The 121,896-nt window shown below is 38.2% G+C and overlaps 2 protein-coding genes and 2 long non-coding RNA genes across 14 annotated transcripts; 2 read left to right on the forward strand and 2 right to left on the reverse strand.

Moving 5' to 3' along the window:
• Positions 1 to 8,693: 8,693 nt before the first annotated feature.
• On the forward strand, positions 8,694 to 15,692 carry LOC116252852 (uncharacterized). The gene is made up of 2 exons (XR_004172326.2): positions 8,694 to 8,896; positions 15,361 to 15,692. It is a non-coding gene; the product is annotated as an uncharacterized LOC116252852 (long non-coding RNA).
• Positions 15,693 to 15,772: 80 nt separating this feature from the next.
• On the reverse strand, positions 15,773 to 32,953 carry LOC116252851 (uncharacterized). 10 transcript variants are annotated; one of them, XR_007573214.1, is made up of 9 exons: positions 32,851 to 32,953; positions 32,281 to 32,706; positions 32,144 to 32,204; positions 31,037 to 31,177; positions 30,841 to 30,939; positions 29,727 to 29,940; positions 20,903 to 21,084; positions 20,266 to 20,422; positions 15,804 to 18,973 (listed from the first exon to the last, which is right to left on the reverse strand). It is a non-coding gene; the product is annotated as an uncharacterized LOC116252851 (long non-coding RNA). The 10 variants fall into 10 exon arrangements; XR_007573209.1 differs by having other exon boundaries at positions 15,773 to 15,865; positions 15,994 to 18,973; positions 31,037 to 32,706; XR_007573212.1 differs by having other exon boundaries at positions 31,037 to 32,204.
• Positions 32,954 to 65,108: 32,155 nt separating this feature from the next.
• Positions 65,109 to 98,574, forward strand: LOC116253672 (mitotic checkpoint protein BUB3.1). The gene is made up of 9 exons (XM_031628608.2): positions 65,109 to 65,341; positions 65,435 to 65,565; positions 68,512 to 68,594; positions 75,473 to 75,739; positions 96,060 to 96,135; positions 97,818 to 97,898; positions 97,988 to 98,066; positions 98,168 to 98,268; positions 98,356 to 98,574. Exons 1-9 carry the CDS (start codon positions 65,222 to 65,224, stop codon positions 98,441 to 98,443), a joined length of 1,026 nt encoding a protein of 341 aa, XP_031484468.1. The 5' UTR covers positions 65,109 to 65,221; the 3' UTR covers positions 98,444 to 98,574.
• Positions 98,441 to 110,225, reverse strand: LOC116253671 (ATP-dependent Clp protease proteolytic subunit-related protein 1, chloroplastic). 2 transcript variants are annotated; one of them, XM_031628607.2, is made up of 9 exons: positions 109,875 to 110,225; positions 101,139 to 101,254; positions 100,661 to 100,864; positions 100,430 to 100,534; positions 100,237 to 100,299; positions 99,292 to 99,388; positions 98,964 to 99,025; positions 98,707 to 98,889; positions 98,441 to 98,622 (listed from the first exon to the last, which is right to left on the reverse strand). In XM_031628607.2, exons 1-9 carry the CDS (start codon positions 110,143 to 110,145, stop codon positions 98,542 to 98,544), a joined length of 1,182 nt encoding a protein of 393 aa, XP_031484467.1. In that variant the 5' UTR covers positions 110,146 to 110,225; the 3' UTR covers positions 98,441 to 98,541. The 2 variants fall into 2 exon arrangements, with proteins under 2 accessions (XP_031484467.1, XP_031484466.1); XM_031628606.2 differs by having other exon boundaries at positions 99,292 to 99,403; positions 109,875 to 110,224.
• Positions 110,226 to 121,896: the final 11,671 nt, after the last annotated feature.

Genomic DNA, 121,896 nt, shown 5'->3' on the forward strand with positions numbered 1-121,896 from the left:
GGGAGGAGCTGAGACCTACTTATAGGAGAGAGGGGGGAACCTCCTTGGAAAACGATACATGACTAAACTATTGCCTCTCTCTTTATCTCTCCTCTCAAAACTCCAAAAACCATATGTTAAAATGAGTTTTCAATCAGAAAACCATTTGTTGTTTTCTTGTTCAGACTCCAAATTCAATTCTAGAAAAAGTCATGCATGCATGGAGAAGTGCTGACAATTAAGTGATTGGATTGACATTGATTATGGAGAATGAATGATGCGAGAATATAAAGAAGAGAAAACACACATTAAAACCATAGAAACCTTCAAAGTTTTTTTTGCTAGGTCCTCCCGTAAGTCCACCTCCTTCCTTCTGCATATGCTAGATTATCTTTTGTATGGCAAACATCATGCCAGATCAAACTAAGGCTGCTCAACCTTGGAGTTTCTAGCTCCTTGTACTCATCACCCAGAGACCTGGTACGTGGGGCCACGTAGAATTCTTGCTACATGCTCTGAACCTGAAAATGATAGGTTAGTTTGAAACACAATTGACATTGCTACGGAAAATTTGAGAGGAAAATTTGCACACATTGAAAAATTGAAGACTAAGTTAAACTATCATTAAACTGAATGTAGTTCATGAAATGACATGGACTCAACAACAAAAAGGGAGAAGGCGGACAATCTATCACCACTCCATGTAAATTATAGATCTAGAAAGTTTCCCATATACATAGATTTAATTTCCGATGGATGACGAACCAGCAGTTGCCAGGCCATGAATACCTTGCCAACCCTTGATATGTAGATCAAGAGGTACCACAATGTTGAAAGCCCATCTGATAGTGTAGAAGACCATCTATCACTTCGTAAACTGCACCGCACATCTCTTTGGATGAAAGGGGACTGTAAAGACTGAACCCAAAATGTAGATGTTTGTCTTCTTAGCATGATATGTGTATCAGGCCAGCTACTCTTTACTGTAGAAATAGTCCCAGATCATTTATTTTTCATTCAGATCATCTTACATATGCCTATATCAGTGAAGAGAGAGAATATTATCCCCTTTGGGCTTGAAGGCTCAGCCATCCTACACGACATGTTTGTACATCCACTCCTGTAGGAACCCTACCACACGTAGTCCTCTACCACATCAGTATCTTGCATAACAAATCGAATGAGTCTTCTATATAAGAAGGCTAGACCTGCCATGGCAAGAGACAAATGTTGGGTCTTGATTCTGCCCCACATCCTGAAGAGCTGATACTCAAGTCCATGGTACCCATTCCATTGGCAAGTATCATGAGCCCTGCAGCACAAACGGTCATTACCTCTCTAGTCATGTGCTGCACCTTGGGCAACTTGGCCTTAACTTCTTTGGTGATCCTCTGAAGTGTTCATGGAAGTCGACCAAGTGAATGAAGCAGCTATCTCCTTATTCAAGTCCTAACTCTGCATGTCTATTAATATGAAGAGTAGATCCTTGTAATTGCATGCCTTGAAGTTGGTGACGAACTAGTTGTCCATGGGAACGCTCAGGTGGCTGGCTGGCTTAGGCAAGCCTAAAATGTTTGTGAACTCGTCCATGCTTGGCATCATCTCAAAAAAGAAATTAAATGGTTGATGTGATTCTCAGCCAAAGTATGGATAAGGTTGTTGTTCGTCGGACGCAAAGCCGATGAAACTACTGTCTCTAAACTGCAGTCATTTATATGGTGAGGAAAGACATCCATGGATGCTTGAGCCGTGTGGGTACCAGTCAAGCACAATTCCATTTGTGGGGATACATCTAGTGCCTAGGTCAAGAATTATTTGAAATCGCAAACATTGTTTACAGCATACCTATTGTTGTTTAAGGTTTGGTAATTTGAGAAATTTTAGCTAATGATTTCATGCGACTTTTAAGTTTAAATTTCATGTTAATTAATGTAACCCCAAGACAGTTTTGAACTCATATTCTTTTGGAAACAAAAATTATTTTTGGTGTTGCACGTGAATTTCCATGTGAAAAAAAAAATCCCGTGATTTTAGTTTCCCTTTTGAGTTGCGTCGTAAAAATCGTCGTTCGTAATTAGCATCACTTATGCCTGAACCAAGTCATATCTTATTACTTGAATTCAAGACTGATCGATTTTAGATCTTCATTGTTAGATTTTTTAATGTTTTTGAAGCCCAACCAAGTTTGATTAGTTGAATTGATATTTTAGTGCTTTCCTAATAGTAGCCAACGAGAAAAAAAAAAACTATTTTTTCAAGGTGTTGTGGTTCATTATTTGAAGAAAATAAGGTTTTATAGTTCGATCTTGTTTTAGGTTTCAAATTTTCAAAACAACTGTTCCTAATTGTGTTTTTCACAAAATTTAGTGACATTTTTTTTTTAAATCAACATAAGTCCCCTTTGTTTCGAAAATGCATCTTACCATGGTTATCTATTTCAAAATTTTTTTTTAGGGGGCACGACCTGCCAATTTTAACGGTCCATCTTTTAAAAAAAAAGATTGCCAATTAATTGTAATTAAATGAAAGTTACTTTTTCCAAAATGCTGCCACACTCCTACAGTTCCAACGTTTCTAAGGTATTGCAACCTTCCCCTAAAGGTAGCCAATGGTTTCTCAAACATTGCCACATTAAATTAAAATAAAACAGTTTTAAAAGGGGATCATGTGAAAGGAAAAGAGCCACTTTCTTCAATCAGTTTCTTGTTCTTGCTTTCTTTCCTTTGACATTTTGGTTCACTCCCTACACCAATGGACCTATTGCTTTAGGAGAGGTACGGTGTCTACTTTTTTTTTTTGTTCACATGTATGGATCGTACCACATATATTGCTTAGAAGATGTTTTTATTTGTTTTCTTTTTTGGTCGCATCCTTCCATGCATTATGTATTTATGCATGATTCAATTAATTGATGTCATCTCTTATGCTAGCATGGTATTTGTGTCTATGTATTGCACCACATAGAATGCACGAGATTTGTTAATGCCCAGCTTTGCACGTCAACAAGACGTCTTTATTCATGAATAGAAGTGCATAGTAGTGATGGCTATGTCTAAGCTTCGTTAATGTTGTATCCCTTTCTGCCGCAAGAAATTTATGCCTAAAGGGAGGAACGGGAGGGGGAAGAGGAGGTGGAGCCGGAAGGGGGAAGAGGAGGAGGAGGTGGAGGCAAAAGGGGAATGGGAGATGGGAGGAGGAGGGGGAGGACTGAGGAGGAGGAGGGGGGACAGGCCGGGCCGGGTACCCGCCGGGCCGCATCATTGGGCCCGGGCCCAGCCCGAGACCCGGTTTTCCCAGCCCGGGTCCAGGCCCGAGCGGGCCGGATACCAGGTACCCGCCGGCAGTTCGGCCCGACACCCAGGCTTAGTTTCAACTCCAGACATGGCGACTTCACACTCCTATGCAAAGAAACCTCAACCAATCGGGGGAAAAGAGAAAAGGAAAAAAACTAGTAAAAGGAAACAATCAAATAATTAATTTTATATATATATATATATATATATATATATATACTTGCAGTCCAAACAAGGGTTAAACTTGTAGTTCTCTAGGAGCCAGAGATGGCCACAGCAACTTCCGGCAATGACCTAAATCCTTGAAACCCCATGCGAGCAGAATTAGATTGAAGGGGAAAGAAATAACTAAATAAAATAAGAGAGAACTCAGTTAATTGCTTTGGCCTGGTGCCGCACTGCCACCATGGCGCATGGTTGGGCCATGGGAACCCACGGCCTATAAAGAAACAAGAGAAGAGAGATAAAAGAGGGTTGAAATGGTGCGTCTTGAACCTTTTCATGAAAAGATTGAAATTCAACCCTTGAGTTTATAAAAGTTTTCAATAACGCTGTTATGATATGAAATATTTTCTCGCTTCGTCGTTCTAGGAAAACCGTTGCAAAAAGGGGGACCATGGGCATGGCGGTTGTTTTGCAATTTTGGAAACTTTATATGTCTACAAATTCTAACAAAGGGCTCCAAAATCGTAAAATCTGTTTCGCGCTGTTTTAAGATTAGAAAAATTTCCAAGAGAATACGTTATGACTGGCTTTGAGCAAAACTCTAATTTTTATCTCTTGGTGTTGGTGCTTTTTTCTGAGGCTCCCTAGTTTGAAATTGCTTTCCAGTGCGCAAAACTAGAAAGGGAATGCACTAGACTCGTCCCAGATTGGGAACTTCAAAGTGTTTTCATGCTTGCTTAATTTCCATGATTGCAAAAAGAAAGTTTATGGACACAAACTTAACCCATTTCAATTAGCGAAGGATAGATCTGGAACTATTTTGTTTTGCTATCGTATATTTCAATAATTGTAAATGCTTCAAAATATGGCTCTCTCTTGTTTGAGATATATACTAATTGTGAATGGAATTAGATATAATTTTTTACTCCTATTAAAACTGGATGTTTTAATTGTGAAAAATCAGATTTGGATATAGATCCAATTGGTTTAAAAATACATATAATTGTTGTGTGTGTGTGTGTGTGTGTGTGTGTGTCTATATATATATATATATATATATATATATATATATATATATGAATTTGGATTTGGATCCAGCATTCTTTGCAAATAGAATGGTTACAGTTAAATCATATCTCGACTTGGATCCAATTTGTATGGAAATAGGTATTTCAATTAAGATGAACTTGGATTCACGTTTGATTGGTTTATAGAATAAATATATATTTTACTTGTTGAGAAAATTTGGATATTGATCCAACTTATTTTGAAAATGTATATCTTTCTTTGAAAGTAATTTTAGATTTGGACCAACTTATTTTGAGAATATAAGTTAGTTTTAGACATGGGCCAACTTGTTTGAAAGGTATATTTTAGTTACTGAAAATTAATTCGTGTTTTGAAAAATTAATCAATGAGATTTGAATCTGGATCTAGCTTGGCTTGAAGCATATATGTTTTACTTGTTTAGGTTTTGCGAAATTATGAATTTGCTTGAATTAATATTTAATATGTAGACTTCTATCTGAATGAAGAAAACGCACGTGCTTGTGAACATGTGACTAAAATGATTGTGTGGATTAAAAGCTTAAATTATGCATATCTAAGTTCCTACATGTGATGTTAACTTTGTATTGAGCACATGCAATGAAAGCATGGAAAGTAAATCTAAATATCTTAAATAAATGCTCATAATGGTTAATTAATATCTACCCTGACCTTGAATGATCTGAACTGCTCAAAGGAGAAGGCTGACACCGTCTCTGTGGCATAAGAATGAGATAGAGGTATATATATATATATATATATATATATAGAGAGAGAGAGAGAGAGAGCAATTTGCTCAAGATTTTTGTCTCGCGAATAACACGAAAGGAATAAAGGAAAATAAGGCCTCACCTGATTGTTTTTGAGCCCTTGCAATGAGGGGACGACATTTTCCATGGCGACTGAAGGAGCTACAAGTTCATGTTATGGTGGAAGAGTGATGAAGAACAAAGTCAGCATATCACCAGCAATGGAGAGAGAAAGAGAGTGAGAGAGAGAGTGAGTGAGAGAGAGAGAGAGAGAGAGAGAGAGAGACAGCGAGTGTGCAGGAGAATGAGACGGTGACAGAGACGGCTTCAATGTGAGGGTTTCAAGAAGCATGAGAGGGAGACAGCGAGCGTGCAGGAGAGTGAGACGGTGTGAGAGATGACTCCAACGTTAAGGTTTCTAGCAGCAGGAGAGGGAGATGGGGACTGTGCAGGAGAGTGAGACGGTGAAAGAGATGACTCGAACGTGAGGGTTTTGAGCGAAAAGAGTGTGAGGGTTCCGAACTAGGGCACTTTTAGAAAAAAATGAACGCCTCCCGTTCTAGGGGGAGGTCACTCCACACAAAAACACAAAGAACTATGTGCCCTCGATAGTGTTTTTGTCCATTGTTGGGTGGTGTTACATAATACACTTTACTCAGGACATTGTGTTTTGAAAATGGGTGTTACTCAATCCAAATACCCTCTTAGAGGTGCATATTTTTGTATCTCTCAGTACATGATTTTGAGCTTCAACGCACATTTTTGTGCTTTAGTACATGATTTTGCATCTTATCGGCCATAGGTTTTTACAAATTTTCATATTTTGGTACTTAATTTCATGTTTGGGCACACCTTTTTCTGTTTTGGCACATGATTTCACGCTTCAATGCATATTTTTGTATTTTAGTATATGATTTCAAAATTCAGCACATATTTTTATGTATCAGCACACATTTTCATGCTCTAGTTTACACAAGTTTCAAATCTTTACAAATATTACAAGAACTTCAAATTTGATAAGCAACTGTATTAATTTATCACATTATATCATGATGGTATCGAAGTGATTCTGATACTATAGAGGGTTGTTTGGTAGTAGAGATATTTTGTAAGTTTTTTAAAAATCTATGCAAAGACTAGGGTGGGTTCATGAAACAATAGCTCTATTTCTCTATGAATATGCTTCAATTTGTGATGTAGATTCATACATTTATAAAGTGTTCCCACTGCCAAATGTGAAAACTACAGCTCCCCAATTTGACCTATTCTTGTCTACTAGTGGTTTAAATTGCTTTTATTTAAACATAATCGTATAGATGAATATAAAATTTAACCAAAAAATTAGGAATAATGGAAAAGAAAAGAGAAATTGATGTTTAAATATGATTAAAAACAAGCTAGAACTATAAACATTGAAGACAGCTTTATGAAATATCACGTGGTCTGTTGGCATGTCGAAACTATACCGGTGATAAGTACAACTGGTACAGGTTTATACCGATGAGAATTACACGACTATAGACCTATACCGGTGACTGGACGCTAGAGAATGACTATATCTGTCACCTCTACAAATTCATACCGGTGATGACATGGGCCGCTAGGGGATGGTCACCGCTGTCGACTTGTAGTAGTAATTTTCATCACTGGTATATTTCCCTGTATCTCGAAAGCACCGCGAAACCATACATTACTTGGGTTGTTTGAGACGCACAAACACCTTATGTGCTCCTCAAGAACCAGTCTCTCTCTCTCTCTCTCTCTCTCGGTTTTGAGATTAACGCTTGGATTTTTTTACTAATTTTTTATCATGTAGTTATATTTTCTTCAGTGTGTTTTTGTTATTCTTTTTTGTTTACGTTTTTTCTCAGTACATTTAGCTATTGTTGGATGGAATGGGTTCCATCTTCAAAAGCATAAATCCAAACCTTTAAGATCCTATGAAGCAAGATAACATCTTTGTATATTGTTGCTCACCTCTTCGCGCAAACCTGAACAGAAACGTCTGAGAGAATATAAAACCAGATGAAGGAGAAAGTAGTAGAAACATGAAATGATTTTACCTAGAACTTTTGGACAAGATAATTTCCTGCATTCCCCAATAGCCCAATATTGGAGTAGGAACCAAATGACACGCTAGGCATCAAACAAGCACAAGAACTAGGAAGAGGAACGATCTTCTAAACTTCACAACTGAACAATAAATCCTATGAAATTTTCAAAAATTATAAAAATTATTGCTTGTTAGGTGTTTAAAGTAAACCTAGAGAATAAGAGACAAATTAAGAGTAATTACTTTTTAGAATAATATAGGTGTCTTTCAACAACTTTTTAGATTACTAATTAAGAACTTGAAAAAAATTATACGTAGGTCTTCAAAAATGCTAATAGTATTGTTTTTATGCTTTTAACAAAGTGCCAAACATTCGAAACCACTTTAACCATTTATATTAAGCTCAAATAATGCTTTTAAAAAAAGTAAAAGCGAATTGTGTACATGTAACCTTATGCATTTAATGCTATTCTCTATTGTTTGGAAACTAAAATAACTTACATATTCATTTCTTTTTCACAATATTTTTATTGGTACGAGTTAAATTCTCATTTTTAAGTGTAAAAAACTAATTTATGGGCCAACCTAAAAGTTTTTAAGGAATAAAAAGGTTAATTAAAATTTTTAATACTAGATTTTTTTTTTAAAATTGACAAATAGGGTCGGCAGATGCCTATCCATGGCATAATGGAAAGCAATATGAAAGAAATGATTTTTGGACCACGTGCTCATTTAGGTTAGGTCCCGACTCGATTGCCTCGTTTTGAAGACAAAGGTTGAAATTACATGTTGATTTCATTGCGTATCATTTTGGTGAATCATACGCCAGTCGGCCTATTTTTTGTTTTCACATTTAAAGATATTATAAAATTATTATTAAGTAATTAATAAATGAAATTATAATACAAATGTATACATTTAGGTATATATTATATAATATATATGCACATTTGTTATATATGTATAACATTATATATAAGTATGTATAGATATGTACTTATATGTATATATACGAATATACATAAATGCATATATATTCATGTTAGGAAGATTAATATCAGCCCTTCTACTCATCCGGAGTGAGGAGGCAGTCAGTCAATGACATTGATAACAATTCTCTAAAGTAACGGACTTGTGGAGATGGCCCAGAGTCTTCTTGCGTCTATTCTCCAACAAGTTAATTAATCAATTGGGTGTTTGATAGCCCCAAAAATTCATTGAAACTTATTTTTTAATGTTGTACAATGTACAAAAAAAAATACTCTAACGCATACTTTTTCTCCCTTTAGAAACCATAGCCCTACCCCAGCAAATTAAAAAAAAAAAAATTGAAAAAAATAAAAATTTTCACCCGGACCACAAAACCCAGGCCACCCTTTCGTTTTCGTTTTGCCCTATTTTGAAAACAGGTTTTCGAAAGGGAAAAAAACACAGGGCTGCGCCGCTGCAGGAAGAGAGTGCGAGGGAGAGAACGAGACAAAGAGAAGGAGATAGAGAATGAAAGAGTGAGAAATGGAGCACGAGAGACGGAGAGAGCAGGGCTGCAGGAAGGAGGTCGGAAGAGAAGAGGGGAGAGAATAACATGAGGAAAAAGGACACAACAGTAGTGGGTAATATCGTTTGAGATTTTCAATTTTCTCTTTTGGTTTTTAATTTTATTTTTGGATCAATGGTTTGGACGATTAGCTTGCGATTGGAATTATGGGATTCGAGCTTTTAATAATTCATAGCATGAGATTTACTGGGACTCCGGCAGATGAGTTTCTTGCTTGATGGTTGGACTGTTATTATGTGTGCTGCTATCTCCTTCATTATTGAGCAGTGGATAATGAAGCTGGGTTGTCAATCTATTTCCTTTCTCTATCAAGTGACCCTTATTGTTTTCAATTTGAACACTATTCGATTTGTTGTACGCGGTCGTGTTTCAACCACTTCAACTCTGGTTCTTAATTCTCATTGTGTGGCACTTATTAACATCCAGTCTATACATGCCCTTTTTCCATTGTTGAGTCTTTATTATTTCATTCTCCTGTTCGGGGAAATATTATTTTTTCAAATTGTACGAACATTTGTTGGACTTTCTTCTCTTTCTCTGCATTTTTATGAGATGCATGCAATCAGGTGTCTAGAAGTAGCGAACGTAGGCAACAATAACTTGCTGCCAAAGGGGCCATAACATGAAAGCTTGAGAAGCAGTGGTTAGACGTATGAAAATATAGCCCCATGCATCAATGGCCTATTATAGCCAGCTTAGAGAAACATGTTGTCGTTCAGTACTGCTCTCTGATTTTACAGTCGAAATCAAATGCTTAAACGAGAAGTGTGACTGGTTGTGACTTATTTAATTATCACTGACTAATGATGTTTGATATGGAAGAGAAAAACTGTGAAGCTTGTAGGAAAAATTTTTAGCACTAGCCACTAGGACTGACCCAATAGGACACCTGCATCTGAAGAACGAACATTACAAGGATGCAGGGACTTAGCAGGTATGCCCGGTTAATGTTGTTTCTCCTTCTTCTTTTTCTTTTCCTTGTTTTCCTCTTTTTGGTTTGGTCCTTTGTCAAATGTAGAGTGTCTGTAGCCCGATCATTGCAAAACTGAAACCGCTAGTGAATGTATAAGTAGTCAATATTATCTCGTATTTTTCATGAGAGGATTTATTTAGACTACTCAGTTTGGCTGGCAGGTGCCATAACAAGCTTTGCATCGTATCATGACATTGACCACTACAAACTATCATATTTTTCTACAATGCAATTGTCCTTATTCTAATCTACCACATGGATGTTGCACAAGATATCATTCTATTTCAGCATGTCCTGGAAAGTGATAACCAGTTAAACTGGTTGGCTATGGTATTGGAACAACCTTCAAATTATCATACATATGTATTCAAGATTTGGGTATTTCATTCTATAATTCCAAGAGGTTGCTTCAAGGGCACTTATGTTGGGTAAATTTTGGGGGTTTCCATAAATTTTGATAAGAATTTGATTGCATAGGGAGAAATTGAGTGAACTGAGCGTGGAGGAGTCAATTTTCGACATGCTTTAGAATGATTTTAGGAGAGGTATTTTCTTGAACTCACAAGACTATTAGGCATTCTCTGTTTTTTCCAATCTATAGCATGCCCTCTCATCCTTTGTTGGAGCTGAGAAGCAACACAGAATTGCTTTTTGTAGTTACAGGCATGGCTAATAGCATTTGCTTGAAATTGCATTTTGGTGTCGAATTTGCTTTCTTAAATTGATTATAGCTTTGCATCAGAGAGATTATAATCATTATATATTTCTTTTATGGTGTTTTATTATGAGATTTATTTTCTGTTGTTTTATTGTGAGATAATACCTTAGCATTTCCTAGCTTTATTCTAACTATTTGGATGTCAGTTGATTAGTGGTGACTCTGAACCCATATTTGTAGGGCCTATCCACTAGTAAGGCTGGGCGTCGGGCCGGGTTTGGGCCTGGAAAATCCCGACCCGGGCCGGGCCCGGGCCAGATAACGGCACCAGGCCCGGGCCGGATAGGCCGGCCCGGCAGCAGGCCCGGGCCGGATAGGCCGGCCCGGTCGGCCCGTCTCCCTCCCCCTTTCCTGCTTCCCCCCTTCCCGTCCGGCCGTCCCCCTTCCCGTCTCTCCTTCCCCCTTCCCGTCTCCCTCCCCCTTCCCCTTCCCAGTTGGCCAGTTCCCCTTCCCGTCTCCCTCCCCTTCCCATCTCTCCTTCCCCTTCTCAGTTCCCCTTCTCGTCTCCCTCCCCCTTCCCGGCGACCTGCACAACAACCCAGCTCCAACATGCTTCACCCTCTGGTTTGGCCATCCGCGGATCATCAAAGCTCGTCAATGCCACCTACTTGCTGATCTCTGTTCTACTTCAACAGGATTGCCACCTGCTCGAGCTCTTACTAGCAGCACAAGTCGTCAGATGTCTTCATCGCCACCAATTTCATTCGGATGATCGACTCCCCTTCCTATCGACATCGATTTTAGGTCATTCCTTCAATCGCTGCCATTTGAAACATCACCACCCTCCTCCGGCTTTAATTCGAACCCAGATTATCACTGTCCCCATTTTCGAAGCCCCCAACCCACTTGCACCTCGATCGTCTCTCTCTTTCTCGTTTTTTGAATCACCAAAACCTCAACTGGGCAGCCCATCTTCCCCCCATTCCATTGCCTCCGCTCAGCCTGCGCTCCATCTTTGTTCTTCACACGACGCCCTTGCTGTAACCGACTTCACACGAAGTATCCGACTTCATCTCCGGAGTCAGGCGACCACTGTGTGAGGGATTTGCACGACAACGTCGACAAGGCGCAGAAGGAAGAGGGTTTAGGGCTTTGGGAGGGGGAAACGCCGCACGGTCTCTGCAGGAAGGAGAACGACGAGCGAGGAGGGAGGTCGGCGGGCAGGAGGAGGTTGGTCGGCGGGCCGGGCCGGGCCTAATTTTTGGTGGCCAGGCCCGGTACCCGGCCCGACAATATTATCGGGCCGGGCCTGGGTCGGGCTGGCCGGCCCGATACCCACCCCTATCCACTAGTGGTAATTCGAAAAGCAAGGCAACATCATTAACAAGGGAGGGGAGAAAACAACTTTTTGTTGTTCTACAAAGTGCAAGAGGTTCAACAGGTGAATGTTTGTCTTCTTTAACTGCTGTGTACAAAGTGGTTGGTTCATAATTCTTGTTTTTCATAAGTTAAAATTTTAGTATCTTTCTTCAATATGTTTAAATTTTATTGTTTATTTTAAATTTCAGATTTTTCATGTTAGTTTATTGAGAAGATGATGAAAAATATTGAATAGGTAAAGTATTTTGTTGCATCTTTTTTATGTTAATGTTTATTTGAGTCATTATTTAGTTTCAATAATAAATGATATATTTTTTAATTACATTTTATTGTGCAGGTGAATGAAAGATGATATGTAACTATTTTCAATAAAAATAGAGGCAAAAACTGATTGTGTTACATAGAAAGAATGATTGTGTTACATAGAAAGAATAAAAAACTGCTTGTTTTAGGTAACATTTATTTTCTTAGTTTTTGAGTTTATAGATGTTTTTGTTTGCTACATTTTAGGTTGTGATATTTGTATGTCCACTTTATGCTCACACCTACGTCACTATAATAGAAATAGAGCACCTTATCTGTTTAGGATAGATCATGCTTTGTGTTAATGACACAAGCAATTATTAATATGTATCGTAGGACATATCATGCTTCATGTTAATGATGTGAGCAATTGTATACGGCATATGTTCACTTCTACTACGTTGTGGTTTGCAAATACTATATAAAGTGTGTGAGTTATATATATATATATATATATATATATATATATATATATATATATATATATAGAGAGAGAGAGAGAGAGAGAGAGAATATTACCATTTAGCCTGCCCCAAGAAAAAATCCTGCTCCGTCCCTGATCTTAAGCCATAACAATTGTTAAAACAGGTGAAGAATGAATTTAATCTTGTTTGATGATGTATTGTCTAATGCTGAAAATTTTCACCTGAACAAGTGAAATGGAAAACTATTTCAGTCTTATCAAACGTCTCTTAAGGAAAGACCTTTCTTGTATCTGTGAGATCTCTACTCGAGCTTAATTGAGGAGTTCCTCAAATGTGCCGTAGTTCCAACTCAATATAAATGCCACCCATGATATATATATATATATATATATGTGTGTGTGTGTGTATGTGTGTGTGTGTAATTTCTAGAAATTTATTTTTGGAATTGGTGAATCGGAAATAAAATCTACATTTCCAAAACCTCATTGTGTTTGCTAAACTTGGATTTATATTTCTGGAAACAAATTTCATCGTTTGATGGCAAAAAGGTGGAAATCGGTGGAAAAGTTGAAACTAGCTGAACCATCCAACCGAGCTCAAAACGGATTATTAATTACAACTAAAAGGAGAGTAAGGGCAAAAATAACATAAAGAAATATGATTTCATCAAAGAACATGAGAGACAAAGATTGGAGAAAATAGAAGGTAGAGAAATTTGGCCAATTAAGGAATTCAGTAAGTACAAGAACTGATGAATCTCTGCGGAACTAAATACAAGAGAACAAATGGGGAGAATTGGTAACAAAGTGGGGAGCACCAAAAATTGGTGATCATCATAGAGAGAGAGAGAGAGGGTGGGGGGAGAGAGATCGTTGTGAGGCAAACAACAGCATAAACGAAAACAAACCAAAAGGATGAAAAAAGAAGGTAAGCCTCAAAATAAATTCAATTTCCTAACCATACAAAAAGTGAGCTTCTTGTTGCGCAGGCCTCTTAGAAAGACCTCTGATATTCCAACTAAAGATTTTCATACGTAGAACTCAGTACCTCACGAGCAGTACTATCTGTCCTGAGGGCCATGCATTATCATTCCCTTCATTACCCTCATCTTGACGAAGATCAATAGGGGCTTGATTTATATTTTCATTCACCTTTTTCCTCTTCTTGTAACCATTACATCTGTATGGAAGGGCATCTTCCAAGCTAACCAATGTTACAAGAGGCTGACATTTCTTCCCCTTGCTAGCAAACCTTGTAGGCTTTTTGGTCCACCTCTACCTTTCATTTGCTACCTCCACTTGACTGCCCTGAATTGTTGTAGCCTGGTTAGGTCCTTCCTTCATAGACATGTCACCATCCTTCTCCTTTGGTTGAGCGGAGTCCTTGGGCCTAGCTGTGAACATGAACCTCGATGTGCCCGCCTGTTCGCCAGTGTTGTTAACTATTGTCTTTTTAATACTGGAAAAATTAATACTGAAAAAAAGATTAGATATTCGTTTTTCAGTGGTTTCAATCTTCCTTTCCTCTCCCTGCCCAGAGGTATCCTTCCCCCCTTTCATCCCTCTTTTTATTGTACTTATTGCACTCATTGTCACCAGCCTTCCTTACCTCCTACTGTCTAGAGGTTGCACCCCCAACCCCTTCATTACAAGATGAATTAGTTTCCAGATCTCGATCACGCTAAGTGTCATTCCCTTCAACTTTATCCAATTGATTGCTAAACACTGCAAATCTGTTACTCTGAGGTTCCCACCCTCCAAAGTCACTTTTTTTGGAAAATCCTCCTCTGGCTTTTTTAATCACCAAGGCCTTATTCCATGTCTGCTCCTCGACAATTGAGTTTTCAGCCTTCCCTTTATTCTTACAAGCATCCTCATAGTGTGAGGTTGTGCCACACGCATGACAGTATCGAGCCTTAGATTCATAGAGAACGTCTTGAATTATCTTGGACACCCTTACTTCAAGCTTGATTTTGGGCACCGGTATAAAATTGAGAGGAACATCAATGCATAACCGTTTAAAGGCAAGCTTGTCTCTATGCATAGTATATTCATCAGTTCTAACAAAGGATGCACCCAGCCCTTGTGCAATGGCTCTAGCCTCTAAGGCTATACGAGTTCCAGAACAAGACAGGGAGTTGAGGAAGACAAATCCATTGAGGAATTCGTTCCTCCTCATGCAGGCATAATTCAGAACCTAGCTTCCACCGATTGATAATAAGAAAACAACACCCAACAACCCATTTTCTACGCAGAACCTCCATGAGCTTCTCCTCAGAACTCACCAGCACCAAAAATCTCTCATTCCCAACGACAAAAAATTTCAGGCAGCTGACATTCACCCAAAAATTTTGTAAGGCCTAGAAAACATACTTATAATCCATGCTCGTGTTTGATCTTCCTCCATAGAATCCAGCCACTGCAGCAAAACAGTACAGCTCCTCCATTTTTTGATATGGTTCAGCAGGGAATACCACCGTAGGTTCCTCACCACTGTTTGGTATTTTACAAAATGTTTGGGATTTCAAGGTCTGTTGGGCTTTCATTCACAGGATTTATGGTAGATCGTTCAGTATGCTCATGAGTTGGATGTATTCACGATTTTTTTGTTTGTTCTTGTTCTTCTTCGTTGGACATAAATAAAATTCTTACCAAAAATGTTATTCAATGTGTCTAAATTTAGTTCAGTTTTGCTCTTCTTTTCTTGTGACTTTCTTCGTTCACGATCAATTGATTGAGCTGATAAGCCTAGTGGCATTGTTTCTTGCTTGATCTTTGTAGATAGACACTGGTTTAAAATGTTTGGGATTGCTAGGTCCGTTGGGCTTTCGGTGGCAGGACTTATGGAAGGTGGTTCAGTATGCCCATGGATTGGATGTATTCGTGAGTGCCCTATTCGTTCTTGTTCTCCTTTCTTGGACATGGAAAAAATCTTTCCGACTGTTTTGGTGTAAAGCTCAGGGATTTCTGATTGGATTGTTGGTTTCAGTGATAGAGTTGCTAAAATATCTATTACATAGATCATCAAAGATTTTTGCTTATTAATCATAGATATAGATTGGATAGACATTCATTTGATGAAACTAAAGAAATGAGAAGTGCTCATCTACCTCTTTCTGGATCCATGCACTGGAAAAAGCGGAACATGAACAACTGCCATATAATTGGGAAAAGAAAAGCATAGTTTCACTTTGCCCTACTAGAAGCACAACATATTGCATCATAACCTAGATATAATGCATATAGAAAAAATGTGTGTGACAATATAATTGACACATTGTTGAATCTGAAAGGAAAAACAAAAGAGCGTTATAATTCTTGTTTGGATCAAGAACAATGAATATAAGGCAAGGACTTCATCCACAACAATGTAATAGAATCAGTAAGACTCATTCAATCAAATGTTGGAACTACCTTTTGATCCTCATCTGGTGGTGCTGCTGGTGGGGATGCCAAATGGTAGAGCAAGGTGCACGAGGGAGGGGAAAGGGAGAGCACAGGAGGGAGAGTGCAAAAGAAAACAAAAGGGGGAAATGAGGAGGCTGATGGTGGTGGATGTCCTCTGTACCTCTCATTCACGATGATCTAGGGTCTCTTCTCCCTCACCTCAACCTGCTAGTGGCAATGACAATGGTTAGAGAAAGGGGTGCAAGGGAGGAGAAATGGAGAGAACGGGAGGGATAGGAGAGTGAAAAAAGAGGTGCAAATGAGGGGACCCGACGGGCTTCTTTTTTTTTTTGAATGTAAAAATGGTTGCCTATTCATGCATTCGGTAGATATGTCGGCAAGGGGAATACGTGTTCAAATTTAAATTTCATTATAAGTTGCACAAAAATTTTGTACATAAAATTAAAATACAACATCAAAGCTTTTTGCTTGATGCATTAAAAATAATCCAAATATTGCATATCTATCCCTTGCATAAAAGAATCTTTTGTCATTGAAATCTTATTAGTTGATCACCAGGGAAGCAAAAGGCAAAAGTCCATATTACTGTCAACTGGTCCAGATAATCATCGGTTGCATGTGGATTGTTTTTTCTCATCCTTCAGCTAGGTAATGTAATTATATTGCAAGCACCACAATCTATCACCTCAATCTCAAATGATTCTTGGAGTGCCTTGTCTATGAAAATGTGCAAAATCTCAAAGTGTTGAAATTGATCTTTTAAATGCTGGAAACTAATGAATTGGTATTTGGTATCAAAGAGTTGCACTAATTTTAGTTTATGGGATGATGAATTCACTATAAATATGGATATCAAGGTTCCATATTATGTAAATCACGTGGAAATTAATGTTTTTGTTCTTGTGGAATAAATGGTGTAGGAGTGCCTATGTGTGTTCTCCTATGGGTGAACATATTTTCAACATCTAACTTACTTGAAAATGAGGTTTGAGCAGTAGCTTGGCATCCTTGATTAAGAAACCTCAAATAAATAGCTCCATCTCCGTTTGCTAATGCTACCATGCTTTGCCTAACTATATATCTTAATTGGAGGTGCTTACGCACATAATTTTGATAAAAATTAGCCCTTGAATAAGTCCAGCTAAGTGACTATGACCATTAAGGACCACCATTTTTTAGATAAAAAAAGCACAGAAAAAAGAAAAGGAAAATGTAAAAACAGAGCAAACCATTTACTTGTACCACGTTTTGAAGATATTCAATTTCTTTTTGCATCAACTTCTCCTATTCTAAAAATTGGTCTATGAAACCCATAAAATCAATGTCAAATGAGCACATAACAAAGAACATATCTCACTTTTTTATTTTAAACATGACCAATGGTGGTTCAGGTTATGTTCAAGATGGTCGAGCTAAGTGACTATGACCATTCAAGACCATTCAAGATGGTAGCCCTTGAATAAGTCCAGCTAAGTGACTATGACCATTCAAGAAAGCTTTGACAAAATCAAAGCATATAACAAATATGAATGCAAGCTCTACCTGGTCAATGGCAACAACCTCTTACCTCCAAGAGTTAAAATGATAAATCTTCATAGGGTTTCAAACTTGAGATAAATGAAGTAAATTTTCAGAAAATAGGAAGTAAGAGTAGAAAACCTTACTTTAGATTCTTCTACAACTCCTTGCGGATTTGCATCACTTTCACAATGTGTGCACCCTTCTCCTATGCACGTATATAAGTGGGAAGATGAAAACAATAACAAAAAACTCACTTTTTAAGCAAAAAATTTTGCAAAGAGATAATAAACTTGGAGATATTAAACACCTGAATTTTTTGTTTACACTTGAAAAGTAGCAAACATAAAAACAAAAGATAAGCATCAAAATGTTTGTCATCATAAAATTTGACAAACCGAAAGAGCAAAATGTAGGAGGAAAAGAAAGAAACAGCGAAGGAGATCTGTGAGAAGATGGGATAAGGAAATCATAGAGGTTGCCTAAGGACAAGAAAGGAATGAGAAGAATATTAGTGTTACATAGAAAAGAAATCTCTCTTGCTTTTTCCTTTTACCTAAACAATGGAACATGAATACTGTTTAAATCTATTTTTCTTTTGAGCACAGAATTTAATGTGATGTCTGTTTCACCATCTGCATGTGGGCAAAATCAAGTGCAAGATATATGAAAATAACAATTTTCAGTGATAATTGTTATTATGCACTATACTTACCACAACCTTCAGTCTAGTAAATTGCATATAATAATAGCTTGTATGTAGAAAGGAGCTCTTTCCATTAACAGACTGTCATAAGCTTTCATCTAAAGCATTATGGAATCAAAATGAGGAACAGTGATTTTATAGGCCCCATTAGACCAGATATAGCAAACAAACTTTCTATACAAAATGTGCCATAAACTAGTGATTTTTATTTCATACATATACTAAAAATACCAGATTTTCTCAAGAATAACGATAGTAAGTTATGTTATGGGAGGAGAAAAATGTACCTCTTTACATTTGCAAACCCAAGCATCCATACCTTTGAGTCTTGGTGCAATGAGCATGGCAAGGGCTGGAAGGCAGCTAATTTCTGTTTTGAATCCCCAAGACATCAACTCTATATACTGCAAAAGATGGGCCACCTAACACGCAAGTTAAAGTGTGGCGGGGGTGGCACCTCTGAGGCACCGAAAGCAGGCCGTATACCATAAGAGGACGAGGGGTTGGATAGGAGTTTCAGCTCTCATATGGGCAGTAGGATGAAATGCTCATCTTGTTCATCCAAAAAGTGTCAACATCTCTGAGAATGAATCTAGAAGTAGAAGTGGTCGTACTGCATATACACAAGTGTACATCTAACAATAAGTTAATAGTACAAATTTCAAGCAAATACTTCCACACCTTTTTTTACCCTCTTGTTATGCACTCTGCAACCAACCTTCCTTGAATTTCACATGTAGCATACAACCTGCTTGATGAACCCTACAAGAAAAAAACACACAAGGATGCTCATGCCTGCCTTACATGTAGGGAAATCAAAACAACAAGTTAGACATCCTCTAGAGATAAGTTTATCAGCCAATGTAGTAACTGATCAAAAAGACCCACTAAGCACATGAAAATTTGCAGTCAATATATTTTTCCCATAGTCAATGACACTATTAGGTTTATCGATGCGCCCAAATTGCATTGAAGATGGAGATATGCTCAATGGTGAACCTTTTAAGCTTTAATGCCAAACACATTGTTGAAAGTTGAGGAGGAAATCCAAAACTGTCGACGTAAATGAGCAACGTTAGAGCATTCTTTCAACATATACATCTTCAGTCGCTCCTCAATCAACAATGACAAATGGATGTGTCCACTCCATAGAAGTATGAAGTCAGATTTGGCTCCCTTGTTGTAATAAAACTATAAGTGCTGCAGAAATCAAGCAAGATAGGAAAAATTGATAGAGTGAGAGGTCAAGATTGAGAGAGAGTGAGATCAAAATAGAGAGAGAAGTAGGAAGAGACAGGTTGAGAGAGAAACAGATGCATCATCGAATGACTTTTTGAGCAATGAACGGCAATGGAAGTGGATGAACAGTGAAGGAAAGAAACTAACTCCATGTTTGGTGAAGGAAATGAGTGTAATAGAAAGAAAATATAAGGATATAGTTGTTTGGATGGAGGAAAAAGTCAAGGAAAAAGAAAGTTTCAAAAAATTGCATGTTTTGGAAGAAAAGGGGAAGGAAATGAAAGGAAAATTGGCCCCTTCAATCCTTGGAAGAAAATGGATTGGATTGGTTTAAATTAATTGAATAGCCTCAACATTAGTGCACACATGAGAAATGATCATAGGCCCAACATAGAGGTTAGTGGAGTTCACCGTCGCACCGGTCGAGAGAGCCCCCAATAGGGCTAGGGCTGCAAACAAGCCGAGTTAAGCTCCAGCTCGACTCGACTTCACAAACTCAAGCTCGAGCTTGACTCAAACTTAATTGAAGCTCCATATCACAAACTCGAACTTGACTCGGTTACACAACATTGAGCTCGATCTTGACTCGGTTAACTAAATTAACTTGATTACATCATGTAGTTTAACTCAGTTAACTCGTTTATTAACTCATTCAACTCAATTATCTCACATAGTTTAACTCAACTAGTTTAACTCCTTACAAAAGCACATTGGTAGAATCAAAATTGTAACATAATAATAAAACAGAAGATACTCAAGGTATTGAAGGTAACAAGATCTCTAATAATAAGAAGCACATTGACTTCAAAACTCACCATTGGAAAGCATGCATGGTATATCTTGTAGCTCCATTGTTGTAGGGTGGAGGTGCATTTGGAATTTTTGATGAAATCTGATTATTCCCTTTATCTACATGTGACGTGTGAGCAGCTCCCTCAATAAGCAATAGTATCTAAGTAGTAAGAACCAGAACTGGAAACAGAAGCAGCAAGTGGTCCATGAAATTCACCGCAATAAGAGCTCAAAAAGAAAAGAGACAGAAATAGTAAACACAAAACAAGTACCACAAAAAAACTCAACTCAGAACAAGTTTGCAGCACATCAATTCGAACAAAAATAAAAAGCTCGAAAAAATAAAACAGAAATAGTAAATACAGAACAAGTACCACAAAAAACAAAAAGAAAGTACCAAAAAGAGGTAATAAATGACATCTAAGACCAACCGTAATCAGAAACCAAAACAAGGAAGAACAACGTAAATCAGCAAAAAACAATTCTGATATACACCAAAAGACTCCACTCAAACCTAATTCGACCCAACTGAGACAGGAGGCTGCAATATTTAATAAAAGACACTCACGATTGACACATGATATCCACTCAATTTTTGGGCAGAACCGACTTTAAGAACAACTACAGGGGTGAGATAGTAGGCGAGCAAAGAATTATTACCTGAAGTGGAAACCTCCAACTTGCAAGACAGAAGCCCTATAGGCGATGCTCCCGGCGGCTGCCGCAAGGTGCAGGAACCAGGCAGAAGAGCTGGACAATGTGCCACCCTTTCCGGTGAAAGGCACTGTGTGAGAGAGAGTTAGAGATAGGCCAATGCGATGGCCAATGGGTGAGATGAGAATCTGCATGCGAGAGAGAAAAATATTACATACCTGATATCAGCAGCAGTTTGGTGGAAACTGAAATCAAATCTGAATGTACAAAGAATAGTTACAGTTGAATCTAGTTTAGACCAAAAGCCAAAGTCTCTATGCCATATCTTAGCCATCATGGGTGTTAAGTGTACTTTTTAAATTTAGTTAAATCATTTCCTTTCTTTTCCTTTATACAGCTAAACAAATATGATTTCTTACACTTTCTTTCCTTTCCTTTCCTTCATATTCAAATAGACTTTCTTTTCATTTCTTTTTCCGTATTCTTTCTTCTACTTTCTATCCATCAAAATCTTTTTTTTCCATCCATGCAAACAAGGCCTAAGAGGGGGAAGAGTTAAAGAGCAAACAGAGGCAATTGCATTATGCGGGCTTCTGCTAGTTTACATTAATCGATTTTTTTGTACATGATGTTTTTCATTTTATTATTATTAAGTGAACCAGTCCAGCATGGGTGGATCGGCTGTAGACTTTGCTGGCACCGAGAAAAGTTCGGCAAAGCTAACACATTAGGCAACAATGTGTCATGAAAAGTCGGATTTGGTGTAATGGGGTGAAGGTATAATACGTGATCGAGTTTATAAAGACATGGTAGAGCTCCGCTCTTGCAATTGGGTCATTGCGATTACGGGTTGGATGTCTAATTGTCCAGGCGGTAATGATAGTATCTTGTACCTGAACCGGTGGCTCACTTTTTCTAATTAATGGGGAAGAGGACCGAAACATGCCACTGAAAGACTCTACTGAAACAAAGATGGGCTGTCAAGAACGTAGAGGATACAAATACGATGAAACAAACTTTCAAATGTGGAAGTTGTCAAATTTTGTTGGCCTAACCTTATAAGAAGTTAAGTTATTTGGACCTGCATATTATTGTTGTATCATGTTCATATAGCATTTCTATTTGGATCCTTCCTGAAATCCTTATCGAACTTATTTTGGATATTGTTGTGTTTGAATTCATGTTGATTTGATATGAACCTTTTTATCTATTTAGACTTTAGATTCAGATTTATTTACTTCATAATATCCACATTGCATATAAATTAACTTGTTTGGGTCTTTGGTTCAAGATCTATATTGGATCTGAACATATCTTGATATTTATCAAAATTGAATTCGGAATCCAAGGCCTATAAATTTATTTTATCAATTTATGAGGTTGATTGTGAGTATAGATGGGGAGTTCTAGAAATAACTCAATAGTGAATTTAGTGATCTTGTTCTGTATCAATTTATTTGGTAAATGAACTTAGTTATTTAGATGAACAATTTGACAATGAACTATGGATCAGTTAAGCAATAACCAACTAAGACTACTCCTACTATTTTTTAGACATTGAGCTTAAGTCATAGAAGGTCTTAGATAACTCAAAGGAATTACTTTTCTTGATAAAATGAGTGGTAATATGACATTGTCAAGAAGATACAAATTTGCATTTTATGACTTAGATGTGTGCAATTAAATGAGGAAGCTCCTTCATCAATGCCAAGTTAAAAGAAATATTTCATAGAACTACTAGAATGTTATATTAATGATGAAAAAAAGGGAAGTCAAAATGTTTAAAATACTTATACGGCTTAAAACAATTTCTATAGAGTGGTACTGTGCTTTTAATAAAACTATTACAAGATTATGTAGTCAATCACTTAAACATGTGTGTCTAAAATGTTGGAGTCTATTTGTATATTATCATTACATGGACAACAATATAACTAAGAGTAAATATTGGTTAAATACCAATTTCAATAATTAAATTAGGCAGTTGAAAGTTTAATGCAAATATTATATAAAAGAATTGATGTAGGTTATTTAGATAGTTAGTCACTAAATACCAAGGATATTTAGGTTAACCTCATCTTAAGTGGTTAAAAATATTTGGACATCTAAAAGGAAGAAAGGGTTGTAATAGCGCTATCAAGTTGACAAGCAAAAGTTTGTTAGCTGTTTTGATGTTGGCTTTGCTCGTTGCAAAAGAAAACATTAATTCGACATCTAGTTATATATTTCTATTTTGAAGTGGAGCCTATTTGCATATTATCATTATATGGAGAACAATGAAAAGATAACTAAGTCTAAATATTGGTTAAATACCAATTTCAAAAATTAAATCAGGCAATTAAAAGTTTAATGTAAGTATCATATTAAGGACTTGACATAAATTTTCCTAATACTTTGCCACTAAATCCCAAGGAAATTTAGGTAGCCCTCATCAGTAAGTGGTAAAAAATATTTAGACACCTAAAAGGAATATCAAGCTGACAAGCTAAAGTTCGTTAGCTGTTTTGATGCTGGCTTTGCTTTTAGCAACAAATAAGGGTAATCTGACATCTAGTGATGTATTTCTATTTTGAAGTGGAGCCTATTTGTACATTATCATTACATAGGCAACAAGGAAATAAACTAAGACTAAATATTGGTTAAATTCCAATTTCAAAAATTAAATCAGGTTGTTGAAAGTTTAATGTAAATGTCATATAAAAGATTTGATATAAGTTTTTCATATAGTTTGTAATTGTTCTATCAAGTTGATGAGCTAAAGCTTGTTAGCTGTTTTGATGCTAGCTTTCCTTGTGGCAAAATATGACAGTAATTCAACCTCTAGTTATATATTTCTATTTTGAAGTGGAGCTATTGCATACTATTGTAAGAAACAATGTTTTGTTGCTTAAAATACTGATAGGCCTAATATATAGCTCATGACATTGCAATTTTGTTTACTATTTGGACAAGTTCAATATATGGACAAATTAGTTTCTAAATGTTTATAATATTTTTAATGAAGAAAGATCTGATAGTTCAAAAAGAAAACAAATAATAGTTAAACACCATTTGCACATGAAATAATTGGAAAGAATGAAATAACAATCAAACATATGCCAACTACTGATATGGTAATTGATTTTTTCACAAAAGGAACAACTGAGGATTTGTTTATTAAACATGTAGCAAATTTGGGGATAAGATACATAGAAGTCACATTGAAAACTCTTGAATATAGAAAAGCTTGGAGTTGACTTGAATCAAAAAAGCAAATCGAGTTTCAATTAGAACACCAACTTAAGCGTGGAAAACCACATCACCAACTTTAGAGATTGCTCAGACTAGTGGGAGCAAGCTTGTGTCCCATGGCCAGATAGGATGGCCGTCGTGAGCCTCATCCAATTTGTTGTAACGAAAGTGTACATAGGGCTGCTTCATCTGTTTCATAGTAGTTACTAATTTTCTTTTGTGTTTTATTTATTTTATGCAGTAGATTCTTCTCTTGGGACTTCCGCCCAAAGGGGTTGCTTGAACCACATTCTAATGCGGGCTGAAGGAACATCCCATTTGTTCACTGGTCTTTGATGAAGCCTACATCAAAATGGCTCATTCATGTTTCACCAATCTGGCAAATTTGACAAAACAAAAGGCCTAGCTAATAAGAGGTCATCCTATTCCTCCCAAACAAACATGGATGTCAAAGGGTTTGGCTTGATACTGCAAGCCATAGCTCCAAAATGAACAATCACAATTCAATTTGCTATGGACATCAATCCTTAGGCATTTGCATTCTTTAAAAGCATAGTAAAAGCGATTACAAAGCCCCATTGTTTTCAAGGGACAAGCACTCATATTTTCACAGTGCTCCCTTTCTCTTTCTAAGGGCCTATTTAGATGGAAATGGAAGAAAAGGAAGAAAAAAGATGGTCAACCTTTTGTTTGATTGGTTAATTAAGGAGGGGAAGGGAAGAAAAATAAATTAAACATGTTTGGTTAAAAAGAAAAGAAAATGAAAAGAAGTGAAAGGAAAGGATAACTAAATGTAAATCCAATCCCTCAAAAATTGGAGGAGTTAAAATGGAAATGAAAAGGGTTTCTCATTTTCTTTCCTTTCATTTTTACCCAAACAAGCTTTATAATCACCTCTCCATTTTCTTCCCATCCATTTCCTTCCCTTTCCTTTCCATCCCTTCCTTTTCTTCCATTTCCCTCCATCCAAACATAGCATTACCCACTTTCTGTTACAAATTTACTAGTATGGTATTTTTAACATTTTGTGCATATTTATAATTATTTCATTATTGCATCTTCTGTAAACATATATTTTCCTTAATTGTCCTTCAAATGGACAAAAGAAGATGATTCAACAAAAAAGAAAAATATTTTTTTCACACATGATGGAAGGATGGTTAATATGAGTGAACAATATGAGTAGTGAGAGAAAGCTAAGGGCAATTTCAAAAAGTGAAAACTAGTAAATTGTGCTTGACCATGACCATTAGAGATCATTTGAATAGGTTGGAACATTGTAGGATAGAATTGTTCTATTTTGTGCATTGCTGACACAAACATCAGATGATGAACACAGGAATGTGAGTATAAAAACTCAATTTGTTCTGTGGTGTGCCATGGTAAACCATGGAATGCTTGCCCATTTCATGCTTGAGTTCGAAACCCTCAGTTTGTCTTTCCCTCTCAAAATGCTCAAGCTCACACAAAACCTGCCTTTCCCTTTCTCACACATAGGTTTTTCTCCTACATCTCCCTTGTTCTTCAACCTCCCCTACTCTCTAGAGGTAAACCTTCTCTCACACACTCTATCACTTGCTCACACTTTCTTTCTCTTGCTCACCCTAGGTTTTGATTCGGCGATGTTTCATTCATTCTTTATCTCCATTTTAGAGCCCTAAATGTGTGTGGAATCATTTGTAGCCCTTCAGTGGTGGGTGTTCTCACATGTATGCCTAACCTTCTCTCTCACACACTTTCTCTCTCTCTCTCTCTCTCTCTCTCTATATATATATATATATATATATATATATATATATATAGGCTCCACATCTTTAAAGTCTCTCATCCTCTCTATCTCACTCATTTGTTTTATTCCTCACTAGATTTATAGCAAGATTGAGTGGAACCACACTCTTCATCTCAGTTTTGTGTACTTACACATCTAGCCCTCAAATTGTTTGTTGAAATGTGAATGTGTACAGACAGTGCATTTACTTAGATAATTTCTTGTCAGGTTTTTCCCAATGCATTGGCAGTCTTCCATTGGATTGTCAATGAATGCTACAACAATGTAATGATCTATTTCCAAAGCCAAATCATTCTATGTATTTTGGCTTTTGGTAGAAAGTCAACTTTGTTTGGCTAGGTTGATCAATTAGAGCAAGATGATGCCAAGTGGGTTGGATTGGAGGAAGAGTAGGAAGTTCAGCTGCAAGGAAATCCCTTAGGACCATAAATGGAACGGGTTAAGTAGGAACCTGGTCAATTGAAGTGTCACGTTACAGTGTGCCTAAATCAAAGGCTTTTTAATTTTGACCCAAAACACTCTTGTAGGCATGCATTCAGGTTGAACTCCATTAAATATTCCTTTAGAATTTATTCTTTTCCCTCTGAATTTGTGATCCACTTTGATAAGTACATTGGGGATACTCCTTCCTTTTTCAGACAAAGACCAATTATGAAATAGACCAAACTTCATTAAAAAAAACTCCAGCTTCAATACATGCAATTGCAAAGACAGTAAACTTTGTGCAAGTTACGCATTGATGCACTGTGTTGGTGTTGGACTTGTCGATCGGTAGAAAAGTAGTGAGACTCAAATTGCATGAACACCACTTCCAGATGCAAGCCTAAGCAATATAGGCCTTAGAGATTGATGAGGAACATCACCATTGTGAGTTTCCTTATGTTAGAATAAAAAGGAAAAACTAGCGAAGAGAAAGATGGCTCACGATGAGTATTTCAATTTCAATAATGTGTTGACCGTTCAAACTTTGACATAGGGGCCCTCCTCCTTCCTCTTGTTGCTTTTTTTAATATGTTGTTTTTTTTATCTCTGTTAAGTCATACATTGCATAATATAATCTATTTATTGTATGCTAATGAGAGGCATTTGTCCTTGGGATGAATATCACATTTGCATCATTTGTTATAAGCTGAATCTACCCTTCAACACTTCTATTTGCATCATGTATTGTCCAGTCTATTTTTGGGAATGGATACTATTCATCTTCACCTTATTGTTATGTATCATCTTGCTTTTCATGCTACCATTCTTTGTTATATATATATCTTGCTCACACACCTCCTTTGAATGGGGAGCCATGTGAAGCAGCAAAATTGAAAATTTTAGCTTTAAAAAAATTGCTAGAAAACGGTATCTATATATATATATCTTGCTCGCACACCTCCTATGAATAGGGAGCCATGTGAAGCAGCAAAATTGAAAATTTCAGCTTTGAAAAAATTGCTAGAAAATGGGATATGCTTGCCAATACGAGGTTTGATCATTCATTCCACCTTTAACGGGTAATAGGTCCAAAGACAGTATTTTTCAAAAATTGTACATGTCATTTGATTGATGCTCCCTTTATGTATGTGCATAAAGGTTTTGCATTTGATTTGCACTTGGTTTTGAACAAGATTCCTTTTGAACTTGTTTTAGATACATTGGAATGGAAATTCGAATTTTGATTTTGGACAAGTTGTTTGGAAATTTAACTTCTTTTGACAACTTATTTGGAAATTCAACTTTTTTTACAAGTTATTTTGAAATTGATTTTGCACAAGAAATTTCGATGAATTCTGGCAAAATTGAACATTAGAAATTAATTTTTTTTTTAAAATAGAGTTTTGTGGGGACTTTTGATCATAAAATTTGGTAGATTTAGGAAATTTGATTTGAAAATTAGAAACTGGATTTGAAATTGAAAATTAGATTTGTAAATAATGTTCTTTTGTTGGGGATTTAGTTCATTAATTAGTCAACCTATGATATTGGATCAAAAATTTGGACTTGATTCTAAGCAAATTAAAAAATACACCAGAATACCAGCTTCTTTGAATGGTTGAACTTTCTGTTGAGTTGGCAGCTGATGATTTGGGTTTAACTATTGGGTTAAATTAAAGTAGATCTGGTAGACCATTTGCAAAGCACATCACTTGACAGAAAAGGGAGTGCATCATCTAACAAGGAAGAACATCCCCTTTATTCACTAAAATATACTTCCTGACTAATAAATGAACCAAAAATCAGAGAAAGCTTTTTACCATATTCATCCATATATATACGAATTAGGAAATGGCCCATATGCAGATGAAAATGATCAACCTTTACTTGATAATTTTTTTGTCCAAAACCAAATTCAAATGCAAAGCAATTAGAAGAAATAGTGCTTTGAATTAATTACCAAGAAAGCAGTACCAATGTATATTTAAAGGCCTACTCCTTTTTTTGATAATTGTTTTTTCTATATGGTTTTCAAGCAGCAAAATAGGATTCTCAATGTTAGACTTCACATTAAGCTGAACTGAAAAGTACAGCTCCCCAATTTGACTTACGCTTGTCTCCTAGTGGTTTAAATTGATTTTATGTAAACATAATCGCATAGGTGAATATAAAATTTAACCAAAAAAGTAGGAATTATGGAAAAGAAAAATGCAATTGATGTTTAAATTGGATTAAAAACAAGCTACAACTATAAACCTTGAAGACAGCTTTACGAAATTACACGTGGTCTGGAAACTATACCGGTGATGGGTACAACCGGTACAGATCTATACTGATGAGTGCTCAACCACTATAGACCTATACCGGTGACTGAAAGGATATCTGTCACCGCTATAGGTTTATACAGTGATGAGATGGCCACTAGAGGCTCGTCACCACTGTAGACTAGTAGCAGTGGCGTCCACCACTGGTATATCTCCTAGTATCTAGAAACCACCAAGGACCCAAACATTACCAGGGTTTTTTGAGACGCACAAACACCTTATGTGCTCCTCAAGAGCCGGACCGGTCTCTCCCTCTCCAGGTTTTGGGATTATCATTTGGATTTTTTTGCTAATTTTTTATCATATAGTAATATTTTCTTCAGCATGTTTTTGTTTTTGTTTACTTGTTTCTCAGTACATTTACCAAATGTTGGATGAAATGGGTTCCATCTGCATAAATCCGAACATGGAAAGATGGTTGGCATGCAAAATTAGTTACCTTTAAGATCCTGTGAAGCAAGATAATAGTGACTTTTAAGATCCTGTGAAGCAAGATAAGACCTATGTATATTGTTGCTCACCTCTTCACGCAAACCAGAACAAAAACATTTGGACAAGATACTTTCCTGCATTCTCCTATATCCCAGTCTTGGAGTAGGTACCAAATGACATGCTACGCATCAAATAAGCACATGAACCAGGAAGAGGTGAATGATCCTCTAAACTTCACAACTGAACAATAAATCCTCTAAAATTTTCAAAAATATTAAAGTTATTGCTCTTTAGGTGTTTAAAGTAAACCTAGAAAATAAGAGAGTAGAGAAAAATCATCAATGATCAGATGGCCATATACAATTGCATGCGTTGATGCTTTACCTAGGCCACCACTGAATTACAAAAGAGTGAGAAGTCAATAATATGGTGCAAATTTGTTGACAAGAAAATAATAGCAAGAAAAAATCAATATGTGATATAACAAAACAAATGAAAAATCAACTGCAAGTTAGAAATCTATACTTACAAATGAAAAATCAACTGCAAAGTTAGAAATCTACACTTAAGAAGAAGTCCGATAAATGTTACTCCTACAACTGAAGGACTAATTAAATGCCTCGTTACTTACTTTGCTTGGAGTCAATGTAGGATTGTGGATGATAAATTGATCTGAATTCCTATCGCACGTTGTTGTAGTCTTAAGGTCTTGAACATTTGAACCATGGCCAAGTACTGTCTGTGCATAGCAGTCAATAATCTGCATCATATATGCTAACGGTAACCACTTTCTATGTTGCTCATCAATACCCTGTGCTCTTATAGCAGGAAGGCACAAACATTCCCTAGAAAAAAAATCATAACATCAACTAGAACCAAATTATTTAATGTGAGAACAATCTACAGTGCACCAATGAAGAACAAACACGTAACACATGTAATTAAGTTTGAAGTGTGTTTCCTATAATATAATTCTGCCAGCACAAGACACTCCACCAACCCACTGCACAAAATCCTAAGGTACATCATAAAAGTATTTATAACTTGATCTTTGGCTACATCTCAGAACTGCAACTGGTGCGACACTTGAGCACAAAAAATGTACATTTTGGATCTTTATATGTGTATTCTTCAATATAAAGCTCATGAGAGAGACAAATTTTTTGAACCACCTGGCATCAAATGCCGCTGCAACCAGACCACTTTCTTGTGAATCGGGCAATACTATTTTGCCAATGAAACAAATGAATTTGGTTGGACAAATTAGGTCCAAGGAGGTAGCAAATATAGACATAAATATCATTCATGGCCACGTCCAGCAAAGTAAAAGCTTGTGATACTACAGGTTTCTGCATATCATGAAAGTTTCACATCTTAAATGAACCTCAAGAAAAAAAAAATAGAGAAGAATATATGAACATTGTCATTGTCAAAAGGAAATGTATGATATATATATATATATATATATATATATATAGCAAGAGCAATCAGGAAACTGGATCAAAACCTATCCCAAAATCAAGGATCTGGCAAAATGCCCCTCAAATGTAAAATGTGCAAAACAAAAAGAAATGTGGATCATGCAAGATCATATGTAATGAGAAATGGTTTACGTCTTATTTCTGTGAATATGTGGAAATAGAAAGTAATTACGTTTAAATAATTGAAATTCATAAAATTATGAGATCACCACCTTAAATCAGATGGTTTTGTTTGGGTCTCCGTTAAGAAAATGCCCAACTTACATTAGCCTGGCCCAAAATTATCTAAAATTATGTGCTCATGCGTCCAAGTAGTGTCAGTATCTTTAGCCAAAGACAACACGTTGTGCACTGGCCAGTCACCTGTGACTTAAAAAGAAAAAAAGCAACAATAAATATGCTGATGCCATAATTCCAAGACCAGTAGTAAAGACTTCCAAGCAAAAAAGAAGAAGAGCACCTTAATTACAATTTCCATAATTTGTGAGACTACTTCAATGAGATGATTCCTTGAGATATTTGTGAACGGCACTATCTCGGCATCATCCTCTTAAAACACTCTGAACTGAATCAAATCTCTTCATTTGCTTCTTATCTTCTACTGCAGGATGACAAATTTGATGTGGAAAATACAATGGATTCACTCATTGCCACCACAAGTTTTCAAATTTATTATGAGAAACAATGAACCATAAAAAAAAAAGAAAGTAGAAATAAAATCTATGTTTCAAAAAATCACGCTTGCATGAATCAACAATTTTGAATTAGATAAATATTTTCTCATTCTTTGAACTCAGTTTGAGCTCATACTTCATAAAAAAATTTAAGGAGTCTTAAAATTACAGACTTGTGAAAGCTGGTAGAGAATTACTGATTGGCACAAAGATATAAATGTCTCAAAATTTAAGGCGAAAAGGAGGAACCACTTCACGTTAAAGGAAAGGGGAAAAGGAAAATGTTGCCTTTGCTTTCAAAGGTCAATTGAGAGAAGTCAATCCTCTAGGAAAGATTAGAAAGCTTCCTACCCCATCTACACCCCCAATTTATACCCAGATCAAGAATATGATTGTGTATCCATAATTTGCACCCACACTATTTGTGCTCAGATCAGCAATATGATTGTGTGTCCCTAATTTGCACCCACACTAGGAAGATCATACCGCAAAAAAAGTAAGACTAAGATAAAAATGCATGATCACAGGACCACAATACAAGAGAATGCTGGTGAAGATCAGCAAGTTTTGTCTTCTTGCAAGCTCATCATTGTGCTTTTCATGAAGATAAGTGAATCAGTGAAGTACATCTTAACCTTTCTTGGAAAGAAAAGAAGAATTTCTTTAGAACAAATGATTGTAATACATAATCTGAGAACAGAACATTTAAATTTCTTGAACAACCTAGTAAAATGCTCAAAAGCAGAACTTTTCAAAACAAATGATTGTTATGTTTTAACGAGTGAAATGCCCAAATCTCAAATTCACTTCATAAATAAAAAAGCCCAAATCAAAATGCCCCAAACAACTAACAAACTGAAGATGAGTATAGCGTATCTGCAAAAGTAACCGACTTGTCACGTCGATGCTCACACAGACAGGCAATGTGGAAAACTCCAGATGGGTATAACATATCTGCAAAAGGAACCATTGGATAGTGAACAAGAAGAAGGATCGATACATATACAGAAAAAGAGAGAGAGATCAACACAGTGAATCTTGGTAAGTCGACACTGGAGAAGGATCAATGGGCTGCTTTTTATCGGGCGCCAGGCAACACCGGAGAGGTCGCCCAAAAGAGGCTGTGAGAAATCAGTCTGGGGGGACTGTTTCGACTTCCTGGTGCTAATCGACGATCACTAGGCCTATCCGAATGGTGCTGGTACCGCTTGTACTGGTGCTTTATTCTTGGGGGCGGCACATTTTTTTAACTTTTGACGGTTGATCAATATGCAGTAGGGCTTTCGCTGTAGAATCTGCCACAAGAAAGAAGAGCGGTTCATTTGGGTCCAATTCTGGTGCTAGCGCAGACAACGTCAAAGCTGTCACTGGAGATTTCTCAGCTTGACGCCAGAGGCTCTCTTCCCAGCCAACTCCGTTTTTGAGAGATAAGAAAGCGTTAAATTCCGCATCAAACCTGTCACCAACCACTTTTATTAAGAAAACTACAGCGTTAAAATTAGATCACATGCATCAAACTCTCAAAGCATGCAAAAACAATGCAAATTGCATAATGGAAACAAAAACAATCGACCATTAAATAAATAGAAGTGTCTACTACCGAAAGATGGAGATTCTGAAGACAAGGGCATGCCATCAGTAAACTCCAGAAATCCCACCACACAAGTCGTCTCGCGTGATAACAAGTTGCAGTTCCACCCAATTGGGGAAGTGAGGAGGCAGATCAGGTTGGAAAAATAGCATGCTCCGCTACAAAAGAATGCAATAGTCATGATTTAGCATCATCAATTAGCCTTCCCGTACGTAATTTAGACATGGCCTACACTAAAGGGAATCGATACTCACATGAATAGGACGAAAAGTCAAGACCAACGACGTTATGTTGGCTAATCCTTTAAGAAATGCTACCATCTAGACAAAGGGTTAAAATTATCGGACCAAGATCCAAATTTTGGTAATTTGAACAAATAAAATAAGGGAGTATGGGTTGTTTTTATAGTTTTCAGATGCCAAGGTAATAAGATAGACAAACCATGCGTATTCGGAGAGGTAATAAGATAGCCATTTAGGTGACAACCACATTGACCGTCTGTAGAGATCCTTGGTTGCATCAGATAGGATCTAGATGGTTATACTTGGATCAGATTAGATCCCCGCAATTAGAAGAAATAGTGTTTTGAGTTAATTACAAAGAAAGCAGTAACAATGTATATTTAAAGGCCTACTCGTTTTTTTGATAATTGTTTTTTTATATATGGTTTTCAAGCAGCAAAATAGGATTCTCAATCTTGAACTTCACATTAAGTTAAAGCATGAAAAGTAAGTTGTGGCAAATATTGTACCAAAGCACTAAATGTGAAAACTTGTATGCACCGAAGAGTGAAATCATGTGTAGAGGTACAAGGTGCACCGAAATCTGACGAAACACACGAAAAGGTGTGTCGTAGCATGAAATCATGTATTAAAGAACAAAATTTGAAGACCTGTAAACTTGTATACATCGAAGTGTGAAATTGTATACCAAAGACATGAAAATTTTGAAAACATGTATGCATTGTAGGGCAAAACCATGTGCTAGATGCATGAAATTTGGAGACTTGTGAACTTGTGTGCACTAGAGTGCGGAGTGCGCAATTTTGTGCCACACAAACATGAAATTTTGAAAACTTGTATATGCTAAAGAGCAAAATAGTGTACCATAGGCACGAAATTTGTAGACTTGTAAACTTGCATGCAACATAGTGTGAAATCTTCTGTGAGAGGAATGAAATTTTGAAATTTTGTAAACTTGTACCATGTAGAATGCTTGGGGTTTAATGCAATTTTGAAAGTTATTGATTTGAACCTCTTGGAAGCTTTGTTAACTTTAAAAATTCTCCCTTTGCTAGACTTTATGGCTGTCCTTCTTTGTTAAAGATGCCCAATATAAAGGGCAGCTAAGATTGTGTATAAAATAGAGACAAGAGACTTGTTTGGCCATTAAAAAAATATTATATTGACTGAAAAGGGACTTGATATATCAGTATCAGGATTATACATAGGATTTTTTTCAAATGTAATGCATTTATAGGATCTGGAAATTCAATCCCATCAACATCGATCAATTGGTACGAATTGCCTAAAAAGACTTCTTTGACTACATAGGGACCATCCCAATTAAGAGCCCATTTCCCGTGAGGGCGATCTTCTCCATAATTCATATCAAACTCAATTGCTTTCACTAAGCGCAGTCAAGCGCATTTCAAATTGAACTTATTTAAACATAAGTAAATGCTTTTTTAAGTATAAAATCCTATTAGACTCATCAAAATTAGTCAATGTCAAAGCACAAATGGGATGTTGACCATGGTCAAACTGTCCCGTCAATTCAATTTTGGACAAATTTGTCCTTCTCAATCCAATTTATTCAATAAGATCCTAAATTATGGTTTTATGAGTCAATCATATTTGCACTTGTACAATGTACAAGTTACACATGCAATTGAAAAACCCATATTCAAATTATAGTTTTTGCGAAGTCAAGCATATTTTCATTGAAATTTTAGATGCGAATGTCTTAGTCAATTTCAATTTAATGGATTTTAAATCCTTACAAGCTAAATTTGATTGTTGGATTCCTAGATAAAAGACTCTATGACCCAATATAACTTAAAATTAGACTGCTAGGTCAAAGCCTAGTGAGCTATAATCAAACCCAGATACACACAGGAGAGAGAGTATTCGAAGTCAAAGTCAAAGGTTATCTTCATCAAAAATTACATTAAAAAAGTTAAAACTAGGTTTAAAACCTAAATTTTGAATTAGCATAACTTGGCTTGGTCAAAGTCACAATGGACTTGACCTCACCAAAGCCCATCTAACCCATGCGTGAGGGTTACGTGAGCTCAATTTAATGTTTTCAAAAAGAAAATTAAAGTGAACTAATCTCTTTTCATTAGTCATCAATCCAACCTCTTGAACTGACCAATGGGGGACAAAAAAGACTCTTAAGCATTAGCCAAGCATGGAGGCTGGATGAGGTGTCGACCACATCAGCAATTTTAATAATTTGAAATAGGAGACTTTCCACCTAATCAAAATTGTGATTGCATCATTTGACTAGACTACCCGAAATTGCCAACTCAAACGGGGAAGGCTTCCCAAAGGGAGGACGATTTTAAGAGAGAATTAAATAGGAAGGAGGCACAGCACTTTATCCCCCTTTCACTTAGTTAAAGAGAATATGTTTTAAAAGTAAAGATAAACTCTATCGTATTCAGCCAATAGATTATCATTACTTGAAATTTTATTTGATAAGATTAGAAAGAATAATCTTTGATTAACCTCGAAAACTGCCCTAACTCCTCTTTATATAGACTAGAGAAGAGGGAGAAGATACAAGAGACTCATCTAAAGGAAAAGTTATTACAAAAGTACCCTCTAAAACCTAAAACTAAACATAAACGCATCTTAACACTCCCCCTCAAGTTGGAGCGTATATGTCAAATAAGCTCAACTTGGAACAACAGCTTTGGAATGGTCCCCTTGCAAGAGCCTTAGTAAAGATATCAGCTGTTTGCCCTGTAGTTGAAATGTGTGAGGTACTTACAAACCCCTTTTGAATCATGTCTCTGGTATAGTGACAATCTACTTCAACATGCTTTGTTCTTTCATGAAAAGCCGGATTATTAGCAATAAACAGTGCAGCTTTGTTATCACATAACAATTGCATAGGAAGAGGCACTTCGACAGTAAGATCCAACATCAGGGATCTAACCCACATAACTTCAGCAGTAGCCTGAGCCATAGCTCTATACTCAGATTCTGCACTTGATCTGGCAACCACAGTTTGCTTCTTACTCTTCCATGTAACCAAGTTAGATCCAATAAACACACAAAATCCAGTGGTGGATTTTCTGTCCGAGGGGCATCCCGCATAGTTGGCATCAACATACACAGATATAATGAGTGAGGTACCATTCTGAAAGAAGAGTCCCGTTCCTGGTGAATTCTTTAGATACCTAAGAATCATCATAGTAGCATCCTAGTGAACTTTCTTGGGCTTATCCATAAATTGACTCACTCTGCTAACAGCATAGGCAATGTCAGGTCGAGTAACAGTGATGTATAGGAGCTTCCCAACAATCCCTCTATACTGTCTCGCATCAACATCTTCAGTATCATCATCATACAAGCGGGTATTGATATCCATAGGCGTGGATGCAGGTCAACATCCCAGCATCCCTGTCTCTTGCAAAACATCAGTAACGTATTTCCTCTGGCACATGATAAGGCCCTTTCGATTTCTGGCGAACTCAATACCGAGGAAATAACGTAGTTCACCAAGGTCCTTGGTGACAAAGTGTTGTCCAAGAACATCCTTGATGTTGGAAATCCCCTGATCATCATCCCCTGTAACAATGATATCATCAACATAGACAAGAATTATCACCGTACCTGTAGAAGTAGTCTTGACAAAGAGGGAATGATCGGCCGAAGAACGTCTGAAGCCCTCATTCTCAATATTCTCTGACAATTTCTGAAACCAAGCTCGAGGACTCTGTTTCAGACCATAAATCGCCTTTCGCAATCTGCACACTTTCTGACACTCCCCCTTAGCAACGAACCCTGGTGGTTGTTGCATATACACTTCTTCATGTAAGTCACCATAGAGGAATGCATTTTTGACATCAAGCTGTGATAGGGACCAATTCTTGCTGACAGCCACAGCAAGGAGAATCCGTAAAGAAGCATGTCGTGCCACAGGAGAGAAGGTATCATAATAATCAACCCCATAAGTTTGGGTATAGCCTTTAGCAACCAATCGAGCCTTATATCTGTCAATGCTGTCATCCGCTCGGTATTTGATAGTAAAGACCCATCTGCAACCAACAATGGCTACATCAGCTGAAGGAGTAACAAGTGTCCAGGTGCCTCTAGACTGAAGAGCATCCATCTCTTCTTGCATAGCTGCAGCCCATTTTGGATCACATAGAGCATCCATGGGATTCTGTGGAAGAGCAATAGCCGACAGCCCCTTGACAAACTGGCGGTACATAGGAGTGAGTCTATCCATGGATAAATGACCAGAGATAGGATGCACAGTGCAACTGCGTTTGCCTTTCCTTTGAGCAATGGGCATATCAAGTTCATTAGGAGCATGAACATTCTCGTGACAGTCTCCTATGTCATCATTACATAAAAAATTGTCAGCAGAGTTTGTGTCAGGAATTACCTTGGGCATGCTGGGTGAAGGCACAGGTGCACAGTGAGCAGGCGCAACAGGTTTAGTACGACGGTGGTAGACAGCCCCAAAGCGTGAGTCAACTGGTTCTGGACAACTCATGAGAGGTAGAGGAAAATTGACTTCATCATTCAATTCAGGCGCCCTTAATTGAGTTCCATTTGGGGAGAAGAAAGAGGTGGACTCAAAGAATGTAACATCAGCACTCACATAATACCGACGAGTAGAAGGATCATAACATCGATAACCCTTTTGAGTGCGGGAATAACCAAGAAAGATCGTTTTGATGGCCCGAGGAGACAACTTATCTCGCCCAGGACCAAGCAACTGAACAAAGGCAACACATCCAAAAACACGAGGTGGAACAGAAAACAAGTCTCTGTCAGGAAAGAGGACAGAGATAGGAATAAGGTCTCCCAACACAGATGACGGCATACGATTAATAAGATAGCATGCTGTGAGAACAGCATCTCCCCAGTAAGAATGGGGAACATGGCTATGTATGATAATGGTCCTGGCAACATCAAGAATATGACGGTGTTTCCGTTCAGCAATCCCATTTTGTTGGGAGGTATAGGCACAAGAGGTTTGGTGGAAGATACCCTTATCCCTGAAAAATTGTTCTAAAGAGGAAGCACAGAACTCAAGAGCATTGTCAGAGCGCACAATTTTGACACAAGTATCAAACTGAGTCAGAATTTCATTGATAAAATTTTTTATTACATGACCCACTTCAGATTTATTCTTCATAAGAAAAACCCAACTAACACGACTGTGGTCATCGACAGCAACAAGATAATATCGATGACCTTGAAGATCAGGTGTACGACTCGGGCCCCAAACATCAAAATGAAGTAACTCAAACACGGACTGGCTACTTCTACTGGGCCGCAGAGGAAAGGATGACCGATGGTGTTTGCCCAACTGACAAGACTCACATTGAAAAGAAGACTTAGGAGACAGCTGAGGAAGAACATGCAGCAGTTTCTGAAACGGTAGATGTCCAAAACGTAAATGCCAAGTATAAGCCGAGGATGAGGATGACCCTGAAGAGGTAGACCCAGCAAAGGGAAAGGGATGCACTAGCCTGTAAAGACCTCCCTGTTCACGGCCACTGCCAATCACCCTGCCCGTCAGTATATCCTGAAACACAAGAGAAGAGGAGTCAAATATAGCACGACAGTTTAAATCTCTGGTAATCTGACTGATAGACAGTAGGCTATGTGGGAATTCTGGTGCATGAAGAACATGTTGCAACGGCAATGATGAAGTAAGTTGGACCTCTCCATGTCCAACAACTGGAGAATATTTGCCATCTGCTAGAATAACCGAGCGACCAGGTGGAGCAGGGACATAAGAGGTAAACTGTGCCTTGTCTCCACAGAGATGTGTCGATGCACCCGAATCAATGAGCCAATCAGTAGTGTCAGTAGCAGGAGTATAGGCAGAATACATACCAGATGAAGACGCACTGGCAGCAGTAGTGATAGTAGAGGTGGTCGGATCAGGAGCTTGTTGAGGTCTATCTCCAATCAAGTGTCTCAACTGAGAGATAATATCATCTGCACGTAACTCACTGGAGGAAACAGTATGCTGAGTCTTAGGCTGCTCTGGAGAATCAGTAAATACAGTCTGATTTGCAACAGCTGGACGACCATGTTTCCTTAACATTATTTTCTGCATGCCTTGAATAGCAACATACATCCAATCCATGTTGGTCTTCGTCCAACCTAGCCAATGAATGCTTGACACACAAGCACAGCAGGGCTAAAAATTCTATATAAACCCCCCTCTAAGCACCATTGGTGGGTGAGAGATAATTTTTTAGGAGGTTCTCTCTATCTCTTGCTCTCTTTTCTCCATTACAGCCAAAAGAAGAAGAAGAAGGGAGGAAGTAACAACAGCAGCCATCCCCTAGCAAGGAGCTCTTCCTCGCTCTCTCTTCCTTCTACCAATCTTGCTAAGCTTAGGTCCTTCTCTTGGGCTTTAGCCTAGGAGTTTTGGTTTTAGGAAAAGCAATCACAGTGTCGAAAAGTTAGAAGATTTTCATCCTATTTTTTAATTTACTAAGCTCGAATCCTCTTTGGATTCTTGTTTAGGAACATCGGTTCTAAGAAACTATTTAAGTTCACTCCCATTTCCGAGAGTCTCCCAGCAAGGTAGAGGTTCTCGTCATCTCATCTCATATATCTTATTTTGTTTGGCCTCTTGGATGGATGATACAACTGTTAGGGCTTATTTATTTTAATTTTTAGCTGGGAATGATGTCCAGCGAGGGAGTCAGCATGAGGTTGTACATGTTAATGCATTATTTGCATGCAGTTTTTAGTTTTTCAAAAAATGGAAACTTATATAAAATGATTTTACAAAGACCCAAGGCCATTCCATTTTAGCTGGCTAGCTTAAAACCATATTTCTAAACTCAAAACCATGAGAGAATCCCACGGTCAGTTAGAATCAAGTGAGAGAATTTAATTTATATGTTGTTTACATACATTTTTCCTTTCTCAAAGACTGTTAGGGACAGATTCATCTATTATAGATGACATCCACACTTACCTGGCTACAGAAATGAATGTTTGCTTGAGATGATTGATTAATTTTCTTGCCTTTCAATTTATATCTCTTACATTACTGTAATTTTCTTGAGAAGGGTCATCAAGGAGGTTAGAAACCATGTCTTCAACCCCCTTGATGTAAAAATCCAAGCCATGAACTATCATTGTTCATGAGCTATGTGGCCTTCTTAATCTTTTTAATTCAAGAACAAGTATATATCTATATGCATATATATGTACATACCATGTCACATGAAAATGGCCATTTCCTTTCTAAGTTCAGGTTAAAGCCACGTCCATAAGTTCATCTAAAGAAGGTAGCCTCCAATGTTAGATCTTGATGACTCAAAGCTACAAGATTAGCCAATTTAAGATTTAAAAATCTGGTTGATAAAGTGAAAAAAACACACACACACACGTGTGTGTGTGTGTGTTGTTGGATCCAAATTTTAATTTGTCAAGAAAATCTTGGAACTTCAACATTCCAGATCATCTAATCTTTATTTCAGCTCTAGGGAAGCTACTAATTTTCCAATCTTTATTAAACTAGATGAATCTCTAGTCTTGCCTAAATCAGCACTATAGAGAATAGCTCTTAAATATGCCTGATCTTCATGGTTTCATCATTCAACATTTCCAAATCTGCAATTGATATGGTCATCATCTCAAGGCACTGTAAAATTCTAGCCAATAGCTGTGATTAGTATTCTCAAAAAACCACAAGAATGATCTTGTCAAATTAGGTCAACATACTAAGCCGTTTTTGCATAATCTTGAAATTTAAAACCAATTTAAGAGTTAATGTTACCCCTACAATTTCATTTTCATGCAACATATATATTTTTTCAATGTGAATATATATATATATATATATATATATATATATATATATATATATATATATATATATATATATATATATATATATATATATATATGCATGTATATATGTATATATATATATATGTGTGTGTGTGTGTGTGTGTATTATTCATTGATTTGAAGCTAATCTATCGAGATTAAGTAAAATTTTAAATAATTTACATCTTTCCTTGAAAAATGATCTCTAAGAAGATGTTCCTTATTTTATGACCATTAAAATCAAAATATGGTCTGATTTATAGTAATTTAGCATTTAGAAAGTGGATGGAGTGGATGCTTTCCACGATTTTCCCATTCTAGAATTGGGGCTTTTCATGCAATTTTCAGATTTCACTTTCATTTTTAAAAATATGATCTATTTTAGTATATATTTCAAGTTTATAGACCGGATTCTAACAGTTATACTTGATCCAATATTAAGTATAATCTAGAAGTTGTCCTACATACCCAATTTAATATAAAATTTGATCCTCATTTCATGAATACACGTATGATGAATGAAAATTAATGCTTAATGTGTATTGAGAGCCAGTGAGAGGGGGGAATGCATGCATACATATAGTTCATTTCTTCAATTCATGCATGCATTCACTCATTCAAATCATACACACATGTGCACCTCTTTAGAAAGTAAGTGAACCAATTCCAAGTTGCAAAATGTGACCAAGTCATGTTGCAATGAAGAATTTGGATTCCCACTTACTTTTGAATAGAAAACACAAAAAGTCCTATCAATTTTGCCAACAAATGCATATTTGGAATATGAATTTTTCCTATATAATGTTGGAATGCCTATTTTGCCCAAAATGAGCTTCTCTTATTAACTTGGAGAATTTACAATCATCTTCAAAAGAGAACTTGGTTCAATTTCAATTTAAAATTCCAATCTTTTGATAAAACCAATTTTGACAAAAAAGAACTTCAAATTTGATCAGTTAATCCAATTTACCAAGCTATTCATTCAAGTCAAATTCATTATTGAATTTGTCCAAAACCAAGTTCAAAACATTGATCCAAAATCACAAATCAATCTCAAGTTCATATGAGTGAACTAAAATCCCAATTTTCAACTATTTACCAATCAAATTCCCAATTCCAAATCCAGTTTCTGAAACCTATTTCGGATTCAATCCAAGTCAATTTGAACAATATTTGTTCTACAAAGAATTCACCCAAATTCCTAAAAAACAAGTTGAATTTCTAAATAACTTGTCAAAACAAGTTAAATTTCCAAACCACTTGCCCAAAATCCATTTCAATCTATCTAAAACAAATTTGAAAGGTTGCTTGTTCCAAATCAAGTTCAAAATGAACTTTGAAATCAAATTTCAAACCTTTATGCACAAAACATATAGGATTGCATCATTCAAGTGATTTGTAAAATTTTTGAAAAATGCTTAGTGCTTGGCTTGATTACCCATGTTAAAGGCCTCAGGAGTGGTCCTCTTTTTCTTGTAATTATTCAACAACCCAAATTTCAAAATTTTCTGCTTTGCACGACTCCCCGTTCGTGGGAAGGGTGCAAACATGCTTTTACAATAAAATGATAGGCATACTTCAAAAACTCAAAGTTTGGTCTGTTGACTACACTGAAGCACAAGCTCCAAGTGTGCCAATGCACAAGTTCTACATACATCGAAGCACAAGTTCTAGGTGTGCCGAAGCATAAGCCCTAAGCATAAATAAGAGTCGGCCTAAGGCTGGGTACCCAAAGCCAGTTTGGGCCTAGGCCAAGCTTGACACTATAAAAAAACCAATTATATATATATATATATATAATTGTTTTTTATATATTTTTCATTATAAATATATGTTTATATATCAAATTTATATATTTTAGTTGTTTTTTTTATTAAAATTAGGTCGGGCCAGGGCTGAACCTCAATGGTCTAGCCGACCAGCTTTGCCCGATGTAACATTCGTCCTCTTTCAAGTGGGTTGGGCCCGGGTCCAGACCTGGATCCAAACCCACTTGCATGAGTTGCCCGACATGGGGGCTTTTTCCCTCTCATCTTCCACTTCGTCTTTTTCCTTTGGCTCTACCATGTGAGAAGAGGAGGGCGGAGGTGTGGTAGCAGCGATGATTGGGCTGGCGGAGGAAGGGCAACAGTGGCGGCAACGGCGTTGCACAGGTAAGCCGTCAGTCTCTCTCTCCCTGTCCCTTCTTTCTTCCTTCTTCTCCTCCGCCACTCTCACGCACTATCGCCCTCTCTACCTGTCTTTCTATCCGAACCCTCTCTGCACGTTCCCTTTTTCTTCCGCCAGCTCTCTCTTGCACCGTCTCACTCCTTTGCAGTGCTCTCATCCCTCAGTCCGCATAACCTCTTTCTCTCGCACCTGGTCCCTCTCCCTCCTTGTTCCCTGCCTCCCCCAACCGAATCAATCCCTCTCAATCAGACTCCTCTTCTAGAGCTCATTTCACTTTTTCTAACTAGTTAGTGACTGCAGCTTGGGGACGCATCTTTCCCCTCATACTAGTGAAGTGAAGGCAACGAGCAATCATTGGCATTGGTGCTCCATCGAACATTTGAGGTGGCTGTCGGGAACATTGCAGCAGTTTGGATACTAAAATTGGGGTGAACGGCGCCTAACCAAACCCAAATCGACTAATATTATCTATTAGGGCATGTATAATTAATGATTGAGCATGTTAGACTCATGATTCAATGATTTGGAATGCGTATTAACAATGTTGCTATTTTGGAGAAAGGTTATTCCTATTTTGAGTAGGACGAAGATTTAAGTGTATATCTATCTCTTTAGCATGATGGATTGACTTTCGAAGCGATTAGAAAACATGGTAGAGATTTGATGTGATTAAGAAGATTTAGAACTGTTTTCAGGAACATGTGGTGCATACTATTGTGAATATGTGAATGATGGCGTTAGTTTGGAAAGAGTACATGAGTTGGGTGTAACTATTGGGAAGTCACCTCAACTATAAAATGAAAAGTGTATTAGTGATTGGTTGAATCGAAAGCTCGGGACACAGATCGTTTCGTGACAACCTCTAGGGTTGGGAAGAGACCTTTCGAAGGGCTTCGTGGGTCGACACCCATTTGAGGCGATGACATGCCTCGATGATTGTATTTTCAGATTTGTATAGATTGGAAAGTGAAACAAGTAAAGAACTTACCATTTGATTGTGTTTGCAGGTACGCCGAGCACGTAAAGTAGACCTTGAGCAACGTGATTTGAAGCTCAAGGCGTTTTGGGTGTTTTGTGGATGTGCGGCAGGTATGGCGGCATTCCAGGCAAATCTCTGCCTGGGGCCAACTCATGAATGTGTGTTTTCAGGATCATGGGATCATACAATTGTGATGTGATTGAACGATTGTATTGTGAGTAAATGTATGTATGCATGTGAATAATTTGTTACGTGATAAGTTTTGTATTGGAAATCTATTAGAAGCTTGTTTTGAAAATTACTATGCAGTTGCATATCCATGCTAGAATTGATAACTGTGTAGGATAGGTGAGGTGAGGTATCGAGTTGAGTATCTCCTCAACCCCGATTGTGCATTAGAAAGCATCATAGAATGATAACTGCTTAGGACAACTACGAGCCAATCATGGATCGAGGCTACTCTCTGTGGTTTGGCTAAGTTTTGAAAGATGTGATTGATGTGTGATTGTGAATGTTGTGATGTGTTGCACGTGCATTGCCGTGAGCAATAATGCAATTGAATGAGATTGGAGGTAGTTGTAGCCGTAATATTATGACGGCTATCCAATAATGTTAATGTTATGTGTAGCCCTCGTGTGGAGGCATTTGGATGTATGGGTGCACTCGTGCAGTGAACCAACCTCATCAGCTAGCCGATCATTTTGTGAATGTGTTTCCATAATGATAAGAAAGAATAATAGATGAGAGGCTAGTGGGTTGTGGCATTGTGATTGGCAGTTGTCCCACCTTCGCCACTGGCATCGCCTGTTCGGAACACTGGTGGTGTAAGGCCCCAGGGTATTGTTGTGTGATGTACTTGGAGCATTGGGATCCAGCCTTTCCAAACTGGTTGTCTTAGGGGAGGCTGAGTATCTCTCCTTGGAATTCACACATCCATGAATTAGTGCTCTACCGCTGCAGCGGGAATGGATCCATATTGTTTCGGGCCACCACGGGGGTTGTTTTTCGGCTGCAGGCCGCTCGCGGTATGCACGTGTCTGTACCCACGGAACAGACAATTCACTAAAGTTAATGTAAACGAAAAGAATGTGAGTGAAGTGATATGAATAATGCGTTATGCCTGAATTGTGTGTGGCTATTGAATGTGATATTATGGCCTTTGTGTGTCTTTTGCATGTTGTGGTATATGTGACAGGCTTCTTCACAAGTTATGTGACTGTGTGCCCTACCACAATATGATAGTAATTTATTTCGTAATTGTTATATCTCATATGTGAGCCATTACCTAAAAGGTTTAGGGATTTACCTAGCTTGTTGTCATACTGCGAAGGTTAAGCCTTTAGTTGTTTCTTTTTTTTTAGGTTTTAGCAGACCCGGGGCAGCAGGTTGATCAGATGGTTTCAATCTCATCATACTAGGGGGTTTTGGGTCTTTTGTAGTGCTGGCGCGTCTTGTTTTGGTTATATTGATGTCTTGTTTTTGTTAGGCATCAATTATATGATTTGGGGCATTTTTGTCATACACATAGATGTGATTTTGTATGAACTGAAATTGTTATATAAATGAAAGTTTGCCTCATTGTTTCGATTGGCATTGCTCATCCTTTTTGAATTGTTGTGTCATCGCACCTCAATGCTTTATGTTTAGGAAAAAAAATTAATTGAGGGTCAAAAGGTTGGGGTGTGACACCCGACGTGCAGCTCTAATCTCAAATGTTCAATCAATACAAGCAACTTTGTAGCACAAAAGTGCAAGGGAGGGTGTGGCTTTGCCCGATGTGCATCATGTCTTTGTTGCACAAAAGTGAAATGGGGATGTTAGAGGCACTAGTTCATTGTAATACTGCAGTTCAAGACCTTGCAATGGATGTTTGTGTGCCGCAACACAAGTTTGGGGCACAAATGCATGAGCTTGAAACACCAAGGTGTAGTTTGGGGCAAAATAAATGCCAGTTTGTTACACAAAAGTGCAGTTTGGGGCATAAGTATACGAGTTCCACAATATGGGTTTTGTCTAGTGGAATGCAATTTTGGTGCATAAAATGTGTAAGGCACATCGAAACATAAGTTCATTATGCCACAACATAGTTTGGGGCTTTGCACTGGGAATTCCAAAGTTCGGTCTGCCTAAGGCGGGAGTTCAAAAGTTCATGAATTTCAAAAATTATGAGTTCAAAAGTTCAATAGTTCCAAAGTTCTGGCCATTTCATTAATTCTTGTGATTATATCAAGCTCAGGAGTTCCAAAGTTCCAACTTTGATAGTTCTTTTTTAGGTTCACACGTTCCAAAGCTCCAAATTTCGAAAGTTCTTCTAATTTGAAAGGTCTAAAGTTCCAAATTTCAAGAGTTCAATGATATGAAAGTTCCCAAGTTCCAAATTTTTAGAGTTTTAAAAGGTTCAATTAATTCTGAGGTTTCAGTTTTCTTTTGTTGAAAGTTCCATAGCTCCAAAGTTTAAAAGTTTCAAATTCAATATAAACCCAGCTCACTTTTAAAGCTTGAAAATCTTTTGTTCAAAAGACTATTAAAAGTTCAATTACTTTCTTTTGAAAGAAGATTTTGAAAAACCTTTTTGAAGCCCTTGTGTTTTTGTCCTAAAATGCTGAAATTGATTCTCCAATGTAGGGTGGCAAACATATGCCATCCAATGCAATGCAATGTAGAGAGAGTGAGAGAGAAAGAGAGCATTTAGCTAGCAAAATGATCATTTTTTTAAGAAATTACAAAATGATGTCAGAGTTCAATTTAATTAGTTCTGCCAAGCTTGACAAAGGTTTATTCTCATGACATTCTGTTATTTATCATAGATCTTTCTTAGTTTTGTGCTGCTTTTCTCAATGTAATATTGAATTATTTGCTTTAACCCAAAGCAGCTTTTATGGCTATGTGTTGGGGCTCTAAAAAATCTGCAAAACTGATCCAACTTTTTGCCCTTAATCGATGGTGTGTTTGGAAACCTTAGAAGTTTTTCTATTTTCCTTGATAGCATATATTCTAGGACCTCCTCCAAGGGTTTGGTCAGTGGTGTAAACTTGCAGCCCCTGTTCCACTTAGAACACATGCCTTCATTCTCTTTCTTGTTATGGTATCCTCCCAAGTTTAGAGTATTGATTTTTTTCATACTTAGATCTTTTCCTTTGCTCATTTGTCAATGCCTTTGGAGAAAGAGGTCTGTTGATTAAGTTCATGCTTGTCTAGGTCATCCATATCAGAACATAGAGAAACAGAGAGTTTTTGGAAAGATGTTTATAGAGGTTTAGTATACACCTACATTATCTTCTCCCAATCACCGCTTGCTTGCTGAGTTGAGGTTCCATTATGTTTTATAGATGTACAAGACTGAACGGTCCTAGGATTACAATTTTAGAATGCACAATTTCTTTTTTTATAGATTAATAGACGTTAATTCCTTCCTCCCTGTTTTGGGCATGTCTTCCTTTGCTAGTGTAGATGTTGAGTTCATTTCCTTTTTGATATAGTCGTTGAGCCTTCCTTCTTTGATTTGGGGGTGCCTCACTTTCTTTACTTTGTCATCTGGTGTCTTAACATCCCCCTGCAAACTCATCGGTTAGGAATGACATTGAGTTTGGAACGAAGGGAATGGAGAGGAGTGATGGACAATTGTTTAGTGAGAATATCAGCTAGTTGATGGGAGGATGAAATATGTTTGACTAATAATTGATTTTTGGCAATGTTGTCGCGAACAAAGTGCACATCGAGTTCAATGTGTTTGCTACGACTGTGAAAAACTGGGTGAACCACCATATAGGTTGCATTAATATTATGGCACTAGAGAATTGGTGTAGATGGTACGGTAATGTGTAGTTCTTGTAGGAGATACTGTACCCAGATGAGTTCTACAATGGCATTTGCAACAGCCCTGTATTCTGCTTCAAAATTGGAGCAAGCGACTGTGGGTTGCTTTTTGGAGCTCCAAGAGATGATGTTTGGCCCTAAGAATATAGTATATCCTCCTGTGGATTTGTGATCATCGGGACACCCAGCCCAATCTGCGTTAGAGTATGTTGTTAGATGTAGACTGTGTGATAAGAGCAATACTGTTGTTGTGATAAGAGCAGGGCAGCACCAACGGTACATATGTGAATGCCAAGAAAATAGTTGAGTAGTCCAAGGTCTTTGAGAGCAAAGGCTTAGTTGAGGGTTTTGATCAATTTGTCGATGTGGTGTGGAGAATTTCCGGTGACTAGTATGTCATCGACATACACCAATACATAAATCACAAAGGACCCCTATTGATAAATAAAAGGAGAGGTGTCAGTTTTGGATATAGTAAAACCATAACTTACCAAACTTTGCTAAGTTTTTGATACCAAGCTCGAGGAGCTTGTTTGAGACCATAGATCGCCTTGTGAAGCTTGCACACGAGATTAGGTTTTTTCTCGAAGCCCGGTGGTTGATCGATAAAAACGGTTTCATGTAACTCACCATTGAGAAAGGCATTGTGAATGTCAAGTTGATGCACATCCCACTTATAAGTCACTGCAAGATTTAGAATTGTTCTAATGGTGGTTGGTTTTACTACATGACTAAAGGTGTCAAAATAATCTACTCCCACTTCTTGCTTGTAGCCCTTGGCGACAAGACGAGCCTTGTAGCGCCCTAGAGATCCATATGCTTTTCTTTTGACTTTGAATTATCCATTTACAACCTACAATGTTTTGATTGGCTGGTCGAGGGACAAGAGTCCAAGTATGACTTTCAATAAGGGCTTGATATTCATTGGTCATTGCTTGAACCCAATGGGGGTTAGATTTGGCTTTGGTTTGGGACTTTGGTTCAAGATTATCTAGATGTTGAGTGAGAAAAACAGAAGGTATAGGATGGATCGTAGATGTGAGAGCCTTGGATACTCTTATTTCGTTCATAGTACGAGTGATCATAGGGTGAGTGCGGACCGAAGGAATAGTATTGGTGGGTATAGGTGGATTAGAAGGTTCAAGAATGGGTGACGGTAGAAGTGTATCGTGAGAGGCTGGGATGGCGTCTGAAGAAGGTTGGTCACTCCTTTCATCATGGGTATGGCTAGAGTTTTGAGGAGCTAATATTCGGTGAAGGAGGAATATAGGATGAAGTTATGGGAATGAGAATAGGGTTAGGAACTTGAGAAGAGGGAAACATTTTTAAATCTGGTCCATTGGAATCATTTTTGAACGGAAATTTATTTTAGTCAAAAATCACATTTCGAGAGACAAGAATTTTTTTCGTCTTTTTGTTCAAGCATAGGTATCCCTTGTGCTTATTGCTATATCCTACAAAAACATGTTCGTCGGACTTGAAATCCAGTTTGTTTTGACGGTAGGCTTGAAGATTGGGAAAACATGTGCAACCAAAATTTTTAAGAAATTTGGAAATCCGGTTGAAGGCCATAGAGTTTTTCAAATGGGCTTTTATTTCTGGTTATATGTGATGGTAACTTATTAGTCAAATATACAATAGTGGCAAATGCAAAAGACCAAAATTTTTGAGGCATATGAGCATGACTTAAAATACATAAACCGATTTCTACTATATGTTAGGGGTGGGCATCGGGCCGGGTCGGCCAGTCGGGCCCGAAGCCTGGGCCCAGGCTGGGTACCGGGCCTGGTTCACCATGTTAAGGTGCCCAGCCAGCCCTTTTTGTTAACTGGCGGCTGGGTCGTTTGGTCCAAAAATCAAATTAAAAAAAAAAGGAAAAAGGACTTCCAGTCTTCCACAAAATCCAACATTCGAGAGAAGATGAGATATATTGATTACAAAAGTAACAAAAAAGTATGGCAATGCCGATACCAAATAACATAAAGTGCAGTTATAAAAGATTGAATTACACAAGTAGTATAAACACAAGCAATAGAGAGGACATTATATGAAACCAAGAACAAGAAAAACAAAGAAGCAGATGAAGGCCCCATATCAAAATGAACTTAACTCAAATATGGAATAAATTTAAACGAGATCAATAATATACATTTTTCCTTTGGCCAGACTACTCCATCAAAAACACCAGCATCATCATAAGGAATAATCTCATAGTATGTAAGGATTACAACAGTTTTTGGTCGAATCAACCAACCAAGAATATAAAAAGGGATAACTGCTTAAGACAGGAGACAACAAAACTAATCTGCAAGCAAATATAAGTAGTAATATTTATCGCCATCAACAGTTAAACTGTCATCAACATTTCATTTTTAAAAGATGATAAACTGTCATAATGACAAATACTTTTCCAACATAGTTTAAGTTTGGCATGAATATCAAGTCTTTGCACGAGATCTTAGACAAAGATGCCACACCCATATATGAGAGCAACAAAGAAATGAGAAGGTCAGTAGAGAGTTCATGGTTGTATCTTGAAATGTCCATATGCAATTTAACATGAAAAAGAAACGTTAATAAAAATTAACATGTGCTTGTTAGCATAGAATACGAAGCATTAATTGAAAAAAAATTACCATAATAATCACACACTCGATTAACATTCCTCATCAGAATGGTGCTCTGCATCATGAGAACTGTAACAAAGACACTTATTAATTTAAGCAAACTATTATGTTAATATGTATAAACTATGAAGCATGAACATCTTACATTTCACACAAGTTGCTTGCATCACGAATCCAACTTTGTGTGTAGATTAATGATTCAACATTTTCAGGAGTAGTTGAACATCGATAATCATTAGAGATGTTGATGACATGTTAGTGGTTTGTTCTTTTATGCTGATGACATGTTAGTGGTTTGTTAGGCTGAATTCAAAAATTAGAGATGAATATGCATAATCTAAGCTTCAGAAACCTTTTTGGATGAATGTTAGAATGCAAGCATATTACAAAAAGATTTTAGTACTTCCACGGTTCCACCTGTCTCCATTTTGACAACCTCGACTTCACCCAATAACTTAAGTGATACATAGATATAGTGCAACTGCCTTATTACTGATCCAGGATAAGTTGAATACAGTTCAGTCATAGTCAAAACATACTCAGTCTGGCTATGCATAAATAGCTTCTTAACAAGTCTTCATGTTTAAACAAGCTTTGGTAAGCAGAAATAAGACTGATGTTTGCAAAAACGTAGGCCACCTGTTGTTTCATTTTCATTTCCATTTCCATTTATCTGCTCTGAATCCATCGCCATCACCACCAACCCTCCTTTTATAGCACATGTCTAAGGTATTCAAACTGTGTGACATTAAATTTTGACGAAGTGTGTTCTCCTGGCTATAATGCTTAGATGATTGACCTTTACCCATCTCTATTGCTGATAGATTTCCACAAAGAGCTTTGGAAATGGTGAGTGTGCACATGATATATATATATATGCAGACAGAGAGAGAAATGCAAGAAGAAAATGCATCAGTCTACTGTCTACATCCCAAAAAGAGAAATCAAGCTCTCTGATTCGACGACTAAAACAAACAAAATCACTTCTTCATTGAAGAAACCCAAACCATGTCCTTACCTACCATTTATTCAAGCAATGCATCCCTAATACCAAATTGACTTTATTGAAGTAAACCAAAACCTAATATTACGCCACTTTATCAGAAAAAAAGACTGCATGATTGCCTCCCTCTAAACTTTGTTCATCACTGAGAACTTAAGCAACAAAACAAACCTCTCAAAAGCATAGAAACAGGAACATAACCCCGATCAAGCTAAAGCAAAGAATCTATCCCATATTCAAAATTTCTCAGATCAGCATAATCACATAAAACGACAACAAATCCTCCTTCTGAAGACACTCAATCTCTGCGGTCATCTGAAACAGATGGGTACACATGTAAAAAAACACCAAAAATGGAACTTATTCAGATGCACACAAAACTAGCATACAAACCTACACATTTCTCACCCTATCAGACCAGCACAACAAGAAATGCCAGAACTTTTCACTCAAATCCATGAATACATCCATCCGACTCCAAAACCACATGTATTGCACGTTCCAGAACCAAAACCACATGTTTTCAGTGAGCAGCGTGTACCTTCACAAAGCAAAAGGGTGACGGTGGACCAGTGGCAGAGTGGCAAAAGGGCGACGGTGGCGGGTGGCCCAGTGGTGGAGCGGAGACGGTGGCGCCGTGGCGGTGGCCGACTGGCTGGGTATGGACTGTGGAGACGGTGGCGGTAGCCGGTGGCACGCGGTCTCTCCCTGTCTTTGCCTCCCTCGATGGAAAATGCGATTAGGGGAGGGCGCAGGCGGGAGGCCTGCGTTGTGTTCTATTGACCTAACAAGCCGTCGGGCCGGGCTATAGAAGTGATAACCGGGCCCGACCCGTTAAGATCTCGGGTCGGGCCGAGCACACTCAATTTGAACCCGATAAGAAATTTCTTCGACCCGGACCCGGCCCCGGCCCCTATCGGGCCGGGTACCGGATACCCGACGGCGGTCTAGCCCAGCGCCCAGGCCTACTATATGTCTGTGTTTGCGTTTAGCAGCTCCATTTTGCTCATGCGTGTGTGGGCATGACACGCGATGAGATATCTCTACAACATCAAGAACCGATTTGAGAGTGGTGAACTCTCCTCTTCCATCGGATTGGAAACATTTAATTTTTCTTTCAAAGAAGTTTTTTGCCTTGTTTTTGAAATCAGAAAATGCACCCACCACATCATATTTTTGAGTTAAGATGTATATCCAAGTGAACTTTGTGTGTGCATCAATAAAATGAACATAATATTTAAATCTATCAAAACTTAGAACTGGTGCAGGACCCCACACATCAGAATAAATTAAATCAAGAGACTTTGAAATAATACGAGTCAAATCAGTAAAAGGTAAAGCATGGGATTTTCCCTATTGACAGTCAATGCACACATGATTTTTAATTTGTCCATAAGAAGGCAGTCCAAAACTACTAATGACTTGCTGAACCACATGATAGGCGGCATGTCCTAGATGACTATGCCTTGATCAACCAATGCTCTTTCTCCAAGGAAGACGTCCTTATTGCTCACGTTTAGCTTATTGCATCCTACATCATCAAGTTTAAAATAGTAAAGGCCATTTTGACTTGTTCATCGAAAGAGTTCACTCCTTGTCTCCACATCCTTCACAATACAAATATGAGGGTAAAATTCCATAACGACATTATTGTCATTAGTAAATTTATGAATTGAAATCAATTTTTTTGTAATATGAGGAACATGTAATATTTCTTTAAGTAAGAATCTGGAATCATTCTTTGTAAAGTAAGAGGAGCCATGGTTAAGAATGTGCAAACCTGTGCCATGTCCTACTCAAACTCTTTCCTTTCCTTCAAAAGGAACACGCTCAGATAGTGCATTGAGGTCATTTGTTACATGGTGTGAACTGTGAGGCTCCGAAATCCGAATACCACATTGCATCATTCATTCCTACATTAGAAGCATATAGAGCACGAGGTGGAGAAATATTCTTACCGGTGGCAGCATGATTAGGGTGTTGTTTTCCTCCAGGTTCGGTTATCTTGAAGCACATCTTGGCTGAATGACCTGGTTTATCATAGTATTGATAGATCACCTTATTTTTGTTTTGCTTGTAATAGCCTCCTCCTCCGCCATGGTTGTTGATCCTGGCACTAATTTTTGCTTGATTGTAAGATGGATTGTGCTTGTTTAAGTAGTTGATGGTTGGGCTGGTTTCAATCTCTGCTTCTTTCAGCTGAGATTCATGTGTCAACAGCATACTATAGAGATCAGTTAGAGACAAAGGATTTGATCGAGTGGCTATAGATGTCTTGAATGCATTGTATTCTTGTGGGAGTGCTCTTAAGATATGTAGGAACTAAATCATCTTCAACCACTAGTTTTCCAGCCATGGATAGTTGATGGCTAATCATCGTGACCTTCTGTATAAGTTCATCAATACTATTTATGTTTGTTCTTTCAATTACATCACCTTAGATCTAGAATGCACTACATAGGTGTTTTTCAACCTTTTCCACACTTCATACGATGATCTTAATCCCACAACTTGAGAATGAACATGTTTCGAAAGGGAGGAAATGATCCATCGAAGCAGTAATTGATTCAGTCATAACCATGCAATATAAGCAGGGTTGAAGACTGTTAGCGTATGGGGATCGGGTCTGAACAGACCCGATCCATTCTCCTTATATCCACACGCCTAAAGCTACTAGGCGGTGGCTCTCTTGTAATTTTTTATCTTTTTATGTACAAATCTGTTGTACCCTATTAGGGTTATTCTTTAATTAAAGATTAAGGAACGCAGGGCTAAGTTAAGCTGGCTGCTCCCTTTCCTCCATCGTCTTCTTTCATCCTCTCTTCTCAACATATCTGTTTTGCATACGGAGAGACGAGTACTTTGTGAAGATTCTTACATGGTATCAGAGCCAGGTTGCATCGTCCTCCGGTGAGTGATTTCAGTTTGATGTGATTAGCCCTAATCTGCCCTAAATTCTTTCTTTTCTGGCGTGATCATCCCTCTTTTCAGTTTCTGCCCTAAATCTTGCGTGATTTGCCCTAATTGATTTGCCCTAATCGTTGTGCCCTAATCTTCTCATCGTTTTGCCCTAATTTCTGTCGTTGCCCTAAATCAATTATGGATCAGCCGACCCCCTCTCTTCTATCTTCCAGCTTTCTCTCCCAACTTATTTCACAAAAGCTGAATCATAGTAACTATTTGACTTGGAAACGTCAAATAGTCCCTTTTATCAAAAGTCATAGACTCTACGGGCATATCGATGGGACCACTCCAGCACCTCCTATGTATATTGACCGTGAAGTGAAGAAAACCGTAGTGGGAGATCAAGCTGCTGGGGCTGCGGCTATGAGTGAAATCAGATTTGAATATGAAACCATTACTGAAAATAATCCTGAGTATGAAGCTTGGCTGGCTCACGACCAGTCTCTTGTTGCCTATATTACTTCTACTTTGTCAGAGGAAGTATTAGGAGGTATTGATGATGATTTAACAGCCCTAGAGTTGTGGTCTACCCTTGCCACCACGTATTCTCAAGTATCCGAAGCACGTTTTCTGCAGTTAAGAAGGCAATTTCAGGACATCAAGCGTGGGACGCGTACTGTTTTGGAATATTTGAATGAAATTAAAAGTGTAAGTGATCAACTTGCTGCCATTGGACATCCCGTCAGCGACAAGGACAAAGTGCAACAAGCCTTGAGTGGACTGGGAACAGATTTTGATATTTTTTGCACAGCCTTGGAAGTCCTACCTATTCTTCCATCTTTCGAAGATCTCAAGGCTAAGTTATTCCAACACGAAGCTAGTCGTGTTCAGCGACAGAATTTGATTCCTTCCAACAGTCACAATGTACTGATCACAGGGACACATGCATTGCAAGGGAATCGCACTCGTACTTGGATTCCTCAGGCAGGAATGGGAAGAGGGATTCTCCCAACACCACAGGGCATGAATACTACATCTGCCACATCTAGAAGGGTTCCGACTTGTTTCTATTGCAACAAGAGGGGGCATGTAAAGTCAGAATGTTGGCACAACCCACAGAACAAAAATAATCAGATTAGACGTGAGAACAAGGCAGCAGCAGGGTCAGCTTCATCATCATCTGGATCTAATGTTTCAGCAGACGTACAACAACTCCTCATGACAGCCCTGTCTAAGCTTCATTTGAAACAAAACGAGCAAGGAGAATGGTATGTGGACTCTGGAGCAGCAGCCCATGTTACTGGTGACGCAGGTAATCTCTCTAGTGCTCTCCCTTATTTAGATAAAGGCTCAGTTGTCACGGGAGATGGTTCCCATCACACAATATCACACATTGGAAATGTACAAATTTCTATGGGCTCTTCTTCGATTCCATTAAAGAATGTTCTTGTTGTTCCAAGTGTCCAGAAAAATATTATTTCAGTGTCCAAGCTTATTGATGATACTCAATCCTCTGTTGAATTCACACCCTCTTCTGTTTATGTCAAGGATGCTCGAACCAAGAAGACATTCGCTGAGGGCACTCGCAAAGGAGATATGTATGTCCTTGAAGGAGCTCCACAGATGTCAAAATCTCACCCTTCCGATTCATGTTCTCCAAGTCATAGTGAAGTCAATGTCACAGAGTATAATAAACCATCCATTTGGCATGGTCGGTTAGCTCATTGTAGTCAATCTTTTGTTCGAAGTCTTGTTGCAGACGGGCTCTTAGATAAGTCCAGTCTGAGTTCTGTCAGTGAGTCCAGCATGTGCTCGAGTTGTCATATCTGTAAGAGCCATGCCCTTCCTTTTCAATTAATAAATAAAAGAGCTCCAAAGGTTTTTGACACCATATATTCTGATGTTTGGGGGCCTGCTCCAGTTCCTTCTTCTTCTGGGAGTAGATACTATGTCATTTTTGTTGACTCATATTCCCGATATACTTGGATCCATTTCATGAAACACAAATCAGAAGTTTTTCGCCTATTCACTCAATTTCATGCCTTAGTTCAAAATAAATATTCCAGTAATATTGTGCATTTTCAATGTGATGGTGGTGGTGAATTTATTTCTAATGAATTTACTGAGTACTTACTAGATAATGGGATCACTAGACAAATTTCATGTCCGCATACACCTCAGCAAAACGGAATTGCTGAAAGGAAACATAGGCATATTGTTGAAAGTGCACTTAGCATGATGCATGAAACAGACTTACCTATGACATTGTGGACCGAGGCTTTCCATACGGCTGTACATGTTATAAATCGATTGCCATTGGCTTTGCTTGATGGAAAATCACCATTTTTTCTTTTACACCAAGAGCAGCCACGTTATGAGGAGTTGCGCGTTTTTGGATGTGTGTGCTATGTGCATGTTGATGTTTCCTTGCGAAACAAATTTCAAGATCGTGCTGTTTTATGTAGATTTATAGGGTATGCAGAAAATTACAAGGGTTATAGGTGTTACAATCCTAAAACTGGGCGTGTACATATTTCACGGCATGTTGTATTTGATGAGAACAGGTTACAGGATCCCAAGGCTACTTCTGTGACACTCAAGGACAAAAATGAAGTTTATGATACTTGGCTTCATGCTGAAATCTTAAGACAAGGGGCATCAATGTTGACTGAGCACAATGAGCAAGTTGTTAATGAGCCCGAGACATCTGTAAGTAGTTCCTTGAGCAGCACTACTTCCTTGGACAGCATGCCTTCATCTTCTCAGCCCAGTGAGCCACCTATGCATAATCGGTTCTCAGGCCTGGTGTATTCTAGGCGATCAGTTCCTACTGCAGTTCCACGCCAATCACAACGCGTGCGACATCCTATTGATAGATGGGTGAGCTATAACAGTTTTTCTTTGGATTTTCAGCTGTTTATGACAGAAGTCAGCAAAAAGGTGGAACCAACATCTTATCACAATGCGAGTAAGGAAAAATGTTGGGTTGAAGCTATGAATGAGGAAATGGCAGCCTTGCATGAATGTCAGACTTGGCAGATTGTCCCTCGTCCAGCTGATAAGAATGTTGTGGGATCCAAATGGGTTTATAAACTGAAATATAAACCAGATGGTAGCATTGATCGGTATAAAGCACGACTTGTGGCGCGCGGTTTCACTCAGCAATATGGGGAAGATTATGATGAGACATTCAGTCCAGTCATCAAGATGGGAACAATCCGTGTCATTATTTCTCTTGCAGTCTCGTATGGATGGCCTCTCTATCAGTTAGATGTCAAAAATGCTTTTCTTCATGGAATTCTTAAGGAAGAGGTATACATGGAGCAACCTCCCGGCTACACTACTCATGATTCTCAAAAATGGGTTTGCAAATTACACAAGTCTCTATATGGGTTGAAGCAAGCTTCTAGGTCATGGTTTGATCGTTTTTCTCATCACATACAACAAATTGGTTTTCTCCGAAGCTCTCTCGATCACTCTTTGTTTATCTATCGCACTGGAGAAGCTACCACCTGGTTACTTATCTATGTTGATGATATTGTTATAACTGGGAATTCTTCTTCACATATATCTTATGTTAAAGGTATGTTGAAGCAAGAGTTCAAGATGAAGGATCTGGGAGAATTACGATATTTTTTGGGTGTCGAACTTGACAGGACAAATGATAGTTTGACTCTTACACAGCACAAGTATACCCTTGATGTTTTGGATAGGGCAGGTATGACTAATTGCAAACCCATCACTACCCCCAGTGTTCTGAATACTAAGTTGACTGCATCTGATGGAACTGCTGCATATTCCACTCCCACATTCTATCGCAGCATTGTTGGTATGTTACAATACCTTACCTTTACTCGCCCAGACATAGTATATGCTGTAAATCAGATTTCTCAGTTCATGCATGCACCCACTGAAGGACATATGGATGCTGCTAAGCGGATCCTACGGTATCTCAAAGCTACTCTTGGAGATGGACTAGTCTACACCAAATGTTCCAATGTTTCTCTTGGACATAGCATATATACATATACTGATGCCGACTGGGCAGGCGATCCCGATGACCGACGATCAGTTTCAGGTTTCTGTCTCTTTCTTGATTCTAATCTCATTTGTTGGAGCAGTAAGAAGCAGCGTGCTGTTGCACGATCTAGCACTGAGGCAGAATATAGAGCAATGGCTGCAGGGACGGCTGAAGCGTCATGGTTACGTCATTTACTTGGAGAGCTCAATCTTCCTATTGTTCGGTCATCATTACTATGTGACAATCAAAGTGCGATAAAAATTGCTTTCAATCCCATTTTGCATAATCGCACCAAACATATAGAGATTGATCAACATTTCATTCGACAGAAGGTTGAAGAAGCCGAGATCTTGCCTACTTATATATCTACCAATGAACAGATAGCTGATCTTTTTACCAAAGGTCTCACAGGGCAGCATTTTTGGGATTTGAAGAACAAGTTGTGCATGATCAAATCTCATGCACAACTTGAGGGGAGCTGTTAGCGTATGGGGATCGGGTCTGAACAGACCCGATCCATTCTCCTTATATCCACACGCCTAAAGCTACTAGGCGGTGGCTCTCTTGTAATTTTTTATCTTTTTATGTACAAATCTGTTGTACCCTATTAGGGTTATTCTTTAATTAAAGATTAAGGAACGCAGGGCTAAGTTAAGCTGGCTGCTCCCTTTCCTCCATCGTCTTCTTTCATCCTCTCTTCTCAACATATCTGTTTTGCATACGGAGAGACGAGTACTTTGTGAAGATTCTTACAAAGACTTCCTTACATTCTCTGGAGATCGTCTCAGGTGGACACGTCTTGGTTCCATCAACAAAACCTTTCAGATTGTATGAACGAGGAGAGGCAATAGTTGATTTTCCCATAGCATATAATTATCTGACATGAGCTGGCCAATAGATTCTAAGACTGGTTGGCACAAGTGCAACGGGTAGCAGGTTAGCCAACAAAACAACATCTTGAGGTGAATCGATAGTTGCAGATGAGCTGGGAGATGCCATGATCCCAACGCTGGAGCATCTTCTCAATGGTGTACAAACCCGAGAATAAAAAAAAGAAAGCACACGGCTAAGGCAGCATTTGAATTCTTAGTGTACCACTTTACTAAATATTTAGGTGTGTTGCTTCCTCCGTTTTACCCTTGGATTGAGTAGAGCTGATGGCATTTAAAAATTAAAGTGTTGTCAAACTTTCCTGGAAGAACAATCAATATTAGAACTTGGACATGACTTGGAACAAGAAAAAATAGGCCAGGCAAATATGCATCAATGTTGAAAATATGAAGAGAGAGAGAGACCAGGGAAACTGGGCCATTAATTTTATTCTTTGAATAGAGATTTAGGATCCCACCGTCCCTACAAATTTTGGGAGTGGGACAAACATCTTGAGCATTGAAATTACTAGAGCTTCCTTTTCCTTATAAAAATGACTTTTCCAATTTTGATTGATTTTGCAATGTGTCATCAGAGGCCTCCCTCCTACATCCAAGTCCCTCCTTTCCTCTTTGTCTTTGGATGGTGAGTAGGTCAACTCACCTATTTCTCCTCATCCCTCAACCACCTTACAGTTAATATTGCTTTAAGTTTAGATGAAACTCTTTTAATATTTTTGAGAACGACTCATACCTTGGTGACCTTTGAGTGCTTCTTCATTAATTCATCCACCTAATTCATAGAAGACATGACATTTCCATTCCACCACTATGTTTATCTATTTTATTTTTTCTCCCATTTGCAACCAGGATAAACTATCTCCAAGATTGACTTCATGTTGTTGCATGTTGGGGACTTGCACTATGCACGCTGGCTAGGGAATCATAGGTTGTGGAAGCTATTCTTTCATATTATTTGCCATCACCATAATGGTGATCCCTCCTTTACTCTATTTTATACATTGGTGTAGTGTGAAGGGCATCACGTTTGCCATGGCCTCCGACCAATAGGTTCTACTAGGCATTAGGTACACTTGCAACAAATTGACTTAATGCATGGAATAATTGATTGAGATATCTACATGTAGCCTACCTTTGACAGTCTAGTTGTAATTGTCAAACCCGAAGAGTGTTAGGTTGTTTGGTACATACTTTTCTTTGTGGAGCCCTAAAGCCTTGGCGGTCACTTATGTGATGATATTGAAACTATTACCACCATCGATCAACACGTGTTGCATTGTCACTCCCTAACCATGCACCATGATGTGAAGAGCCTTTGCTGTGGAATTAATGGCATCTAGGTAGATCGTCATCCAAGATTATTATTGGTGCATTAATTATCACTAAATTGATTGTTTGCACCATGGCTTCAGGAGTCATGCTTGACTTCACCCTGATGTTGCTTAGCATAGTCCCTATAGCTTCTTGATGTGCAACTAACACATTCATAAGCTCCAAGACTGACAAATTTGGTGTTAGATTTAACCAGAAGGTCCTTTTTCTATGGCCTAAAAGCATTATGGCTCCTCTTCTACTTGTTTCTCTTCCTTTTTCTTCCATTGGAGACCTCTTTTAATCTTTACTGACTTAGTGTGGGAGAGGGTGCATTTGGACTGGTAAACCAGCCTGTTGATTGGTTGTTTGGCACTTGGCTGGATCTTTAAAGTTGTCAAACTTGTTGACCAAAATTGTGATATGATCAAGGGTTGGTTGCTTTCTATTCTTTGAAACTAACATAGCACGATCCTTAAAATTAGTACGTAGCTTGTTGTAATTGAAAGGAATGGTGGCGTTGCATTTCTTGGGTTCTACATATGGTTTATGCATTTTCTTGCTAGAGGTGCATTTTGACTTGGAGGAGCCATGTATCGAATGCTTAGCTTTATTAAAACATCCAAGGGTGGGAGAGATTCATAAAACAAAGGAGCAACTTTATTAAAACATTTTGCAATTAAGAGTTTACATAACATGTCAAAGGGACTCAACTTAGATAGGAGGGTGTATGGGTCACTTTCTATCACTCCTCATACACTCTAGCTATATTAGGACAACTATAAATATGGATATCAGATCCTAGGGAAAATCAACTATAACAACTAGTGAGCATATACCCTTCCACTCATTAGTCCCAAGCTCGAACCTTGCCATAGATCTTGTGCCCTAAATAGTGAAATAATCAGCTAGCTTTTGAGAAAACTATCTGGTGCATCTAGCTGAATGATATGGGATGACAAAGAATGGACAAGCAGGATGATGTCGGTCTCAAATAAGAGTAACCGGATTTCTAGGTTATCTTGCTTGAAGTAATGCCACACTAATTCATTGATCATATCTTCAGTCATTTGCATATAAGCATGTAGAGAAAGCAGTTATCCCATATAGCTAGAAATTGGTCAGTTTATGTGAATGGGATGACAAAGAATGGACAAGCAGTCATTTGCATATAAGTTGGTCAGTTTTGTGATCATCTAGTTTTACATATTGCACAAATTGCATACATAGATAAAACAAGGAAAAAAAACAAGATCAAACCATATTATCTTCAATTTTGGAGTGAAACTAACACTAACCAACCTTTTCCCTCCTTTCTCCTCCTTCTACAGATTCGCTTATGCTCCTCCTTCACTTTGCCATTTGTCTGACTTGAGGATTATTTTCAGGCTGTCAATGGTGATATCGGTCGTTGGTGGGAAGCTAGGTCACCGGTGGGTAGTTGTGTTGCTGCTAGTGGGCAGTTATGTCATAGGTAGTGCCTCCGATAAATAAGAAAGAGAGAAAAGAGAAAAAGAACAAGCAGAAAAGGAGAAAGGGTGGATTGGCAAGGGAAAATATGGGTTGCCATGTATTGACGGGAAGAAAATATTGTCATTAGAAAATCAACTTACACTGATGGTAACAAGGAACTGTGGGTATATCATCATGGAACACTAACAGTATTTGCAAACCGTCAATATTGGGCTACATAAATGCTGTTGAGAAGTTTTTCCTTCAAGAGAAAATATGATTTACTAACAAGGTCCATAGTCCATCATAAAATATCTTTATTAGTAATATTTTCATTTTGTACTGTCGCTACAAAAAAATTTAGGCATTCATAATGGCTGGAACATGTCGGTGAATCATGGCAACACGTCGGTAAAGATTTTACCGACATTTATAGTGTTGGTAAAAAACGTCATTGAGACAATGCTCGGTGCATCGGTGCATGTTACCATCACGTAGGTAAACATTGGTTATTATGACATCCAAGCACATATGTAATAGTCTGTTTTTCGCTACATCTAAGTAAACATCGGTAAAATTTTATACTGACACTTGTCCTAGACATTAGTAAATTTTTAACTGACGGCCACTAAATGTCGCTTGAATTGGAGGACAAACTGGACTGAGAAGGATTAACACCAAGCCCCATTATTTGTACTCTACCATGTATCTCTTGTCCCATCGCCCTTGGTTAGACGTCATTACTTCCTGGTATATCATGTGTCTCTTCAAGCACCATTTGGAGTTGGTCTTTTAGTTGAACCCACAATATATGAAAGCATGTAATTATTTGAGTATATGTTATCATATATGCTGTTGAGATACAAAAATGTAATTGCACCATTCTTGAATGTTTTCGTTAACTGATTTTATAATATACATTCATGTAAAATTCTTCTCTCCCCATGATATTCTGAACAAACATACGTTTGTACAAAGTCATTACATATGACGTGGTTGATGACAACGTTATTGTATCTTACACAAGGACATGTCATTCTTCCATTCACTATCGCATTATGTGCGATAACACAGTAAAAAAGTTGTTTCACATCTGTTACATATTTTAGATTGTCTTTTTTTTTTTTGTAATCCAAGTTTGATTATTCATCTTTTAATAAACTTGTACAATCAACTTCAATATGATCAACTCCCTATTTTGTGGATGTTATATTTTAACCATTTGGTTTCCTATTCATGCATATGAATACTTGTTGATAGCTTGTCACACAATCTTTCAAATAAACACCTAAATAGTTTATTTTGATTATTCTATGTCTTTCAAATTACTTCATAAAGTGACACATTTAACATATATGTGCAATACAAACATCATTTTTTCCCCTACTCAAAATTCATTAACAAAAGTTTGATTACACCATTCAGCAATAAAATATGCTATATAATTTATGAACAATCATACAATCCAAGCGATTCAACAAAATTATAAGTTTTCAGTCGTTCAAACCATTGGTCGAACACTTGGTGAGTGGTTAGAAAGGCTCAGGACCGGAAACATACAAACATCCAAAAACACATTCAAGTAATAACCAATCAAACTAATATTTTGCAAACAAGTATATATATAGTTAAATTAGACATGGTCAAAAATTGATGGCAGAATCCAACAAGAAAAATTATTGGAGAAATTTTAGGGTTTTTGTGTTGAGATTTTATGCAATTAATATATCAAATTGAAGGTACTAAGCTCAACAAATATTCTTTCAAAATTTCACAGCCAAAAGAAACTGAAAAATGACGTTATCCCTCTAGAAATATTCATATATACCCTATAAGCATGTTATAACAAAAAACGATGAAGAACACCTCCACTCACTGGAAAATGGCTGGAAAATCACCTGAAGGGGTTGAAGAAAGGAGAAGTAGCGTTCGGGTGGAGGTAGAGGGAAGGGTTTTATCGATGCATCAGGTTGTGTTGGTAAAAACGTACGTAAAAACCTCGGTGATATTAATGCGGTAAAGGTTTTACCGATGTCCATAGTCAAGATGTCAATGAAAGTCAAGATTTCCTGACGTGTGCGATAAACGTGGGTAATTCTTTGTTGAGAAAAACTTTCATCGATGCGAAAGTGGTCACATATGTCAGTAAATTTGGCTTTTTTCAGTAATTCTAACGATGTCTGAAATAGGAGGTCGATAAAACTGGCTTTCTTTCGGTACTTTCACCGATCTTTAGAATGGGACATCAGTAAAAGTTACCGATGTATCTCTGAACCTCAATGAAAATTCATATTCACCAACATTTGTCTTAGAATAGCAGCAAAAGTCGATGTTCACTAACGTGAGATTTTTTACGCTTCTGTAAATCAATATTTTTTTGTAGTGTGTCAATACTGTCCTTTTTTGTAGTGTATGGTAATATGAATGTGTCAATAATGTGCTCTTTATTTAGAGATGGGCATCATGCTCGCCGCCTAGCCCAGCCTGGCTTGGATTGGGCCATAGCCCTAGTTTGACGTGGCTGCCTCAAACCTGGGCCCGAGAACTGGTCCGATGAAAATAAAGTATTTAAATATCATTTAATATGTAAATATAATTAATTATAACAAAATATATATTGAAACAAAATAGTTTTAAAAAATAAGTTATCAAACTGATTTAAGTCGGCCGAACCTAGTAAACATCCAGTTTTAAAACTGATCCCGAGTCGGCCAGGCTCTACGCCCACCTCTACCTTGACCGGTTTGGCGTGCATTTGTATTTTGCGGGAGATTCAAGTCGGCCCAACTTCATAACTTATCAATATCATTCAGGGCTAGCATCCAATTTTAAGGCTGAGTCCGAGTCGGCCAGCCCTACGCGCACCCCCTACTCTTGTTGACTCTTTCAACGGTTTAGCGTCCATTTTTATTTTGCGGGATGTAAAGCCGTGCCACCGCTCCTCGAGTGAGCCGTCGGTCCAAAAACGAAAAAAAAAAGAAAAAGAAAGATCGCGCCATCGATCCCCGGGTGGCTGTGACAACCCTATAAAGACTCGTTGTGCCGCGAGTCGCGACTATCTTTCCTCCGTTTTGAAGTTTTGAACGTCCATTCCGCCTTCACGAGCTCTCACCCTCCCTCTCCTCTCTCGCAACTTGGGGGAGATCCTGAGTCGCCCATGAACCCCATTCTCCCTCCCTCGAGCGGAAGGGAGCTCTCCGATCCCCCGTCCGACGGCATCTCCAATCTCCGATTCTCCAACCACAGTGATCACCTCCTCGTATCCTCGTGGGATAGCGTGCGGTTTCCTCATCTTCTTTTCTTCGTCTCCTTTCCTGATTATCGGTTTTCAGCTTCTGTGCATAATTCTTGTTGTTCTTGTTGTAATTAGAGTGTTCGGTTATACGATGCGAGTGCGAATGTACTGAGGGGGAAGTTTCTTCACAAGAAGCCAGTGTTGGATTGCTGCTTCCACGATGATTCTTCCGGGTTCACTGCCGGTGCTGATCATACGGTTCGGAGGTGCAGTTTTCGGATACTCCTAACTACTCTCGTCTTGTGTAATTTCAATCCGTTTTAGGGTTTTATCAGCGCGATTGTAGCGACTAGCTGTTTCGGAAAATTAGGGTCGGATCGTTTATGAAGTCAATAACTGCACGTAATTTCTCTGGGCACAAGCGTAGTGCCTTTTCTTGAACCCACACTTTTGTTGGAGACATCTTGTCTCCTTTTTATTATTATATTTTTGGCTTTCTTTGTGAAAATTTACATTATGTGATTTTCTAGTTACTGTTGCATAAGTTGGCGTTGCATTCATTTTCATATTTTGCAAAAATAGGTTCTATAAATTTTCAGTTTAACTTAAATTTTTGAAGCGCTAGGTCTTTTAAAGGCCAAGCCACCTACCTCCAGATTAGCTTTTGATAATTTAGTCGATCCCAGGGAGTCAAGCGGGTTGAAAAACTTCTTAACATTTTGCATGTTTGGAAAAGGGTTCCGTGACTGTCTACTTATTTCTGCTGTCATGCAAGGAAAGTCTGATTTCGGATGGGATTACTTTATATTACTCCGAGTCATCACGCTTCCATAATTGAGTATTTTTAGTTGTTTATTATTTTCATCCGGGTGTATGTATGAAGACTGAAGCTATAAACTGAATGGTGACAATCATTTTGATGCTGTGGAGATAGTCAGAAAGGTCCTGGATTCAAATATAAAGTTCGTTTGCTCACAAATAGGGTTAATGTCAAGTTGCAGTTAAATTTGCCAGTTAAAGTCCCTGGTGTATGGTTTCAGTTGGGTGTGTTCCCTTGGATGGAGCAAAAGTCTTACAATATCTAGGTTGAAATAGGGTGTTGACTTGCATTTTATATATACATAAACATAGACATGCAGGGAGAAAGGAAGCAACTTGCTTAGTGCTTTCAAGGCATTTCCTTTCCTGCCTACACCTTAGATTTGTGATGCCAAAGAAACGAAATGTCCATGAGTTCAATATGTAGTCTTCTCCATGAATCTTCCAATAATCATGAAGTAGAACTTTGCAATTTTAAATTGTCTTGTTTGTTACTTAATACTTAATAGCATAGTCACAAAAAATGCATTATTTTTGAAAAAAATGCGAGAAAATGAAATGCAGTTAAAACTTAAAAAAACGTGTTTTTTTGAAAAAAAACATGAAAGATGAAAAAAACACGTTTTTTTGCGTTTTTTTCACTTTTTTCATTTTTTTAATGCCAAACAGTTTTTTTTTTCATTTTCTAGTTTTTATTTGTTGCAAATCTACTTATCTTTTGATGTTTGTGTTATTATTTTTTCACTTATTTTTATTTTTCCTTATCTTTTTTTAAATACTGGTTTTTCCCCTTCTTTTCAAGTCTGCCATATTATACCAGAGAAAAACGTTGCCGTTTAAAACTTTGAGATGTTATTTGTGACTATGCTTAATAGTACATGTACCATGCTCTTAGTGCCATAGTTAATGACTTTTTATTGGTGTTTGGAAAAAGAGAATCTAAATGTATCTACTCCGTAATTGCTACGGTATGAAAAAATGATATAAGAAATGAAGGCTGGCAAGTGAGCTATGTCCATAAAATAATTATATCGGAAGAACATATGAGGAAAAATTGTTGTGGAGACACACAACATGTAAATGAATACATTGAATAGAGAGCAGCAAGCTATGATTGATAAGAAAGCAAGTGTAAGAATGTTAGAGTTCCAATCAGAATGGTCAATTGCTGATTATGACTTATCCAGATTATTAAAGAATTTGAATAAAATTTGGGTTATGTATTGTTGAATGCAAGTCCAAATATATATTCTAGTACCATTATCCAGCAAAAATGGTAATTTCTTTTTCCATGCAAAAACATCATTAGGTCAGGCACTCTGTGAAACTCCGCCAAGTCAGCCAACTTGGTGACTCAGCTTTCATATGGTTTGAAAAAAAGAAAAGAATAATCTAGAAGTTAAAAACTAGGAGTGTGTCATGGCCTCATGGGATGATCTGTTGAATTTTGAGAGAGATCAGCTTAGCTAGAGGTTAGTCTTTATATATATATAATGTATGTGTATAACTGTGTATCATTGTCACAAATGTCGTTTTTGGGTATATAATGGCAAGGTTTTTCTCGAGTAAATGACAAAGTTGTTTTTTTTTTTTGGAAAAATCTTGGCAAATTTTAAGAAAGTTAAAAAAATAAAAAAATATGAAAATAAAAATATGGTAATTAAAAATGTAAAAAATCTGAAAAAATACTCAAGAATAAAAAAATGAAAATAAAATACATTTTTTTTGCGTTTTTCTCATTTTGGCTTTTTTTTATCGAAAAATGTATTTTTCTTGTTTTTTTGGCTGACTTGTTTTTAACCTTTTTTTTGCATTTTTTAAAATAAAATGTGTTTTCTGGTACAATGGTGTATATACAAAAAATTACAAATATACTACCTAAACGATATTTATATGTATATTGTATAATATATAAACTCCTAAATTTTCACTTTTTACATACAATGATGCACATATATATGCTAAGAATATATATTTTAGTAAACATATTACAAAAAGTGGGCTTGCATATGTACATATACCTTGTTGTACGTAATATACATGAGATATTAGTGTTATAACAAAATGAAAAACAGTACTCTCTATTTCCCTTGTATGTATGCAAAGATGAAGTTGCCAAAACTAGGCGGCAACGCTTTGTTGACCTAGTGAGTCATGAGTCAATCCACTCCTAGTTGAGTCTCAAGTCTCAGGGGTTTAGACCTTCCGGTCAGGTATTAATCCAAATTCACAATGTATCTGGATGTGAAAATTTGTGTTGATCCAATGCCAGTTTGTTTAAAATTCCAAATAGATAAATCTGAAACCAATTTGGATGCACTTATTAATCTCCCCTCTAATAAAGTCTCCTTATTTGAGGCAAATGCTCACTGTGCTTGATATCATTCTTTCAGGTATGTGTTCAATGCAGGCAAGGAAGACATTTTGGGGAAACACGACGGTCCTGTACGTTGTGTTGAATATTCTTATGCTGCAGGTTGTTTCTTATGATTGCTTAAATGCCTACATTCAAATATATGTCTTCTCTTACTTCATTCTTATGTGTTGATCTGTTTCCTTAATTCTTGTATATGTGGAATTTGTGTGCTGATTAAAATATAACATTTGAATAACTAGGTACCAGTATAATGGTTGTTCAACAGGACTGGCTGTTGATTGTTCCGTTCCACTAGCAATTAATGCAGCTGTGTGGTTATTTGATTTTGTTTTTTAACTTTTCAGAGAAATATGCCAATAATGCATGTATCTTGTTTTTTTATTTCTATACAGAGTCTATTTTACTTCAAATCTTTAATTGATAGGCTCTTTCATTGTTCAGCTCTTGTTCATTATAGCATTACAGATTGCTTAATTACTGTCCATGGAGTCAAATCAGAAAAACTATTCAAAATTCTTTTACTAGTAGGTATATGCAGGAGCCAAGCTTGATTAAGCAAAGCCTGACATAGAAATCTTCCACTTGAGCTTTTGAGCGAAGCTACATATCAGCTTCTCTGTTCAATCCGAGCTTGACCATTACTAAATTGGCTCAGTGAAGCTGGACCAATGCTTGAGATAGAAATATTTAGTTTTTGAATTAGTATTGGTGAAGTGGCAAAATTATAAGTTGAATGCTTGTTTTCTCATCTACGACTGGAGAAGGATGCCTGACAGACCAATAGTATTAGTTCTAACAAAAAGCGAAACAATAACATATGTAAGCATAGATTAGAATGCCAGATGAGCTTATTAAGTCTTAATTGAGATTAGCTTGCTACAAAATGGAGCTTGACTTGCCAACATATAACTCGAGCTCAGGTGACCTAAGTTGGAACTTGGGTTCAGCAGCTTTAGCTCATCATGGCTTTTCCATGTATTCTAATTTTTAATAATATCTTCTCCACTTGGATATTTTGAAGCTATAAATCTGATCTACCATTTATACTGCAAGTTTTCTTCTGTTTCTCTATTTCTAAGTCCTTTCATTTTTAATGCCTAGTGAACTGGGTACTTGAGTAGGCAATACAAGGTCTCTACATATGATGATGTGATTCTTTTCTCTTCAATAAGTAAACTTGCTTTTAATGGTGTTTATTGTATTTCTTTGACTCGATTCTTCTTTATTAGAGCCTTAGGGTTTTGGTGCCAAAACATGGGTGTGTGTGTGTGTGTGTGTACCTGATGCGACCAGCCCTTGTAGCTGCTAAAATATTCGTCCAAGTTGCAGTCTCTTCCCAAGATCTATTGGGGATGATTCGCCGAAGGAAAGGGAAATATAGGGGATACAAAATTTCAAACCCAGTCAGACAGCTCCCCTGACTAAAATGAGTCCCTAGGACTGGAATACAAGTAAGTTCGCCCTTCCCAAAGTTTCAGCCTACTACAAACAAGAGTGGCATGTGAGGCTTGTACAACCGATAGCGATACAAGGTGAGCACTCTCTCACTCATTCAAGCATCCACAACCATACAGTCATTCATTCAACACACCATACAGATACAAGCCTAGGTTCGTGCAAACCACGCCCTTAGTCACCCCTAGGTAAGCTGTGCTATCCGGGACTGTCTTTGGCAAGAGGTGCTGCCGAGGAGTCCACTGCCGATTGCAATTGGCAATACCGGCTGAAACAAATACTACCTCCCCGTGTCTATAGAGGGGTTAGGCCTCACCTGCCGGAGCCGCGTCCGGCGTCCCCACGATGCCAATAAGAAGCTGAGCTAAAACCAGGGATCAAATCCCCTCAGCTTATTCAGCAACAAGATCTCCAATGGCTGATAAGAATAGAGCCGTCTCCCATGCGCAGGCCTCTTTGTGTTCAAGACAAACACAAGCAAATTACTGTTCTTATTAAACAGCAAAATCAGAATTGAGTGGAGGAGGTGCGCCACCCAAACAACAAACAACCCCAAATCTGTGATGAATGTTGGGGGAAGCTATCTTCGGATTGGCGCCGAAGATCGCCCTTCTCCTCCTTACAGCTAAAGGACTGGATCGTCGCCCTTCGCGGGCCTGCTATCTCCTGTGACTGAACACTTCCAGCAGAAAGGAAGCAGTCACTGTAATAGAACAGAAAAGGTCAAGTGATTCCAGAAGTTGAGTCACTTCACTAGAGCTTCGTGTAACCCCTAATATCAATGGATGAATTCGGGGGATGCTAGCGTCGAATTGGCGACGACGCACGCCTCTTCAAGACAGTTTCTCAGCTGCAAAGTTGAGCTCCAACAGGTTCTGGTCTCTCGCCTGGTTCAGCTGGACAGCAGCTTACAGAAGAACATCAGTCACTGCAAGGGATAACATGCTGTAATTCGAAGACTCCAGAGGGTTAGGATTAGGAGTGTCACCGAAGTTCAAAAGAGCCCCTGTTGATTAATAAAAGGGGGAAGCAGGTGCCCCGTTAAGCGCCGGCAGCGCGCTCTTCCAGCTGCAGAGTTCTTCTCAGAAACAGGTTCTCTTACAGTAGCTTCCTGTTGGAATTCTAGCTCTGGAAATGGCAAATTATCAGAGCACAGATAGTTCTAACGTAAATCCACAACTTAGAGTCATGGAGAATGCACCAGAGATCAAGAGAAAACCCAAGACTGAAATCAGAATCGGGGAGACAAGCAGGAATGCCTCCCGCAGGTGTGCATTCAGCTTCCAGACCAGCGATCAGTCAAAAAATCATAATTCTTCAAGCAGCGCTCCAAAAATGCTGAAATTTGGTCCGAGGATTGCCAACAAGTATAAGAATAGACGCCCTTGAGCTCAGGTCCAATGGTGCTTCAAAGTAGGATCGCGCCCTCCCTGATTGCCCGCCTGGTTCTGCCTGAAACAGCTTGTCGCAAGGCTCAGGCGACGTTTTGGAATTAGTCGCCTTCAAAAATTCATCAAAATTCAACCATAGCTCGGATTGCACTGAAATTTGGACTGTAGTTAACCAAGATGTTGAAGACTGAATGCCCAAAATTTCAGCCTCAAATCTTGCCCCAGTGAAAAGGGGGAAAACACCTCAAATTTCTGGTATCGCCAGGCACAGCTCCACCGATTTTCTCAATCACCACCGCAGTTCCGTTTTGCTCCAGTGGACTGGCCAAATCAACTCCGATTGCGCTCAAATTTTGCCAGATTGTTCCTCTTTTAATTACGAATCCAATGGATCCATTGCCGTCCTCTGATCCGATTCTGGTCGCTGGAAATTCACTTCTGATCAGGGAGTTCTGTCATTGCTGTTTCGGAACCTATGACCTGTCTTCTTCACTCAGCAGCTCAATCTGTTGGAATAAACTCCTCCATAGCTCGACGCAGATGCAATTTCAGCAATTATAAAAACAATGCGTCAGATTAGAATCGATTTAGCCGAAGGATTAGTCGATCTAAGTCAGACGTTAGGCGATCTGCTGTCAGCAGCAGACGGTCTCGCCAAGACTCGTCAGCACCTCTCCTCCGAGCCGAATCCTTCGATCTCAGTCAGTGCAGATCGATCTACTCTTCTCGTTAGACGAGTTAGACTCGAATCGATTGGAGCATCAGCATCCTCACGTTCTTTGATCGGATCAATAGGAAAGTCTCGCTGTAATTCATCCACGGAGAAGGATGACTTACCGACTGAGAAATTCCTCCGGTCATCTGGTTTACATATCAGAAATCTCTCGGTTGAGTGTGAAGATCACTGCTCGTCTGATTGTTGTTCTTCCTCCGAAATCAGCCTCCATATGTCCCTGGGATTAGAATCATCTGCACTATGATTGTGTTTAGAAAGATGGAGAAGGAGAGGGAACAAAAGAGAACGAGAAAAGAGAGAGAGGGAAAGAACTTTCTTATTCATTGCTTACCCTAATCTCTTATTTAAAGAGAGAATAAGGGTCGGCTAGAGTCTTTACACAAGAGAGACAAATAAAGATATAAATGACTGAAAAAGACTAACTTTTAAATAATCAGATAACTACCACACTTAAATATAAACTTTCTAATTTCAACACTCCCCCTCAAGCTGGAGCATAAATATCAATCATGCTCAGCTTGTTACAACATCTAGAGAAATCACCAATAGGAAGAGCCTTAGTAAACATATCTGCCGCCTGATCTTCAGAAGCTACATGAATTGTAGACACAACACCTCCTTGTATAAGATCCTGAACATAATGACAATCGACCTCTATGTGCTTTGTTTTCTCATGAAATATTGGATTATTTGCAATGTAAGTGGCAGCCTTGTTATCACAGTACATTTTCATAGGAAGAGGAACCTGAATACTCATATTTGTCAGCATAGACTTAACCCAAGTCATCTCAGTAGCCGTTTGAGCCATTGCTCTATATTCAGATTCTGCACTTGATCTCGAAACTACATTTTGTTTCTTGCTTCTCCATGATATTAGGTTGCCCCCAACAAAGATACAGAAGCTTGTGGTGGATTTCCTGTTGTCAACAGACCCTGCATAGTCAGCATCACTATAAGCAACAATTTCTAGAGATTCTCCTTTCTTGAAAAAGAGGCCCCTGCCCGGGGATGACTTTGGGTATTTCAAAACCATCAATGCAACATCCCAATGGACTTTTCTAGGATTTTCCATAAACTGACTTAGTTTCCCAACAACAAAGCTAATGTCTAGTCTAGTCATAGTGACATACAGAAGCTTGCCAATAAGAGACCTGTAAGATCGTGAATCCACTAGTTCCGATTGATCATCATGAAGATGAAGACGTGGATTCATCGGAAGATCGCTTGGCTCCTAACATCCCTGTATCCTGCAGTAGGTCAAGTACATATTTCCTCTGGGACAACACTACACCTTCTTTGTTATGAGCAATCTCAATCCCAAGAAAATATCGCAAGTGACCAAGATCTTTCGTGACAAAGTGCTTCTGAAGGAATGCCTTTGTGACCGAAATTTTTTTTATCACAATCACCTGTCAAGATAATGTCATCAACATAAACTACCATAACAACTATACCTTTGGAGGTCTTCTTGATGAATAGAGAATGGTCCAAAGGAGATCTCTCAAATCCACACTGTGAAACGACCTCAGATAATTTGTGAAACCATGCCCTAGGACTTTGTTTAAGTCCATAAATTGCCTTCTTCAGACGACACACTTTTCTACACTCCCCCTGTTGCCTGAAGAAGACGAGAAAGGAGAGGAAGAAGAAGAAGAAGAGGAGAAAGGAGAGAAAGAAGTCTGACGGTCACCAAAGAGGAGGTCGCCGGAAGTCTGCCAGTCGCCGGCAGCCTGAAGGGATCACGCCGCTGGCTCTGATACCATGTTCAGAAAGATGGAGAAAGAGAGGAAGCAAAAGAGAACGAGAAGAGAGTGAGAGAGAAAGAATTTTCTTATTCATTGCTTACCCTAATCTCTTATTTAAAGAGAGAATAAGGGTCGGCTAGAGTCTTTACATAAGAGAGACAAATAAAGATATAAATGACTGAAGAAAACTCTAACTTTTAAATAATCAGAAAACTACCACACTTAAATATAAACTTTCTAATTTCAACAGATTGGATTGCGCGTCTGCAACAAAATTCGGCGTCTGCAGTTCCGGTAGCGAGTCCCGCCATCGCTTCTCTGGTTCTACAGGCGATCACTCTCTTCCGATAGAGTCTCCTTCGTCGGGCAAGGTTTTGGCGCCACAGTTCTAGCGGCAGAAATCTCCACGTGGGAGAACAAAGTTCAATTTCATTAATTCTAAAAATTCCATACAATTTGGGTCGTAGTCTCCAGCTTTATACTGCTGGATAGTCCCGGGTCAAAGCCCGTTGTCTCTATTCGAGACATGTAAAACAAAAAACCGAAACACAAAGCTAAAAGAAAACAATGAATCGGTCTGGGTTGGTCCCAGCCGTGACGCGCTGAGGTTGGCCTGAGCTCCTCTTTGCTGGTCCTGACCGAGCTGCTCATTTGGCTGCGTCCAGTTTGCCTTGGTCTTTCTCTCTAAGCTGTTGCAGTCCTCTTCGGTCTTCATCTGACAACCTTGGACCAGTCTGCCACTACCATGCTGCTGAACACTGTCCTCATGACGGATCCCACCTGCACCTAGACTCTTCTCAGCTGACTGAACCCTGTCCGCACCCAACTCAGACTCCTCAAGCTCAACCTTAGCTGTAATTGGTCTGCTGCAACCTGTCTTAGACTTCAAGTTAACCTCACAACAAATAACATCAGCTGCATCAGCCAAGCAGCTCTCCTCACGCCCTTTGCCCTGCGCGCCATTGATATCTCCTACGCGTTTAGGCTCCCTTTGCTCAGGTCGGCCCATCCGTAGCTGCACCATAGGGAGATTAACCTCACAACACCTGTGACATACCCCTTCAGGTATCCGGTGTGTCTCTCGCTCTAATTCGGCCATGACTGCGACTGTGGCCCGAGCATCACGAGCTCCCTCAACAGCCTCCTCGGCTGCACTTGGCGGCACACCAAGTAGGTGTGTATCAGTACCTGACCCTAACAAGTGCTTCATATATATATATATATATATAGATAATGTTCAACATAAAATATTGGGCAATGGACATATATTCAGACCACAACATTTGTTATACAGCAAATCAAGTTTCCATTTGTTCAAGTCCGTTTTAAACACTTCCAGTGTTCAAAAAATAAAAGGTCCATGGAATGTTAACGAGTGTGAATGTTAAAAGTGTTGGATGCTGACACCTTGGTGTTCTAGGGGCTTAACTTTTGCTGCTTTTTGGTGGATAATCTTTTGATGCATATAACTTATCTGACTAATTTTAGATTATTGGTGTGTTTTTGTGTTCGTGTGTGATCCTAATTTTGATTTTGGTGCTGTGTGATGTCATCCTTTTTCCTCTTCTTTTAGTTCTTGTGTTTCATCTTGATTCCTCTTCTGATTTCTACTTTGTTGGTGTCATTTATGTCTGCTCATTTCCTGTTTAGGACAATTAATAAGTGGTAGTTGGGACAAGACACTTAAATCTTGGGATCCTAGAGGTGCAAGTGGCCCAAGTCATACACTTGTTGGGACCTATCCACAGCCAGAGCGGGTATATTCAATGTCACTTGTGGGCCATCGTTTAGTTGTAGCTACAGCTGGAAGGCATGTTAATGTCTATGATTTGCGCAACATGTCCCAACCTGAGCAACGGAGAGAGTCTTCTTTGAAATACCAAACAAGATGTGTACGTTGTTATCCTAATGGAACAGGTACAATTAATTCCTTCCAGTAAATTCTTGTTTCTCGTTTGATTGTTATGCAATTTAGTGATGCCATTCATTGTAGTTGAAGTCATTAGTTGGTTTTTTTTTTGTGTAAACCGGTGACATTGTGGTTTGTTTAAATTGTGGAGAACTGTCCCCTTATGTAGCTCATTATGTCAAGTTTCTTAAGAGTCCTCCAAGTTTGTCTTTGAATTTCGGGAATATTGTATTCAAATTATTTTCCTTGTACAATAGTATATGTTGAACCTATTGACACAAATACCTTTCTTGGGGTCTATTGTCCAGTTTTTTCTTGGGCATTAATCATCATGTTTGTTTTCCTTGAGAATTCAAAAAATATAAAAATAATAAAAATGATGAATTATGAGTTTTATACTATTTTTCTTTTGAAGATGGTGATAAACTGTCACATGGGTGTGGGATGTAGTTATAGACCACTAGGGCAGGGACGAGAACCAGACCCCTCAAAGCTGATTGTTAAAATATTTTTTTTGTACAATCTAGCGATACAGATGTGATCTTAAGAATATTTGAATGAAAAACATATACTAAGTTAATCAATTTTTGAGCTAATAATGTTTTTATAGTAATAAAAAATGAATGACTCTTATAACATCAAACTTTACGAGTAGAAAATCAATATTTTTCAAAAAGGCAACTTGAACAAGGACATGCTTTGTGTGAAATTAGTGTGTAGATACATTATCGAATGTCTATATTTCGTTTAAAATATATTGAGCAAGAATAACAGATCTGATTTTCATCCCAGACCCATTTAGGTCAAGGAAAAAAACCGGACCCCTTAAAATAGATTATGGAAGTAGCTTATAGAGTGATCTTCAGAGTGATTTTTAACTCAAATCAATTTTTGTATTTAAGTGTGTATTTTTAATCATCAAAATATCCCTTCATAACATCAAATTGGTAGTAAAAAAAGACCATTTTTTTCTTGGAAACAAATTCAACCAAGGCATGATTTGTAATAAATTAGTGTTGATAAACATGCTATTATGTTCATACTTTGCTTAAAATATTTTTTAACAAGAATTTAATTGGTGATTTTTGTTCATGACGTAAATGGTTTAAGATATATCCAATCCTCTCTCCCAAACAACAAACTTGACAATTAACAAGTTATGATCTATCAATGATTCAAAGAAAAAAAAGGCAACTTGTATGTTGTCGTGCATTTACTAGACCCACCCAAGCCATGTTGACTTAGGTGTGACAATCGTTTTGAAGAGTCCATGTTGTTTAGGCGATAAATATTTAACATAATTATTGAAATATTAAAAGAAAGAAAGAGAACAGGGGGTATTTTTTGAAAAAGCTGTTTTTCTTGGGAAAATTTCATCAATTCTTTAGAAAAATAAAAAAATAGTAAAATTTTAGGTAAAAATAAATTCAAATGGAAAACTAATAAAAAGACCAAAAGAACTAGATAAAATGACAAAATCAATGTTTTAGTAATGACAAAAATGACGATAGATAATTTGATTTAGGTTTACAATTTAATCCATGATAAGAATAACATTAAAAAAGAGAACTGAAAAACTACGAAAAATTGTGTAAAAAGGTGATGAAATGTTAAATATATTTTCACATTTTTTGAGACATGTTCTTTTCAGATTTGAAATGGAAAATTCTTTTTTACGTTTTTTTTTTTTTTGCAAAAAAACACGATATCTGTGGCTATGCTCCATACTTGTTTGATGCTGTTAAAATAAGTTTTACCATACATACACACATATATGAATGAATCATCAATGAATGCTGATGTAGGTGCCCAGCAGGCAGTTGCATCAGCCCAACTGGCGTGGTGACCTTTTTTTGTTTCCACTTTTTCTCTTTCCTCTCTTCCGACTGTCTCCATCTGCACCCAAGGTCCCCCTCCTCCCCCCGACACCCCCTCCTAATGCTAGCAACCAACTAGAGCAGCTTTATTTATCTCTCGTCTCACCATCCTTTTCCCTTCCCACCAATCTCTCCTTGATGTTGGCGACTTGCTGGAGCTGCTCTCCTCCCTCCTCACATGGAAGAGGGAGAGGTGACCCTCTCTCCTTTTCCCCTATCCTCTCCTCATCATCTCTCTTTCTTCACCCAAACTCGTTGACCCCCTCTCGCCAATGACCTATTAGAAGGCTGCTGGTAGGAGGGTAGTTGGTGGGGGTGGGGTGGTTTGGGTGGCAAGGGAGAGATTGCGAGAGGGGAGGGAGGGAGGGAGGAAAGAGAGAATTGGGGAGAGAGAAAGGAGTGAAAAAGAAAGAAAGGCACCAAGTCTCGTCTGATGTGAATGATTGGACAGTCCTCAATCCAAATGGAGATTGCTAGAATTCTTGCCCATTCCTCAATCCAAATGGACAAATGTGTAAATCAGGCCCAAACAAGACTAATGCTTCAATAATGTCACACTTGAAGCTTTCTCAAACACAACAAAGTAATACTCAAGAGGCCTCGCCCAAGAGGAACAAAAAACATACTACAAAGCCATAACAATACACAAGGGCTGTACACCATATATATAATGGAGGGAACAAGAGAGAGGAGAAGGCTAGCCGTTGGAGACTAGTTCCAACGGCTAGAAATCTAGCCATTGGGACTAGTCTCCCCTTTTGGTCTCCTTTGGATAAAAACAAAAAAGGCAGGGGTAAAAGGGGAAAGATACAAAGTTAAAAGGAAAAAGGAAAAGACATAAAGAAGGTGAAAAATTACATAAATATCCTAAGTATCTAAACCTTTAACATATATATATAAAACATATATTAGATGACCAATATATGTAATGTACATATATATATGTATATGTATAGGTGAGATACATACATTCTAACAACCCCCCTCACACTTACGGTGTGCCAACCGAAAGTTTGCTAATGAGAAAATGAAACCTGGCAATCGCAAGAGCTTTTGTGAAGAAGTCGCCTACTTGATATTCAGATGAAACATATGAGAGAACATAGTTTTCTAAAGGAATTCTTCACGAACATAATGACAGTCCATCTCTATATGCTTTATTCTTTCGTGAAATGTGTGATTACTAGCAATATAAATTGCACTTTTGTTGTCACAACAAAGCTTGACAGGATTCATGATATGAACTCCCATATCTTTCAACAAGCTTTTGAGCCACACAATTTCCATCGTTGTAGATGCCATGGCACGGTATTCAGCTTCTGTTGATGATAGAGACACCTTGTTTTGTTTCTTGCATCGCCAAGAAATTAAAGAGTTACCTAAAAACACACAAAAACCAGTGGTAGAGTGCCTATTATTGGAATCTCCACCCCAATCAACATCTGTATAAGCAACTAGTTCTAACATAGAAGAGGAACACAAGAAAAGTCCTTTGTTGATAGTGTTCTTCACATAACGCACGATTCGCATGATTGCTCACATGTGCACAGAAGTGGGTCTTTGTTGAAATTGACTTATAACATGAACAACATGAGCAATATCCGGTCTGGTGATAGAAAGATAAGAGAGAGCACCAACAATTTGTCGAAAAGGAGTGGGGTTATTTAAAACCTCTCCATCATCAATCTTCATTTTTTCTCTTAGAGTTTCTGAAGTATCTACAATTTTGTTGTCTCAAATGCCTGTTCTGTCAATTAATTCACTAGCAAACTTTATCTGAGAAAGCAGTTAGCCTTGTTTGCTATAAGCAACTTCAATACTAAGAAAATACATTAGTCTTCTCAAATCAGTCATTTGAAAGCATTTCTTAAGAAAATGTTTTATTTCTATGATTCCTTTTTCATCACTCTCAGTGATTACCATATCATCAACATACAATAATAAAATAATTATGCCAACCGAAATATTTTTCACAAACATGGCCGTATCAGAGTAACAAGATTTAAAACCTTGATCAAACATGACACTGCTAAATTTGTCAAACCAAGCTTTGGGAGCTTGTTTTAAACCATACAAAGCTTTCTTAAGTTGCAAAACCTTGTTTTGAGGTAGATCTAATCCAGGAGGAGCACTCATGAAAACTCATTTAAATGACCATTTAGAAAAGCATTTTTTACATCTATTTGAAAGATAGGCCACTGTTTGATAGAAGCAACAACAATAAGAATTCTAACAGAGGTCATACGGGCAACAGGGGCAAAGGTTTTTTCACAGTCAATCCCATACTATTGAGCATAACCCTTAGCAACAAGTCTAGCTTTATACCTTTCCAAGGTCCCATCACTCTTAGTTTTAACTTTATAAATCCATCTACATCCTTTTGTGTTTTTCCCTAGAGGTAGAGAAACAATGTCCCAAGTCTCATTACTTTCAAGAGCTTTAAGTTCTTGGTTCATAGCATCAATTCAATTTTGGTCATCCTTAGCCTCAAGATAAGATGAAGGCTCATAAAAGGAATGATGTGCCATAAGACAAGTTCTATACTTAGGAGAAAAAGACTCATAAGAAATGAATCTTTGAGGAGGCCTTATATGTCTTTGAGACCTCCTAAGATTGGCTTGATCAATTTCTTGTGTACTATGATCTCTTCTCTTATAAACTATAATGTCTCTTGGAAGATTAGTTGAACAATCTTCTACAACTTCTTCCATTTGTTCCGCATTATCGGATTCATCATCATCATCCGTCCAAGGGAAAGCATAATCTTCTAGTTGCTTGGGCTCATTTTTAAAACCATCTTCGTTTTTGAAAAAGACAACATTTCTAGTAACATAAACTTTATCCCGATTAATATCATAACATCTACAGCCTTTTTGGGTTTCAGAATAACCAATAAAAACACATTTATAGCTTTGGAAGAAAACTTGTCATCTTTGTCATTTAACACAAAACATTTGCAACCAAGAACCTTAAGTTTATTGTAATTAGGTTTTATATCGTGCAATTTTTCAAATGGAGAAATATATTTCAAAAGTTTGGTAGACATTCTATTAATCAAATAGGTTGATGTCCAAACAGCCTCGACCCAAAAGTTTTTATGAACATTTTTGATAAAAGAAGTGCTCTTGTGGTTTCAATAATATGCCTATGTTTTCTTTCAGCCACTCTGTTTTGTTGTGGAGTGTTAGGGTAAGATCTTTGATGCACAATGCCTTTATCTTTTAGAAATTGTTGAAATCTATGTCACATGGATACAGGTATGGGTATCCTATGGGTACGGGTACGCGGACACCGCAATTTTCAAAATTTTAGGATACGCGGACGCGGTGAATATTATATTAAAAAAATAAAAATGATAATAAAAAAACATGAAACTAATAATTCCGAGCAACAGCCGAGTTCATCTATAATATCTAGCTGCGATCGACTATGTAGCTGAACCTGCTTATCTCACTTGATTGTTATTATCACGTATTCATCATTATCTAGCATCATCATCAACAACAACGAAGGCAAAATCCCCAAATCGGCAAAATCCCAAAATCAAACAAAAAAAAAAAAATATCGCACATAGCATTGAAGAATAGGATCCTTAACCGTCCAATCTTCAAACCAAAACATCCCCAAATCGGCAAGAAATACCCAATCTAAAAAATCCCCAAATGAAAGTTGAAACCCTAACTTCTAATATCGAAAAGAATAGAAAAAACACTTACCTGTCTGTCGTCGGCTGCCGCCGGACGCCATCGGATGTCGCCGTCGATCGCCGGAGGTCGTCGCCCGCCATTGCTGAACTGTGCTGCCGCGGAAGTCGTCGAGGGTAAAGGAAGGTCGACTGTTGAGGGTAAAGCGTAAAAAGAAAATGAGGTTTATGTAGAAACACACAACGGAAAGGAGAAAGGGAGAAGAAAGACACGATATACGTGGAAAACCTCAAGAAAGGTGAAAAACCACGGAGAAGCTCTAACCTAGGGGCAACACCGCAACCCTAGGAGAGAGAATATTATTTTCACTTAATCACCAATTACACAATAAGTGAGATAATATAAGAGGGAGACCCGCCTAGGGTATCGAGCCACTCTCGGTACCCGCGCCCATGGGACCGGGTCCATATCTAGACCCGGTTCCCTATACAAGATATTCTAACACTCCCCCTCAAGCTTGGCATACATGTCAAACATGCCAAGCTTGCTCATATTTTTCTCGAATTGAGATGTACATAAGGCTTTGGTTAAAACATCTGCAATTTGATCTTCAGACTTCATATACGGTAGGATCAACTCCTTTGAATCTATGCGTTCCCGTATGAAGTGGCGATCAATCTCCATATGTTTAGTTCTGTCATGCAGGACGAGATTATTTGCAAGGTTAATCGTAGACTTGTTGTCACAGTACATCTTCATCTTCTCTTCTGTTTCAACACCAATATCTGCTAGAAGAATCTTTAACCATAACATTTCCGTAACTCCCATAGCAACAACCCTGTATTCAGCCTCAGCACTGGATCTAGAGCAAACTTCCTGCCTTTTACTTCTCCATACAACCAGGTTACCCCCAGAAAGATGCAGTACCTTGTGGTAGACCTCCTAGTATCAGTGCACCCTGCCCAATCTGCGTCAGAGTATCCTTCAATATTAAGTTGGTCTTGCTGAGTATATAGTAATCCTTTCCCTGAGTCATTTTTTAGGTATCCCAACACTCTTTCTGCACTCTTCCAATGACAGTCAGTTGGAGCATGCATAAACTGACTCAACACATTCACAGGATAAGTAATATCAGGGGGAGTAAGAGTAAGATAGATGAGCTTGCCAACCAACCTCTGATACCGCCCTTTTCCTTCCTCATCCAGGATGTTGCCAGTTTTGATGCTTATCTTTGTACCAGATTCCATTGGAGTTAGAAAGGGCCTACATCCAAGTTTACCTGTCTCCTTTAAAAGATCCAGAGTGTATTTCCTTTGGCTCATAACAAGCCCTGTCTCTGACCGAGCAATCTCTATTCCCAGAAAGTACCTCAGTTTACCCAGATCTTTAAGATCAAATTCGGCAGTTAACCTCTCCTTCATCTTCCTTTTCTCTTCTTCATCGTCACCTGTGACTATCATATCATCAACATACACAAGAAGAAGACTTACCAGGCCATTTCTCTGCTTAATGAATAGGGTGTGATCACCATTTCCCTGTTTGTATCCATTAGTCTTCATCACTATTCTCAGTTTTTCAAACCATGCTCTAGGAGACTGCTTTAATCCATACAAGGCTTTCTTGAGATGACAACATTTTCCGCTTTGAGCATATCCAGGAGGCATGCTCATGTAGACCTCTTCTTCTAGATGGCCGTTCAAGAAAGCATTCTTGACATCAAGCTGATCCATGCTCCACTTCTTTTGCACGGCAAGTGCTAAGATGACCCTCACAGTTTTCAATTTGGCGACAGGGACAAAGGTTTCAAGATAATCAATACCATATTTTTGGCTGAACCCCTTTGCAATAAGACGAGCCTTATATCTTTCCACAGTACCATCCGGTTTGTACTTCACATTGAACACCCACTTGGAACCAACTAAATGAGTCCCCTTGGGAATATCAACTACGTCCCAAGTGTCATTCTTCACCAAGACATCCATCTCCTCTGTCATGGCCTGTAGCCATTTAGGATCCTCTCTAGCATCTTCCGCACACCTGGGAATCACAGACTTAGACAGGGATGTAATAAACCATTTATAATCCTTACTAAGTTTTGCATAAGAAACAAATCTCTGAATAGGATGAGAAGTACATGACCTGGTGCCCTTACGCAAGGCTATAGTAAGCTCTTCATTAATTGGACTTGGTTCATCCGGGAAACTTACATGATTGGGATTGGTTACATCAACATTCTCAACCACATCTGTCTTCTTCCTGGTGTACACCTGGCCAAACAAGTGATCACGGGCTGTGGACTGATTATCAACAAGGTCCCCATCCATGTGACTGCCTCTATCATCACTGATAGTGTTATCGCTGACTGTGACTAGCCTTGTAATCCAAGAAATTCATAAACTGAATCAACTGATTTGAGGAATACTCTTCACTACTGTTCCCTAGACACTCCCCCTGAAGAGGATTCACAGGAAAGTATGCCTCATGTTCATGAAAAGTAACATCCCGGGAGACATAAACTTTAGAAGTAGTAGGATCAACACATTTGTATCCCTTCTGAGTGGAGGAATACCCCAGGAAGACCGCCTTGATAGACCGAGGGTCAAGTTTTTGAGGATGAGACTATGGTTATGAACAAAACAGACACACCCGAACACCCGAGGGGTAAGAGGCCATGGATTTTAAGTAGGCCAAAGCATAGAATATGGGGAATGACCCTGCAACACACGGGTAGGCATACGGTTAATAAGGTGGGCACTAGTGAGAAGTGCATCACCCCAGTAGCGCTTAGGAACCTGCCGATGGAACATAAGAGCTCGAGTGACATCCAATAAATGACGATTCTTCCGTTCAGCCATGCCATTTTGGGGAGGTGTGTAACTACAGGACGTTTCATGAACAATACCCTTGTTCTTCAAGAAATCATCCAGGGATTGGGAGACATATTCTCTAGCATTATCAGTGCGGAAAGCTTGAACAGAGGTCTGAAACTGAGTCTCAACAAAAGCCACAAAATTTTTTACAATAACGGGATTTCACTACGTTCTTTCAACAGGTACACGAACGTACAACGTAAGTAGTCATCAACAAGAGTCATAAAGTAATAAAAACCACGACAAGTGGGTACTCCCGAAAGACCCCAAACATCAGAGTGAACCAAAGCAAATGGACGTCTGTCTGGTTTTATTGAAAGAAATAGGGTACGAAGCCCTAACATGTTTAGCCAACTGACACACTTCACAGGTGGAGGAGTCCATAGAAACAGAATGGAAAAGCCTAGGAAACAACTTCTTAATCAACGGAAACGGAAGATGACCAAGCCGCTCGTGCCATCGCATAATGGTAGATCTGTCCTCCATGCTAGACAACTGTCCACTAGTGGCTGAAATAAGAGCAGACGCAACCTGCACGGGCAATCTGTAGAGTCCATCAATAGCCGAACCAATCACAATCTTCTGCCCTGTTACCAAGTCCTGCAGGAAACAACGATCAGCAGAAAATATTAGATTGCAATTGAGTTCTTTGGTAATACTGCTGACAGATAACAAATTCACAGGAATATTGGGAACATGAAGAGCATTATGAAGACAATATTTATTCAACAATGACGAACTCCCTTTTCCAGCTACAGAGATAGAAGAACCATCAGCCATAGACACACGTTGCTGCCCAAAAGACAATTTGTATTCTTGAAACATCTTAGGGTCCCCTGTCATATGATGCGTAGCTCCACTGTCAACAATCCAATCACCATGTGAGGAATTACCTGGATCACTAGTGGCAACAAGAGCTTGGGCTAACTTAACCCCCTCAGACGTAGAAGCGTCCTCCTGAGTAGTAGACAGCCGGCTAATATACGCTTGCAATTCTTTAAGTTGATCGAAGGAAAGCTTTGATTTGGCAACATTTGAAGAGCTATTCTGACTAGACTCAGGCATAGAAGGACGGAGGACGACCCCGGACAAGCCGCCTCTCAAGGTGAAGATCCCAACAAAAATCAACAGAATGTCCCAATTTGTTGCAATGGCTACACCGTCGAGCCGGACGCTGTCCAGTCCCTGAAGCCCGACTGCCCGACTAACAAAGGCTGAAGGAGAACTCCCCTGACTGGAGTCACTATGCATCAGCTGGCGTCGTTGTTCCTCATATTCCACTTGAGCATACACCTCTTCAATCCCAAGAATCTCATCATAGTTGTGAATTTGACTCCGAATGGATTCAAACTCATCACGCAGACCTCCAAGGAAAAGAAAAGTACGATCCATCCATTCCTTGTCCCAGTACAAGGCATGATTAGAACCACAGTGCCAGTCATCATTCACATGATAGTCGAGTTCCTCCCATTTAGTCTTCAGGGCCGCAAAATAAGATGCCACAGACAAATCACCCTGTTTAAGAGAGTAGATGCTGCGTTTAATCTGATACGTACGCAAAACTCTCTTCTTACGACTATACATCCTTGCGAGTACCGTGCACATATCATAAGAAGTCGACTTCCGCAGAATAAGTGGCTGAATATCAGCAGAAACAGAGCTAATGATCCACACCTTAACTTGACTGTCTTCCAACGCCCAAGTTGCCCATCGAGGATCTGTTTTACTAGGTGCTGGTTTCTCCCCTGTGATATAGGGAAGGCGACCACGACTAGTTATCCCAATTTCAAGTGCGGCAGACCAAGAGAGATAGTTGTCTTTAGTCAAGCGAATAGACGTGACCTGAACCGTTAAGTTCTCGCTCTTGGTAGTATTGCTCGTGTCGAAGGCAACATCCATCTTGGGAGTCATCTCGTCGGCCATCACGTTCACCAAAGAGAAACACTACACAGGACCAGGGAAGGCGGCGCAGGTGAAGACAATGGCGGCGGCGCTGGACTAATACAACGGCGGCGCGGGCTCGGCGGCGCTGGGCTGGGCGACGGCGACGCTGCAAACAGCGACGGCGTTAGCGCAAGAATAGGCGATGGAGGCGGCAGAAATAGCAGAGACGGCGGCCGGCGGTGGTTGCGGTGGAAACTCCAGCAGCGGCGGAAAAATAAGGCAGAAACGTTACTGGCACACCAACAGTCTCACACGCGCTGGCTCTGATACCATGTAGAAACACGCAACGGAAAGGAGAAACGGAGAAGAAACACACGATATACGTGGAAAACCTCAAGAAGAGGTGAAAAACCATGGAGAAGCTCTAACTAACCTAGGGGCAACACCGCAACCCTAGGAGAGAGAATATTATTTTCACTTAATCACCAATTACACAATAAGTGAGATTATATAAGAGGGAGACCCGCCTAGGGTACCGAGCCACTCTCGGTACCCGCGCCCATGGGACCGGGTCCATATCTAGACCCGGTTCCCTATACAAGATATTCTAACATTTTAAAAAGAAAATCAAGTTATGAAAGTGGTTTGGATCGGGTCTGACCCAGACCCGATCCAAAACGTATCCAGCTGTGTCCACGTGTCGGCATGTCGACGCCGGCACGTGACCCAAACTACCGAATCCGCGTGAAATTCTTTTGACATAAATTCTCCTCCCGAGTCACTTCTAAAGATTTTGATATTGAAGTCAAATTGGGTTTTGATTATGTTATAGAAATCCTTGAAGTTTGCAAATACCTCCGATTTGTGTTGGAGAAAATAAACCCAAGTATGTCTCGAATAATCATCAATAATGAACACATAATACAATAATCCTCCTTTTGACATAATAGGAGCGGGTCCCCACACATCCGAGTGCAATCAAAAGGCATTTGAGTAACAAATTTTATATTATCAAAAGGTTAGACTTTCATTTTTGCCTTGATACAATCATTACAACAAAAATTCTTTTGGCAATACTTTTCCAAGAAAGGAAGATGAGACATTTTTTCTATATTTGAATGTCCAAGTCTTTGGTGCCAAGTTTGAATGTCACACTCTTTGATGATATTGCATGAAGGTCTTGAGAGGTCCAAAAAGTCTATGTAGTAGAGATCATTTGTTCTAAAACCTTCCCCAATCGTCTTCTTGGATAGACGGTCCTGTACCAAGCATTTATATTGTGAGAAAATTATATCAAAACCAAGGTCAGCCATTTGAGAAACGGACAACAAATTTAAGTTTAGTTTAGGAATACATTGAACTTGAGGTACTTTTAAAACTTTTGATTCAAAAGTTTGGTCTAGATTTCCAACAAAATCTATTTCAAGAGAAGTTCCATCGGCCGTTTTTACAAATAGATATGAATTATTTTTGGTGCATTCGGTGAGAAGGGATCCACAAGGAATCATATGAAAAGATGCACCCGAATCAATAATCCAAGAATACTTACTTGATGAGGTAGATGCTACGGTTGCTCCCAATGTTGAAGGTGTGCTTCTTCCCTTCCTTGAGAAAAGGTTGAAGAGCTTCAATAAGCTTAGGTTGAGGAGCACTTACAAGTTGATTGAGTTGAAAAGGGCTGGTTTCTTTCCTTTCTTCTTGCATGGGGGCCACCACATTGCTTCTCTTCTCATAGATTCTTAGTTTTGGACATCTAGGTTTTGTATGTCCTTCTTCTTGGCAATGATAACAAATACTTCTCCTTCTTGCTTCTTCATTTACTCGATTGAAGTGTGGAGGTCTATAAGTTATCATATGAGCATCGGGTCTTGAAGTAGCAAGAACACTATCATTCTTTTCTTGAGAAAAATTTAGTCTATTTTTTTCCATTTGAAGCTCGGCTATGGCTTCATTCATAGATGGCACTTTATGTCTATGGAGTAAGGAAGTTTTGACTCCATCATACTCGGGTCTAAGACCAAGAATGAATTTATAAAACTTTTCCCTTTGGATTTGTTTTTCCCTTACTCCAATGTCTCTTGGATCATATCATTCGGGTTCAAATAGAACAAGTTCATCCCACAATTGTTCCACTTCTCCAACATATTCTTTAAATGGACTTATCTTCTTGTTGGAGACTTGCAATCTTCATTTGAAGATTGCACATGTAAGCCACATCCTTCATAGTGTGGGTTTTTTTGAGGAATTCCCAAGCTTCATGAGCAAAATTATGTTTTGCAATTTGACCAATGGTGGTAGTATCGACACAAGCAATAATCCAAGTAATAATCTTGTGGTGTCCTATCTTCCACTCTTCTTATTTTCTCTCATAGTCGTTCATAGCTTTATCTTTCTCAACTCCATCTAGTTCTTGGGCTTTACCATCTATGGTTTTGGTTAGAATTAATTGTGGTTCACATTTAGACCCATCAACAAGTCCCCAGAAGCCTTTACTTTTAATGAAATGTTTCATAGTTTTTGCCCAAGAAACATAATTTGATGAAGTAAGTTTGGGGAGAGTAGAAAAGTTCTTTCATCCATAATGAGTACCTTGTATGTTTGAGATGGCGAAAGAATGAAGAAAACAGCCACAAGAAATGAAAGCTTTTGACGTGCCAAAAACAGCCACAATCTTCACCACCAAGGGAGCTAGATCACGTCACGAAAATCACCAAAAGAGGCCAAAAACAGCACCTTCTTGTGTCAAATCTCAGCCAGCAATAACATCGAGCACTTGGAGTGCTTCACAGCTCCAAAGAAAGAGTAAGAGCTGAAACTTCAAACTTTGAAGGACAGCAAGATGAATAGCCAAAACGTGACTTTCATACCACGTAAATCATGCTCAAACAAGACTAATGCTTCAATAATGTCACACTTGAAGCTTCCTCCAACACAACAAAGTAATACTCAAGAGACCTCGCCCAAGAGGAACAAAAAACATATATTAATTCCAAGAAACACTACAAGAAGTGGCTACAAAGTCATAACAATACACAAGGGCTGTACACCATATATATAATGGAGGGAACAAGAGAGAGGAGAAGGCTAGCTGTTGGAGACTAGTTCCAAAGGCTAGAAATCTAGCCGTTGGAACTAGTCTCCCCTTTTGGTCCCCTTTGGATAAAACAGAAAAGGCAGGGGTAAAAGGGAAAAGATACAAAGTTAAAAGGAAAAAGAAAAAGACATAGAGAAGGTGAAAAATTATGTAAATATCCTAAGTATCTAAACCTATAACATATATATATAAATATATATAAAACATATATTAGATGACCAATAGATGTAATGTACATACATATATGTATATGTATAGGTGAGATACATAAATTCTAACAAAATGCAGGAAAACTCAGCTTTTCCGTATGATGTCAGACTTGAGGGAGTGTATGATTTTCCAATCATGTGCTCAGAGAGAAAACAGAAAAGGATCCACCTCCTGTTGACTCAGAATCTAGAACAAGTTAAGCCATAAGAAGATTAGACAAAATTCAGCATCCTATTTAGAGGTGGATCAACTATGAAAATTTTTCAATGATTTTCAATTTTTCATGTCTCAGGTTGCTAAGCAAGTTGAACGCATTACATTTGGTCAAGACAGCTAGTCCCATAAATGGGAGAATGGAATCTCTATATGATGTTGGATTTGGGAGGTGGGAGGTGGTGCCTAGATCCTAGGAGAAAAAATTTTGTGGGATTCAAGTGGATTTATAATGGCAAATATAAAGTTGGTCGGAGCATTGAAAGGTATAAATAAAGCTTGTGGCATGAGGCTTTACACAACGATATGGGCAAGACTATAATGAAACTTTTATTCTTGTGGTCAAAATCAGATCGTGTTATTAAATCTTTGACAATTGACCAAGGATGGATACTAAGCCAATTATATGTTAAAAATGCTTCTTCGTAAAGACCTAAAGGAAGAAGTACATATGGAACAACCCCTTGGATATGTAGGCAAAAGACCCCAAAACTTGGGTATGCAAACTGCAAAAATTTCTTTATGGATTGAAACAAACTTTTTGTTCTTGGTTTGATAATTGCTCTGTAAAATTCAAAATTGGAGATTGCAAATGTCTTCTTAAGCATTCCCTTTTTATTTTCAAAAGGGAGAATGTTACTACCTTGTTGCTTATATTATCGATGATACTGTAATCATGAGCAATTTTAATGATCACAAGAGCATACTCTTGATTTGTTAAGCAAGGCAGGAATGTTAGACAACATGCCCATAAATACTCCTAGTATCATACAACAAAGCTAAGTTCTGAAGATGGGGTATTCAAGCATTATGATAATGCTTCAAAATCTTACTTTACTAGGCATCACTGAGGGCGAGTCATTTAATTCTGGGATACTTAAATTGCACTATTACGGATGGACTCATTCACCGAAAAGGTCTTATATGGATGTATGAATGTATGTTACAGAGGACTGCATATCTTTTGTTCTTTTTTATGTTCTTTATTTCTTTCGTAATTTTATTTTTTCAGTTATTAGTATTCTAGCTGTTGGCTAGTTCCAACAGTTAGGTTTCTAGCCATTGGAACCATCCCAATGGCCATCGGTCTTTTTAGTCTTCTTTTTGGTCAGTCTATAAATGTGAGACTGATTCTCTTTTGTAAGTATGGCTTGTTAAGTCAGTTTGTGAGGTCTATTATGAAATAATATTCAGTTTTTCAAGAGTGTTCAGTATCTTCTGTGTGTTATGTTGAAATTAGGAAGCTTAGGTTTAAGTTTGGTAGTTTTCTGATTATGAAAAGTTAGAGTCTTCTTTAGTCATTTAATAGACTCCAACCGTGGATGGCGCAGCTGTGTGGGAGTCTGCCTTACGGACTGACATAATATGGTGGAGCAGCCAAATGAAGAACTGCTGGTTGAGGAGTCGTGGATGCTGATGCAGAAGTCGTCATCAGTGGTGGACAACAATCTGCTGTGTGGGAAGAAGTGCTGCGCATCTAAAGTAGTTTTTGACCCTAATTCTTGTGTATTTCAAGACTTACAAACTGGAAAGATGATTGGTGGAGGTCATGAGCAAGGGGGAGTCTACCTTTTGTCGACATCTGTGAATTCTGCAGCTATTTCTATGTCTCAAAAACCCACTCCATATCAATGGCACCTGCGGTTGGGTCATCTTTTTCCATCGAAGTTGCGTCATGTTCTTTCCAATATGTCTATGTCTGACACCTTTGAGCGTGATGCTTGTCAACTTGGCAAACACACTCGAAGTAGTTTTCCTTCAAGTGTGAGTCCATCCAGTCAAAGTCTTTTTTTATCTTCTTCATGTTGATGTGTGGGGGCCTAGTCGGGTTTCTAGTAAGTCTAAGTTTTGTTATTACCTAGTTATTGTTGATGATTATTCTAGAGTCAGTTAGGTGTTTTTGTTGAAAGAGAGGTCTGATGTCATATGCATTCTCAAAAATTTCATTCTAAAAATAAAGACTCAATTTTCTTCTACTGTCAAATGCATTCGCACTGATAATGCCTTAGAGTTCAAAGCCTCCAACTTAATGCAATTTTACCACAATCATGGTATTCGACAACAGTTTACATGTCCTCACACGTCCCAACAAAATAGGGTTGTTGAGAGAAAACATCGCCAACTTCTAGACATGGCTCGTACTCTTATGTTGCACTCTCATCTCCCTGCTGGTTTTTGGGGAGATGCCATACTTATTGCTTGTTACCTGATCAAACGTTTACCATCCTCAGCTATTCAAAATGAAATTCCCATCCAAAGAATGTTTTCCAATCGACCATTGTTTCACCTTCCTCCAAAGGTGTTTGGTTTTACTTGTTTTGTTCAGGTTCTAGGCACACACAGGGATAAACTTGCAGTTCAATCCATCAAGTGTGTTTTCATTGGCTATCTTTCCTATAAAAAAGACTACAAATGTTTTGATCCCTTAACCCATAAGGAATTTATCAATGCAGATGTTACCTTATTTGAGTCTCAACCTTATTACATCTCCTCTTGTCCTCCACAACAGGTGTCACCTTCTGTTCCTCTTCCCATTCCTCCCATCCCATTGGAGTCAGTTCCTTCTCACCTTGAGTCTGTGCCTCCCCCCAATAGTCGCTTTACAAATCCTCCACAGACTTATATCCATCGACATGAGGCTCCCATTGTCTCTCCACCAATGTCTCCTCAGGAGGTAAGCTCTCATGAAAACCTAGATTATGGCACTCATGGCTCTGATGGGGCTGATGACCTTCCCATAGCTCTTCGCAAAGGTAAATGACAGTGTACTCTTGATTCTATATCTCAGTTTGTTTCTACTGATGATATTGGTGGTAGCCTGCAACAGTTCGTGTCAGCCTTGTCAGTGCACTCTGTTCCCTGTAGTCACCAACAGACAGTACTTGACCCGAAGTGGCGGCAAGCTATGTAAGATGAGATGGAGACTCTACTACAACGAGGGACATGGGACTTGGTTGATCCTCCATTTGGTTGTGATGTCGTTGGCTGCAAATGGGTTTTCACCATCAAGTATTTATGGCTCAGTGAAACGCTACAAAGGTCGTCTTGTAGCCAAAGGGTATACACAAACATATGGTGTTGATTTCTTTGAGACTTTCTCACCTGTAGCTAGGATTGGGACCATACGTCTTCTTGTGTCAGTCGCAGTGCATTATGATTGGCCCTTATATCAGTTGGATGTTAAAAATGCTTTCTTATATGGGGATCTTGATGAGACTGTTTACATGCAGCAACCCCCTTGCTTTGAACGTCAGGGGGAGTGTGGTAAGGTGTGCAAGTTGAAGAAAGCTATCTATGGATTGACACAAAGTCCTCGTGCTTGGTTTCACAAATTCTCTGAAGTGGTGTTAGAATGTGGCTTTACGAGGTCTCAGCTGGACCATTCGTTATTCATCAAGAAAGGATCTAGAGGTACAGTTGTGCTAGTGGTATATGTTGATGATATTGTTTTGACAGGTGAATGTGAGCAGGAGGTAACTCTAACAAAGCAGTTCTTGCAAAAAACACTTTGTTATCAAAGATCTTGGTCAGCTACGGTATTTTCTTGACATCGAAGTTGCTCGTAGCAAAGAAGGAGTTGTGTTGTCGCAAAAGAAGTATGTTCTTGATCTTTTACAAGACACAGGGATGCTAGGAGCTAAACCAGCAACTTTTCCTATGAATCCACGGGTACATCTATATGAGGATGACTCAAAAGATGTAGCTTCACAAGCCTACAAGTCGTTGATTGGTAAGCTTCTTTATGTGATAGTGACTCGACCAGATATTAGCTTTCCCGTGGGAAAATTAAGCCAATTCATAGAAAAACCAAAACAATCACATTGGGATGCAGCTATGTTGATTGTCAAATATTTGAAGTCCTCCCTTGACAAAGGCCTTTTCTTCAAAAAAGGTACATCTCTTGATGTTGAAGCTTACAGTGATGCAGATTATGCAGGCTCAATTGATGACAGGAAGTCTACCACAGGGTTTTGTGTGTTTGTGGGAGGAAATCTCATTTTCTGGAGGAGTAAGAAACAAAGTGTTGTTTCTAGGTCTAGTGCGAAGTCAGAATATCGTGCGATGGCTCAAACTGCAGCCGAAATGACTTGGTCTAGATCCCTACTTGAGAGTCTTGGTATTCTAACTTTATGAAAATGTTTTGTGATAACTGCCACATACATTGCCAATAATCATGTATGTCATGAGAGGACAAAGCACATTGAAGTTGATTGTCATTATATTCGTGATATGGTTCAAGGGGGAATCATCTCCACTATACATGTAGCCTCAGAGGATCAAACAGCTGATAGCTTTACTAAAGCATTGTCTATTGCAGAGTTCTCTAGATGTTGTAACAAGCTGAGCATGATTAACATCTACGCTCCAGCTTGAGGGGGAGTGTTGAATAACATTTATAATAGGTGGTTTTTTGAATATTTAAAAGGTGTATTAACAGCTTTTATTGATAGTTCTTCCAGTCTTGGACTGTTTTTGTAATTTCTTCTTTTTACCCTAATTCTCATTTAACGTGAGAAGTGGGCAGCTTAATGAATTAGATCCTGCAGTTTTCTTTCTCTCTCTCTCTCGACCTCTCCTCGTCTCTCTTGATCTCTCGCAACAAGGTCACGTTAAATACCTTAAACAAGGGTAAATAAAATATTGAAATAAAAGTTGAAAGAAGTAAAAAAATGAAAATGAAATAAAAAACAAATGAGAAAAATGGCAAAAACTTTGCGATAAAATCACAATAAATTGGGTTTTAACGTCTTTTTTTTCTAAATATTGTTATATTTTCTCTTTTTCATTTTTTTTGTTAGTATCGGTATATTTCATTTTTTTTTAATTTTCTTTGTTTTTTGTGTTAATATCGCGATATTTTAAAAAATATCACGATATTTGTGGCTATGCTACATACATATATATTGGGCTGAAAATCTAGATGAGAACACATTGGATATAATCTTGTGTCGTGGAATTGTTAAGACAAAAGGCCGAATGCTCTATGGTCGAAATGACTACTTAAGTCTTAAGCTATGTGGGTTTGACGTCTAGTATGTGATTTAGGAGAGTTTTCCAATCCTTATTGTTGTGTGACAAAGTGCTATTAACAATGCCCTCAACCCTATTCATCACTTTGCACAAAACACATTTTAGATAGATCCACACTTCATAAACACAAGGTTGAGGATGAAGAGATTGATCCATATCATATTTGGACTGAAAGTCAAATAGTTGATTTATTCACCAAAGGTCTCATTGTACATCAATTTGGCAACTGAAGGACAAGTCGTCCATGATTCAAGACCATGTACAACTTGAGCTATGTCACATGGGTGTGGGGTGTGGGCGTTGGTGCGGATGCAGCAGCTTTTCAAAAAATTTAGGTGTGGGTGCAATGGTGGTGTATTTGTATGTGTGTGCATATATTATCATTTGTATATACTTAACTGTTTAGTAGCCTTATTTATATATATTTACAATTACATATACACTTTTATATTAGATCTTGTTTAATCATGTGCACATTTAAAATGATGAGTTTTGACACGATTCAGCTAATCGCACCAACCATGCTGTGTCGGAACAGCACTAGCATCACACATGTGGTGTGGGAGCCATTTAGAAGCACCCATCTGGCGGAGAACTTGAGGGATATTGATGAAACATATTTGGGTCTAGACGTCGTCTGAATCAAGATGTTACCTGATGAAGATCCAAACATGTTGATTATTTAATGCTTGTTATATTTTAGGCATTCGTGTCCATGTAAAAAAGTATTATGTTCATATTAACAACTTAGGGTTGTGAGGGCTGATTGTTCATGCTGCCCCTCCCTTTTTGCCCGCCTTTGTCTCCTTTTCTCTGTTTTCTATTGATCTTGAGTTGTGGTATCAGAAAAGTATTTGATTCCTGGAAATCTTTCAGTTGCACCTGCACTTGTGCCCACACCCATGTGACATAGAGGATAAGTTTTGGGTTTATTGTTTCGCTTGTCTTTTTGATAGTATCACAATAGCTTGAAAATATCATGCTAACTATGACAAAGGTTCAACGCAAAGTTACTGTGCTGGAAAATATACGAAAGTAAAAAATGCTACTATTACTTAGTAGTTGTAAGTATGACTTGGCAGGCGGTGCCTAACTCAACAAAATGTTTTTTAGAATTTTTTTCTCCTATTTTCTTCTTTTTCTTTTGCTTTTTCTTTTGCTTTTTCCATTTTCTTGTTGGTTTTCTTCTTTCTCCTTTTCCTTCTCCTCTTCTTCCTCATCCTTTTTTCTTTCATTGTGTTTTTGGCCTGCCTAGGCACCATCTACGCCTTTTTAGAAGGCTATCCTACCTAGGCCTGCCTAGCGCTTTTGATTACTGAGCTATTTGTAGGTGAAATTGTTGCAAGATTTGGCTGAGCAAATTTTCGACCAGTTAGTTTCCCTCCAATAAGTCCTGCGCTTCTTCTAGTTCAGGCACTTTTTAATGTAGTTATTGTTATTTGTCTGGGCAAATAGCTTCCTGTATAATGTGTACATGCTTTATTATTTTGAGCTTTTTTTTTTAGGTTTTGCTCTTAGCTCTGTTGAAGGTCGTGTTGCTATGGAATTTTTCGATTTGTCAGAGGCAGGCCAAGCTAAGAAGTATGTACTGTCCTTTATCCACATTACATTTGCCAATGCATAGTGCACAAATTACTTTGGTGAATTTATGCCTTCCATAAATCATTCACGTTATCTTTATGCTACATTGATTTTTTTATTTTTAGTGTCAGTTATTTTTGGTGTCTTGTTTAAAACTCAATACAATGAGCAGCAAGTTACAATTGTCTTGTTCTACACCACATGGGTACGGGTACGGGTACGGTTCAGGTATGGGTGCGGAGATATGGGTATGGTCATGGTAACTTTAGAAAATGTGGGTACAGGGATACGACAATATATTTATCTATGTATGCAAAATAATACAAAAAAATCAAAATGAAGGTCTTTTTGCTTTCTGGTTGTTGCATGTGCTGTGCACTTGCAAATTACAATTCATATACTTTGAATATTTTATGTCAAGTGTTTAACTCTCATATATATATATATATATATATATATATATATATATATATATAATCTTAATGTCTTTTCTTGCTTACTATGATAATAAAGGGCAATGTTATGGCAAACAATGTTAATATGAAATTATGAACTATGGTTATATTTGACTATTTATGTTCTCTTTTTCTCAAATTAGATTAGCAATTGAAGTTTTGTTTTAGTATTTTAGTTTTAGAAATTAGAATTAGATATTTTGGCAGTTAGCGTTTAGGAAACGGAAAGATTTTGCATGCTCTATAACATTCTTGCAAGTTTTTTTGTTGTTATGTAACTTGTAAATTTTAGTTGTTCAGCTTCATTAAATTTGAGTTTTAAACTTTTAGTTAACATTTTATCATTTTATGCAGCGTCTAACGTGTGTGTTTATCATACATTTTTTTTTTAAATAAGTTTGTAGGTATAGATATTCCATTGAGAAATGCTGCATTTTCATTATTAATTTTAATGATTAATGTTGCATCCGAGTGATTTGCCTTTTTGGGGTTGGCCCACTTAATGGGACTAGTCCTGCGCAGGGTCTGGGCTTATCTACTGCCTACCTATGCTACCTATAACACATACGCATGCACATGCACGTATATATATGGCTGTATATTCAGTTGAATTATTTTGTATTATTTTAACAAATCTGCATGGGACAGCATGTAATTCTTTGTGTATTTATGTGGCTGTATAGGACATTAGTATTACATTTTACTAATTTTTACATGGCCCGGTACTGCTTAAAGCGCCTAGTCCAGCCTAAGCGTGAATATATCATTTTTTTTTCAGGACTTGATAATGCAGACATCATAGCCGTTTGATTAGGCTATGATTAGTAAGAATGCGACATCGTGTCCATATTCTAATCACAAGTAGGCATTTGAAGAATTTAGAAAACATGTTAAGACATCAATAGTGTTTACTTTGGCATAAATGCTCCGTAAGAAAAATCACAACTGTTTTACGGTTGATAGACATGAACGATAGGGACTGTCCATGTCTATGCAGATCCTTTCGTGAGAGCATGGTCTCGTAAAAAACAAGATCGATGTTGTAAAAAACGGTAAATACTTAACAAGTTTGTTAGGAAGATAAAGACAGAAACAATAGGTTTACTACCCCCTCTCGAGGATAGACAAATGCTTATTTGGCAATTTGTGCATTGTTTTCCTGCTGTTGATCCATTCTATTTGAGCTCACTAAATATTCATATAAATTGTGAATGTTTTGAATTGCAGATACGCTTTCAAATGTCATCGAAAATCTGAAGCTGGAAGGGATACAGTATATCCTGTTAATGCTATTGCGTTTCACCCAATGTGAGCTTTTACTTTGTACGTTTTTTTCCTTTTCCCCCTCTACGTTGTTTAACCAAAGTCATAATGTCGTGAAAAAAAACTGCCCGCAGATATGGTACTTTTGCAACAGGAGGATGTGACGGTTATGTGAATGTCTGGGATGGGAATAACAAGAAGAGACTATATCAGGTGAATATTTAGACTACACCAGCAGCCGGGAAAAATAAATAACACGATAAAAAACAGTAACATCGTTTGTTATTTTGTGTTGAATTTTTTCTTGCCTTCAGTACTCAAAGTACCCAAGCAGTGTTGCGGCATTGTCTTTCAGCAGAGATGGCCGTTTGTTAGCTGTGGCATCCAGCTATACATTTGAAGAGGGAGAAAAGCAGTAAGTGTCCTTACATGTTTTTAACCTCACAATATCAGAAACTTATCCCCTGCTTGTTTTTCATCCTCGTTCACTTTTTAATTGCAGGCATGAGCCAGATGCTATATTCGTGCGGAGCGTAAATGAAATTGAAGTAAAGCCAAAGCCTAAAGTATATCCCACACCACCACCATAGAGAAGCCAACACAGGATCATAGGATATGAAAGATTTACAATCACTTGTAGGATTAAGATGAATACCTTCTATTGTATTTTCACAAGACAAATTTTAGCCTATCTAAAACCTGCTGGGGCTGCTTGAGAGTCCGTTCCTCTTCTCATAGCTTTTGACTGAGCAAGCATCTTGTCATAATCCTGGTGCATCATAAGACAATTACTAGATGAAGCAAACTATCACAATGCAGCACATATGCGCAATTTATGGATGGCATTACTGACCTTCCTTTCAAAATGGACGTCTTGTTCTTCAATTATCTTGTCTGCAAGGCCGTAGTCAATGGCTTCCTGTGCTAGGAAGTATTTTGGACGACGGATATCTTTTGTGATCTCCTCTTTTGATTTTCCGGTACCTTTGGCGACCAATTCAACGTAGTAATCTGTATTTGCATCAAGTTCTTTTGCCTGTTCAAGAAAACAAACATGTCAATGGCAAAAGAATGAATGCTCTAAAGAATTCAGGTAGGAACAAAGATCACCTTAATCCACATATCTATGACAGCTCCACTGGATTTGCTGACTTTTGGAAGATACAATTTTGCTGCAATTCCATCATTGAAGTAATGAATGTTTCACATATATAAGGTAGTGTTTGATAGTTTTGGATTTGGGATCCAAGGTTGCATTGAAAGGTGTGCTATAACATAAAAGATCCTCAGTTGAGACAAATTGAGGATAACAATAATGTAAATCACAAATCCATGTTCCATGGAAAAAACGATCTTAAATCCATGGATTTCAGATCAGCAGAGAAACAAATACACCCTAATGGAAACTGCCATTGGAAAAAGAAAAGCAACGGCTTACTGGAAGCATTTGGCATCAGTGCACGACATCCTTTAGTGCCAATTGCCATCAGCATTGCAGCCTGGCCGTATGCCATCCCAATATTCAACGTATACACCTTCGATTTGAGATACTGTTAGAGAAAAATAAGAGGATGTGCATTTAGATTGAATATTAGTGGAGGGAAAAACATTTGCATCGGATGGTACACCAAGATTATTAACATAAACATAAGACATTTTGAAATTAATTAAACAAATCCAAAAAATCAAGCAAACAGTATCCAAAAGACATAAATTTCACATTGGGAAAATAAAAAAGACAAAATTGCATATCTGCTATGCAGTGCTGGATAATAGGTTGGGCAGTCCTTGAGCTCAACTATTAAACTGCAAGGCTAATTGTCTATTTACCATAAGCCTTTACATTAGAGGGGAAGCCAGCTTTCTTGCAAGCAGTAAAAAAAAAATAATAGAAAAACTCATTCTCATTGTGGAAAGCTCATTTGAAACAGAAAGCTTGCTTTCTCATCGAATTCATTTTTCCATTTAGTTGATTCTCATTATTTTTCCATCGAACACACACACACACACACAATTTTCTTATAGATTTTATTCTCATTTCTCGCTCCATTTCCATGTTCCACCTTGTTTGGTTTTTTGACATTACCTTTTTCATTTATAGTTCGATCTTTAGCTTGTTTGTGACTTTTATAAGCACATCTCCTTCATAGCATTTTTCACTTCCCCGCTGCTTCCTTATCTCGTTTGTATCCTGGTAAAAATGGTATATTGACACAAAAGATGACCATTCAATCTCCAGGAATTTTAACTAGTTGATAAGCTTATACTGTCACCATGTTGGTCATGAACAAGACGCTCATCCTACAACCTATGTTGAGCACTGCATTCGTCTCATATTACTACCAAACTTTTATAATATCCTCAAAGACAAAGATGCACTTACTGCTATGCTATCAGCAATTGCATATGCCTCTGTTTCAGAGCCAACAGTCTCCATCTTCTCATTCTGCCCAATTACAAAGAATAAACCGATCAGGTGAAATCTAGGAATGCGCTTCAATTAAACCTTTTTCAGTGTGATGATTCCCAACGAATATCACAGATTTGGAGAACCAAAAACCATTCGGAGCCCACACCTGTGTTCCAGATGAATTTATGTAGAGGTATATTGGCTTCGTAGAATTGTCAAAATCCAACCACATAAGTTGTGCAACAAGAAGCTCAGTTACAGCTGGAACAATCTGAGGCCATCATTAACAAAAAAACAACTGGTGAAAAAAGGGAAAAATGTATCAGTCAGCAACAGAAAAAATATACCAAAGATGCTGACAAAAACAGGCACTTATGCATTCTCCGATTCCTCTTACAGGCATCCCAAGGTAGCAAATTCTAGCATCTAAGAGGAGGGAGGGCAGATCAGGAGGAGGGCTTCTTGGCCTGCCATAGCCTCTGTAACCTCCTCCACGATACATGCTCACACTCATACTGTACTGAGAAGGGCCATCTGTTAGAGTTGAGTGTGTGTACATGCCCCCACCATTTAGATAATTTGTTGCAGAAGATATACTTTCCTGTGTCATATAAATAAAAGAAGCTTAATTCCATATGAAAAAGAAGGAATTATGTATTAGTGAGCATCACAGAAAAGAAAAAACATAAGCATCACAGAAAAGAAACAATGGAACATAAAATTTTTTAATGCTAAAAAACCTTTCTATATGCATGCTAATTCGACCAAAGGAAGATATTACTCTACTTCAATCCTCACATGAAACTGTATTTTCGACAAAGTAGACAGTATGCAGGCTCCAATAAAATCAACAGCACGACGTAACATGAGTTTACCTCGGTGACTCTTTGAGATTGCCTCATAACAGGGTTGTCCTCAGTCATGAACATGTCCATCTGTGAGGGAGTAAGCCCATAAAGGTGCTTTGGGAAGCTTTTAAAATTATCCATCACTGTACAGGAGAGGCAGTGGACATGCTATTAGCAAACATTTCCACATCATGGTGTCAAGAAGAGAGAAAGCACATGTTCCACAGTGGACCATCAAGCAACTGATCTGTGATGGCATATGCTCATAGTCAAAATAAAAGCCAGCACAAAACGATGATAGATTCTACATGCTTACAGGCAGTTTTCTTGCTCAAAGCATCCACTTCCATAAGAAAGCAAACTTCATGTCTCAAATTTCACAAGTGAGGCTCAGAATTCATAACTAAATCACATGGGTAATTCAATAAGGTCCACATACTTGTGTCCCTGTACCCATACCCAAAGTTGGTACTTGGACACACTTGGTTACTTTTTAGATCGAAACTGATCCAAACTACTTAATTTTATGTGATTTAATTTTTTGCAACTCAGTTTTCATTCTGTTTTAGAGTTATTGTTAACTACTCATACTGTCAGTTTAGTATGATGGCGATCGGGTGGGCATGTCCCTGACACATATAGATGTGTCGAGAGTTCCGTATAGACCACTTTTTTATTTAAATGTTGCTTTCATTTTGATTTTTTCATGTTATTTTGTGTATATACACATATATATCTTGTCGTACTCCCGTACCCATATTTTTCAAAGTTGCCGTGCCCATACCTGTCTCCATAGCCCTACCTCAACCGTAACCATACCTATGTGACTTAGTTTCAGAATCGGAAAATCAATGTATGCCCCTCAGATTATTCCCATTTCCCAATGTATGTGTGTGTGTTTTCACGGAAGCAATTAAAGAAAAGAAATCCAAAATCAATATGAGATGTAAAACAAACAGAAGGAGCAGAGCCGTTCTTCGCTTATGACCTAAGAACACATAAAAGAATAAAGAAGAAATTACATAAATATAGGATAGAAGGTTCTCTAGATGAATTGATTGAGATAAAAAATAACAGGATAACAGGACATGCACATAAAAGAGTAGGGTCCCTCTAGGTCACATGGGTACTCCAGTTTGGGAGTGCACGTATGGAAATACTGCAATTATGGCACCCAGATATTTAGAGTGTGTACCAGGTACTCCATAATTTGGCGCTATGTCAGATTCAGATCCCACAATCCCACTCATTCTTTTTCATGGAATTTTAACTTTGTTTCTATTATAGATCATGAACATTTTTCCATATTTACAATGAATTGCATATGAACTCAGTAAAACTCTTTTGCTTGAACTTTTGTGGATCATTGCAGTGGATTATGTTTATGTGTGCATGTGTATTTATAGCTGTATACATGTACCCATTTTTTTGGAATTGCTCTCATACCCTGTGTATCTGTATCCAGACATACGTGACTAGGCTTCCCTTCTTAACTGTTTGGCCAGATGTTCACATATTTATGTCTGTGTGCCTGTGTTGTAGCTGTATACATGTACCAACTTTTTTGGAATTGCTCTGATACCCTGTGTACCTGTATACAGACAAACGCCACCAGGCTTCTCTTGTTAACTGTTTGACCAGCCAATGACGTATAGATGTCTCCAATGCATGAGCACAATCCATTAGCACTGGTACCTCCAGGAAATATTTGTAAGAAAATAAATATCCTCTTGTCAAGAACTAGCAAGTTTAGAAGGTGAAGCTGGCAAGACATGGTAGCGAGGGGGAAGCTGTGAAAAATATTCGAGACAAAGACATCCATTTAACTCTCAACCTCCTATCATCATGCACTTTTTGAAAATCGATGTCCCCATCTGTTAGCTTCCAGCTAACACAGTGGGTTACAAGAGCGAAGACATCGTGATAAAACCTCAAACTCACCCACGTGAACCCTAAACTTACCCATGTGGACCCTAATCCCCCAATTAGGGTTCTCTCCTCCCAAAGGAACTGACCTTCAATTACCAGATGTCCTCCCTACTAAGACCTTCGACCTATTTGTAGCCTTGTTTGGGTCTGCTCCAATGGGAACCGATATGTAACAATACTCTCCCTTGAAAAACACCTTGTCCTCAAGGTGTAAGCATGAGAAATGAAAGCCGACTTCGAAGGTTCCTTCCTTGCTTTCAGGTGGACTGCCAACTGTAAGAATTTGTCTGAACAACAGTCTGGATAGTGTAAGTGCACACTTGAAAATCTGCTGCTCGCTCTCAGAAGCCTCCTCACAATTAGCACAAGACAGCACAACGGATAAATGAAAGCCAACAGCTTGGTTAATGAAATGTTCATTCCATATATTCCTCATTTTGTCATATTTTAATAGCTGCAAGGGCACTTCAGGTTAATGCAGAACAGAAGTCTAGCTCTACAAGAAAATCTAGAAGATGCTTCAGACTTTTTAGCAGGACTGATCTCATCTTCTGTCTCATCAACTTCATGATCCTCCCTAGCTGCTGTTTTACAAAAATAAGTACAGTGTGCTGACTTGGCCATAACTGAGTGTAGGATTGGATATGTTAGTGGTGTCTCCAAACCCCTGAATTTCCTGGAATGGATACCAAGAGAGTCTCCTAGATACTCTGTCATTAAATATCTTTTGGGAAGTAGAGGACAGGGAGGTGATTTTAACATCTGCCAATTTTCCTTCAGCAATCCTAAAAGAAATCCTTTTTCTACTGTATGAGATGTGTAAAAAGGAAGATAGTTGTATGGTCGAAGCTGGTTGTGCATCAACACTACCAAGTGGCGCACTTCCTCACACTCTTGGCCACCAAACCCATCGCTCTATGAGCCTTAGATCCAGAGTCCATAGCTCTATAGCTGAATGGAAATAGGGTGGCAACTGGCAGTCCTTGTCCCTCTCCCAAACAATAGGGATGTTGTATTCTTACAGAAATCACCTACATCTTGTCCTAATAAATGGCTCTTGAAAATTATAACTCAAAAGCTTCGGCAGCTCATTGACAACATAAGCATACATTTGCCAGTTTTTCCATTTCTCTTGTGTAGCATTCAGATAAAATCCAGCACCCACACCAAGGTCCCAGCTGTCTGCTTCTCCCTCCACATTCAGACCTCTTGGTGATGTAGCTGGTGCCATCAATGCAACACCCTCGATAGAAGCTGCACGTTGAGCCCCAGACTTGATGGTAAAGTTCTCATCTGAGCATGTAAGTCCAGACAACCAGTAGAGTGTGGGGAGCATCTGAGAGTCTGCAGAAAGAGGTAAATAGATATAGAAGGTCAAAAAGCAGCCGAGGGTTGGGCTGAAATTGCATAAACCTCATGTTACAACCACAAAAAAATATAGGAGCTGCCAATCTTCATCAGTTCCTCCATTTCCAGCAGAATAGATCTTGAGAATTTGCAGAACCCTAAACCTCCCTCTCTTCCTCTGTTGGTTGTTCGCTACTTGTTGGTTTCCCACTTTTGTGAGGAAGCATTGGAGATTTTCCTAGTTTTGCTCCTGGTCTTATGTTTGATCCTATTAGCAGGGCTACCACCATAAGAGCTATGCAGCATTCCTCCATCAGGCACTTACTCATGAGTTCAGTGCAGAAGGAGGTAAGTAGATGTAGAAGGTCCCAGAGCAGCCGAGGGTTGGGCTGAAATGGCGGTACCTCATGTTATAACCCCCAAAAATATTGGCCACCAATTTCCGTCAGTCCCTCCATCTCCAGCAGAAGAGATCTCGAGGATTTGCAGAACCCAAACCTCCCTCTCTTCCTCTGTCTAATTCCCTCGAAGCCCTGCCAACTGTTGGTTGTTCACTACTTGTTGGTTTCCCACTTTTGTAAGGAAGCATTAGGGGTTTTCCCCAACCGTAGTAAAAGAGAGTTGGGGGGTGGTCAGCCACACCCGACCATTTTTGTCATTTTTGGATGTGCACCCAACTCGCCTTTGACGTGGGTTGGGTGCGGTCAAACCAACCGTGTCATGGACTTTTTTGTCTACTTTTTGATTTTTTATTTCTTTAAAAACAATTTAAGGCACGATCGTGCCCCTTCCTACGGCAGAGCTTCTTCCTCCCGCAGCAGCCCATCCCGTCTTTCTCCCTCTTGCATTGAAGCACCCACCGGTGACCAACACCTACGTTTTTTATGGCTGGAGACAGAGCTTGTTCCTCCGGCGGCAACTACAAGCATACAGTCGGCATGGGTGTTATTCCTCTGGCGGCAGAGCTTGCCGGATTTTTTCCGGCAGCTTTCTTTGGCTCTTCAAATCTCATCTTACAGTCCCTTTCTTTGTTTTATTAATCTATTGTGCGTCGTATTGATTTCGTTTTTACGTTTGTTCATTGTCTTTTTGTTCATTTTTTCATTAGATGTTACTTTAAAATTTTTAAAGATGCTTCTTAGTTTGGTCTCTGCCGTTTGAATGAGTGAATGTTTCATTGACTGTTTGTATTTGTTTTCTGTTTCTATTTTTTGGTTTCTGTCGTCAAGACTCAGCCAGACAACCACTCAAGGCTTATGAGTGCTGCTAAGCATGCTATAATGCTATTTTTTCTGTCCAACTGTTCTGTTTTAATTTTTGAACATTAAAATGATTAAATGACTATTTTTTTGCTGCGACCTGCACCGACATTTACTGTTTTACTTGTTTAGCATGTTTTTTTTACCTGTTTAACATTTCCTCTTTAACCATGGCATGAGTCGTGACTGTGTGTAATGAGGAATGGGTGGGCAGTGAGTAGAAGGGCTGAAGGCCTAGGGAGGAAGAAGGTTGATGCTCACGGCATCCATTGTCGCTCAGCCTCACAAGTATTACAGATTACAGCATTACTTGATTAGTATTTTGATAATTTTGTGGTTTATAGACAATTTTTGCTATATATATATATATATATATATATATATTATAATAATAAATTAATAATAAAAAAATACCCTCACCGCTGCACCTAAATTTTTTGAGATGTGCCGCTCTGACACCGGCACCCGCACCCTGCACCTATGTGACATAGACCATACTTCCAGCTAACACAGTGGGTTACCATCGGAAAGGCACCATGATAAAACCTCAAACTCACCCATGCAAACCCTAAACTCACCCACATAGACCCTAATCCCCTTATTAGGGTTTTCTCCTCCTAAAGGAAATGACCTTCAATTACCAGATGTCCTAAGAGTCTAAGACCTTTGACCTATTTATAGCCTTGTTTGGGTCCGCCCCGATAGGAACCAATTCAAATCACATATCCAGTTTCTAACACCATCTCACCCATACTAATGATGAACGTGGGAAGCCAGACAGGCAAAAACCTCGGATGGTTGAGATGGGCAGCAGCAAAACAAAGACAGTCAATTGATTGCCCTGTAAATTATTCATGTTCTGTTTTGTGTTTTTCTTTTGGATGGGTTGATATTTGGTAAATCCCAACTCATTTGGTAATTTGAGAAATTAGTGCAAACAATTTTGAGTTGAGAGAGTACAATGGGTACAACCAGAACACCTTGAAACCTATGTCCCATGAGTGCATGGTGCGGGTGTGTGTGCAGATGCCGATGCTGGTGCGAATGCAGCAATTTTTCAAAAATATTCAGGTTCGGGTGCGGCGAGGATGTATATGTGTTTGTGTATAATGTATATATATAATTTGTTATATAGTTATTTAACTGTTTAGTAGCTTTATTTGTCTATATTTACATATAAACTTTTGCATTAGAGTTAGTTTAGTTACGTGCACATAACAGTTTTGGCATGGTTCGGCTGACCAAACAGGATGTACTGTGTCGAAGAAGCACCAGCACTAGCACCCAATGTTATCACTGGCGTATCGTATCGTGTATCGATCAGGCCGACCTATACGCCGTATCGTAACGTATCGTAAAATTAATTTTTTAATTTGTAAAAAATATTTAAAAAAATCTAAAAAAATCCGAAAAAACAAGCAAAAATCAAGAAAATGCAGCATGTCCCGTTTCATCATTTCATATATATTTTTTGGCGCCCACCCACCTGCCTCTTCTTACAAGTATCTCTCTCTTACAAGTATATAGCTTTGGCCTTGTTCATCAAATACCATGAAGTTCCACCAACCCATCCTAATCATTAAAGGATTTTTTTAATGAACGGTAAGAAGCTTTTTTTAATCACCAAACGCTCTTAAAGGAAGAAGGGTTCACCGAAAGCTTGAGAAATTTCAAAAGAGAGAGAGAGAGAGAGAGAAGGAGATCAACAGCACGCCTGCCTCGTCGGTGAGGTACTGCGCAAAGTGAAGGAAGGAGTCCACGAGCACGCAGGAGAGGGGCGGTTGCATCCTTGTTAGGGCCACCGGAGGTCCTGCTCGATGTCTTCCTGAGGCCGCTCCGGCGAGAAGGCGAAGTCCTCCGGCAAGTCGTCGAGGATGGTGCAGAAGACAATGTTGGGGTTCCCCGAGTAGGCGAAAACCAGAGAGGAGATGGGCTTAAGGGAGGTCGCGGTGGTGAAGAAGAACGTAACGTCCCCTGCCAGGCCGCCGGCAAGGTGGCGACCCAGTGAGAGGAGCGGCATAGCATGCGAGCTGAAGGGGAATGTCAGAAGCGCTACGTGCGTTTGTGGGTTTTCCCCTGTATCGTGCAATACATGGGCGTTATCATATAGGTTTCTTCGACCTATACGATACGGATAACATTGCTAGCACCAGCACTATCAACATGGGTGTGAGACGGGTGCAGCAGCCATTTAGGAGCACGCATGTGACATAGCTTGCAATATCCATGCCCTTAAACAACATTATAAAAGACTCAAGCCACATGTTTCAGCTTTCAAGGGTCATACTGAAATTTGATATTGCTAGTTCTCAAGTTTCCTGTTCTGCAACCTTATTACACATAATCCCAAATTTGTGTCCCTGTAATATAATTCTTACCATTGTCATTAAGGGCCATCCTAAGAACATCTAACTGTTCAGTTTATGTGACTCCCAGATTCATGTCCATGTGATATAATTCTTACCATTGTCTACAAGTGCCAGCCTAAGCACATCTAACTGTTCAGTTTAAGAAAACCAACCTGAAAAAACAATAACAGAAATCGCAAAATCTGCCTTTTACAGTCATAAATTGAAGCTTTACCAAGTGTAACATATTTTAACAAAGAACGACAAATTCAATAAAAGAATAACTGGTAGGAAACACATCACAGAGAGAAAGACAAAATAAAAGAAGAGCAGAATTGTCAACTTAAATTTATGTGTTGAAAACCTGCACAGGCTGGCCAACATTTTGTTGGCAGGCCGGCAGTTAATAGCTCAGAAACTTGAAGCGTGAAATTAGAAAAAAAAATCAAGAACAGACATTTTGTATACCTTGTGTTCTACCATCGGCCGAAGAGTTTATTAAGTGCAAAAAAGAATAAGGACATTATCACAAAGAACATGCAAAGAGTTGTAAGTGGTGATCTGCGATTTTTTTTAAAAAAATTCAAACTTTTTCAACATTAGCTGCTAATATAAGCTGACAAAAATATATTACAGCACAAAAATACACTGAATGGCATCATAGTGGCACATAAGGGTATTAACAAATCAAGCGAATCCAAAAAAGGCATATTATCAAATCCCATAAACAACCACAAAAACTAACTAACTTACAGCATTTAACCTTTCACAGTTCCCTGAATGGGCAATAGGAAGCAACCTAAAATGAAACCACATGAAAAGAAGACTGCACAAGCAAATCCATAACGAGCTAAAACTACATGTTCCACAAAAAAAAAAGAAGACCAAAAGAATCTCTTTGCAACAAGAAGCTAAATCCGTAGAGGCTGGTATGCTATTAACACCAGCTACTCCAAATTTAGACTCCATCAAGAGATTACTTAACCAGATAAAAAGTATGTAACTATAATGATAGGGAACGCAACATCATGCCATGTGAACTTTTCAAATCATTCTTTTAAACTGAAATTCAACTTCCAGTGCAAATATAATTAAAAATTTTCACAAAATAAGCTTTTAATGCAAACATTTGATGCATCCACGGTCTTAGATATTTGATATTTGAAAACAACAAAGCGTTTTCAAAACCCTATAACTTCCTGTTTCTTGCAAATTTCTACTGATGCAATACAGAACAGGCCATGAACACTGAACAGAAAAGTACTCCTATACTTCCTGAACTTCCTGACGCTATTGACACCGTACAATCGAATTAGCAGACATAAAAAACCAACTCTTTATCCTCATCAAGTAAGTTCTTTGCAGATCTTAATTCTAAAATGCCAACAAATTTATTCAGAACATCTTGAATTCATGCTTAGAAAACTTCAGTTTTTTGTCGTCAACTTGGCAAGCTGTGTTCCATAAATACCAAGAGAAAAGTAATCGTCATATCATCCCAGGGTTTGCTTAAGTTCAAAGCAGAACCCGCTACACCATATCTGTACCCTAAATAACTTGGTCCCTAACTATCGCTCTCCTCGTATTCTTAACGTTCAAATAAGAAAATTTTACGATATACGAGCCCAAATTATAATAAAAAATTTCACGGGCCGATATCGCAATCCTCTCTATGCTTAGAGCTCAAACAAGGAACAGTCACACATTTCTAAAATTTTAGGGAATAATTTCACCCACCAAAAACACACACCATAAAAAAGGAGAGAGAACCCAAGAAGCAAAAATCCCAAGAATCACTTCATGCGAAACCAAAAGCAAAATCAACAGAAAAAGAACTCCATGAACACCATGATTTCTGATTGTTAGAGCTGTGGACTTACACCCATCTTTGAGATTGTCTTCCCTGAACTGCTTGGGTATGTGATCGAGGCTCGCGGCAGGCGACCTGTACCTCCTCAAGCTTTTCGAAATTTTACCAGACCCTGATATTAGGCGAGACCCACAAAGGGGCTTTGCTTCGAAAACCGTCGTTCCACCCAGAAAAGATGTTTTGCCCGAGGCCCCAACAACCAAATCATTCTTATGAGGGATGAGGTGCTGTTCGGCATGGAGGGAAGCCACTATGGACGAGGGAACGGTAGAGGTAGCCATGAGGGGAGAGAGAGGGGGAGAAAGAGAGAGACTGGAGGGTTTTCTACCTGCTATTTATCTGATCTTTTTCTTTTTTGGACGATAGGTATGCTGCGGTACTTTATTTCAGGCTCGTATGATCCGTGCCAAAATGAATACCCCAACCGCTTATTACTAGAGCTGCACGATGAGTGGAGACAATACTCGAACTTACAATACTCGAACTTATTGAAAAAACTTATCGAACTTGACTTGTTTATAAACAAGCCAAGCTCGAGTTTAAACTTAAATATTACTTAGAACTTATTCAAAGAACTTATCGAACTTGACTTGTTTTCGAGCTCGAGTTTAAACTTAAACATTAAACGAGTTGAGTTCGAGTTATAAGAATTGAACTTATTTATGCTCGTATGAGCTCAGCTCGACTACCGAAAATTATTTCATCTAATTACATGAACCGGTTTCAGGGAGCCACCAAAACCAATTCATCGATTTAGGTTAAATGCCTTTGTTTACTGTTCATTTTTCATTTTTAACCTTCTCGTTCTTTTGTTTTGCTTGACCTTTTTCTCTCTCTCTCTCTTCTATCTACCACCCACACCGACTCACCGCCGCACAAGCTGTGACCACTACCATATGTTCCGTAGAGTCTGGTCACTATCTGACTTTCCTGCTACTTCTAGGCCTCTACCGAACTGTTGCTTACTAGTATATATGCCTATTGCCTCTATCTCTCTTTCACACTCTCAGCCATTGCTTCTTTCTCTCACCTTTTGCAGGTTTTGGATGGACCCAAGGGCAGTGCTTTCTGTTGGTTTTAGGAGAACCCAACGCTGCAATGCAACAACACTCTTCGTTAGACTGACACAACGGAACCAACGTACTTTGCTGCCGCCAGTATGCCTCAGCCTTTCTCTCTCTTTCTCAGTGTGTCACACTTTCTTTCTCTTATAACAGTAGTTTAATTGTTGAAATAGTTTGCTTGTTAAATTGTTCCCTAATCTTGTTTGCATTTTTTGTGTTGAACCCCCTTGTTTTCATGGTTGTACCACAGAATTTGTTCTTATTGATGTGTAGCTTTGTGATTAAGTGGAAAATTTTAAGTCATTTGCTCATTTAACTTATAATTCTAAAAATAATATCTTGGTACTACAGGACAATCATACCCTAGTTTGTATCGCAGAAAAGCCAACAGTAAGTTTTTCTTTCAACTTGAGGTAACAAGTTTTGCTTTGGTGTTGTAAACGAGTTAAACGAGTTGATTTGATGTAAACAAGTTTTAAAAAATAAGTTATGACATAAATGAGTTAAGCGAGTTAAGGGAGTCGAACTCGAGCTCGACGTTGTATAATCGAGCCAAGCTCGAGCTCAATGCTATATAATCGAGTCAAGCTTGAGCTTGTGTTATGGAGCTTGACTCGAGTTCAAGCTCGAGTTCATCTCCTCTCGTGTGCAGCCCTATATATTAGTTTAATAATCTCCAGACAAAAACATACTTTTGTTAGATAGATATGTTGTCATAGGCTTACTTTTTTCGGTCCATGCGGCATGACGGTAGCCTATCCACTGTAAGCATTAGGGGGCAAAAGAGTGCATTGATAATTTGAAAACAATGACTGCATGCAAAAATCAAATGACGTGAGAAAATAGAGGGAGACATTTGCAATGAGCATATATTGCATTTATCACAGAGGCAATATAAGCAAGAAAGTTTGGAAGAAAGCTAAACTTTACTTACATGACTGAAGCTATTTACATAGGATTTGAATCTCTACCATTCAAAACACAGAATCCCCTACATGCACTGAAGTCGGTTGGAGGGTGCTCCATTACAAGTAAATAAAACATAAACCAAAGACATTATAAGCAGAAGGAAAATAAGACAAAACAAACTGACTCACACAGAGGAATAGGCTCTCTCCTTCAAATCATGCAATGTCTTCGGTGCTAACCGTTGCATGGTAGGCCGAGACTTCCTCTCGGTGTCACTACTTCAGCCGGAAGGCATACTCCCACGTTGGTTGTTCATTGCCTGCCCACTTCACCAAGTACTTCTTCGGCTCTCCATGGTAATTGATTTTGTGCCGAAGAATTTGCTTCATTTGGCAGTCGACCGCTCCGTTGGTTGATGGTGCTCTTTGTAAGATTAGCTCCCACTGCAGCGTTTTCCTCTTCAAGTTTTTACCATCGGCATAGAAGAGCTTCAGGTTGCAAACATGGAACATTGAATGTATTTTGAAGTCTGGTGGCAGATCTAGCTTGTACACCAACTTCAGGATCCTTGACTATTGTGGATGGAAGCTTGTTGAAAACAACAAGTCTGAGCTCAACAATCGGAACACTTCACGTCGGAACTTACTTGTGAAGCGGGTGTCATGATCACTTACAATGCTTTTTGAAACACCCCCAATCACTATGTTATTTATGAACATCTGCGCATCTTTTCTACAAGATACTCCTTTGAGGTTGGGTTGAAGGTGACATATTTAAAAAATTGATCTACAATCGCAAAGATAGAGTTCCAAAAGGCTAACATTTTTCTGATTCGTCCTCTTGTCTTGTTGGCAAATGAAGGACGTCTTTATATAGGCCTTCACATCATCCCACATTTGTGACCAATAATAGCCATGTTCAAGGAGTGTCAAGGCCCGTTCCTGGCCAGGATGGCTTGCCCACAATGTATCATGGCATTTCTTTAATAGCTCCCACAAAGATTATCACATCTCGGCATGAATATGCATCCACCTTTAGTGAGGAGAAGTCCATCCCATAACCAGAATCTCTAGGTCTTCCATGCCTTAACCAAGCCATTAGGTGATTTGCCATGGAGTCCTACTGCATGCCTTCACAAACATGCTCGAGGAGAATAGGCACTTGTGATTATAATCATTTAAATAAATCTTTGTTTGTTGATCTAATTATAAGTCTAACTCTTTGGGTGAAGTATAATTGTAAAAATGATGATTTAATTTAGCTTGTATCAATACATACTTGTTATTATCATAATTTAAAGTAACCTCTATAAATGTAATTACAAGTTAAATTCAATAAATAAGGAACAATTGGCAAATAATGGAGTTAAATCTCATCCATATTAATACGTACTTGTCATTACAATAATTTTAATGAACATCTATAAATGTAATTATAAGTTACCATTGGATAAGCTATAATTAAGCAAAATAATGATTCAAATGTCATTTGCATCATTTTGTACTTGTGGTTTTGGTAATTTAAATGAATCTTTATAAATATATAAGTCAAACTCATTGAATTAACTACAATTGAGCAAATGATAGATGTAAATATCATATATATCATTTCTTGTTTCTGACTCCAATTATGTATCATTACTTACTTGCAGCCACAAGATTTACAACAATATTTCTGGAATAGTAAAAAAACTACAAGTTATTTCAAAAGTTGTCTAAAAAAGCAATGAAAGCTGGAACTTCATTGTGCCACTTTAATATTGAAGCAAATAATAACATAACCATAAAATTTGAGTCTCTATTAGTAAATGTGCATGTGTAGTTATAATATATCTAGATGATGGGAACTCATCAATAATAATATTCACATGCACAATATTGCATAGAGAACACATCTATGATGTCAGCAAACATACGAGAAATATAAATATTCATAATTGCTTACAATTAAGTTATATGTATGTCAAAAGTAAATAACTTACCTTGAACAAAAATATGAGCTTTGATTCTGATGACACCAAATCTAGACCATAATTTTAAAGATTTTTAAAAAAATTCCAAAACCATTTTAAATTTAAATTTAAATTTAAATCAAAATACACAAGAATAATTTTTCAAACTTCCAAATTCTAAAATTATAGGGCTTCATTATTCTAATGCCATCAGTAAATAATAGGTTCAATTAAACCATCAAGTTGTTTCATAAAAAGTAGAGAATAAAAAGTCATTCAGAATTTCTAAATTACATAATTTGAATTATGACATGGACTAATTGGAGAACATCAGTTCATCGCACAATGCAGTAATCTCATCACCATCCATTCTACTCTTGGCCACCTAAAAAATAATAGATGCAGATGAGAACTTGGAAAGCTTTTAGTATGATGTCTATCCTTGGTTTATTTCAAAATACATGGCTAACAATCCAAAATTTAATTTACAATACTAAGACATAAAATCATGAGATTTAATGCTTGTTGTCAATGCCAAATATGCACATTGAAGATAAAGCATTTCACAATAGCAAGTACTCACAACATAGTAATAAAAAATACATGTACAAATGCTATTGTTGTTCATTATCAATTGACATACTTGCAACCTTGCTGACAAACAATAGTGTCTGCAACCCTTCATGAACAGGGAGCACGAAGTAGCAAAATTGGAATTTTGGGTTTTGAAAAATTGCTAGATAAAGGGATTCGCGTCAGAATGAGGTTTGATTGTTTCTGGCACTTTTAATAGAGGCAATCATGCGAAGGAGTAAATTTCTAAAAAGTTGTATAAGTCATTTGATTTATGTTTGCAATTTGACTTTGAAATTTATTTTGAACTTTATTGAAAATTTGGGCAAATACTCTTGAATTTCTGCAAAATTGAAATTTGGAAATTGGCTATAAATTAAGTATTGTATAAAATTGATTTGAATTGGAACCATCAATTTGATCCAAAATTTGATAGATTTGGAAAATTTGACTTGAAAATTGGAAAATTAATTTGTAAATAGTTGAATTTTTAACTTGTGTTAGAGATTTTATTCATATGAATTTGAACCTATGATCTTGGATTAAAAAAACAAAATTGAATTTGGGTTTAAGAAAATTTTCAAAAAAGAACTTGATTTGAGCAGCTAATTTAACTTGAAAACTAGATCAAATAATCTAATTTGAAAATCTCTTTTAAAAATTGGTTGATTGAAACCAAACATTTGATTGGATTTTGAGAGAAATTGATACTCTTTACAAATTATACCAAGTTATCTTTCAGAAGATTATGAATTTTTCAAGTTCATAAGCAAAGTTTGTTTTAGCAAAATAGTGATTCCAAATTTTTTTTAGAAGATGTAGCAAAATCCTAAGTTTCAAATGCATTGTTAATAAGATTGAGTAAATTCTAAGTTTCTTCTTCAAAACCAAGTGATGACCTAAATTCTTTGTTACAATATGACTCAAGTCACATTTTGCAACTTAGAATTGGTTCATTTATTTTCTAAAGATAATGCACATGTGTGTGATTGAATAGGTGAGTGCATGCATGACTTAAGAAAATAAACTATTTGCATCTATACATTCTTCACTTTCACTTGCTCTTCATACATGTAATCACCCCAAAATTTTCCAAAAAGACTACATTCTTTTACCCAAACACAAAACTTAACTTTAGATATGAGATTTAAACCCAAATTCAATTCTCAGATCCAAATTAGATCTGAAACCCAAGTTCAGATCAAAGTCAAGCATTTCAAACCCAAAATTCAAAAACAAGTTCGAAACGACAAAATTTGAATTCATGAAGCATGCACAGACCTTTCTTTTGTTTTAAGATCTCATTCTCGTGCCAAAACGTGTCTCTAAGCCTAAGTCACATGCTAGAATGAGTCAACAACCGATTGAACTTAAATCGGATTTAAGACGAGTTTGGAGTCCCTTAAAACGAGGCCGACCACCCATTTATAACAGAAACCATTTTTATAACATTTTTATGTAAACGACCCTTAAAAATAATTTTTATGCAAACAACCCTTATTGTTTTGATTTGAAACCCAGACTCAACTTATTAATATTATATCACCTGGTTTTTTATGGAGACCTGGGATGAGACGCCCGAGTTAGCTGCATTAAACGGTGTGTCGAGCCGGTTCGACCAAAAGAACCACCGCACGATGGCATCAGCCTCCTGTCCCCTGACGCCTCAACTTCAGGCGGATTGCAAGGGATTCAAGTGGGCGGCATCAAGCGACCGACCAGAAGCTGTGATGATCTTCGACCAAGCTGCTACACCTCTGTACCAATGATTGACCACCGGTAATCAGGTGGAGTTCCTTGCAGCAGCAAAATGAAGCAAACGGTAGAGAGTAGCAGGTGAACAACAACTATAGTGCGTCGGGTGAGGAGCTCTTCTCAGGTGACCGATTCCGGCAGAAGGTACTAGACATCGCATGGAGCTGTTGGGTGTGCTTCCTCACTTGATCATTGCTATAGGGCATGCTTCCTCATCCCTATCCCCCGATGTTTCGTTTTCCAGTGGGCTGCACGAGGTTCCAGGGTGGGAGACAAGCATGTAGCAGCAAGACATGGGAGCAAGGTAGCAGCAGGAGAGCGTCTCTCCTCCTCTATTTAAACTTCAATTGACAAAAAAATGGAATGATTTTGATCGCCTAATAGAATTTACAAACCCCTCGAACAATCCCCGGTCAATTTGAGCAAGAAATCAGCTCCAATCTTCATCTCAAAATAGTCCATGTTTCTCAGGCGAGCAACCCTTCAGCAACACTGTTGATTCGTCCACTGTGGCTTACTCTGGCGGTCTCTTGCCCTCCAATTGCTCAAACTGGTTGCTCGGTCTCTTGCAGTCACAACTAGCCCATGCTTAACCAGTGCCATGGCTCCCGCCAGTAGGAATAAGTAGATCTCCTGTTCCTACAGAAACCCTCCCCTGTTCGCACGAGGGAGGAAACAACAGCTGATCAACTGGGTGGCATTGCCATCTCCAGCATCCGATTGCTGTGATATTGCACCGACAACATCGCTGGCTCATTGCGGTTCCAACGAGCCCAAGCTCGACCGAAACCGACGCCGGAGTTGACCGAAATCACAAGTTTTCGGTCCCCTATTTCTGAGACTTCTGTTCCTACGACAGCAGAATACAACTCTACTCAACGGGCCATATCTCTGGATCCCGACATTGGGTATTTGTAAGAATATCTCATCATCTTTCTGGTTCCCGCATGGTTCCGACGAGCCATAGAATGATGGAATCTGAGTAAGGAGCAAAAATCTGTAGATATCGAATGGAGACCCTGCCTTTTGGCAGGTTCAGTCTGCAGAATCAGCAACAACAATGAGAACAGTTTATATTCCCTGGCCTTTGCCATCCATACCTGGTGTGGTTTCATACTTTTTTGGTTTCATGACGTGCCTGACTTCTCTACCTTTCCATCGAGCTATAGCTCGCCTCTGTTGGACCTATCTCTAGAGAGCACACAGCCAGCGAAGCACACCCTATCGCTCGGCAAACACCCCTGCATGGCAGCCTGTGAGCAGCACCTGTTTGAGGGCCGAGGGTGTTTTGACGGATCCCTGTCTGACAAATTGACCATCATTCGTGGTAGCTGACATCCTCAGCTTTCCAACAAACCCAGGCACGCCCCAATCTGAGCTCTGAGGAGGGAGCAGTTGCGTTTGAAAGTTGTACTTGTCTATTGGCATCAACAGGCGCAACAACAAGGAGATAGGCGCTGGGAGGAGCTTGCTACCTCGCCCTCTTTGGTTGAATCATACCAGCGACCTCCGTCTGACCAACCTTCTAAATTGGTCCCCATTTGGTAACTAAATCTGCCACCCTCTCTATTGTTTATGGTATACTGAAGAACATTGATTGCTGCCTTCTTGGTTGCATGACTGAGCGAGGAGGAGCTGAGCTTATGGGGTACCCTGCTACTTCTCAAGGCCGGCAATATCCCTAGTCACCGGCGACCGCTCTAAGATCTTTCAAAGTAAGAGTTTCTCTTCTAAATCATTGTCATTAGATGTACATAACTGATTGATCATTCCATTTTTTTTTCCTTATTTCATCTCTTTTTATCTTTTTATGGTAATATGAAATAACTTTCAAATCTCCTTTTTGGAGTCAACAAGCTATTCTTGAGTGCACTGAGAGCATGAGAAGATAAGATGATCATTTTATGATTAAAGCATGTTTTATTTTTTCTTGAATGTTGCTTTGTTTTAATAGTTCATGCATAGTTGATTGATCTTTCCATTTATATGTGAATGCACGGCGAGAATGAGAGTATGGTTTGAGATTTTTTCTTTATTCTTATGCTAATTTTGAGGTTAAGGCTTGTCCAACTGAAAAAAGCCTCACAAATATGTACATGTTAATATGCATTTTCATGTCATTTTGCATTTAGTTTCCATTTTCATTATCCAATTAGAAACCCTAATGAGCATCTTATCATGTGGTTTGATTTCCTTCCATACCCAACAGTGAAATAAACATATTCTCTTGTAACAAACAAAATAATATATTTTATGTTAATATCTAAAATATTTGAAATTATGCTTTTCAAAATATTTTCAAAAGATCTCTCTCTAATGCAGCATTGGAGACTTAGCTTAGGTTCTTACATGAGCCCAAGCTCCTCTCCGGCCTACATAAAACTTGAAGTCGAATATTTTAAGTTATTTCTTGATTTTTAATCTCACGAAGACACACACACACACATTTTCTTTCTATGTTTCCACATTTTATTTTACAAATTTTCATATACATAAGAATGCATATGTGTTCTACTTACTCTCTCTAAATTCTTTTATTTCTTTTCTCAAGACTTCACCTACAAATTTCTTATACATATATACGTATATATGTATATAGACATATATGTGTATGCATATAAATTATTATTTCTTTTCTTGTAAAAATATCTCTTTTTATTCAAATCAATATCATTTTTACAAATTTTTGTGCATATGTGATGGTATGTATACGTATATGTACATTTTTTTCTATCTCTTTCTCTTTCCTTTTTTTTTTCTTTGGGAGTATTTTATCTTTTCATTCTTTTGCACATATTTTTCTTTCAAGATCTTTTTATTTACCGACTATACCAAAACCAAAACTCAAATAATTACTCAATATTAGATTCTTGTTTGATGATCTACAACTTCATTCCATTTTCAAAAACTTTTTTTTCTTTATAAAATTATTTATGACAATTGTAAAAACAAAAAACCAAGATGTGTGTTATGGTAGGAATGCTTTTAGATTAATGTCATGGTAGGAATGAATTATTCTTTTCTAATCATATAGGATCAATACGTTCATGCATTTTCACTTATTTAATATTACTTATGATCACAAACACATCTCTAAAGAAGCTAAGCAGGATGATATAAAACTTTAATTAGGTAGTAACCCAATTAGAACAAAAACTCGCACCTACTTAAAGCCTTAAGAGAGTACTAAAGTGATCTCAAAATGATTTCTCAAACTTTCCAAACGATATTTATAAAGATTTCTCAATTCAAGTTTTCCCCAAAATGTTTTACATCCTCAAGTAATTATTCAAAAAGTTTTTCAAAAATTTGAAACATCAAACTTTCAATATTTTCTCTAACACTACACCGCATATAGAATGAAAAATTTGTTTAAGCCAAAATGAAATGCAACAAGGATAAGCATGACCCTTGGATTGATTACCTCCGGTAAAGGTGCGGGGAACGATCAATCCTCGTACCGATGGGCGAATCCCCTTCCCTCTCATTTCAAAACAAAAACTCATTTTTCTAGAACACTTCAAAACCAAAAGAAATTTTGGGGATGCAAACAACACATAAATATGCATTTGTGAAATGAAGAACCATTTTTTATGTGAAATTGGATATGTAGGAAATTGTAGATCCACTCAAGAAAATATTTCATTTTTGTAGCCATATAAGGGTGGATTTCAACTAACGGAATGGATGAATCCGTTCTTATTAGACTATGGACAAAATGAATGAATGCAAATACATAGCATTGAAGCATAAACGACAAATTTTCACTCTCTCATTTCTCGTGTTCATGCATGACATAGATGAAATGGAAAATAAATAAGAAGAGGGAAGAGAGTAGTAAAGTAGGCAAGCAATGAGCCATATTCTATATTTCGCTCTCCTATTTTGGTTTTAACTCACCGTGGACTTCACTCATGGTTGGAGTTTAGAAAACTTGGGTTTGATTCAAGGGGTTGGCCGGCTGAAATAGGATGGCCTTGTGTCTTTTTAAAAATTCTTTGAAATAGGCATTTTCTTTGAAACCGGGAAATGCAGGTGATGCACATTAACATGTATGACATGTACAAATTGGCTCTCTAGCTGGACATTATTCCCAACTGGAAATTAAAGAAAATAAAATCCCTCCCACGTTAGCTTCATTCATCCAAGAAATGAAATGAAAAACAGGATAAAGGAAGAGGAAGGCCCTACTTTGTGAATGAGGGCTGGTCTAGGTAGGTGATGTGGCATGGACCAACCACAATTGGCGGGTGATGTGGCTGCCACAAAACCTTACCTTAAAGAGCTCTCTTAGACTTTTATTGGTCAAAGCTAAAGATCTTCTATAGATGATTAGAATTTTTTTTTAATCTTCCTTTGAAAAAGAAGGGTTGAGCCCACCTACTCCCACGCATGGGCTAGGTGTGCCTTGGCTTGGTAAAGTCTAGTGTGACTTTCACCAAGTCAAATCAAATTAAATTTAATTCGAAAAGTTGGGTTTTGTACCTAGTTTTAGCTTGAAATTCAATTTTTAAAATATGAATGATGTTTTAGGATAACCTTTGACATTGTTGACTTCGAACACTCTCTCTTTCGAGTGTCTTCTTGTTTGACTTAAGTTAACTGGACTTTGACCTAGTGATCTAATCTTAAAATCATATTGAATGTTAGATTTACTTTCTATAAGTGCAATACCCAAATTTAACTTATAAGGATTTTTAAATCTACATTAAATTAAATTAGAAGGCATTTTTTTATCCAAAATTTTGTTTGAGAAAAGGGTTGACTTAGTCAAAATCCTAATTTGAATTTATGTTGTTCAGTTGCATGCTTGATTTGTACAATTATAAGTTCCATTAAATAATTGGTTCGTATAAAACCCCAAATTAGGCTTTATCAATTGAATTGGATTGAGAATGACAATTTTGTCCAAAATTGAATTGACTGGCGGTTTGACCATGATCAACATCCCATTGCTTTGACCTCGGCTGAGTTTGATGAATTTGATAGCATTTGATGCTTACAAAACATTTAAACCTATTTTAACTAAGTTCAACTTGAAATGAGTTTTAATTGAGCCTCTTCAAAGTATCAACAATTAATTCTGTCTAAAGATTGTGTCAGTCAACATGTTCAAATCTGACCTGTTTTGACTGGACTCATGCTTGACATGAGCCAATAGAGGGGGCGCCCCATTTGGGTGAGTTCAGGTCAAACTCACTTGCCATTAAGTGGGTTTGAGACGTGTCCTAGCATGTAAAAAGGGGCCAATGCATGTTGGCATCTTTAAGGTCTTGTCTCCTCATTTATGAAAGTTGATCTTCTTTTCATTATTTTAATTTTTTTTTGGAGATCTTCGTTTCATTATTTTAATATTTCTTTTTTTTTCTTTCTTAGATTTGCATTTTTCATTTTTGAATTTTTAGATAATTTTGTTGTCTCAAGTCAAAAGGAGTACTTTTAAATTGGTTTTAATCAGAAGGGGCTTGTGTCCCCACTTGGGTGGGCCCTTGCCTATGCAGACCAGCTGGGGCCTACATGAGGTCCCACCCAGTGCTCTAAAACTTAATTAAGTTGTAAAACTTTGTTTTAGGTCTGGTTTTGATTTAAACACTAAATTTGTAATTAGATTTTGGTTTAAACCCCTAATATAGATCCAGTATTGCACACTGGATTTGGATATGGACTCATAATTCTACAATCTGATTTGTGTGTCATGAATTAAGTTCATAAGTTGAACCTAAATTGGGTTTGATGTTCAAAATTCACTTTGAAATTGAAGTTTATCACAATTATTTTTG

This window comes from Nymphaea colorata, chromosome 4, assembly GCF_008831285.2.
Source record: "Nymphaea colorata isolate Beijing-Zhang1983 chromosome 4, ASM883128v2, whole genome shotgun sequence".
Lineage (NCBI taxonomy): Eukaryota > Viridiplantae > Streptophyta > Magnoliopsida > Nymphaeales > Nymphaeaceae > Nymphaea > Nymphaea colorata.

What these genes read in the sequence shown, in the direction of transcription:
- LOC116253671 (XM_031628606.2), bottom strand. Translation starts at nt 110,145, where the DNA reads ATGGCTACCTCTACCGTTCCCTCGTCCATAGTGGCTTCCCTCCATGCC. An exon ending in AATCTCAAAGAGTCACCGAG is followed by an intron (nt 100,865 to 101,138) that starts GTAAACTCATGT and finishes TATATGACACAG; the next exon opens with GAAAGTATATCTTCTGCAAC. An exon ending in TAAATTCATCTGGAACACAG is followed by an intron (nt 100,300 to 100,429) that starts GTGTGGGCTCCG and finishes GTAATTGGGCAG; the next exon opens with AATGAGAAGATGGAGACTGT.
- LOC116253672 (XM_031628608.2), top strand. Translation starts at nt 65,222, where the DNA reads ATGAACCCCATTCTCCCTCCCTCGAGCGGAAGGGAGCTCTCCGATCCC. An exon ending in TCGTATCCTCGTGGGATAGC is followed by an intron (nt 65,342 to 65,434) that starts GTGCGGTTTCCT and finishes TGTTGTAATTAG; the next exon opens with AGTGTTCGGTTATACGATGC. An exon ending in TTTGAAGAGGGAGAAAAGCA is followed by an intron (nt 98,269 to 98,355) that starts GTAAGTGTCCTT and finishes TTTTAATTGCAG; the next exon opens with GCATGAGCCAGATGCTATAT.